At 38.8% G+C, this 144179-nt stretch overlaps 4 protein-coding genes across 6 annotated transcripts in view; 3 read left to right on the top strand and 1 right to left on the bottom strand.

The window, feature by feature from the left end:
* ZNF292 (zinc finger protein 292) overlaps positions 1 to 58860 on the top strand; it is an 87741-nt gene extending 28881 nt beyond the window's left edge. The window contains exons 2-8 of one of the 2 annotated variants that reach the window (XM_046675709.1): positions 17968 to 18122; positions 18316 to 18394; positions 20653 to 20788; positions 34070 to 34272; positions 39943 to 40079; positions 42657 to 42798; positions 49855 to 58860. In XM_046675709.1, the coding sequence (XP_046531665.1) occupies positions 17968 to 18122; positions 18316 to 18394; positions 20653 to 20788; positions 34070 to 34272; positions 39943 to 40079; positions 42657 to 42798; positions 49855 to 57009 (8007 nt within the window). In that variant the 3' untranslated portion in view covers positions 57010 to 58860. Of the gene's footprint in view, positions 1 to 17967; positions 18123 to 18315; positions 18395 to 20652; positions 20789 to 34069; positions 34273 to 39942; positions 40080 to 42656; positions 42799 to 49854 lie in introns of those variants that run through there. The other variant, XM_046675710.1, reaches the window with a different exon arrangement.
* Positions 58861 to 73927: 15067 nt separating this feature from the next.
* Positions 73928 to 89643, bottom strand: GJB7 (gap junction protein beta 7). 2 transcript variants are annotated; one of them, XM_046676782.1, is made up of 2 exons: positions 89554 to 89643; positions 73928 to 77654 (listed from the first exon to the last, which is right to left on the bottom strand). In XM_046676782.1, exon 2 carries the CDS (start codon positions 77651 to 77653, stop codon positions 76823 to 76825), a length of 831 nt encoding a protein of 276 aa, XP_046532738.1. In that variant the 5' UTR covers position 77654; positions 89554 to 89643; the 3' UTR covers positions 73928 to 76822. The 2 variants fall into 2 exon arrangements, with proteins under 2 accessions (XP_046532738.1, XP_046532739.1); XM_046676783.1 differs by lacking the exon at positions 89554 to 89643 and adding an exon at positions 77804 to 77849.
* Positions 89644 to 110973: 21330 nt separating this feature from the next.
* SMIM8 (small integral membrane protein 8) lies at positions 110974 to 116857 on the top strand. The gene is made up of 3 exons (XM_046674613.1): positions 110974 to 111039; positions 114279 to 114436; positions 116185 to 116857. Exons 2-3 carry the CDS (start codon positions 114302 to 114304, stop codon positions 116341 to 116343), a joined length of 294 nt encoding a protein of 97 aa, XP_046530569.1. The 5' UTR covers positions 110974 to 111039; positions 114279 to 114301; the 3' UTR covers positions 116344 to 116857.
* Positions 116858 to 119495: 2638 nt separating this feature from the next.
* On the top strand, positions 119496 to 138279 carry C11H6orf163 (chromosome 11 C6orf163 homolog). Its single transcript, XM_046675148.1, has 5 exons — positions 119496 to 119643; positions 123336 to 123430; positions 124788 to 124895; positions 130262 to 130464; positions 137844 to 138279. Exons 1-5 carry the CDS (start codon positions 119496 to 119498, stop codon positions 138277 to 138279), a joined length of 990 nt encoding a protein of 329 aa, XP_046531104.1.
* The last annotated feature ends 5900 nt before the right edge of the window (positions 138280 to 144179 follow it).

Genomic DNA, 144179 nt, shown 5'->3' with positions numbered 1-144179 from the left:
TTTTGTTATTTAAAAATCCAAGCACTACAAAGGTGTTGTCTTTCCCATCTGGATGTTCCACTCTTCATTCCAGAGGCAACTAGTTACAAAATTATCCTTCTAGACATTTTCCTATGCATTCACATAAATGTAATTCACTTATATTTATGTGTTCATGCTTAAATAGTGGGATCATATAATACATATTGTTCTGTGCTGTACATTTTTGTTTTCACCTGATAACACATCCTATCCGTCATTCCATGTCAGTGAATTCAAAACTACTGTATTCTTTTTAAATAAAACATTTCATAGTATGGATATACCATAATTTAGTAAACAATATTCTATTAGTGACATTTAGATTGTTTCCAATGTTTTGGGTTACAAAAAGTGTCAGATTACCTTTACATCAATATCTTTGCACGTACGTGGCAGTATTTAATTAGGGTTCTTTTGTGGAACCAGAATTTTTGGTTCAGCAGTATGACCATATAAAATGTTTGTATGTCCAATTGACCTCCAAAAAACTGTACTGATCAACATTCTGCAACACTGGTGGTTTTTAAAGTTTTACAAGTTTTTCCATTTTGTAGAGTGAAATTGTGTCTCCTTGTTGGTTTTAATCATTATATTCCTGACAATTGGGGAAGTTTGAGAATTTCTTTTTCATAGGCATGTGCTTTGTGATGGAGAAGTTTTCAGAAGTTACTATTTTCCATCTCTGATTTTGGGTTATGAGGGTGCTGCAGTTAAAGTCATTTTCAGATAATTTCTATTTTTGGAGTATTTTTAAAACCTTTATGGCAGGTACTTCTGAATTGTCATTAATATTTTCTGAAAAAAGTAATATGATTTTGAACCATTAATGTTTTAACAATGTTTAATATATATTGATTGGTATTTTCTTTTTCATTAGTTTCAAATTGATTTTATAAATTTGATGAGTTAAATCAGAGAGAAAATTCAGACAGCCAGGGATCTATGTCTTAAATGACATTAATTTACTTAAAATTTTAATCCTAGAATAACCAAGTTACTATTACATGTTACATATTAACTATGTACTTCATGTGCTGTCATTTAAAAAATATTAAAAGAACAACTAATTTTTAGTTGGGAAACAGATGATACTTAATATCGGTTATTGTAAGATATAAAATACTTAAATGTGTCAGATGGCCTTGGGAAAGTTATTAATTCTCTATGAATTCTACAATCTTTATCTGAAACCATTGAGGGTAGATGTGATTCAGAATTTTATGGCTTTCAGAAAAGTAATGTGGTGCGTATACTGCGTATTATACAGTACCTTCAGAGGGGCTTTGGGTTGCATCCCATAAACACACAGCAGAACATATGGATATTCTCACTGAAAGGGATAAAAGCTGTGAAGTATTTCATTCCTTTTTATTGTTGAATAATTTTCAGCCATAGGGATATATTGCATTTTATTTATCCATTCACACCATTTGATGGACATTTGGCTTGTTTCCAGTTAGTGTTGCTATGAACATTCATATCCATTTCTTTTTGTCAGCATATTCATATTCATTTTGGGTGCATTGCTTGGAGTTGAATTGCCAGTTTGGATTGTGAATTAATGTCTTACTTTTTAAGAAACTGCCGGATTATTTTTCCAAAGTGGCTGTATGTACCATTTTACATTCCTCCTAGCAATCCATGGAGTGTTCCGGTTTCTCTATATCCTCACCAAAACTTGCTAGTCTGTCTTGTTAATAACAGCCATTTTAATGGATGTGTGGTAGTATCTTGTGGTTTAATTTGCGTTTCCCTAATGACTAATGATATTGAGCATCTTTTCATGTGCTTTTTTAAACATTTATCATCTTTGGTGAGCTGTCCATTTAAAACTTTTGCCCATTTTGGGAGGTGGGGGGAGTCGTCGTCTTTTTGTTATAAAGTTATAATAGTTGTTGATATATTCTGCATACAAGTCCTTTGTCAGATATATCCTTTGCAAACATTTTATCTCAGCCTATACTTTTTTTCATTTTACCCTTTTTTTTAAATGAGAAATGCTTTTTATTTTTTCTCCAGCTTTCTTGAGTTATAATTGACAAATAAAATTATATATATTTAAGGTGTACAAGATAATGATATGATATAAATATGCGTTATGAAATGATTACAATCAAGTTAATTAACACATCTCTCACCTTACATAGTTACTATTTTATGTGTGTGTGGTAAGAACATTTAAGATATACTCTCCTAGCAAATTTGAAATATACAGTACAGCATTATCTCTAGTTACCAAGCTGTGTGTCAGATCCCCAGAACCTATTCATCTTATGACTGAAAGTTTATACCCTTTGGCCAATATCTCTCCATTTTTCCTCTGCCCCTCAGTTCCTGGCACCCACCATTCTACTCTTTGTTTCTGTTTCTATAGTTTGACTGTTTGCTTGTTTTTTTAAGATTCCACATATGAGTGAGATCATACTGTATTTGTCTTTCTCGGTCTGACTTATTTCACTTAGCATGATGTCCTTCAGGTTCATCCGTGTTGCAGCAAATAGGAGGATTTTTTTTATGGCTGAATAATATGCTGTTGTGTATATATACCACATTTTCTTTATCCATTCATTTCTCACTGGACAGAGAGGCCATTTCCGTATCTTGACTATTGTGAGTAATGCTGCAGTTAACATGGGAGTGCAGATATCTCTTCAAGATACTGATTATTTCCTTTGGATATATACCCAGAAGTGGGATTCCTGGATCATATAGTAGTCCCATCTTTAATGTTTTGAGGAACCTCCGTACTGTTTTCCATAGTGGCTGTACCAATTTATATTCCTGCCAGCAGAGTACCTGGGTTCCTTCTCCATACCCTTCCATACACTTACCTCTTGTCTCTTTGATAATAGCCATCCTAAGAGGTGTGAGGTGATACCTCATTTTTTTAATTTGTGTTTCCCTGATGATTAGTGATGTTGAGCACCTTTTCATAAGCCTGTTGGCCATTTGCATGTCTTTGGAAAAATGTCTGTCCAGGTCCTTTGCCCATTTTTTAATCAGATTTTTTTTTCTTTTGGCTGAGTTGTGAGTTCCTTACATATTTCAGATATTAACACCTTATCAGATATATGGTTTATAAATATTTTCTTTTACTTTGTATGTCCACGATGGACATACAGTAGACTATGGTACCCTTTTCTGGCTGAACCCCAGCAAGCAGAGATTGAAACTCATGCTATTATTGCTGTTATTATTTGTGGCAGCTTCACTCTGCTTCTTTGAACGTGATTATCCCCATATACTAGGCTTGTAGGTCCCTGGAGATACTAGGGTCACATTTTGTTTAGAGGTTTCCTCTCTAGGATTTTGGACCTCCCTCGTAGTATTTATTATATTGGGATAAAATCATGTCTCTAGACTTGAGCCATGTTACCTTCACTATGATTACTTGACTATTGTCACAATATTAAGGTGCAGGTGAACCAGACATATGCTGTCATGGTTCTTGGAATATAAGTAAAAAGTTAGAAATATTGTGGAGACTAAATTGAAGTCAGATTTGTCATTTTTAGAGTGTCCTATATGGAGAAACAATTATATAGTGTTAGGAGAATTAGTTCAATGGATGCAGTCTAAAAACATTCTTTCTCTATGTTATGTATTAGACATTGTTTTGTTAATCTCTACTTCCTTACATCAGGTTTCTTGGGAAATTAGAGTCACTTGTGGGCATTGCAAACAGGTTAACGTCAAACATGTTCATATTAGTCCAAGGTTGAGAGTCTCTACACTAAGAAACTGATCTAGTTGCTTCTTTAAGCCTTAGCAAAGGATATACTCTATAAGAACTAGAGAAATTAATGGACCACACCATGTTAGGATAGAGAATAGGAAATTTTGAGGTCATGATGTTCATGTCTCCAAGATGCTACAAACTTAAGTCGGTCTGAGTGTATGAGAAATCTGTTGAGTGTTTATAGCATCCATATTGGAGATCATTTAGCATTTAAAGATATCAGAAGCTCACTTTCTGAATGATTACCTTATACCCTAGAATGACTCTATGGGAGTGTGAATTATATCAAATTCATAATTGATTTTCTTTGAAAATGCTAAAGTGCTACTGAAACAGTGGGCCATTTGTCAAGGACAGTAGATTAAGGTGTGAAGAAACAAGTATCTGGACCAGAATAGTGTGGAAATAAGATTATGAAATAACCTTGGATTTTATCACAAGTAAGGTACTCTCCTGATTTCTCACTGTTTAGAAGATAGATGATATAAAAGCAGCACCCCCCAACCCCAGAAGAAATATGGTGATGGACAAGCTCAAACCTGAAATGCTGAGGCAGACTTGGGTGTTGCAAATGATGCAGATGAACACCAGTTCTTTGAAGTCAGACTTCTGACAAGCTTGGTAGTTGGGAATAACCACCTTCACTGATTCTAGTCAGAGGAACCCTTTACCCCAAAGTCAGCCTGGAATTTTAGTTGATCACAGGATTTTATCTATATACTAGATTCACCATTTAGCTACTTGTTTCTATCCTTGGCCCATTTCTGTTGGATTGTTTGTGAGGTGTTTTTTTTTTTACTAATTTGTAAGAGTTTCATATTATGAATATGTTAATATATATTCTTTGGGAATATGGGTTGCAAATATTCCCAGTTTGTAGCTTTTCATTTGATTTTATGTGGGGTTTGGGCAAACAAAAGTTTTAAATTCGAATGTAGCTTCAGTTATCATTGTCTTCCTTTGAGGTTTGGTGTTTTGTTTCTTGTTTGAGGTCCTTCATTGCCCCTTGAGACATTCTGAAGATCTTGAGATACTCTCCTCCTATGTTTTTCCTTAAAGTTTTAAAGTATTGCTTTTCACATTTAGGTATTTAATCCATATAGGATGTAATTTTGTTGTATGCTGAGAATATAGTTGTATTTTTTCCCCCGTATAGCCGGTTGTTTCAGCGTTGTTTATGGAGTAGTCTGTACTTTCCTCCCTGATTTCTAATGGTACATCTGTTGTATACCAAGCTCTCATATATATGCAGCTCTGTTTAAAGCTCTCTCGAATTCTTTTCTGTCATCCATGGCTGTACCAATAGCACATTCTCTTAATTTCTCTCTGTTTTTTTTGTTTGCTGAGGAAGATTCACCCTGAGCTAACATCTGTGCCAATCCTCCTCTGTTTTGTATATGGGTCACTGCCACAGCATAGCCACGCACGAGTGGTGTAGGTCCCCACTCTGGAACCGAACCCAGGCCATGGAAGTACATGCCAGACTTAACCACTAGGCCATGGGGCTGGCCCTTAATTTCTCTTTCTTTAAGATAAGTCTTGCTATCTGATTAGGGCAGATACTCACACCTGGCTCTGCAAAATTGGTTTGACCTGTGTGAATTTTAGAATCAACTTGTCAAGTTAGATGAAAATCCTTTGGGGAATTTTGTTGGCATTGCTTTGATTTTATAGATTAAATTTGGGTCATCTTACCACTTTTAAATTTTGTCTATCAACGTTCATAAATGTGGCATTTCCATTTATGCAGACCTTCTTTTATGTCTTTAAGTGAAGTTTCATAATTTTTTTCTGGAAAGATCTTAAAAATATTTTGTTGGATTTATTCCTAGGCCACCTCGTGGGTTTAGTTATTGTCAAGGATTTCTTTTTAACAGTTATATTTTCTACTTATTTGCTTGTGAATAGAATTGATATTTTGTATTATTAAGTATATATTTGATATCCTGTAACTATACTGAATTCTCTTGGACTTCTTATGTATGCATTGTCTGCAATAATATTTTTTATATTTCCTTTCCAGCCTTATTGTTTTCATTTCTTTTTCTAATTGCACTGATTATTAGCCCTGTAGCATTGAATAGAAACAGTGATAGCAGGCATTTTTGTTTCGTTTCTGACTTTAAAGGGAAATGCTTTTAGCATTTCACCCCTAAGTATGAGATTTGCTATGGATTTTTCTGAATGCTCTCCATCAAGTTAAGGAGCTTTCCTTCTATTTATTGTTGCAAAAAGGTTTTTTTCTTTACCTTGAATAAGTTGTATTTTTATTATGTCCTTTTTTGGTAATTATTGAGATAATCATATAGTTTTCTTTTAAACCTGTTACTGTGGTTAATTAGTAAATAGATTTTTCTAATTTTAAACTATCCTCATATTGCTAGGATAAATCCTCCTGGGTCCAAAATACATCGTAGCCCTTCCTCTTCTCTTCCTTAATAATTCAGTCCTTAAACCTATTATGTAAGGTGGAGCAAAGTAGGTATCTTGGGGTAGGAGCAGGGATGTGGCATTGGCCCAGACTGGGCGATGACAGTATCCCCACAGAGTGGTAGCTGTGGAGCAGGAATCAGAGACCAGTTAGGGTGAGGAGGGCTCTGTTGGGAGGTGGCTGGGGTGGCTATGTGTGGGGATTTACAGCCTCAGTGAGATGAGTAGGGCATCCGTGGAGGAGGGGAGGGAGCAGCCTGGTGTGGGGCTTCTGAGCCAGAGCAGGGTGAGGGGGACATTTCTGCAGATGCATAGCCTGGTATAAGGTGTCAGCGAGTAAGCAGAGGGAGAAGGGGGAACTGCCTAGATCGCCAGCCAGTTCCAGCGTGCTGAGTCAGAGCCCAAGTAGAGTAAGGAGAGCAGACCTTTACTTTAATCAGCTGATCAAAATGAAATCATTCATAAATGGGACAAACTGAAATCCTGCACCACTTGATTAGGATACAGTGAGAAGAAATGATCTTCACTTCTGTGGTATTCCTGCCAAAGTGTATAACATGAATATAATCATGAGAAAATAGCAAACTCTAATCGAGGGACATTCTACAAAATAACTGGCCTGTAATCTTTGATAATATCAAGGTCCTAAATGAGATTTAGGACTTAAAGAGACTGAAGGGACATGACAGCTAAAAGCAGTGCATGGGGCTGGACTGTATCCTTAGAAAAGACACCATTGGGATAATTGGCACACTTGAATGGTGTCTGAGGATTAGATGGTAGTAATGTATCAGTATTTATTTCCTGATTCTCATAGTCATAATCTGGTTATGTAGGAGGTGCTTGGTTGTAGGAAATACACACTAAAATATTTGGTGGCAATGGGGCATCAGGTTGGCAATTAACTCCCTAATGGTTCAAGAAAAAATTTTCTCTGTATTGTATTTCCAACTTTTCTGTAACTTTGTGATTGTTTCAAAGTATTTTTTAAATATGTAAAAGTTTGTTTCAGGACTTGGTTTGGTAATACATAGGATTTTAAAATCTCTTTATAAGTGAGATTGGCCAATGATTTTCCTTTCTCATACCAAAAATACCCAGTTTTCAAGTTTATAGTAACCTCAAACAATAAATTGGGGAACTTTCCCTCCTTTTCTTTTTTCCCTTCTTTTCTTCCAAAAGTTTCTAATAAAGAGATCATCTGTTTCCTAGAGGATTGTTTGCTGTATTCTCCTGTAAAACCATCTGGTGATTTTCTTTTTAATTGGATTCAGTTTTTTTAGTGGGTAAAACATTAATTTTTTTTCTATTTCTTGAGATAGTTTTAGTAACTTTTTCTAAAACCTTCCGATACGTTCAGATTTTTAAGCTGTTTCCTTAAAAAGTAAATAGGAAAAAAATAGGTTTTTAAGCTGTTTCAAATAAGGAATAAAGTTATTCTATGTATTATGATTTTTAAAAAAACAATCTATATAGCCTCTGTAGTTGTGGTTCCTCTCTCATTCCTCATTCTGTTTATTTCTGCCTTCTCTTTTTTTCTTGATCAGTTTTGTCCAAGGATTTTTTTTTTTTTTGGTCTTTTCAAATGACTGTTTGTTTTTGTTGATCTGCTCCATTGTATCTTTATTTTCTATTTCATTTATTTCTGTTCTTATTTTTACTGTTTTTAAAGTTTTGTATTTTCTTTGAGGTTGTTCTGTTCTTTGTCTAACTCAAGTTGGCCTCTTAACTCAGTTTTCACAAAATGCTGCATAATAACCACAAAAACCTTAGTGATATAGACAGTAAGCATGTCTTGCTCTCTCATCTGAGGTCAGGGGTTGGTTGGCTAGGCATCTTCCGGTCTTGGCTGGGGTCATGCACAGGTTTGAATTGGCTGGTTGTTGACTGACCTAGGTTGGCCTCAACTAGAGCAACAGAGATAACATCTACTTCTCCTCCTCCTAGGAACAGCAGGCTAGTCTGGACATAACATTTTGATAGTAGAAGCATAAGAGGGAGGGAGATCCTTATACTTTTAGCTGGCCTACCGCACTTCTGCTCCATTCTTTTGGTCAAAACAAGTCACAGTCATGGAGTAGGAAAGTATTCTCTATCATTATGAGAAGTACTCCAGTCATGTTAAAAAGGTCCTGGGTACAAGGAGGAGTGAAGACTTCAATCTACTACACTTGCCATTTCCAATATTTTTCTTTTCCAAGCTTTTTATTATAGAAAAGTTAGAATAGTACGGTGAATACCCATATACCTTTCACAAGATTCACTAGTTGTTAACATTTTGCTGTATTTGCCTTCTCATTAATTCTTTTCTTTTTACTGAAGTCTTTAGAGTTAGCAGACATCATGACATTGCCCCCCTTGCATTTATTTCTTAAGGCCAAAACACACTCATCACACTAAGGAAAATTTAGCATTTATACAATATTGTCGTCTAATTACAAAATAAATTCAGATTTCTCTGTTTGTCCCAGTAATATCCTCCATGACCATTTCTCATTTTCTCATTTCTAATGCAGCCAGTTTTGCTTTATTGCAACATATGTCTTCCTAGCAGTCACCTTGGGTTTCACAATTGCACAACAAAAATCACAGGGCTTTGGGGGAAAGTGGAATTAGAGGCACAACACTCAAAAACTTCATCAGTCCCCCCCCTCCCCCCAACACACACACAAGCGGAACCTAACTCTTACAATTTTACACCCATTTGGTGGTTAAGATGTACATAAGGACTAAAATAAATGTGGTACTTTACCTTGAAAAAGAACTTCAGTTTGCTTGTGGAAGTGGGTGTCAGAAGGGATGCAGCTTGTGAGTTGTTGAGACGTGGTAGAAGCAGATTTCTCTGAAATTGGACAGAAAGTTGTAACACAGTGCATGGATGGGTGTGCTTCATAAGACACGTGGTGAGCTGAGGTGCCTGCTACATGTTTGAATTGTGTGCATGTTGTGTATTCCTACATAGCTCAGTTCAGCTGGGTACAGTTAGCCGCTTTCACCTGTTTCTTACCAAAAAAATCACACATAAGCAAATGGTATATTCATGTTTTACTCATACTGTGTTGGAACAAATTTGTGGTGGTTTTTTTGTTTTAAAAAAAGCTGTAGCAGAACTTAGAGTATAAACATTTGCATCTATAAATATTCCTCTTCAGATTACTTTAGCTGCATCCTACAAATTTTGATATGTTCTGTTTTTGCTGTAATTTAGGTCTAAGTATTCTCTGATTTCTATTATGATTTCTTCCACACATGATATAGAAGTACATTTAAAAAATTTTAAGTTTGTAGTTTTCTTTATAGTGGTAGTCTTTTGTTAATAGTTTCTGACTTTATTGCAGTGTGTTCAAAGAATGTAAAATGTATGATATTAATTCTTTGTTATTTCTTGTGATTGTCTATGTGGCCTAATTTGTGGTCAGTTTTCGTAAATGTTTTATGAATGTTTGTAGAGAATGTGCATTCTCTAATTGTTGAGTGAAGGTTTCTGTACATTTAAATGATCTTACTTCCTTAGCTGAATCTTTCTATGTAAACATCACTAATTCAATCCAGGCCCTCCCTCAGTTGTGTAAGTCTTCTCTCAGCTGATTCAGGCACAGTAGGTAGTCTATCAGGGTTGTCTTGAAGAAGTTTCTTCTGGAGCCACCTGATATGCTTGGGTCATTCTGTAGGCCCACTACACAGCTGTCTCCTTGGGATCTTTCTTCATCATTTCGATCATGTTAAAGTCCCTTTTTATTAGTTATCATTCTCACTCCTTTCCTGGTTTATTCCCTGATTTTGGTGAATTCCCCATTCAGTAGCATCCTGAAAAAATGTGCCTAGAAGGTGAAATTTTTGGGAACTTGCATGTCTGAAAATGACTTTTCTGTCTTAATACTTATGATAGTTGGATGTGAAATAATTTTCCTTCAGTTTTTAATGCAGTGCCTCGTTTTCCTTTGAGTCTAGTGTTGCTGTTGAGAAGTCTGCTCCCGCCCCCCCACCACGCCCCAAACTTCTTTTGATTCTCTCTTTGTCCTTGAGCTCAGAGATTTTATGAAAAAGTCCCTTGGTACAGGTCTATTCTCAGTAAGTGTGGTGAGCTCTCAGTGTGTCTTTCCATTCTTAAAATTGATGTCCTTAGGTTCTAGAAAATTAACTTGAATTAGTTCTTTGATTTCTTCCGCTCCATTTCTCTGTTTTGACTTCCTGGAATTCCTATTGATTATGGGACCTCTAGCACTGTTCTCCAAGTTTTTGTAATTTTTCTTTTTTTATCCCTTTTACTTTATTTTCTGGGGAAGTTTCCTCAGTTTATCTTCCAACTCTTTAATTCAGGTTTTCAATTCTGCTATTATAGTTTTAATTTAAATCTTTTCTATAAATATTCCTTTATGATATAGTGCTTTTGTTTATAGGTCTAGCACATTTTGTCACCTCTGAGGATACTAATGATAGTTTCTAGGGTCTTCTCCCTGCATAGTCTCTGCTCACTCCAAGTTTCTTTCTTTCTTTTCTTTTCTTTTTTTTTTTTTTTACTGTTTGTTTTGATCTCTCACCTATTAGAGGCTTTCCTCAAATGTCTAGTGGTCCTTGGTTGTCTATATTTAAATGTATACTACTGAAAACTGATTGAGAGCGCTAAGCCCATGAGTGGGGTTTGTTGTGGTCTTCTCCATAAGGGAATCTAGCCAGTTTCTTTTTCTGGGGAAGGCTTGGTGTCAGAATCTTTGGGTCTCTTCTCTTGAGTCCTCAGAGAAGGACTCAGCTAAGGACTCTTGAGGTTCTGGCAATGATTTGGGACCCAAGAAGGGGGCTGTCTCTGTAGTCAGTATGTGAAGTTGACTTCATGCTCTGTTTAAAGTAAGATACCTCCCCTCAACTGTGTACAGACACCTTTTTAAAACACTTTTCTACAGAATGAACTTCTCCTGGGGACAGAGAGGAGCAGTGCTTAGCTTGGGTCACCCAGCTGTGGAGAGGGACGGCAGATGAGGGAGGCTTAGCTGTTGGGACAGATTTCAGCCAGTGCTCTCATTCGTAGCCCCACCGACACCACATTTTCCGAGGCGCCTAGTGCTCCCAGTTCTTGGGCCCTTTGGTGATTCTGCAGAACTAGCGTCTTTATGTAAAGCCTACTTAGGAGTCACTTTTCTTAGAGGGCCAATCTTCCATATGCCTTCCAGTGTTTAAAATTTTGTTTCTCTTTCCTCCATTTTTTCCTAGCCCTTGTGGGTTTATGCCACTTTGAAAAGATTACTGTTTTAGTGAGCTTTGGAGGAAGCAAGGTGCAAATATATATATATTCCAATCCAGCATTTTTACACAAAACCTTAAAGTAAATTTTAATAACTTTGAAATTTTAAAGAGTATTACACATTCACCAAAGGCCCAGGGGGTCCAAAAGGTCAAAACTCTCAGATGTATGTGTCCTCTTTGACTCATGTACAGTGGAGTTTTCCAGAGGTTGCATGATGTATGCTATTGCAACCGATTAAATGCAGAAATAGAGAACCCTGCTCTTTTCTATTAAGTCAAATGTTGAAGAGATTTGAAAAATGTAAAACAATGCCACTCTTCTCAATTTTTTTGAAAACTATTTTTTAATTAAAAATACCTTATTGTGGGGCTGGCCCCGTGGCCAAGTGGTTAAGTTCGTGCGCTCCGCTGCAGGTGACCCAGTGTTCTGTTGGTTTGAATCCTGGGCGTGGACATGGCACTGTTCATCAAACCATCCTGAGGCAGTGTCCCACATGCCACAACTAGAAGGACCCACAACGAAGAATATACAACTATGTACTGGGGGGCTTTGGGGAGAAAAAGGAAAAAAATAAAATCTTTAAAAAAAAAATACCTTATTGTAACATGATGAGTTTATTATTTTAAATCCATTCACAAATGTGTAATTTAAAGAACTCAGTTTTCTTTTTGAAAATGGTGAATATCAATAGTTGTAACCCACTTAAACAAAAACTCTTTGGAATCCTCAGTAATTTTAAAAGAGTAGAGTCATGAGATCAAAACTTTTGGGGGGGCTGGCCCTGTGGCTGAGTGGTTAAGTTCCCATGCTCTGCTTGGGCGGCCTAGGGTTTCACAGGTTCGGATCCTGGGTGAGGACCAAGCACCGCTCATCAAGCCATGCTGAGGTGGCGTCCCACATAGCAGAACTAGAAGGACCTAGAAGGACTGGAAGGACTAGAAGGAACTAGAACATACAACTATGTACTGGAGGGCTTTGGGGAGAAGAATAAAAAAAAAGGAAAAGAAAATTGGCAACAGATGTTAGCTCAAGTGCCAATCTTATAAAAAAAAAAACTTTTGAGAACTTCTGCTCTAGAGTATCCTAGATATAAATTAGAACTGGAACAAGAGTATAACAGTATAAACATATCCAACACTCCACTAGTCTTATCTTTACATAGAACAGTAATGTAATTTAAACCTCACGTTCATTAAATTTAATACCCCTGTGGTTTTATACTTGTTTTGTTTTGTCTTGTCTCCTGATAATCCTTAGAGAAACTAAAGGAAGCTGCTGGAAACTAATCTATACTGTCTTTCTCCCTAGAGTATATACATTCTAGTCTCTTCTGGTTTAGATAATGGGAAACCAACTTAGAGCCAAAATGTTAAAGTGTGCACTTTCGTTCCCAAGGGAATGAAGGTTGGCTCTTAGGGATCAAAAAATATCTTAGTTATTACAATAGTTTGTAGCCCATAAACAGGTATACAGTACCTCTGTGGTATTCAGATTTCATTGCGGAAGGGGAGTGGTTAGGAAGAAAAGTCAAAAGTCTCCTTAGAAGGGGATGATAATGGAAAAGAGGTTGAGAAACACTGAGTTAGAGATCCTGCTAGAGCATGATCCTTTTACCTTTCTTTTGTTTGTGTTTCTTTCTGCCATCCCAGGCCTGCTCCGTAATACACACTGTAGACCAGAGGCTGTGACTACTACCTTGTAGGGATCCAGTAGGTCCCTTAAGGAGGGAGGCCGCGAGGTGAGGCTTGTATCAACCGGAGAGCCCGTGCCTCGTCTCATGGAAGAACTGGGTTCATCACTCAGCTCCAGCCAGTTGTTGCCATGCTGAAATATGGGCCCAAGGTTGCCAAATTTTCACAAGCTTTTAAAAAAAAAGCCAGAAATCTGAGTCTTATGTAAAACTTAGGATTTTTAAATATTAGGAACTAATTAAAATAATTTTGAAACAATAAGCACACTCATCAAAACCTCTGTGAGCCACTAGTGTAGTCTCTTCTGGCGTCATGGAATGTGTCCCCAAAGTCTGACTGCTCCTTAGCATCCTGAACTCAGAGTCACCTTCCTCCTGCTGGAATAACTTCAGTGTTAAGTCCTCCTGTCCCGGGAGGCCAACCTGTTCTATTTTTGATGACCTCTAAATGTTTGGTGGTTCTGCTTCCTAGGAAGCAAGAATGTTGTCTCCTTCAGACTTTAATCTAGTGGTCCTGGTTTGTCCTGTGAGACCACTCAGAATAAGACTAACTCTTCTCTTAGATGAGAAGTTTTCAGATTTGTGAATTTGGCTGAGAGTCAGATTTTCATTTCTCCAGAAATGTAGAGCATAGTAATTAAGAACCAAACTCTGAAGTCAGACTACCAGCAATTCTGACCGTTGAGACCTCAGGAGAAATCTGATGGGGGCTGGATTTGGGGTTTCCGGGAAAGGTTTCCTTGTTCCTAAAAGACATGCACATGAGGAGATGTTCTCATCTTTTCGTCTATTGCTGAGTCTGGATAAAAAGCCTGTTTCACTCTTTTGAGACCTAGGGATTGGGTTGGGGTACCACCTGAGGATGGCAGAGTTGAAGACATACGTGGGTCCTTCATTGGTGAACCACTAGACTAACCAATCCTGGAACCTGCGCTTCCTCTTAATTTCCTCTTATGTGAGAAACTTTTCTTTTTTTTTTTTCAATAAATTGGTCAATGCAAATTTAATACCAGAGAAAATAATAGAACAATCATTAAATTACTTTTCATCACTCAGAGGAGTCCTACATGTTGGGCAACAATTCAAGCTGGATTTCTGAACAAACAAATAATGTCAGTGTCAGACCAATTTTCTTTTCTTTGTTTGAAGAATATTAGACCATGTATGTAAGACGAAAGTAAAAGATTGAATATGGCTGAACTAGCTTGACTTTCCGTGTGTCTCCATGAAATTTCTGTCACTAGGTTGAAGAAATTGGTTACAGCAGCATGTCCCCAAAAAAGTGTTTTTTTTTTTTATTGTGGTCATAATAGTTTATAACCTAGTGAGATTTCAGTTGTACGTTATTGTTTGTCATATACCACATAAGTATGCCACTTCACCCCTTGTGCCCACCCTCCATCCCCCTTTCCCCTGTAACCACTAATTTATTCTCTTTGTCTGAAAGTTTATTTATAGTCCACATATGAGGAGAAACCTTTCTTAATGTTTATGCTACTTTGAGTTGGATTTTCTTACTTTCAGCTAAAATAAGCTTAACTGTTAAGAAGTCAGGTTATTCCACTGTGGCTGGCAGATTGGATAAATACTACTTATTCTCACAAAATTATGAGGAATAATTGAAGTAATGTAGGTAAAAAGTACTTTGGAATTAGCAAGTAACTCCACGATTTTATAGTTCTGCTATATTACCACAAACAGCATGTGGGCAGAATGTTTCACAGAGTAAGGCTGCCTGGCTTTGCTAATTACCGATTGTGTTAATATTGTGCAGGTCAGTGGACCCTTTAATTACTACTATGTAAAACAATTAAATGATGTTTAAGGTCTTTTCTGATTTCTCTGAAAAGAATATGAGTCTGATCATTCTAGGATTCCCACCTGAAAGCCCATATATGGATTAAGACAGTAGATATGAGTAAGTAACTTTCTTAATCGAAGAAAGCACAGTATATTAACCAGTCATGTTGAGGATGCTTCCAGTTTCACAGTGGTTCTACTGATCTTAGTGTCTTGAGAAACAAGGGAAGCTCTATCAATATACTTACTGGCTATGAATATTAACTCATAGATTTGTACAGATAGATATTTGTTTTCTAACCCAACTTTTTAACTTATTCTCCTGTGTGTAATTAATATGAGCATGTCATCATATTTTTTTCATGCCGTCTCTCATCTGCTGTCATCCTTTTCTTCTACCCTCTCCCTAGTTGACATTCCCAGACTATTAAATAACTACCTAAATGGTCTCCTTTTCACCAGAATCAGCTTCCTCTCCCTCTTTCCTCATCTGTAAAATGAGGTGAAAGGAGATAATTTTTAAGATGCTTTCTGGTTCTAACATTCAGTGATTTGTCAATTATTTTTCTCATCAATTCAGACCCTTTTACACCCCAAAGAACTCATCTTTGGTTACATATTTGAATTAAGTTTAAAAACTTCTTTCATCTGAGGACAGAGGAACTCAATTACATAAAGGAAAGAAGTAATATATATTGAGTACCTTTTGCAGAGCTAAACATATCAAGAAATGTAGGCCTTTGGCAAAACGTAGATATATGACTTTTTTTAGTTGTTTTTTTTTTTTTTTTTGAGGGTTGGGAGACAGAAAAGGAGGAAGCTTATGATTTTAAAGCTGTGAAGAAATCTGTATCATGTAGTTTCTTTTCTCTCCCACCAGAAGTTAAACGGTCAGCCCCAGTGGCGTAGTGGTTAAGTTTGGTGTGCTCCGTGTCGGCGGCCTGGGTTCAGTTCCCAAGTGTGGTCCTACACCACTTGTCTGTTAGTGGCCATGCCGTGACAGTGGCCCACATACAAAATAAGAGGAAGATTGGCATGGGATGTTAGCTCAGGCAAATCTTCCTCAGCACAAACACACACACAAAAAAAGTTAAAACTATTATGGCAATTGTTTCATTACTGCAAGAGGACTAATAGGGGAAACCCAAGTGTTTAATGTCACCCCTGTTAAATTGAGAACATTTGCCAGGCTTGAAATTCCCTAGACATCTAAACTTGTTTTTCCAGGAAAATTATTTATTTAATTATTAAATTTAATAACTTGTGTAAAAACACACATGTAACAAACTAAGAATGGTATGCATAGTTGATGTTAATTTTGAAATCCTTGAAGATGTGAGTAAGGTCACCCTCTCTGTCATATCACCATAAACCGCCCAAGGAAAACGTTAAAACCAACCATGCCAACTTTGCAGTGCAACATTTATTAAACACATAATATCATACTCAGTTTTATTCCTAGAAATAGAAGGATAATCACAAAAGAATCTCCGAATGCAGATTTTTCCATTTAATTGGTAGGTTTTGTTTGGGTTTTTGTAAGTCCTGTTGAGAGATATTTTTTTTACTGCTAACACTAAATATATGGTGTCTTTTCCAATACCACTTCTTCAACTCTCCAACACCAAATAGGTGTTAGCATCAGACTGCACAGGTTAAAGGGCTCAACCCAACAGGAGTGCCTTCACTTCAGGTGCCAGATGCAAGTACTTGGGCTCCAGATTTCCTGCACTGTCTCCAACTTGGAGAGGTCAGGGTCTGTGAATATATGACTACTCAAAAAGTGAGGTGTTATGTTGCTCTTTAATTTATCACATTACCTTTTCTTTTCTTACTGTCTTCCTTCCTTATTCTCCCTGATCAGTTAAGTACTTCTACTAGTTGGAGCTTAGTAGAGAGGAGAAAGCAGTATTTTCTTTTGAGTATTTGAGAGTAGAATATAGTTCCTTCCTTCCTTCATACCCACCTACCTATCTACCTGCCTTTCTGTCTACACATTGTTTTAAAGCTGCTTCTGTATGCCAGAGGATACAAGCCCTCACGGAATTTTCCGTCAAGAAACCCTCTCTTCCAGGAAATGACACCTGAATTTCCACATGGAAATGATGAGATGAATCTTAAATTTTGAAGTGTGAAAGAAGACCAATTATGGCTGTCTTCTATATTTTAGGGACATTTAGTTAGTCTTACTCCATTTAGCATAATTGTAGAACCTTTTAGATAGTTCTTAGTAACTCACTATTTTAATAGTTGTAGAGTCTTATCATGTGGGTATCTGTTTAACTACTGTTGCCAGTTTCTTCCATATCTTCATTCTTTGGGATAAACAGCATTTTTTTCCCTTGGAATAAACCTGATGTGGTGAATTTGAAATATTTGCTTCATTAAGAGATGAGGAGTGTTTTTTAATTTAAAAAATAAGTGCTTCATTATAAAAATTACTTGACCTTATAATCATTCTTTAATATCTTTACTATTGATTTTATGTATGTTGAAGGTCTTTAGATTATTTTTTAAGTGATACAGCTTGTTATAAAAGACGGTAATATGTTATATACTATTTTTTTAATTAAGTGAAAAATTACATTTATTTTCTGAACATGTGTGATTCATCTATTGTTAGATGTTGAATTTTTATGCTCCTTATATGAAAAGTAGAAAAGATAAATGTTCTTTTAAATTATTCACTGCATGCCTGATCAAGTATTACTTGCCCAGGTGTCTTTTTTTTAAAATAACTTTTAAATCTTAGAAATTTTGGGGTGAAAGGTGGTATTTTCACTAGGAAAGAGAGGAAATAATGCTTGCACTGTTTAAAACCAGCCTTCATGAAATGATGTTGATGTTGGATGAGTTAACACTAATCTTTTCTCCTACAGAGAGCTGCTGGAAATAAAACTATGAAGCTATTACTTTTAATATTTTAATTAGTATAAACTTTTTGTTTTTATAAATAAAAAACGTTATTTTTCAAAATTTCTCAGGGAATAGTCAGTGTGCATTTTCGTTTACATTGAATACTTTTTATTCTTCCTTCCAAAACAGACCCTCCTTGAATATGCAGAGAAATGGAAAACTTCTGAAGATCCTTTACCTTTGCTGGAGGTATACACAGTGGCTATCCAAAGTTATGTTAAAGCCCGGCCATATCTTACCTCTGAATGTGAAAACGTAGCATTGGTTCTGGAACGTTTGGCATTGTGAGTAGACCTTTGAGTAAATAAAAACTTAGATTTAGCTTTTTTGTTTTAATTTTGTACCTCAGGTCCTAAGATAGTTTAATTTTAAATAGATTAGTTATGAGGATTCTACTGGTGATGTTAGAATTGTTCATTTTATTTTAGTTTTAATTTTAATAATTATTTGTATCTTTACCAACTTTTTGTTTTTTAGAAGCTGTGTTGAACTTTTACTGTGTCTGCCTGTGGAGTTATCAGATAAACAGTGGGAACAATTTCAGGCACTGGTGCAGGTGAGAATATTTATCTATTAGATTTAATATAGGTATATCTTATGTCACTTTTCTTTATTCTTAAAAAATTATTTGATTAAGCTTTAAAATATCTAAGTAATGACAAACATTAATTGCTGCTCTTATCAACACTAGTGTCTTAACATATAGTAGATGCTCAGTAAACATTTGCTAAATGAGTATATACATTTAGATAGATTGGTTGAATGTTGCATGGTTCTTTAAGATCAGATACTTAAGGACTTTGCCAGGGCAGTAAGGGAACACAAAAGAAAACGCCCTCGTTTGTATTTAGAAACAGTTTAATTAGTTGCTGAGAATCTGTGATATGCTAGTAAGTATTTGTCATGTCTCATTTAATCCTTATGAAAACTTTGGGGGGTAAGGTATATTTTTCCCATTTTAAAGGTGAGGAAACTGAGGCTCATACTCTAAAATATTTATCTGCCCAAATTTATACAGCTAATATCACAGAGTAGTTATTTAAACCAAGGTTCTTTATTCCAAAGCCCATGCTTTATTCTCCTGTGTCTGAAAACTCATGCTGTACCTCTTTGTCTACTTATATAAATCCCACACAATCTGGCGCTTGTTGTTTTGGAGTATTTTCAAGAACGTTAAATTTTGTTTCAAGCACTAGATTGTGCTGGATATATTATAGCTTCAAGTAAATTTTGATTAATTGATTAGTTAAAAAGAATGTTCTTGCCAGTTAGTTTCAGAAAGTATGGTTTTCTCTTTCTCTAGCCAGTGTTCTTAAAATATCTTTTGGCCTTATGTTTTTCAGTAAGAAGTATATTAAAGAAGATTAGTCTCAACTTTTAGAAGCATGTGAAATAAACTGTAGTTAGGCAGAGAAATCAACATTCCTATTTTAATATTAAACATTAAAATCGACATAAAGTGCAAAATTCTTGAAGATAGGATTAATATCTTAATACCTTAGGGTTCCATATAGACTCTTACACATAATAGATACTTAATAACTGTTTGTTGAAATGAAGGTGTCTTGTCCTGTTTGTCACATTGCACCTAACTTTTTGATCATACAATCTCTACTTCAGCATATCAGTAACTTGTATCTTAGGTTTTTTTCTCTAGCAAGTGTTAATTTTTAGGCAATAATTATGTCTGAACTTTTTATTGTGTGGCATTCATATACATTCTACTACAGACCTAATTAAATAAGTTGTTTATATACAGATATAATACTGAATTCCTCATACTACTTATTTTGTTTGTCAACATAAGGTAAACTTTTAAACTTTCCTTTTTGAAACAATAGCACTAGTTGATACTTTTTCATATGGGTTAATGAGAAGGAAGTAACTCTTTAAATCCCTCTGTGGTAGCTTTTTGCTCAAAGAAAATTTCTTAAAGCACTTGAACTTGATGCAATGGGAAGATTTTTATGGTTTTGAGGAATAGACTTTTGCATAAACATAGCATGCAGCTTTAAGAATTTCCGTGACACTTTGCTCTCATTTCAGAGCTTCCTCAGTTATTTTATATCTGCTTAATAGCATTTGTCTCATTTTACCTGTGTTTTAACTGTTTAACATTTCTTTACCTCTCTAGAGGATAAGCCCCATAAATGCAGGGACTAGTTGCTCTCTTTCCTGGTACTTTGCCCATAGAAGTTCTCAATAAACATTTTCTAAATTGAATAAAAACTATTACCCTTTTGTGACCTGAAGAATATGCCGATTGCATGAGCACTTGGAAACTAATAAGCAGGATTCAGTGTCAGCTTTAATAGGATAGTGCCAAGGCTATGTAATGAATAAATGAAAAAGCATGCATTTAGTTGTTTTCTTTTCATAAGTCCCTTTTATTGGAACATGTGTAAGCTGTCACTTAGGCCTTGATGCATTTATTAATGGTAGAAGTTTTGGGCAGAATTTTTTTACTAACACAGAGGATATAAAATGTGTAAGATCTTTTATGCTATGGATATTTTGATAGCTTCCTCAAGAAATAACTTTGCTCTTGCTTTAGATTTTGGGAGGAAAAAATAATATGGACTTATTTCTAGAAATCCATTGTATTTGTTTAAAATTTATAATTGATATAATTCTTACCCTTGAGATTTGTCTTTAAAAATCAGAAGTAAAGGAATTCAGCACTTTGTAATGTGATGTGAAATTTTTAAGATAAAAAGTCTTATTTTTCAAAAGTTTAGTGTTATATTTAAAGCCTGATAAGCTTGCTTTTAAAAATCTGTTGTAATTCTTTGGATGTTTATTTAATATTTATAGGTAGCTCATGAAAAGCTGATGGAGAATGGCAGCTGTGAATTGCATTTTTTAGCTACTCTAGCTCAAGAGACTGGGGTGTGGAAAAACCCGGTACTGTGCACTATTCTTTCCCAGGAACCATTGGATAAGGATAAAGGTAAATTTTCTAGAGAGAGAGAGACAGAAAAAAAAAAAGAATCTTTAGACTAGAAAAAATAAGTACTTAAGATTGTTTTGATATAATTCATCTCAAGATATCCCAAAGAAGGACCATTTAATTAAATTTCACCTAAGGTTCTTGAGGCCCTTCACCTTTATTTTATTTGGGGGAAGATGTATTTATAGGGTTATACAGTCTTAGAGTAACAGAGAAACTAATGTCTTTTCAACAGAGGAGGCATTCCCTCTGCAACATCCTGACTGGTGGCAATCTAGCTTATATTTGATAACTAACTTCTTTGACAGATGGAAAAGCAGAAATAGGATAGTTAAATGATTTTCCTCAAAATAGAATAAGAAATTAATGCTAGAACTCTCAAGTCTTTTGTCTCTAAGATTAGTACTCTTTCTCAGTTTATTGCTCAATTTTATTTTATCCTACTTTGTTGTTATTGGATGAGCTCGGGCAATAAAGATCCCAGTTAGACTCAAACTGGCAGATATGCTATTGGAAAAGTAGATGGCTAAATCACTAATACGTATAATAGTTAATGTTCAGAGTTCAAAAATTGTGTATACTACAAAGAGCACAGTCGTTGTCTTTGGTACTTTTCTTGAGATTATTTAGGAAAGAGCCCAGATTTCAACCTAACCTTTCCCAAGGTATTTAAAGAAGTAAATAAGCTTCTTCCATCATTTATTGCTCCTTTTCCTGTTGATTGATGGCAAACTCTAGATATTTTGCTATGTGATAGCAAATTTGAAGGTTCCAAGAAGGGAGTGTTGTTAAGCCCATTGCTTGTAAACTCTTCTGGTACTTCGATATTTACCAAAAGCCTTCCCAGCCAATCTCCAAACTTCTTTTCAACCTGCTTGTTGCTTCCTGACTCCCTTCTTAACATTTCTCCCTGCTTTCCTGATAGTTGAAGCAGTGTTATCTGTTTCTTAGTTTTCAGAAGAAGTTTATTTTTAGTACCTCATTCCTTTGTGGAGATCCACAGATTAGCTACCGGCTTCTCAAGACTTTAGAGAAATGGAGAGTAGACCCTCAGTATTTAAAATAATACTAAAAGGAAGAACATTTAAAAGTTGAGAATCTTAGATTTTTTTGCCTTTGGTATATTAGTTTTATTCCCAATATATTAATAGCATTATGTTGTTATTCCTGTAATCAAATTATACTTTCTAATTTTCCTGGGTTTTGGCAATATTGGATGTAATACATTAATGATAATATCAAGTTACATTGTATAGTTCCTAACAGTTTGAAATGTTCTTTTATATATGGTTTCATTTAACCTTATAATGATTCAGTGAAAAAAGTAGGATCTTTATTGTCCCTATTTTACAGATGAGAAAATGGAGGCTCAGAAAAATTAGTTCCTTTCTATATCATGTTGCCAGTGATGTGAGGCAGAGCCAGAAATTGAAGTCAGATCCTCAACCCCTCTCCTTTGTATATTATGCCCTGTTGTACCTAGCCTAATAAAATAAAATCACACCTAGCTTAAATAAAGAATTAACTCCTTTTTTCTGTTGTCAGTTTCTGAAAAGTTTTTGCCAAACTCACACGTTATGCTATAGCAGGAAAATGGAACCTTTACCTTAGCAGAGATTTAAAATTTACTTAAAAAGAAAATGTGCTCAGTTTCTTTACTTGTTTAAATGTGCCTAACATTGTTTCTGTTAACAAATGTCTCTGCCCATCTCTGTGCTGCTTTATTTCTTGATCTTCACCTGACATAACCACTAGAATAATTTGGACTATGCAGCCAAGAGGAGTTTCTACAATAGTAGATGGATTGTAGGTAGCCAGCCTTTAATACAACTCATGAAGCAACCAGACAAATGTTATATAATGAGATTTTGCGGCCATAATTTTTACTTACTCCTCTGTTATTTAGAATGCTTTTTTGATGGGAGTTATTTTATGAATAACATAAGTTAGAAGTTGATTAGAAGTTTATTTCTTCCTTTTAAAAAGTTGAAGGAATTAATATTTTATACATGCATACTAATTTACTTACATTTTCAAATATGATGGTTTAAAGGATGGGGAACTTTTAGCTTTTTATATTAGATATCCAGCCCCTTGGCTTAACTGAATCTAGCCTATAGTGCATTTGAAGAGAAGAGCTAGAGCTCAGGGAATAATGAGTACACCTTGGTAGGCTGCTTTGCTCGTTAATTTGTTTGTAGTGAAGCCTTTGAAGGTTTGGTGTAGTATTTGAACAGTAGATAGTCCACTTAATCTTAAATTATTTCCTTTTTTGTTTTAGTTGACTAATTTTGGACCTACTAAAACCCAGCTAAACCAAAAAATCCCCTTTGATTTTGGAGGATTGAGGGGGGGCGGGACTCAAAATTAAAAATGCTGGTTTCACTGTAAGGTTTTAGCATCCTAGAATAAGGTTAAGTAAACCAACGTAATTCAAGTAGATGGCCTTTGAATATCACAGGAACTTGAGGCTTATATATTGCCTGTGCCAATTTCTTTAGTCATAATCTCGGGATTGGAAAGGCAGTAAATGCTCATTTATTTTTTACCCAATTTTAACTCCCTTCTAAAAACATCACTGTTAAATAAATCAATCTTTGCTTCAGCACTTCCAGCGAATAACTGTGTAGTTCAGTCCATTCTTAGCCTGCTATTAGAAAATCTTCATTGTGAAAATTGTGAAAACTGCATTCTTTGAGTTTACTACCTTTTGGATCTATAGTGCTACCCCTAAAGCCATACCACACAAAGCATAAATCCTCTTTCACGTCATAGCAATTGTGATTTTTAAAGCTCACCATCATGTCCACACCCTGTCATCTTTTCTTCTGTAGACTAAAAGCCTTCCTGTTGTGGCATGATTTTAAATCTATAATCATGATTCCTGATTTTTGAGTGTGTTTTGTTTGTTGTTCTCTTTAATGTGTAATTTTCAGAACTTAGTGTGTGCCCCAAATATGGTCTGACCAGCTTTGAGGTCATTGGTACTGTCATCCTCTTCCTCCTGACAATTTATACTTAAGTTAGTGTGACCTAAGATGACATTACCTTTTTGGGTAGCCATATCATCCTGACAACTCAGTGAGCTTCCTAAAATCACACAGAAAATTTTAAATAAATGATACTCTTAAATGATCTTCATTTTTATACTTGGTCTTTTGGCACACAGGTATTATATTTTTTTTTTCTGTTTAAGTTCACTGTGTTGGATCCTTTGCAACTTGTTGATAATCTCAGTTTCCTCTCAGTAGCAGACCTTATTAATATACACTCTGTTGGCATCCAGGTCCTTGATAATTACCATAAAATGATCATGTCCCAAAACCTAGCCACTGGTCTACTGGTCTCAGTCTTCCTGTTTGCCTTCAGTCCTTTAGTCAGTACCCTTTGGTTATGATTGTTTCATCAAATACACCTATTTGTCCTTATGTCTGGTCCATGGTTCTCTGTTTTGTCTGTTAGGGTGTGATGAAAGACCATGACAGGTATTTGGCTAGAGTTCTATTAAGTAAGATTGTTTAATATTGAAGTTAGTCTGACCTAATTTATTACTTTTTAAATGAACTTTTTATTTTAGAATAGTTTCAGATTTACAGAAAATTTGTAAAGACTTCCCATATTTCCCACAACTCATTTTCTCTATTAATATCTTACATTAGTATGTTATATACATTTGTCACAGTTAATAAACCAATATTGATACTTTGTTATTAATTAAAGTCCATACTTTATTCAGATTTCCTTAGTTTTTACCTAATGTCCTTTTTCTGTTCCAGGATCCCATCCAGGACACCACATTACATTTAGTCGTCATGTCTCCTTAGGCTCCTCTTGGCTGTGACAGTTTTTCAGACTTTCCTTGTTTTTGATGACCTTGACAGTTTTGAGGAGTACTGGTCAGGTATTTTGTAGAATGTCCCTCAATTGGGATTTGTCTGATGTTGCTCTCATGATTAGAACTGGGATTACGGGTTTGGGGGAGGAAGATCACAGAGGTAAAGTGCCATTGTCATCAAATTATTTCAAGGGTGCATACTGTCAACGTGACTTCTCACTGTTGATGTTGACCCTGATCACCTGGCTGACGTGGTGTGTTTGTCAGGTTTCTCCACTGTAAAGTTACTCTTTTCTCCCTTTCGATGCTCTGCTCTTTGGAGGGAAGTTACTATATGCAGCTCACACTTAAGAGGTGGAGAGTTAAGCTTCACCTCCTTGAGGCATTATCTACCTAGATTATTTGGAATTCTACACAGGAGGTTTGTCTTTTCTTCCTCCTTTATTTACTTATTTAGCGATTTTAATATCAGTGTGGACTAATTAGATATTTATCTTATACTTTGGTCATAATTCAATACTACTTATTTATTGTGTTGCTCAAATTATTCCAGCTTTGGCTGAAGGGAACTCTCTGAGTTAACTTCTGTGTCACTTTGACATACCCCCATCATTGTGGGTTGTATTTTTTGTCTGAGTAGTTCCTTGCTTCTGGCACAATAAGGTGCTCCAGGTTTACCTTGCGTATTTCCTGCCCCAGTTGTAGAATCAGCTGTTTCTCCAAGGAGCCCTGGCTCCTTTTATAGGAGACCAGTATTAGAAATCAAGACATGGTAACTAGGTGTGCTTGTTGCTGCTAGGGTGTCACTGCTTCTAGGATCTCTCAGTGGACAAGCAAGAAAATATATGTTGGTATACTAATCTGTGTGCATACACATATCTCTAAATATTTCTATATGTAACCAGCTGTATCTATGTTACATTAAATATCAGAGTTCATCCTGATGTCTCCAACTCTAATCCATACCACCTGGATCATTCTAGCCTCTTCCTATTGCTTATCTATAACCTCTCACTTCAACAGAATGTCATATAATTGGGATCATACAGTATGTAACCTTTTCAGACTGGCTTCTCCCACCATTGGCCATCCATATACTTAATCAGCCCTAGTGTACCTGTATAGTAGTTTCAGAATTGATAACCTGTACCCCTGTGGAAAGCAACTTTATCAAGTCCAATGCTGTGTACAGTTTCTCTTGCCATTATTCTTAGAGACTCCACTCATCCAAAGTTAGTTAGGTCGGCACCTTATTCCCCCACCTCTTTCAGTGAAGTTCTTGCATAACGTTTGTGATATAGTTAAATTATTTTGCTATATTCTCCATTCCATCCTGGGTTCCCCCACCCTCCTAAATAATTTTTTTAAATTTGCATACCTTAAGATTCCCTCTTTGTGCTGTAATGGATCATGCTTTTGGTGTTTTCTAAAAACTCGTTTACAAACCCAAGGTCATATAGATGTTTCTCTTGTTTTCTCCTACACGTTTTATAGTTTTGCGTTTTAACATTTGGGTCTATGATACATTTTGAGATAACTTTTGTGAAAAGCGTAACCTAATTTATGTTTAGTGACTCTGTCTTGGCTTTTAACAGTCACACTTCTTTTTCTGAACAATCACAAGTCATGTTTTTAATGTAATTAATTTTGAGACTCTTAACTCAGGATTATATCTATTCCTCTAGCCTACAGTTTTGCAAAATTTACCATCAGCTCCATTTTGAAAATTACATTTCCCCATTTATTTCTCTTTGCCTCACTGTTCTACCCTTTTCAATCTAAAGTTTATTATCAGAACCGTCGTAAGACTAGAGGAATTTTCCTTTTCTCTGTCATCATAAATAATACATAATCAAACCCAAGCATCAGGCTTTTCTCAAGAGGTTACCCACCTCCACTAATTTGATTGTTCTCAGCATTTTTGGTGAGCTAGGGGTCATCTTAGGTTTTAGCTTTAATAACATTTTGCATAGGTTGGTACCAGATCTCAGATACTCATGGTGCATCCTTGGTCCTGAGCCTGCTTTTCCTTCTTGTACATGTGTCATTGTAAAATCTAAACTCAGAGAGAGCTCCCTATTACAGTCGCACTGAATTCCTTCAGCCCTTCCCCTTCTACTTCTATATTGGGTTAATTTGCAATTGCATATTTGCATTTTTATCAGCTTGCCAGTCCTTTCTTGAATTTAAGCCCTACAGTTCTCTCTCTCTTTTTTTTTTCCAGAACCCCTTGGTTTTCAAAGGAAATTTCTAAAAGCTGAAGCTTTTCCGTAGTACTTATAAATCCTTCAGAGTTTTATGAGGAAATAAGTCTTTATTTCAGTAATAAACTTTGCATTTTGCAGTGAACATGGGAAAAATGCTGCGTGGTTTACCAGACATTAGTATACGTAAGATGCAGTAGTGTTTTAAAGGGAGAGGAGATGGGAGGAAAGAACAAATGATAACTAATATTTTCCAGGTAAATAGGATGAGGCCAGATCTGACTAAATGCAGCTGCTGCATTTGCTTTCAGATAGTAAATCTCAGTTCTTTCACTGACACTTTTGGTATATTGTTTGTGTTTATATATTTCTGTCTTTACCTGTCTGTATAGAGAATGCCAAAGGGGTGACTCTGAGACCTAGCCTTAAATCTATTGACAGTTTTTTTATATTAGGACATTTGTTATAGAAGGTCACTAAAAAGAGCACCTTATAGACTGACTATATAGTAAGTACTCCCAGAAATATAATTTTCCTAACTTGTTTCTCTTTGTCTTCTATTTATTTCCTTTGTTTTCTTCCCTCTCCTTTGTCTTTACGTGACCTTGGTATTAAAAAAATAAGTAAATGGAACATTTTAGATTTTATTTTTAAAAATCACTACTAAATTAGATTGCCTTCTACTTGTGTAAAACTAGATCCTTGAGGATCAGTGACTCTGGATAGAATTAAGCTGATAGAACTTCACCACAATAAGCTTATAAAAGTATTCACTCTCCCATTTCAGGCTGAGGACATATTTTATATTAATTTTGTTAACGTTAATTATAGTGTAACTATATAATTAAATATAGTGACCCCAAAATTTTCGTTTTTACTAAAAATGATTTTAAAACACATACTCAGTGGCTCCTTGAAACGTCTTAGAAAAATATGTTATTTCTGTTTTAGTAAGTGTATTTGTTAATGTCAGTTTAATTAAAAGTAATACCAATAAATCTTATTTCACAAAAAAATGTTAGTGTTGCATATTAATTAGGTTCATCTGTGACATGGAATTTTTTAAATCTGTTTTATATCAATCATGTCAAAAAATCAGTTATGACCATAAAATTTCAGACTTAATGAAAAAGCAAGCAGCATGATTTAAGAAGTTCTGAGATCTTAAAGTGAAAATTCTCTTTCTTATAAATGTAACTTGTTCCCTCAGGAAAGGGTGAGGGGTGGGGTAAAGATTAAGACTATCCCTAATTGATAATTCGGATGCTGAAATACGGTTACCTAGAGACGTGGTTGTCAGTCCTGGCTGTGCTTAAATCACCTGGAGAGTTTTTAGACGCACCAGTGCCGGAGGCCTGCCTCAGACCAATCAAATTAGGGTTTCTGGATGTGAGCCCCAGGCATTAGTACTTTTTAGAAGTTCAATTGTACAGCTAGGGTGAAGAACCAGTGAAGAGGTGGAAGTGTTATGTTTTTATTAAATTTCTGAATTTAGATTTTTTTCGCTAAGGATGCTGAATTTATTTCTAAGGCATTTTTTTAATTGTGGTAAAACACATAAAATGTACCATTTAATCATTTTTAAGTGTATAGTTTAGTAGTGTTAAGTATATTCATATTGTTGTGAAAAAGATCTCTAGAACTTTTTCATCTTGCAAAACTAAAATTCTGACAAATAACACTCTCATTTCCCCCCACCCTCCGTTCCCAGCCTCTAGTTAACCAGCATTCTACTTTTTGTTTCTATGACTTTGACCACTTCAGATAGCTCATATAAGTGGAGTCATACCATATTTATCCTTTTGTGACTGGCTTATTTTACTTAGCATAATGTCCTCAAGGTTCATATTATAGCATGTGACAGGATTGCCTTCCTTTTAAAAGATGAATAGGATTCCATTATGTGTGTGTGTATATATGTGTGTGTGTGTGTATATATATATATATATATATATATGTATATATATATACACACACACACCACATTTTGTTTATTCATTCATCAGTTGATGGACATTTGGATTGCTGCCACCTCTTGTTGTGAGTATAGTCACGTGCCACATAAGGGCAATTTGGTCAGTAATGGATGTGACAGATTGCATATATGACGGTGGTCTCATAAGATTAGTACCATATAGCCTAGGTATGTAGTAGGCTATGCCATCTAGATTTTTGTAAGTAGGTTCTGTGATGTTTGCGTAGTGACGAAATAGCCTAGCGATGCAGTTCTCAGAACATGTCTCCATCGTTAAGCATCACATGACTGTAGTGCTGCTGTGAACATGGGAGTGCAAATATCTGTTCAAGACCTTCCTTTCAATTCTGTTTCATATATACCCAGAAGTGGAATAGCAGGATGATATGATAATTCTATTTTTAATTTTTTTAGGAGCTTCCAGATTGTTTTGTATAGAGTTTGCACCATTTTATAGTCCCGTATCAACAGTGCACAAAGGTTCCCAGTACTGCACAACCTTCACCAACACTTATTTCTGTTTCTTGGATAGTACCCATTCTAATGGGTATGAGGTGCTGTTTCGTTGTGGTTTTGATTTACATTTCTCTGATGATCAGTGATATTCAGTATCTTCATGTGCTTGTTGGTCATTTGTATATCATCTTTGGAGAAATGTCTATTCAAGTCCTTTGCCCACTTTTTAATAGGACTATTTGTTTTTTCATTGTTGAGTTGTAGGAGTTCTTTATATGTTCTGGATATTAACCCCTTATCAGATTTGTGATTTGCAAATATTTTCTCCCATTCTGTTTAGATAGCTTTTGCACTCTGTTGATTCTATCTTTTGCTGCACAAAATGTCAAGTTTGATGGTAGTCCCTTTTGTCTATTTTTGTTTTTGTTGCCTGACTTAGTGTCATATCCAATAAGTCAATGCCAGGTCCAGTGTCTTGAAACTTTTTCTCTTTGTTTTTTTTCTGGTAGTTTTATAGTTTTGGATCTTATGTTTAGGTCTTTAATCCATTTGAAGTTAATTTTTTTATATGGTGTAAGATAAGGGTCCAACTTCATTCTTTTGCATGTGGGTATCCAGATTTCTCAGCACCATTTATTGAAAAGACTGTTCTTTTCCCATTGAGTGGTTTTGGCACTCTTGTCAAAGCTCTTTTGACCATGTGTGTGAGGGTTTATTTCTGGGCTTTTTATTCTACTGCATTGCTTATATGTCTTGTCTTTATGCCAGTATCACACTATTTTGATTACTGTAGCTTTGTAATATATTTTGAAGTGGTGGAAGTTCTTTTTCAACTTTACTTGTTGAAAAATATTCCAGCTTTGTTCTTTTTCAAAATTATTTGGTTATTTGGGGTCCCTTGAGATTCCCTGTGAATTTTAGGATAAATTTTTCTAGCTCTGCAAAAAATGCCATTGCGATTTTTATGGGGATTGCATTGAATCTGTAGATTGCTTTGGGAGCTTGGACATCTTAACAGTGTTAAGTCTTGCAATCCGTGAGCACAGAGATCTTTCCATTGACTTTAATAGTCTTTAATTTCTTTCAGCAATGTTTTTGTAGGTTTCAGTGTACAAGTCTTTCACCTTCTTGGTTAGATTTATTCCTAAGTATTTTGTTCTTTTTGTTGCTGTTGTAAATGGAGTTGTTTTCTTAGTTTCCTTTTCAGATTATCCATTGTTTGTGTATAGAAATGCCACTTACTTTTGTTCTGATGTTTGTATCCTACAACGTTGCTAAATTTATTAGTTCTAATCGGTTTTTTTGTGGAGTCTTTAGGGTTTTCTACATATAACATCATGCCATCTGCAGTCAGATGATTTTACTTTTTCCTTTCCAATTTGGATGCCTTTTATTTCTTGTTCTTGCCCAAATGCTGAATTGACTTTTAAGAGGAAATACAAATTGTATTTTTTAGAAAGGAATAGGTGGTGCAGATTGATGTGGGCCATGATGAGAATTTTGGAATTTTACCCTTTGAAGGCAAAGGGAAACCACTGGTGGGGTTTAAATTGGGAGAAGACAATCAAGTGTGTGCTTAAAAAAAAGCACTCTGGGTCTTAGTGGAGATGTGATGGAGAGAGTAAGAGTGGATGCAAAAGACTAGCAGAGTGCTGCAGAGTGGTCTGATAGCTTAATGATTTGAGCTGGGAGGAGAGGGCAAATGGTAAGAATAGGGATGGAGAAATTTAATGTGATTGAGGATGCAGGAGTTAGAAGTGACAGAATTAGACGGTGGATTGGATATATGTGTGAGAAGGAGGCAGGAGAGAGCATTTTAAGGCCAACTCTTAGGTTTCTGGCTTGAGCACAACTGAGTGGATTGAGATAACACATACTGTGGTAGACAGTTTCTGTATGCAGAGTTTGAGATGCTTGTGAAACACCTAGTAGGAGGTGTTGAGAAGAAAATTGTGTATGAATCTGGGTGTAGAAATATGCACCCAGTAAATAAGTTGGCTGCACTTTGGGAGGAATCTAAGACCTAGTTTAAGTTTTGGTGCATAGTATGCACTCAGTTAATATTTATGTAATGATTTATCACAAAAATTCAACCTACATATTGTAATATTTTTAAAGTTAATTACCTTTAATGTAGGAACTAATATTTTCCTTTTTGATACTATGTAAGTGGCATTTTATGAGAAGGCCATTATTGCTTTCTTAATTGAACTGGCTGGATATTATTCATTTACATTGCTATTTTATGTCATCCAGCTCTCTTGATAGGCTTGAATGTGATAAAACCTGCTTTTCTGTTCGAGTCCATAAATACAGAAAATAGGTTAAAAAGCTACACACAACTAAACTTCAAGGTATTTTAACTTTTCTGGGGGGAGAGTGGCAAAAGCAGGGTAGAGTATGAAATTTCCTGTGACTAGTTGCTCAAGGATAAAGATCGTAAAACTTTTTTCCTAAGTCTAGCAAGCACTAAAACAGGTAGTCGTTGATGTGATAACTCATAAGGAAAAGCTTGTCCTGGATTGGAGAGAAGTAGAGAAAGATACAGAGGAATTGGAAAATGGAAAGCAGCAAAAGAGAAATGAAGGAGGGGGTGCAGTAAGCTTTCGATAGGTTCTGAATTGAGTGTTAAGAGTGTAATCTACTCTTGATCCACTTGAATCATGAGCTTCAGAATACATTACTTACTTTCCCTTAAAAGCTAATGCTACTTCACAGCTCTTTGCTGCTATAAAGTGCCATTCTAATTGGAAGTAGACACACTCATCAAATGAGAATTTTTTCTCCTCGTCTCACCACTGTATAAAGCTGGAAGTCAGAAGATTCCATTATTCTGGTCCTGGTTCTGTCATTAACTGGCTTTTTGACCCTAGGAAGTCACTTGCCTTCTGTGAGCCTCAGTTTACTCATCTGCCAAATGACGGAGCTGGACAAAATGATCTGTAAAGTCCCTTTGGCTCTAATAGTCTGTATTTCTTTGAAATCAGTTTTGTTCTAAGTGTGGCAGTAGTTTCTCATTTAAAAAAAGAAATCCACACAACTATGTTTTTGAAATTTATAATTTAACGTATATTCTCCTATACATGGAGTTAGCACAGAAATTATTTTGCAAAATTTGTTATTCTAACTTACATGCTGCTATTTGAGATTTTAGGGACTATTTGAGATTCTCCTATTAAGACTATCTTCAGTTTTGTTAAATCCTTGCCACCTTTAATAATTTCTTTGCCGTAATCTTCAGAGTTTGTTGATTATGAGTTTTTGTGGGAGTATTTGAAGTAATTCTGACTTTGTATTGTTAGAGTTTCCTTTTGAGAGAATTACTGTGTTAGGAAACTAAAGCTGTTTTTTAGAGTCTGTGACTGATTTATAACTGGAATAACTTTTATCTTAACTTGATTTTTCTTAAAATTTTCAGTTAAAATCTTTACAGATTTTGCTTTGGCAGAACTGAACAGTGAAAAGACATTTGTAATATAATTATCCTAATAGCATCAGGTGATATTTAAAAAAGGAAAGTAATGCCCTGTATATGTAAGACATATAGTCAGAGGCACCAGAAAGTTATACATTTAGTTTTATTTATCTCTGTTCAGTATGTATACTTTTTGGTTCACATTCATGTAAAGAATGAGAGTAGCAGGTACAAAGGTTTAGACTAAGGAAAGGATGAAACTTGGAATTCTGTGTAAAATTTCTTAGATGCTCATGGTTTTAATACTGAGGAACCATGATCATACTATCTTACAGAGTAATCTTTTCATAGGGGAGTAGAGTACAGTTAGATCTAAAAAATAAAGGTACTAGCAAAGGATATTTAAAGAAGGGAAGAACATCTCTCAGTCTCCATCTTCTAACCCATAAATTACTTACTAGACATGTCTTCCAGTCTGTTCACAAGTAGAGAAATTGTGTGTTTTATTTATAGGATATTAAAGATTTTATTACTAAAAGCCTTCCAAAGGTTTCAGGCTAGCCATCCCCAAGTAAATTTTTAAACGTGATTTTCATCCTGGTAGAGAAGACTTAGGGAAAAGTTTAAATTTGCAGTTGTTAAAATTTAAATTCTTCTCCACAAATACAAAAAATAAAAGTTAAATTCTTCTTTGTAGTCGAACAGACCAAGTACTAGGAAATGCAAAGATTTGAACAGAATAGAAATTTATTATGTGTCAGTCTTAAGCAAATGTTGAGGTTTATCAACTGATGTTTTAAAAATAACACAGACCCACAGAAGTTTGAGCAGACTCCCCTCATCCCCTTATTTATTTTTCTTTAGCTATTTTAACTCATTCTAAAGCACCTATTTAGCAAGATACATTTCTCTTTGGTAAAATGAAAAATAAATCGTCACTATTGAACACAATATTAGTTGAATCTCATCCTCTGGAATATCCAAACATCCTTTCATGGTTGCCCATATGAGTGTGTAATGCCCTAGCACTGCAGATTTCTAGAGATGCTAACCCCTGGTATTCAAGAATAAATGCTGTGGGAAAAAGAATTTAGTATAATTTTAATAACACTGACTCTTAGATTAATGCAAAGTTATTTTTATCAAAAGGAAGTTAATTCACCTCATTCTAAATGGTACTTTCAGGGACACAAATATTTAATGCATCTTTAAACAATTAGCAATATAATCTTTTGCTTATAAAGTCAAGTATTTTGTGATAGCCTGACAGTAATAGAAAATTGCAAAAATAAAAATAAAGTTCCTGTGCTTTTAAGAAAATATTCCTTATAAGTATTTGTATTGCAAATGAATTATTATCAAATGTTAATAATCTATTATGTCTTGTTTTTTAAAGTGAATGAATTTTTAGCTTTTGAGGGTCCCATCTTGTTGGATATGAGAATTAAACATCTAATCAAAACAAATCAGTTAAGTCAAGCAACTGCTCTAGCAAAGCTGTGTTCTGACCATCCAGAGATTGGTACAAAAGGTAGTTTTAAGCAAACTTACCTTGTCTGTCTTTGTACATCATCACCAAATGAAAAGTTAATCGAAGAGGTGAGTATGTTTTTTTGTTGTTAGTAATTATTTTTTGAAGTGAAGAAATTAATTTTTAATTAAATTAGAATGTCTTTGACTTCCCTTTCTCTTAGATAGTGAGGGATCATTGTCGATCTTAAATTTTTGGTATGCTCTTGTGTAGTGACTCTAAGCATCTTTCAGAATGATATGTGAACTGATTTCACGTAGCTTCTATTTTAAATAATTTGGGTCTTTTAACTGCTTTGGCTAAATTATGGGAAAGATGGTGGTGGCTTCATAGTTTAGTAGAATGTTTCTATTTGTCAGCATTTGGGCCTTTACTTCAGCTTTACCTGTCTTCAAGATACTTGCAAATCGTTTTAACTGGCTAATTTAAGTAACTATAGAATTTATATGACTTCTCCATAGGAATAGTTTCTCTGTTTTTTATAGAGAGATAGGTACATAAGATATATCTATCTATCTAATATCTATATATGTATTAAGCAGAGAAAACATTCCTGTGGGGAAGTCATAGATAGATAGATCTAGATATCTAGATCTGTATCTCTATATATTAAGATAAATTTTTATTTGCATATTTAATGTAAAACTTTATTTTCTTCGAGAGTCCAGAAGAAGAATCACCTTAGACAGAAAGCTAAATGCCCACGTGAGGTTAGAAGTTGTAATTATAATGGTGATTGTGTGATTTTTCTTGAGAATAGAAAGTGAAGAGGAAGATGATAGGCTTGGACAAAGATTAGAAATAAACCTGTTGTGTGTGGTGAGGATAATGAGGATACTGGGAAGAGTGATGTCTTGCAGTCTCCTGGCTGGATGGAGTAGGGAGCCAAGGGCTCTAGCCTAGGAAATATGTCATTAGTTTGGACATTGGCTAATCTGTACATTTTTTCCTTTACTATTTCGCTTTTATCTCAGGTAATTGGCTTTTTAATCACTGTATATCAGAACAAAATAGAAAATTGAAGTTTTCTTATTAGTTCAGAATAACTATATAGATAAGTTAATCGGCAGATGTATAAAGTTTCTTGAGATAGCCTTTGAAATGTAACGTTTTAAAAAAATCCTTAAATAAATTTATTGTGCTGCTACATCTTAGATATTTTTTAGCTCTGCTAAAGCTTTCATTATCACTTCAGTCCCAGCCCTTAAGTCAGTCTGTCCAACCATCCATCCTTCCTTCAGCCAATTTTTATTAAGTTCGTGTGCAGTCTAAGCACTTGAAGGGAGGGGGGATAAAGGTGAAGAAGCCATAGGCCCTGCCCTAAAGAAGTCTACCTTCTAGTAGTAGGGTTGTTGGGTTAGCTTTGAAGTCCTATTTAAAGTCTGTGAATTTGTAATCTCCAGGAATAGCTGTATTTCTAGCTCTCTTGAATAATCAAAAGATCTTACAATACTGAACCTTAATTCCGTTTTGGTTTAATTATCCAGAGTTGAGTAGCAGCAGCCCAGCCTGCTCTGGGAGATCCTCAGGAAAATTCTCTATGAGCACCCTGGGTATCTCTGGGGTCCTATGAAATGGGGTTTTTCCTTCTCATGTTAAGCAGTAGAATTAAGGATTCCATGTTCTTAAGCAAAGTTCACTAAAATCTCTGTACCTACCCCAGAAACGAAACTGGATCACATAGTGCAGAACAGGGCAGGATACATTTGTCTATACATTCCTTGTTAAAAGTCTCTTTTTACTTAGAGATTGTTTGGTTACTCTTTTATTTTTCTATTACAAACATCTAGAAACTTGTTCTTCATTGTTCCATGTGAAGTAAGTTTTCTTATTATTTCTGATCCAAGGGAAGGTAGTCCCTTGGGAATAGTTGCCCAAAGACATTACCCCTTCAGAAGAGATACGCTGTCTCTTTCGCTCACTCGCTCGCGTGCGTGCGCGCTCTCTTTCTCTCTCTCTCACATGACCCTCTTCATTCCTTTCCTTTACCTGTTTGGTTCTAGTAAGCATTTGAGTTTTTTACCTATTCCTTAGAATATGGTGGGAATACATGTTGGAAAGAGTCAACTATGGCCTGGATCTTTGGTCCTTTTGAGGAAGTCCTTGTCCAAGTGAGCCAGTAGGCAAGGGATTGATTATTTCCCAGGATCCTTTCAATATGATAGAAATAGCAGCTAGCCCTGATAGATGGCACAGGAATGGGGCTGAGAGAGATGGCCTCTGGAAGGAGCTTTGGCCTGGATTCTTGGTATAGGTATAAAAATGAAGTTAGCAGTGTTACTTTAGATCCAGTATTTCTATTGGTTTTGTCATTAAACATAGAAGTTTAAAAAGTAAAGTCTTCTATCTTGTGTCTCTCTAACCATCATTTCCCCCAATTAATACTCCCTTTAGTAATTATTCAGTTTGAAATTTGATAGATAACTTTTCTGACAATTTTCTGCACATATATATTTTTATATACTTAAAACATACATACCCCCTGGCTGCTAGTCACTTTTCCCCCTTATTTTAGATGTCTTTGCATATCATTATGTATAGATCAACCTCATTCTTTCCAATGGTCGCATAATTATGTAGCATGGATTTATAATATCTTTAGCCAGGCTGGGAGACATTGAAATTGTAGCCTTGTACATACATCCTTTCATTCTCATTGGGAGTGTACTGGTAGAATAGATTTCTAGAAGTGGAATTGCTGGATTGAACAATCTACACATTTTGAATTAATAGATAGGACACTACTACCATCCAAAAAAGATTATGCCAGTTTATACTGCCATAAACAGCATATGAAATTTCTTTCCTGACACTAGAGATTATTCGTCTTTTAAATCTTTGCTAGCATGAGAGTTAAAAATAATAGCTCATTATTTGATTTTCCATTTTCTTAGTATGACAGGTTTACTATTTAAGTTCTCTTCTTATTGGAAAGCAGTTTTATTTTGATAAGCAAAAGACTGTTCTTGAAATGTGATTAGAGTTAATACATTTGAAAAGAACACTTGGTAAATGTACATAAAATATTGATGAAGTGTTTTATATTTTTTGAATACCTACCTGGCATGAACAGCCATATTAAAACATAAAAATCATTCACATTTTTGAAATGATTTCTCTGCTTTACAAAGGGATTTAGCATAGTATGTCTTTAACAAACATTTAAAACTTTAAATATTTAATTCAGATTTTTAACTTTCTGGTATTTAAATTTTGCTCATTTTTCAAGGCCACGGAGAATAGATATCCATAATATGTAAATAGTCCCTATATCACTAATATATTGATAATCCCTACCTTATGCTACCTTGGATTTTAAAAATTATTCTTGTTCATTGATGGCTATAGTTGACCTGTATCTCAGTTTCACAATTTCACTTCAGCCATTCGTTAGTTTAAATATGGTTTCATTTTCCCTGTCATTCTCTTTAGTGTCATATTTTTTTCGAGAGGGCCATCTAGTGGCAAATCAGGGAAATGAAGGCTATCAAGTGCACAGTAAAAATTGTTTCCTTAGTATACCTGTAAAAAGTGAGATGTTCTGTATTACTGAATATAGCAAATGTTTCAGTTGGTATATGTATATATGTGAATAAATATATAGAGGCTACTTTACATACAGTGTTTTTAAAAAATTATTAAATATAAGCTAATATAGGTAATATTATTGGGAAAATAAATTTCCAGAAGCATAATGTACACATTTTGCATCATTTGAGCATTCAAGAAGAATGACTAGGTTTTAGAAGAAGAAAAAGAAATGATCAGATTCAAAATAAATCAGAGTTTCAAGAAACAAGAATTTTTGTTAAATCTGAAACACGTAAAAGTCAATATTTAGAAATAAAAGGCCACAATATTCTTGTGCATGTGGAGTTTGGGAAGGAGCACAGACTTTGAAGCTAGACCTGGATTAAGTCTTAACGCTGCCACTAACCAGGCGTGTGACTTTGAGAAGTAACTTAACCTCTCTGAGCCTCATCTCTAAAAAGAAGTGCTCTCTGCGGCAAGCTGTTGTGTGCTTAGCAATGCTCTTTCTAAAGAAGCACTGATAAATAGTAGTTGCTGTTACTGTTACTGGTAACATCTTATGAAAAAGGAAACAGAACTCGTGGATTGACTTCCTCTTTGTCGGCATGGGCGTCCCAGGGTAATTGTTTAAAGTTAACACAACTTTTCCTAAAAGATTCTGTGATGAAATGGAAAGAGAATAGGTCTTCGGTGTCAGTCAGACAATTGAATTTGTGGCTCTACCACTTAACTAACTGTTGTAACTTGGGTAAATTACATAATTTCTCTGAACCCCATATTCATTATGTGTAAAATGTTAATGATAATACCTACCTAGTAGAATAGTTATGATTAAATAATAATATATGTAATGTCCTACAATGCGTTTAGCGTATTGTAGATATTTGAAAATATTTATAACTGTATTGTTCACCCTTTTTTTTAAATTATTTGTTTAAATGGGGTCACTTATAGAAAAGATTTGTGAGAAAGAGGCAGACAGGGGAGTAGCAGAAAGAACACTGCACCAGGGAACCAGGGAGTGCCAAGATTTAGGGTTCAGTCGTAACTCTGCTACTAACTTCATGCTTCCTGTAAGAAATCCTTGTTGTTAAACACACAGATTCAGAGTTGAGTCTTTTCTTGTCTTAGTGTTTTCTAGCCCAATTTAATGTATAAAATGGAATCTCTGAGTCTATGCAGTCTTTATCCTCATTATCAGAGATGGACCTCATGATTACTCATATCTTCATTTAGACACTTGTTCAGTCCTAAACACATTACATTTTACACACACACACTCACTTTTCCTACACTCAAAAATTGATGAGGAGAGATAAAAGATCAACCAAGAGGGCATGGTTTCCTCTGTGGTATGTGGGTGTTAATGGTTTGTATTGGTCTTCAAGTCTTCTTTTTGCCATTTGTCAGTTGTACCACGTTGAAATTAATCTTTCTATTCTGTGGAACTCCAGTGATTTGTGATTGTGTGTGATTTGTCACACCCTTGTCTTACAGCAAATGCTTGTAGAGATCATAGGTAAATTCTGTTTTATGTAGTAAATCATTGTAATGAGATAGTAAATTTTAATTTAAAAAAAAGCAATAGATGTAAGTGCATAAAGTGAAGCAAGTTGACTTCATCTAGGTTATACGTAATGCATGCATGACTGTTGATAAGCTTTGAGAATTTATATGAATTTATATTTATATGAAAGGAAAAATAATGGAGATTTATAGAAAACTGAGGTAAGCTTCATTTAAAAGTGGTATAGCTACATAAAATGTTTCACATTATACTTTTTTCCCTGAGATGAATAGACATTTTATTAGCCTATATCCAGTAGACCTCTCTGTGTCTTTCTGCTGATTCTAATGCTTTTTAAATACTAGATAAAGGGGGGAAAATATAACTACTGAAGCTTTTCTTTTTCAGAATTATAGACCTGATTTAATGGGTAATGGGAGCTTGTAATTGGCATTAGTTATGTACATGTAAATGAATGCTTGTAAAGTTCTTGAATAGAGTTGGTTCTCTGACTTGAAGAAAGATAATTTCTTTAAACTGCAGCCCAGTAATGACAAATTATGAACTCACAGTGTATGAGTTGATGAGGTTTTACTGATAAATATGATCTATAAATATCTAATGAAAGATTTAAAGTATATTACTATATATCCTAATATAAAACCATTTTATGGCATATTTCTATATCCTTTTTCTGTAGATTTCAGAAGTTGATTGCAAAGATGCACTAGAAATGATCTGTAACTTAGAATCTGAGGGTGATGAAAAAAATGCTCTTGTCTTGTGTACAGCATTTTTATCACGTCAGCTCCAGCAAGGAGATATGTACTGTGCCTGGTGAGTTGATTTTCTTTTGTGAAGAAAAGTTTATTAAATAAGAATACAAGATAGGTTGTGAGAATTCAGATAGCTTAAGAACATATTTTTTAAAATCTTTTTAAGTCTCATCAGGACAGAAAGCTTATTTTCAGGTATTACATGCTGTCAAACTGGTTGTCAAGTAGTTTATAACTTTAAAAACTTTTTGTATTAAGGACTACACAACTCCTTAGTATACTAATAATGATCATATAATGATCAGGAAATTTTTAAATGTTGGAAGATGAAAGAAAGGTTTGTTTTGTCTATTGCCACAATAAAAATTTTTTCAGATATGTAAGTAACCTGTTTTCCTCTGCATATAACTAGCTGCTAGTCATTTATGTATGGAAATATAGTTCATTTTTCATTTATGAAATATCATTCTACTTCACTAACTTCTTCAATGCACTTTTTTCTTTCTTTATATGGTACATTTCCAGGTATGCAAAGCCTGTTATTATTATATAATCCTTTGGGAGGATACAACTAACAGGTGTTGACTTTAGTTAACTCAAACACTTAGCATCAGCTGTCTTAAATTAGTGTTAGCTAAAACTGGCAATTTATCTGGTCAGTCAGCAGCATTATTAGTTTTCAGTGTTGTGTTGGTGTTATGGAAACACAAAAGAAAAATTTAGGTTTCGGCATTCTGACATTTAAGAATATTTACCAAGTGACATATGGTATACAAATGAATATAGAACAGGCAATCTAAGTAAGTGCTTGTGTAATCAAAGAATAGTAAAATTCATAATTATAAAGGTTTTCTGAGCAGTTGACCTTTGTTATGAAGGAAAAATTGTATATGCAATACAGAGAGGATTGATACAAAAGGCAGGAGGAAAGCTTCTGAAGGGGAGAATAAATAACATGTATTTATTGAGGACAGGTAGATTTCATATATAACATAAATATCAGTGATAACTAAGAAATGAATGTGTTACACTCATTTAAAAAAGGCATCAGGGGCCAGCCTGGTGGCAGAGTGGTTAATTTTGTACTCTGCTTCAGCAGCCCAGGGTTCGTAGGTTTGGATCCCGGGCATGGACCTAACACTGCTCGTCAAGCCATGCTCTGCCAGCGTCCCGCATAAAATAGAGGAGGGTTGGCACAGATGTTAGCTCAGCGACAGTCTTCCTCAAGCAAAAAGAGGAAGATTAGCAACAGATGTTAGGTCAGGGCCAATCTTCCTCTCTCTCTCACACACACACACACACACACACACACACAAAACCCTATAAAAAAACCCATCAAAGTCTGAATTTTATATGGCAAGCAAAAGCAGTCTATTATAAGCCCTCAAGTAGGAGGAGGATGAAATAGAAGTTTATGTTTAAGAAAAACCGTTTAAGCCAAGAAGTTGAGAATGGATTGGGGCTGAATGATGAGGGCAGAGTTGGGGGAGGACGTGGCAGTACAGCAAGTTGGGTTGAGATAGGAAACTCAACTAGAAAGCCAGTAAATAGTCTACCTGGGAAGTTATGAAGGGTTCCTTATGGATGTGGAATGTGGTGAAAGAACTGTTGAGGATGACAGTAGGATAATAAAATGCAGAGGCTGAGAAGGTCAGTGATAACGAGGCATTAAATTAGAAAGATGTTGACCAGGAAAGAATGTTGATCATCTTCTTTCATACGTTAGGGTTCAGGTTTCAGAAATCAAAGTGGAGCAGTCTTATAAAAACTAGAGAGGTGAAAGTGAGGAGACAGATTTTGAAGTCTTCAGTATATAGGTTAAAATCCAGTAAATAAGCTAGTGATTCAAGCGGGTAGTGAAAAGGGCAGAGTTCCTTGGAGTGGAAACTGAAGAAATACTAATAGGAAAGGCTTTTATTGTGGAGAAGACTTGGTGAAAAAGTTGAAGCAAGGAAGAAGATTTTTGTGGAGGTTAGCTATAGAGGACAGAGGAGAAATAGGACAGTAGGTTAAAGGGAAGAAAATTCATCATTTCAGTAGGATTGTTTTCTATGAAAAATACATTGTAATTGCATTTGAAGTAAATGTCAAAGTTCATTTTTCAAAATTTCTTTTATGGTTTCACTGCTGTGGCACAGATTGAGATTAGTTAATTCTTGATTCTGTGTCATTGATTCTTAATATTTATCTAATAATAACCAATTGAAATTTAATTGACCAGTTAAGTTGGTTAATTTTAAATTTGTTAGAAGATAAAAATTAAATGCTTTTTAAAAACCATTTTGCCATTGATGCATTTTATGTATTCACACACATTTTGCACTTTCTTATTAAAGTTCAGGTGTGACTCAAAGTTACCATTTGTACAACTTGTTTAAATGTCAGCTGCTTTCTTAATAAAAGGTAGTGCTTCTCTGTCTGAGATTGAAAAATATTAATAAAATGATAATTTATGTATCCTGATTTTATTTAGTCTTTAGAAAATTGAGATCTGTTTTCTTGCTTTTGAACTTAATTCCGCATGTGGAATTGGAATCTAAAACCAGTTTTAATTTCAAATATAATGACTGGACTGACATAGTCCCTGATTATTACATTACTGCTCCAACTTACTTTTTATACTTTTTTTATTTTTCAGGGAACTCACTCTCTTTTGGAGTAAATTACAGCAAAGAGTAGAACCATCTATACAGGTGTACCTAGAAAGATGTCGTCAACTTTCTTTGTTAACCAAGACGGTATATCACATTTTCTTCCTGATTAAAGTTATTAATTCAGAGGTAAGAATAATCAAGGTATCTTTTCTTCATTTAAAATATATAAATTACCTTTAATAAAAAACTTTAACTGTATTATTTTGGCACCTTTTCCAGTGATTTTTGTTTATTTCATTTAGTGCTTTCAACATTAAATTTCCTATTGGTTAAAGACATTTGTTATAGAAAAACCTAAAAATGCAGATGAGAGCCAGGGCTAGCTCTTAGCCTGAAGAAAAGTAATATACATAATACTTGTGTTTTATCATTCTATAGTTTTTATTCCTAGAGGTTATATTATTTTGATAATTTGGCTCTATAGAACTTTAGAGTGTAAAGAGAAATATAGAGATAGCTTCCTTTGCTAGCAGTCTGGCAGATTACATTATCTGAAAATCCTTCTTCTACAAAACACCCAGAAATACTTGATAAAATAAAATGAATGTCTTTTTTAATGTATAGCACCTGAGATTGTGAGAATATCAGGGAAATCTCTAAGCTCAAAATGAAGAGGAACCTAAAAACTGGAGCATAAAGCTTGAGCTGATGCTGGGCCTTTCCTAGCCTGGTGGGCATTGGGATATGTTACTAGTTACAGTAATCAAAGGATTTAAGTTTTAATATCTCCACAGGGACAGTAGATAGCTGTATGGGGTTAGGAAATAAGATCTTGGGCCCTCTCAAATTGGGGCGTTAGAACTGAGCTCTATGTCCCCCTTCTCCCTCCCTGAATCGGTGAAGTTCTGTAATGTTTTAAAAAGCAGACTAGAAAAATATTGCTCACACAGATGGATGATAGGGAACTTTGTGCATGTCTGACTGGGTTGTGGGTCAGAGGAGAAAATGTTTCCTCTAAGAAGTTGTAACCTTAGGTCTGCCCTCACACAGATTTAGGGTCCAAATTTACTCTGCCTGTATAGTCCAGGAATCCCCATGCCGAGTAAGGAATGTTTAAGAAGGTAAGGATGGAGTCCTAGCCTGGTATATATATGGGGTACCTAGCAGAAGCAGATACACAACTGCTTTGGAGGGACGTACCCTCAATGCAGGATTCTCGTATAAAGCCCTACTTAAGTGAGTTCATGATCAAGATTTACAAAACATGAAACAGTTGGCCATGAGGGAATTTTAGCAGAGAGAAGTAACAGTAGAATTAGACATGCCAGGACGAAAACTATAAATTACATATATTTAAGACAGAATAAGGAATTAAAGCATGAGAAAGAAAGATACTATGAAAATGACCAAGCAGATTTTAAAAAGTCGAAAGAACTTTTAATTAAAAAAACCTAGTCATTGAAATAGAAACACTTTACAGATGGAACAGTAGATTAACAGAGTAAACAGTAGATTAAACACAACTGAAGAGGGAAGGGACGAGCAGAGGTATGTGTTCCCATTTATTTGTTAACTAAATCATAAGCCAGCTTTTACAAAATTAATTTATTTTCTTACAGTAACCCTGTAAGAATGCACTTGGTTTCCATTTTCATTGTACACAGAAGATAGTTTCCAAGGGTGTTACCATTGCATAGAATGAAATGCCAGACAGTTTTTAGGAATCCTTGAAAACTGGGATGCAGCATGACAAGAAGTATTTTTAAGTTAATGTATAATTTTTTGTGAAAGGAAAGACCACAAGACACTCTCCTATCCCCCTTTAAAAATACCTTTTAAAATCTGTAGTCAATAAATCTTATATGTATCTTCATTTTTCTCTCCTGAAATGATTTAATTTTCAAGAGTAAAGAACAGGAATTAATCCTTCCGCTTTCCAGTTTTTCTCTATCAACCCTGTTAACTCATCCTGATTTTTCATCTTATATATTGTGGTGCAGCAATTTTTTTAAAAAACTTAAGGTTTTCTTTTTTCTTGGTGAGGATATTGGCTTTGAGCTAAGATCTGTGCCAATCTTCTTCTATATTGTATGTGGGATGCCGCCACAGCATGGCTTGATGAGTGGTTTGTAGGTCTGCACCTAGTATCCAAAGCCACAGACCCTGGGCCAGGGAAGCAAAGCACATGAGCTTACCCACTATGCCACCAGGGCCAGCCCCTAAAAAAACTTAAAACAGTTGTAAGTTTCTTAGGAAATTACTATGCTATTTTAAAACAGGTTGTGCCACTGCTTTATATCTAACTTAAAGAGCAGCATGGCACAGTATAAGGGACTTGAAACTCGAAACCTGACAAACTAGGTATAAATCTTGACTTGCTGTTGACCACCTAGTAATCTTAACCACTTTGGTTAATCAGATGAATCGACGAGGTTACAAAAAATGGCTCTCCCTCAACCTTACACGCCACTCATAAGGAAGCCGTCTTGGAGAGGGGAGAACACTTGGACAAGAGCTACACTGTCCATTATGGAAGCCATTATCCACTTACAGCTGTTTAATTTAAATTAAGTAAAATTTGAAATTCCATTCTTCAGTCACAATTGCCACATTTTAGGTGCTCGGTAGCCCCATGTAGCTAGTGACTATCGTATTGAAGAGCACAGGATAAAGAATATTTCCATCGTTGAAGGCAGTTCTGTTGAGTAGTACTTTTCTACTTTGAGTTTGAGTTCAGAGGTAAAGCACATAGAAAGGCAGTTAAAAGCTTGGGGAGGTTGGCCGGGGGAGACTTATTGAGGAGGATAATGTGTAACATGGTAATTGCTCCCTCCCCGGAATCTTGTTTCTCATTGCATAAAATTTTTCTCCTTTGTTTTTTACTTTCTGAAATCTAATCAAGCAGAGAGGGCTTTTATCTTAAAACTAGAGTCATAGTTATTCTTGTTTTAGGACAGAAAGAGGCCTTAAAGTTATGCTGTAGTGACTGGGTTCTAGTGTAACTCCTCATTTTTCACATGATGAAATTTAGCCTCAAGGTTAAGTGATTTTGGTTAACTGGTAGCCCTCTTTTTTTCAAAACTCCAGGACTTGTTGAAGACTATTGTCCAGTTACATATTAACTTAAAATAATTGTGTCCTTCTTAAACTCTAATTGACATCTGCAAAGGAAATGGAGCAGAAGCTGGGTCCGGCTTTTTATTCATGCTTTTTCCTAGACCCCTGATGTCAAAAGAATTGAAAAATATAGCCCTGCCCTAAAGGATTTCATAGTCTGTTGATGGAGACCCACAAACAGTTGCAATGTAGTATAGATCTTTCTATCACAGTGGAATGTTAAGACTCACACGTTACTTAGCACAGTACCTGGTATAAAGTAGGTGCTGAATGATTAAAAGAAGTGGGCCATCTAACCCACTTGTCTGTTTGACTCTCAGTGATGGCCAGACAAAGTGGGAGGGGAGAGTGTTCTAGTTAACAGAAAAAGCGTGTGAAGTGGTGTAAAGAAAAAACTGTTTTCTCCTCCATTCGCTACTCACTAAATACTTCTGGTCACCAAATTTGTGGGGATTTTTTTCCATACCAAGCAGTTCTCTGATTCTCCAGACACCAGCTGGGTGTTCTGCAGTTTAACTCAATTCTGATACTTAGATACCTGGAGATAGCATCAGATCTCACAGGTTAAGGGCTCAGTCCCAGAAGACTACCCCCTCTCCCCACTGCAGATACCAGTTGCAAGTCCAGGTTGTCACCTGTGTTTCTGACCAACTGGCTCTAAATCAGAGGTTCCCATGCCCCCTTTTTGAATTCGATTAATTTGCTGGAGTGGCTCACAGAACTCAGGAAGACAGTTTATGTGCCAGATTACCCATTTATTATGAAAAGATACAACTCAGGAAGAGCCAGATGGAAGAGATGCATAGGGAAAGGTAGGGGGAAGGGGTAAGCTACCCTCCCCAGTCTTCATGTATTTACCAACCCAGAAGTTTCCTGAACCCAGTTCTTTTGGGGTTTTGATGGAGGCTTCATTATGTAGGCATGATTGATTAAGTCATTGGTAATTGGTGATTGATGCAACCTCCAGCCTCTCTGCCTTCCTTGGGGGTGGAGGGCTGAAAGTTCCAACCACTAATCACACGTCGATTCCCCTGGCAACCTAGATAACTCCTGCCACAGTTATGTAGGGGCTTTCCAAAAGTCACCTCATTAAAATAAACTCTGGTGTGAGTGAAAGGGCCTTATTATGAATAACAAAAAACACCCCTTTCATCTATAAGGCAGGAGCTATTTCAGGAGCTGGGAACAGAAGATGCCCCTGTAGCTCTTATCACTTAGAAAATTACAAAGGTTTTAGGAGCTATCTGCTAGGAACTGTGGTTGAAGACCAAAATATATATTTCTTATTATATTACAATATCACAAGTGGTATCAAGGCATGGGAGAGAATGGCGTATTTGGGAAAATAAAGTTAGCCCGGTTTGCTTGGAATATAGGCTATTTAGGTAGGGGGAAAGATAAAAGATGAGGCTAGACCAGATGAAATGTAGGTCAGATTGTGAAGGCCCTTTTATATTCCATGCTAAGAAGGTTATATTTAATTCCGAAATACATAGGTAACTATTTAAGAAGTTTAAAGCAAGGTAAGACATGATGCTATAGGTGGATGGGGAAGGGCTGGGTGGGATGGACATGAGGAACTAATATCAGTGTGTAAGCCTTGCTTAGCTTTGGGTCAGGGTTACTAGGCAGCCAGAGGGAAGGAGCAGAAAAGCAGGTACCAAAGATAAAAGCTTGCCTTTTTTCAGAAGCTTGCCTGGTGCTGTACCAGTTCCAGAAAGGGGGATAAGTCTCTATCCCTCCCCTGAATGACATCACTTAGCTTTCTGCTCCTTGTGACTCGTAAGTTCTAGCTAGTGCTATCAGTACTTTCATTAACTGATGTTATTAAGTAGATTTTTATTGGCTAGTTACTTGTTTAATCACATTGTTTTTATAGGAAATTGTGATTTCAAACTCATCTTTAAAAACACACTTGTTACATAAACCAGTTTATGATTTAAATATTGTCTGTAAACCTAATTTTCAGTCACACACTCAAAGATGAAAACTCAGAAGAATAAAAATCTTGATATTGTTTATTTTATTGGTATTATTTGTTGAGCTTTTAAATTTATTTACAACATTGAGATGTTTTTAAGCAAATTTATTCAAAGCTGTTTGCCCTGAATGCGTTAAAATGAACCATGGTATCCAGTAGCAGACTGTATTAGAATAGAAATGTCAGTTGAGTTCCTCTCTGAAATAATTTTAGTTGTATTTTCTAAGCAATAAGTAGAATTTTTTTTTTTTTGAGGAAGATTAGCCCTGAGCTAACCACTGCCAATCCTCCTATTTTTGCTGAGGAAGACTCGCCCTGAGCTAACAGCCGTGCCCATCTTCCTCTACTTTATATGTGGGACGCCTACCACAGCATGGCTTGTCATGCGGCCCCATGTCCACACCCAGGATCCGAACCAGCAAACCCTGGGCCGCCGAGAAGCGGAATGTGCACACTTAACTGCTGTGTCACCGGGCCAGCCCCTAAGTAGAATTTTTGAATCAGCTTTTGTCATTTCTGGAGAAAGGACTCAACATTCATAGGACAGAAAATAGTTAGAGTTACCTTCCTCAAGGCAGATATCCTTCATCTACAAATCCTCTGTTCTCTGAGTCATTTCTTAAAGACATTCTTTCTCCATCATTTCCTGAATTTTCTAAATAAGTACAGCGTTTTCCAGAATTCTTTCGCTCTATGTATTTACCAGTCTTTCTGACATAGGCTTTCATTATCACTTCAGATCATCTTTATGGTTGACTTGACCTTTGATTCCTCCAAAACTTCTTTCTTCAAGTCCTCCTCTCTCTCATATGTGGCTTCACTGACCATGTCTTTTTCTTTCATATTATAACAGAGGAGTGGCCTAATTGTCCACTATTATCAATAGCCCCTAAGGCTGTTAGGGGCAAATGTTTTTTGTAGAAGTTTTCTGGCTCAGATCTCTCTCAAAATTATATAAAATAACTATATAAGTTTATGTAAGAGCTGGAGACAACCATATGGTCCCTCCTCTTTTCCAGTTGGCCTTTCTTCACTGTCACTTTTAAAAAATAGGTCTCATATCTATTCTTGTCCATTTTCTTCTTGGTCTTTGTGCCTTTGCTTTTCCTAAAGTCAGGACCCGTTCAGTGTCCGAGCCTTCTTCCCTCACTCTCCTTTTGGCCTACAAATCTAAGCTTCTGTTGTAGTGTAAAATATTTTATTTCCTTCTTTATCTATGAAAATACCCTATCACCTTTTTTGACTTCTGTCTTGCCTTTTGATCTTATATCACACATATTCCATACCTATGAATGTAGCCACATCTTGTGGCTGGCTTATTTCTCACATATTTATGTTCCCTTTTAGCCTTTTAAAACCCAGTATCTTTCAAATGACTCTTAACTTTCATTACTGCTATCTTATAATAGTTCAAGATGCTCAGTCAAAAGGAAAAAAGTTTATTGTGTCTCCTCCTGCTCCTAATTCTTAAGCTGGTTCAGCCATGAGGTAAGTGATTTGGCATTCAATTTTCTGATTGAATTAGAATCCCCACTATTAAGGATCGAGTAACTTTATACTCTGTTAAAAGTGAAAATCTCCTTACATTACTAAGTTAGGAAATATGGAGACATTCTCAGTTTTGTAATTGGGTTGAGAGGATTTGTTTCCAAAGGATTACAAATACAAACTTAGGAAGTGAGATTTGCGATAAAGTTAATGACATTTATTGATCGCTTACTGTGTGCCAAGCATTATACTAAACTGTGCCAGGTACTTGAGATACATAATATCCATTAATGCTCACAGCAATTTTATGAAGTTTAAATGCTGTTTTGATCTCTGTTTTATAAATGGAATATGAAAGGTCAGAGAAGTTAAATAACTTCCAAGTTTGCCTAGCTGGTAGATGATTTTCTCCCCAGGTCTTATGTTAGCTCCCAATGCTTGTGTTTTTTCTGCTGTTCTATACAGTTCATTTTATACACACACACACACACAGTCACTCGCTCACCATGCTAAGCTGCAGTGCTTTCGAAGGAGCATCTTTTTCTATGTTGGATGTTGCAAAATTTGAGAGAAGCAAGCCTCAGTTTTAAAATTACTAAATCCACAAATCTGTTTTGATTAGTGTGGGTTAACATTTCCTATTTGCTTTTTCACAGACTGAAGGGGCTGGTCTTGCCACCTGTATAGAACTGTGCGTAAAAGCTCTTCGCCTGGAATCTACAGAAAATACTGAAGTGAAAATATCTATTTGCAAGACCATTTCATGCTTGTTGCCTGATGATCTGGAAGTTAAACGTGCTTGTCAACTGAGTGAATTTCTCATTGAGCCTACAGTAGATGCGTATTATGCTGTGGAAATGTTGTATAACCAGCCAGACCAGAAATACGATGAAGAGAATCTTCCAATACCAAATTCTCTACGCTGTGAGCTCTTGCTTGTATTGAAAACTCAGTGGCCCTTTGATCCAGAATTTTGGGATTGGAAAACCTTAAAACGACAATGTCTTGCATTAATGGGGGAAGAAGCATCCATTGTATCTTCAATAGATGAACTAAATGACAGTGAAGTTTATGAGAAAGTAGTAGACTACCAAGAAGAGATTAAAGACACTTCTGTGAATGGACTTTCTGGTGGAGTTGGTGCTAATTCTGGCCTTCTTAAAGACATTTGTGATGAAAAGCAGAAGAAGAGAGAGATAAAACAATTAAGAGAGAGAGGATTTATATCTGCTAGATTTAGGAATTGGCAAGCCTACATGCAATATTGTGTGCTATGTGACAAAGAATTCCTTGGTCATAGAATAGTACGACATGCTCAGAAACATTACAAAGATGGGATTTACAGTTGCCCCATATGTGCAAAGAACTTTAATTCTAAAGAAACTTTTGTCCCTCATGTCACTTTGCATGTTAAACAATCTAGTAAAGAGAGACTAGCAGCTATGAAACCGTTAAGAAGATTGGGAAGGCCTCCTAAGATCACAACTACCAATGAGAATCAGAAGACTAATGCTGTGGCCAAACAGGAACAGCGGCCTATAAAAAAGAATAGTCTCTATTCGACAGACTTCATCGTGTTTAATGACAATGATGGTTCAGATGATGAGAATGATGATAAAGATAAATCTTATGAGCCGGAAGTGATGCCAGTCCAGAAACCAGTACCTGTTAATGAATTTAATTGCCCTGTAACTTTTTGTAAAAAGGGCTTTAAGTACTTTAAAAATTTAATCGCTCATGTAAAGGGGCATAAAGATAATGAAGATGCCAAGCGCTTTCTTGAAATGCAAAGCAAAAAAGTTATTTGCCAGTACTGTAGACGGCATTTTGTAAGTGTTACTCATCTCAATGATCACTTACAAATGCACTGTGGCAGTAAACCATATATCTGTATACAGATGAAATGTAAGGCTGGTTTTAATAGTTATGCAGAGCTCTTAACCCACCGAAAGGAGCATCAAGTCTTTAGAGCAAAGTGTATGTTTCCTAAATGTGGCAGAATTTTTTCAGAAGCTTATTTACTATATGATCATGAAGCACAGCATTATAATACTTATACTTGTAAGTTCACAGGTTGTGGTAAAGTTTATCGGTCTCAGAGTGAGCTAGAAAAGCATCTGGATGATCACAGTACTCCTGAAAAAGTGATGCCTCCCGAAGACCAACTTAATTCACCCGGAGCTTCCGTTCAGCCTTCTAAAGTGAATCAGAACACAGAAGGGAATACTGAGAAAGAGAGTGCTATGCTTCCTTCAGAAAATAACATTGAGAACACCTTACCAGCAGATACAAGTGAAGCTTGGGATAAAAGCAAGGCAGAATCAGCTGTCACCAAACAAGACCAGATTTCTGCTTCCGAGCTCAGGCAAGCTGATGGACCACTGTCAAATGGTTTGGAAAATCCTGCTACTACTCTGCTGCAGGCCGGTGAAGTAGCTGTATCTATTAAGGTGTCCCTCAATCAGGGAATTGAGGAAAACTTTGGAAAGCAAGAAAGCTCGACTGTAGAAGGCACTGGTGAATCGCTGGTCACAAACTTAAATGCACCAGTTGAGGATACTTGTAATGATTTGTCTCATCCAGATATCCAAGAGAGAAAAGAACAGGATTGCTTTAATGAAGTGCAGATTACTCATAATTCTTTAGTAAATTCAGAAACCCTCAAAATAGGTGACCTTACCCCACAAAACTTAGAAAGACAAGTGAACAACCTGATGACCTTCTCTCTGCAAAGTCAGGCAGGATTTCAAAACGGTTTGTCAACTTCCAAGTTTGAATGTGGAGGTAGTGTTAAAACGTCGTCCAGTCTTTACAGCTTACCTCTTAAGACATTAGAAAGTATCACATTTGTTCCACCACAGCCCAACCTAAGTAGTTCTTTAGGAACTCCATCAGTGCCTCCAAAAGCACCAGTTCAGAAATTCAGTTGCCAGGTTGAGGGATGTACTCGCACCTATAATTCTTCACAGAGTATTGGGAAACACATGAAGACAGCACACCCTGACCAGTATGCTGCATTTAAAATGCAGCGCAAAAATAAAAAAGGTCAGAAATCTAACAACTTGAATACACCAAATAATGGAAAGTTTGTTTATTTTTTGCCATCGCAGGTGAACAGCTCTAATAATGCATTTTTTACACCACAGACCAAAGCCAGTGGGAATCCTGCTTGTTCAGATCAGTTGCAACATGTGTCACCTTCCATTTTTCCAGCTCATTTGACAAGTGTGTCCACTCCACTGTTGCCCTCAGTGGAAAGTGTCATAAATCCAAATATACCTTCTCAGGATAAAAGTGAACATGGTAGTGGTATGTTATGTTCCCAAATGGAAAATATATCTAACACTGCCTTGCCAGCACAAATGGAAGATCTAACCAAAACAGTTTTGCCTTTGAACATTGACAGTGGCTCAGATCCTTTCCTTCCTTTACCTGCAGAAAGTAGTTCAATGTCTCTCTTCCCTTCACCAGCAGATAGTGGGACTAATTCTGTTTTTTCTCAACTGGAAAATAATACAAATCATTTCTCCTCACAGATTGAAGGAAACACTAATTCTCCTTTTCTCAAGGGAGGTAATGGTGAAAATGCGGTTTTTCCTTCACCAGTGAATGTTGCAAATGGTTTCAGTAGCACCGGTCCCCAACAGTCTGCACCTGAAAAAGTTAAAAAAGACCGTGGGCGGGGCCCAAATGGGAAGGAAAGAAAACCCAAGCACAACAAAAGGGCTAAATGGCCTGCAATTATCAGAGATGGGAAATTTATCTGTAGCAGGTGTTACAGGGCTTTTACTAATCCCAGATCTCTGGGCGGACACTTGTCTAAGCGATCTTACTGTAAACCACTGGATGGGGCAGAAATTGCGCAAGAACTGCTGCAGAATAATGGACAGCCTTCTCTTCTCGCCAGCATGATTCTCTCCACAAATGCAGTAAATTTGCAGCAGCCACAGCAGTCTGCCTTCAATCCAGAAGCATGTTTTAAAGATCCATCATTCCTGCAACTTCTTGCTGCTGAAAATCGCTCATCAACATTTTTACCAAGTACGTTTCCTCGGACTGGTGTGGCTAACTTCAGTACGAGTGTTAGTCAAGAAGGCAGTGAAATTATTAAACAGGCTTTGGAAACTGCTGGCATTCCCAGCACATTTGAGGGTGCCGAAATGCTTTCTCATGTTCCAACAGGTTGTGTCTCAGATGCAGCACAAGTAAACGCAACAGTGATGTCAAATCCCACTGTGTCAACCCTGTTGCAGGCTGTGTGCCACCCAAACCCCCTGCTGACAAACCAGAATAGGACACCAAACGCCAGAACTTCCTCCATTGAGGAATGCAGCAGTTTGCCTGTGTTTCCAACGAACGACTTACTACTGAAGACTGTTGAAAATGGTTTGTGCTCTGATTCGTTCCCTCATTCTAGTGGCCCATCACAAAATTTTACCAGTAACGGTTCACGTGTTTCAGTTATAAGTGGTCCTCAGAACACAAGGGCAAGTCATTTCAATAAAAAGGGAAACAGTGCTTCTAAGAGAAGAAAGAAAGTTGCTCCTCCACTAATTGCGCCTAATGCTTCCCCAAATTTGGGAACAAGTGACTTAACAGCAATGGGACTTATAGCAAAGAGTATTGAGATACCAACTACTAACCTTCATTCAAACATAATTTCAAATTGTGAGCCTCAGAGTTTGGTGGAAAATCTAACACAGAAATTAAATAGTGTTGACAATCAGTTATTTATGACTGATGTGAAAGAAAACTTCAAAACCAATCTTGAGTCCCATACAGTGTTAGCTCCTTTAACATTAAAAACTGAAAATGGTGATTCTCAAATGATGGCTTTGAATTCATGCACAGCTTCAATAAATTCTGATTTACAGATTTCGGAAGACAATGTTATACAAAACTTTGAAAAGACTCTTGAAATTATTAAAAGTGCTATGAATTCTCAAATACTTGAGGTAAAAAGTGGGTCTCAGGGTGTTGGTGAAACATCACAGAATGCACAAATAAATTATAGCATTCAGCTTCCTTCAGTAAACACTGTGCAGAATAACAAATTACCTGATTCTTCTCAGTTTTCCTCCTTCACTGGTGTCATGCCGACAAAAAGTAACATTCCTCAGTCTGAAGTATTACATAAGGAGGATCAAATACAGGAAATTTTAGAAGGCTTACAGAAATTAAAATTAGAAAATGACCTGTCCATTCCAGCATCTCAGTGTGTACTAGTAAATACGTCAGTGACACTGACTGCCACCCCTGTTAAATCAGTTCCAAATGTCACAGTTGTTCAGCCAGTTTCTGAAATAATAAACAACATTCAGTTTAGTGACAAAGTGAATAAACCATTTGTGTGTCAAAACCAAGGCTGTAATTACAGTGCTATGACCAAGGATGCACTGTTTAAGCATTATGGTAAAATTCATCAATACACTCCAGAGATGATTCTTGAAATTAAGAAGAATCAGTTGAAATTTGCTCCATTTAAATGTGTAGTGCCGACATGTACAAAAACATTTACAAGAAATTCTAATCTTCGGGCACACTGTCAGTTGGTACATCATTTTACAACAGAAGAAATGGTGAAGTTAAAAATAAAACGGCCTTATGGAAGAAAATCTCAGAGTGAAAATTTGTCAGCCCCACGAATTACGCAAGTAAAAAGACAGCTAGCTATGACAGAGGAAAATAAAAGGGAATTCCAGCCTGCTTTAGAATTGGGAGCAATGAAGGAAAATGCCCTCAATAATGTAGCAGTGATCCCAGAAAAACAACTTATAGAAAAAAAAAGTCCTGAAAAAACAGAGAGTTCTTCACAAGTGATTACAGTTACTTCTGAACAATGTAATATAAATTCTCTCACAAACATACAAACCAAAGGACGGAAAGTCAGGAGACATAAAAAAGAAAAGGAGGAGAAAAAACGCAAGAAGCCAGTTTCCCACTCCCTTGAGTTTCCAACAAGATACAGTCCCTACAGACCTTATCGCTGTGTTCACCAGGGTTGTTTTGCTGCCTTTACAATACAGCAAAACTTGATTCTACATTACCAGGCTGTACACAAATCAGATCTACCTGCGTTTTCTGCAGAGGTTGAAGAGGAAAGTGAAGCTGGTAAAGAAAGTGAAGAAATTGAAACCAAACAAACTGTGAAAGAATTTCGATGTCAGGTGAGTGACTGTTCTCGAATTTTCCAAGCAATTACTGGCTTAATACAGCACTACATGAAACTTCATGAAATGACTCCTGAGGAAATTGAAAGTATGACTGCTTCTGTGGATGTTGGGAAGTTTCCATGTGACCAGTTAGAGTGTAAATCTTCATTTACCACATATTTGAACTATGTTGTTCATCTTGAGGCAGACCATGGGATTGGGATAAGGGGGAGTAAAACTGAAGAAGACGGCATATACAAGTGTGACTGTGAAGGCTGTGACCGTATATATGCGACTCGGTCTAATCTCCTCCGACACATTTTTAATAAGCATAATGACAAACATAAAGCTCATTTGATTCGGCCAAGAAGATTAACACCTGGTCAGGAAAATATATCAAGCAAGGCAAACCAAGAAAAGACAAAGTCTAAATATCGGGGCACAAAACACAGGTCTGGAAAGGAAGGGGTCAAAATGCCTAAGACCAAAAGAAAGAAAAAAAATAACTTAGAAAACAAGAATGCAAAGATTGTGCAGATTGAAGAAAATAAGCCTTATTCTCTGAAACGTGGGAAGCATGTATATTCTATAAAGGCTAGAAATGATGCTTTATCTGAGTGTACAAGCAGATTTGTAACCCAGTATCCATGTATGATAAAGGGGTGTACATCAGTTGTTACAAGTGAAAGCAATATAATTAGACATTATAAATGCCACAAATTATCTAAGGCATTTACATCACAACACCGCAATCTTCTTATTGTCTTCAAACGGTGTTGCAGCTCAGAGTTAAAGGAAACTTCTGAGCAAGAAGTTGATAAGAATGATGTGAAAGACTCTGACACATGTGTGTCAAAGAGCAACGATAACTCAAGAACAGCTACCGTTCCACAGAATGAAGTTGAAAAAAATGAAAAGGATGAAATGGATGAGCTCACAGAATTATTTATTACAAAGTTAATAAATGAAGACAACACCACCAGTGTGGAGACTCAAGCTCATACATCTTCAAATGTAAATAATGATTTTCAGGAAAATAACCCCTGCCAGTCAGAAAAACAAAAAGCAAGTAATTTGAAGAGAGTTAATAAAGAAAAAAATGTCTCTCAAATTAAAAAGAGGAAAGTTGAAAAAGCTGAAGCAGCATCGGCAGTTGAGTTAAGTAGCGTGCATAAAGAAGAAGAGACTGCTGTTGCGATTCAGACCACTGAGGAGCATCCTGCGTCTTTTGACTGGAGCTCATTTAAACCAATGGGATTTGAAGTATCGTTTCTGAAGTTTCTTGAGGAGTCTGCAGTGAAGCAGAAGAAAAATACTGACAAGGACCATCCAAATAGTGGAAATAAAAAAGGATCACATTCAAATTCAAGAAAAAATATTGACAAGACTGCTGTGAGTAGTGGAAATCATGTATGTTCTTGTAAAGAAAGTGAAACTTTTGTACAGTTTGCCAATCCATCACAGCTTCAGTGCAGTGATAATGTAAAAATTGTTTTAGACAAGACTCTCAAAGATTGCACCGAGCTTGTCTTAAAGCAGCTTCAGGAAATGAAACCTACCGTCAGTCTGAAAAAACTTGAAGTACATTCAAATGATCCAGATGTGTCTATTATGAAAGAAATCAGTATAGGTAAAGCCACAGGGAGAGGGCAGTACTGATAACAAATGTACTATATATTATTTACAGTTTTATTTTAAATAGGAAGCCATCAAGCATGCTAGAATTGTGAAACTTTTTCATTATTTTTTTGTTGTTGTTGACATGAATTAGCCTGGCCAAAAAAAGAAAAAAAACATGACATTTGTCATGTAAAACTTTTTTTATCCCTATGGGACTTGAGGAACAGAATCAATACTTCAGTTATTGTAAATAATTGAGCTAAACCTCGAATTTCTATCAGCCAGTTGCCCTTTCCATGAACTAAACTGAGTATTCTGTGATTGACATGTCTCACCAGGTCACTGCTCATGTACAACAGTGCTCTTTGTTTGTAGATACCTTTTTTGTATATATTTATTATTGTAAATCATTTGCTGCCACCAGCAGTGTGTAAGTCTAAACTATTAAATGACACATTTATATTTGGAATTTTAATTTTTAACTAAGTGATCAAGTTTTTTAAATTGTTCTTTTATTGTTTTAAATTAAGAATTTTTTGAACTAAAGCTAGAAACTCTACCATAGTTCATTGATTTTTACATAAAACATTTATTTACAAGATGATCTCAAAATTACTTTTCACAAAGTAGGCACATTATATCAACACCTTGCTCTGCTTTGTAAATTTTCCATCCAGGAGTTTTGGGTGGTATTCCTATACCATTTTTTTTTTTTCAGTGCTTCTAATTGGATATAGTTAATATGATTACATGAAATATAATGGAAATGTGAATAAAGAATTTACTACATCAAAGATTTTAAATATTTGGTATTTAAAAAAAAACCCTTTGTGAATGTGATAGAAACTAGTAGTGTGGAGCAGTGTAAATATTTGAGGTGGTGATTTGTGAAGTAGCCCAGTATTGCCTTAAATAAAATCACATTTCATTTCTGTTTTATACATGTGATCTTATAAAGATTTTTTTTTTTTCCATTTTCTGAGATTTATAGATTGGTGTATAGCTTTAAACTGTATAAACTTTTGTGGAAAGATTTTTTTAAACATTTTTATAAATCTTAAAATTGGTATCATTAAAGTGAGCCCATCTTGTGTTTATAAAATGCAAGAGTCCTTAACATTTATAATTACATAGATGAAACACTTTCTATAAGGAAGTTGGATGTTTTGATTTTACTGTTTATAGATGTTAGATTGTACAGATTTGTCTGTATATTTCCCACCATATCTAATGATACTTTTTTCATTAGATTGGTCTTCCAGAGCAGTATTAGTTGTTATAATTGATTATTTTGGTTATTTGGTATATAGTTAGCTCTTATAGTTTAGCTCTATTCACCATATTTATACTGTGGATTCAAGGCCAGAGATAGAGGTTATTTCAGGAGAGTTTATGACCTTCATTTGAAGTCCAAGTAAAATTAGTTCTGGAAACAAAAGAAAACATCCTTTTAAGGTTACTTTTGTTTCTGTTTGCCATAAATAGTAGCATTGATTTTTGACTTTGTGTTTGTTATAAACCAGTTGCATTCACAATATTAGTTTGCGATATTGATGATATTGTGATGATATGAAAATGTGTATATTCCCTGTGCAACATCAGATTTGCAGGAAAAATGAAGCACTTAACATTAACTGAAATTGCTGGTACTCTGAATAAATAAGCATGGTCAAGGAGTGAATTATTTTCTTTTGGAAAATATTTTTTTAAATTTTATTATTAAAGTATTATAGTATTATTTTTAGGGCCTAATGGGTTATATTGAATAGTTGGTTTCACCTCCTTAAGGTTTATTACCAGTATACATAAAACTTGACACATTAAAATCCCTACCGTTTGGTACGCCCACTGTTATTTATTAAAATAAAAGTTGTTCTTATGGGTGATTAATACATGGTTTTTTTCCTAAATTAACAATAACTTAACTTTGAGTAATTTTAATATTAAATTTTGTTAACAATTGAATGTTTCTGTACAGTTTTCTTAGAAGTTGACCTAGCTCATAAAGGTAGGCATTTGGCAAAACTGCCCTATATATATAGTGCAGGATAAAGTAGGTTTATTTCTGATGAATGTAGTGATGAGCCGCTGTTAAGTGAAAATGCCGATGTATTGGGGCTTTTATTTTGCTCATTAGCGTAAGAAAATTGACCACTAGACATTTCTGTAATTGTTCTCCTACATGTCAAGGGAATGAGTTTGCCAACATTGAGTTAAATTTTTTATATTCCAGGTACTGTATGCTGAAAGTAATTATGGAAGAGTGGGCTTTTTAGCATGGAACAGAAAAATAAAATTATGGTATAAAATAAATATGAATTTATAGAACAGCATGTTGGTAAAATTTGATATAGAATGTAATGCCTAAGTATTAAAAAAGAATCATAAAGTATTTTTCATGGTATATATACTTTCCCTCAATCTATTGTCTTGAGATATTTTCTTCCTTACAGCCTAAATTTGTCTAAGATTTCATCCTTACTTAAATAGATTTTTCCCCCTCTTCTAAACCCAAAGAATTTGAATCTTACGGATCAGAACACATTATTCAAAATACATCATTGTGTTAAGTGAAATGTAACAGTTTGGGAAATTTGCAGCCAGCAGTGTTAAATTCAGCATAGTTAAATTATTGTTTTAAAGGTCTAGACGGAGAAGTTTAACAAGGCTAATTTTGATCATCAGGTAAGCAAACACAGTTGCTACAGCTGTTAAAGTGAAAGTACATAAATACTACAGCTAGAGACATCAAAGAGGAAATGCTCTACTTTTCAGGGAAAAGGAGGTAGGTGGTTCTGAAAGTCTTTGTAGAAAAGATGAGTCTTAAAAGATGAATGAGTAGTCGTCGCATGGTCAGAGGGGAAAGGAAGTCTAGGCATGGACGTATGAAGCCACATAGTGCACTTGCAGTATCGCATGTGGTCCATTGGAAAGATTAGAGAGTTGGAGAGGCTGAAGCTGAAGAGGCAAATGGGCCAGATCATGAAGGTTCTTGTATGCTGTATTTAGTCTTTATCTTTGTTTTTCGGTTTGTTGTTTTAAGTGGTTACTGAATGCATTTAAGTTGAACGATTTGATCAGGTACCAGTTTTAGAAAGATAATTCACACTGTATAGAGGATAGATTGGATAAGTTGGAGACTAAAATTAGAGAGACTGAAGTAGTCCAGGCAAAAAGTTATTGGAGCCAAAAGAAAGAGAATGTTAATGGAGTTGCGAAGGAGACTAATGGATATGAGAGGTGTTAAAAAGTAGAGCAGTAAGGCAGCTATTTTCAAAATGTTTTTTGTAGTGAGATACCAGTGGGTTGGAAGGTGAGGTCTATAATCAAGTTTTCTAAGCTGCAGCTACAGTTCCCTCTTAAAGAATCCACTGCTCTTTAGCACATTAAAGACTGAAACGTTCTGCTGTATGGAAAATGTGTGAACTGTTAAAGTGGGAAGTTTCCAGACTAAATGACCATGAGAACGTTTTTCTTTTTTTAATGTTAATAGGTGTATCCCACTGAATTACTGTTTTAAGGAAGACACTTTGGGAAACACTGGTCTAAAATGGCATTCTTGTAGCCAGGGCTGGTAATCAGGTGTGCAGCAGTGCGCCTGCATCAGCTGTTTACAAATGGTGATTATTCTGATTGGTCAGTTTATCCACGCAAATTGATAGACTGTTGGTTGTTAATGTTTTGAGTGTCACTTCTACTTTCAAATAATATTTATTTGACTGTCAGCTAAGTGCACTTTGGTTAAAATCCAGTCTCCTTGCTAAAGCCCCTGCCAACTTCCCCAAACACTCTTATCCTACTGGCCGTTTCCTGGTGTGTCCATCTCCTTGGACATAGATTAAGCTTTTCCCCCACCTCCAGGCCTTTACACATCCTGTCTCCTCTGTCTGCAGTGCTTATTCCTGTATTTGTATGGCTGACTCCTTATCCATCAGTTCTCAGCTTTTTCTGTGCTTCCCAACTCTACCACTCTGAACAAGATGATATCTGTTTGATTTCCCAGTGAGCTTGATCATTGAAGTCCCTCTCATTTCAGTGATCTGCTCCCCATGAATGAGAGCCGTACATGTTGCTGTAATCAAAATCTCTATTACTTCCAAGTCTTGAATTCAGATTCCCTGTCTCCCACCACAAACTTCTTCCAGCTCACCTGACTGAGATATCTCCGCTAAAAAATATTTCTCCCTTATCACAACTAATTAGTTAATCCGACCTCTTGCTCACTATTCATCTGCTCACTCCTGCCCTAAAATTTTCTGGCTTAGAGACTGGATTCTACTATTACACATAGTCCTTTGCAAATATCCTCAGACTATCTATCTGTGTCGTGATGTGGAAAAACCTCAGAATTTCCTGTCTACTCTTGAGCAGTTGAATGGGAGAAAATTGTTGGAACAAGCAGGTTTATAATCTCAAAACTGGCAATTTTTCTGCAGTTTTAACAACCTTCTTCCATGAACTTAAATGATTTCTATTCTTTTTTCTCAATTTTCCTACTCCCCTCATCTGATGATCTTTTAATCACCTTTTGCTGAGAAAATACAAAAATATGACAGGAGCTTTCTCAGCTTTTCGCCACCAAATTTACAAACCCATTTATATATGCACTCCTCTACTTAGCAAAAACTGATCCCTTCTCAGACAATTCCATCCCCCCACACCTTCTCAAAATCTTTTAATTAATGTCTTGTTTCATCAACTTTTCCTTTACTTTGTCCTTTCCAACAGCTTATAGATATGCCCTAGTGGCTACTGTTCTTGAAAGAAAGAGGGAGAGGGTGCTCCCTTGATGCCATTCAACTATAACCCTTTTTATTTGGTCCCCATCACAATTAGTGACCTGCCTACTCATAAAACACTCTATTTCATCATTTCCCATTTGCTACCACTTTATAAGTCCTGACAACTCTCTTGCAATTACTTTTGTCAGGATCACCAGTCTCTTCCCATGCTGCCATATATGTTCTTTTTCTACCTGCCTTCACTGCCTCAGGAGCATTCAGTACGGTTGATGACTTCCTCTTTGAAATAGTCTCTCTTAGTTTTCTTGACATTTTCTCTTGGTTTTCTCCTTATCCTTTTTGGCTGCTCCATCACTGACTCCAACACTAGTCCTCTCCTAGTACCTGAACTTTGGCTCATTAGGTGTGTCTCTATACTGTGGATGATTTAGTTGATTCTGTGGAGTTTAGTATTATCAATGTACCTGTCACACCCAAATTTATACCTCTAATACCAAACTTCTCATAGTTCCAGGCTTGTACATTAAACTGCCTAATAGTTTACCTAATATTACCTAATAGTTAAATATGTCATGTCTAAATCATTTCCTTCCCCACCCCACCTCCCATGTATTCCTCTCAGTATTCCTTATCTGGATAAGTGAAGTCACTACATAGATTTCTCAAGCTAAGTTCTTTGACATTGTCACAGTAACCAACTGACGCCCTTTCCCTATGTTCACAATTATAGTCATTTTTAACTCCTAAGTAGAAAGGAACCCTTCCACTTCTCATGTCTCATCCAAGCAACTATCGTTTCTTGTCTAGACCACTATAACATTCTCTTTATGGTCTTTCTCCCAGAATATTACCCACCAAGCCACTGTGGTGATTTTTTAACATAATTTTTTGGGGCTGGGCAGGGAGGAGCAGAGGGACTCAATATTCATTATCTTCACCCTGCCCTTTGAATAAAATAAGGCTTTATTTGTTTCTTTTTGCTATGATTCCTGCTGATCTCTCTAATCACATCTTGTTATTCTCCTTTGTCCATTGTGTTCTAGCCACATTGGTTTCCGTGAGTTCCTCAAACCAGCCAAGCTCTTTCACATCTTAAGGCCCTTGCACAAGCTTTTCTTTTTGCTTGGAATCTGTTTTTCACTGTGTTCTAATTTACTTATTCTTCAGGTCTTAGGCTACTAGTCCCATAACTGATTACTTCATGATAGTACTCATTTTCCTTGATAGGATTCGTCACAAATTGTAATTGCTTTTTTTCTCCTTTACACCCCACTGCCCACCCCCATGAACCATAGGCTGCACAAGGGTAGAATCCTTTCTGGTTAGGTCACTTACCACTATGCCATGCGCCTTGTCCAGTACCTTGAACATGGTAGATACTTAGCAGTAGTAAAAACTTATTGAATGTTTAAGTGGGAGATGAAGAGAACATGATTCTGACTCTCATGGAGCTCAGATTCTACACGATAACTAGAATTAGTAGTGCTAAGGGTATTATAAGAATATATAATAGAGTGAGAAGATGATACTGTGTGGTCTATGATGAGGGAAGGCAGTTAATAAAGACTTCCCTAAAGAAAGAAATAGTAGGGGAGGGAAGGTAGAGAAAACTCCAGACTAAGGGGGAAAACCTGTAAAAAGTTCTGATAGGATAGCTTGTGAGGAAATGGTAAAAAGCTAGTAAAGAGAGAGTATAAAGTGAACAAGGAAATGTAAGCAAGGGCCAGATCACATGGTGTTAGAAAGACTTGGTTGTATTGGACTTTATCCTAAGGAATGGGTTCATATTTGGGTTTTAAGCAAAAGAATGAGATTCTTAGATTTGCTGTTCTAACAGTTCACTCTGGTGAGGGAGCGTTCCAGGACGACCAGTTAAGAAGGCTGTCCAAGTCATCCAGGGAAGAGAGGATACTGTCTTGGTGTAGAGTGGTGATGGCCGAGGGAGAAAAGTGGACAGATTTGAGAGAGCTAGAATGTTTGACAGGACTTGATCATTATGGATTATAGGAAAGGAGGAAGCGGGGAGAAGTCGAGAAAATTTCCAGGTTTTCGGTATGAATCAGTGGTTGAAGAAATGCCATTTATTCATATAGGTGAGACTGGAAGAGGATATAGAAAAGGGCTCAGGGCTTAACTCTGAGGAACTCAATATTTAAAAGTAGATTAGGGACCGGCCTCATGGCTGAGTGGTTAAGTTCGTGCATTCAGCTTTGGTCAGGGCCCAGGGTTTCGCCGGTGTGGATCCTAGGCATGGACCTAGCATGCTCATCAGGCCCTGTTGAGGTGGCGTCCCACATAGCACAGCTAGAAGGACCTACAACTAGAGAGTGCAACTATGTACTTGGGGGCTTTGGGGAGAAGAAGAAAAAGAAAGATTGGCAAGGGATGTTGGCTCTGGTGCCAATCTTTAAAAAAAAAGATTAAAAGAGAAATAGGAAAAATCATGAGACTAGTAGGATGGAAGTATTTCAAGGAGGTGTGTACAGTTGTCACATTCTGCTGAGATAAAGGTTATAAAGTGTACTTGGGATCTAGTGGTAAAAAAGTAATCAAACACCTTTGTGATTACTTAATTTTAATGGAAGCTAGTTTGAGCAGTGTAGAGAGCAAGGATAAACACTTATTCTTGGAAAGTTTGGTTGTGATGGAGAGGAGAAGATAGAATGGTAGCTGGAGGGTGTCATGGAGTCTAGTTTTTAAAATTATAGACAAATAGAACATGTTCAGGTGCCAATGAGAAGGATTTGGTAGAGAGGGGTTCAGATGTGAGAAATAGGATATATTGTAAAATTCTTTCTGGCTTGGGTGTTTGTAAATGGTGATGCTGTTTACCAAGATAATATAGAAGGAATAGGGTTAGAGAAGAGATTAATGTTGAGTTTGAGTTTTTTGTAGGTCATCAAGGCAGAGAGTGATAGTGATCATTTCTTTATAGGGGTCTGAAACTGCAGTTCTGGACAGTCCCTTGAGGACAAGTATCCTGTCTTTTTCTATCTCCTGGGCATTTAGCCTAGAATCTGAGATACAGTAAGCACTTAACACATTTTGCTATAACAGAAAGAAGAAGCGAGCATGTAGGAAAAGATAGATCACCAAGGAGAGAACCTTGAGGAACACCAACACTTAGTGGGCAGAAGAAAAGAAACCAGCAAAGAAGGCTTAGGTAAGAACCAGGAAAGGGGGTAAGGGTATGGAGTGTTATGAAGCCAGAGGAGAGACAATGATAAGAGATAGATAGATGGTCATGCCAAATGCCACTGGGAAATCAATTAAGAGTTAAGAATAAAGAGGCTACTAGAATTAACCGTTGGTGATCGTTGAACTTTAGCGAAGTTTTAGAGGATACTAAATAATGTTTATTGTCCAGTACGATTGAATGGTGAACAAGCTAACTAAGGAAGTGATGGCAATGAATTATTTAAGTATCTTGCTCTAAAGAAAAGGAAATTGCTCAATACTGGACCTTATTTGAAGGCTTTTAAGATGAGTTTTGAATATTTGTGGATTCTGGAGAGGTATCCATTAAAGAGGTTGAAGTTGAAGTAGAGTAGTAGGTGGAACCTGGTCTCAAGAACACAGGTGGAAGTATTAGTATTACAAAATAGCAAGGACATCTCTTAGACTAAGTCTGTTGAGTAGTAATGTTGAATGTTCTTTGTCATGAAGAAAGGAAACAAGGTTCCTGCCCAGCAGCAAGCCCTGGAAAAGTGGGAAATCGGAGTATGTATGGTGAAGGCTTGAGATAAAGAATGGGAGAAGGAGCTAAGTATGAAATATAAAAGGATTACTGGTCAGCATTGAGTTAGGAGAGCATAATCTGTGGCACTGCATGATTATGTAATATTTCCAGTAGTATTCCTCAGCTTGAATGGGGGAGGAAGAGGGAAGAAGCTGCATAGTCCTGGTAGGAGTAACGCATCACTGAATTGAGCTTAGTTAGAGCAGGAAGCAAAGCTAAGAAGGAAAGAGTGGTCAAGAGACTGGAGGTCTTAATGGTGTCAAAGAGCAGGGATGGTGGAAATAAAGCTGAGAATTAGGTATGAAAGACTAGGACATTGAACTGTAAGATTTTAGGAGTAGTGCAGCTTGCAGTGTCTGCAAATGGCCCTAGAAGTAGATTACTGAATTAAAAGGTGGATGAATGTTATTGAAGTTGAGAAATTTAAAGAAAGTTTGGTCTGATATATTGGATGGACTATACACAGATGATGCCCTTAGTATCAACTGGTTTAAGAAGACTGAGTCAAGTGCTGAAGTCCTAAATTAAGAGGTTTGGCAGGGAGAGTGCTTCTAAGCTATGTGGTACATGTAAGGAGTCTAAGAAAGTAGCTTCTTCAGAGTATCGTCTTGGCCAAAAAGTCTTAGATTCAGGTTCAGTTGAGATAAAGTTGCAGAGGGGCCGGCCCCGTGGTGGAGTGGTTAAGTTCCCGCACTCCATTTCGGTGGCCCAGGGTTTCTCTGGTTCATATCCTGGGCGCGGACATGATACTGCTCATTAGGCCACGTTGAAGCAGTGTCCCACATACCACAACTAGAAGGACCCACAACTAAAATATACAATTATGTGCTGGGGAATTTGGGAACAAAAAAAAGAAGATGAAGTTGCAGAATATAACTGAAGCAGTGAAGAACAGTTCTAGGGGGAACCCTTTACAAGGAGGCTGCTGAACAGGATTGGATTAGAAGGCTTAAGTAGAGTAAGTCAGATAGAGGAATTAGAATAGTAAGAATAAAAGTGTAGGTAGTAGATGGGCATCTTTTTTTTTTTTTTTTTTTGAGGAAGATTAGCCCTGAGCTAACTGCTGCTGCCAATCCTCCTCTTTTTGCCCAGGAAGACTGGCCCTGAGCTAACATCTGTGCCAATCTTCCTCTACTTGATATCTGGGACGCCTACCACAGCATGGCTTGCCAAGTGGTGCCATGTTCGCACCCGGGATCCGAACTGGCGAACCCCGGGCCACGGAAGCAGAATGTGCACACTTAACCGCTGCGCCACCGGCGGGCCCTGTAGATGGGCATCTTTAGCAGCCAGGAGGAAAGATAAGCTCTGAGTACTTTCTTCAAGACCATGTCTAGGGGCCAGCCCCATGGCTGAGTATTTAAGTTCGCACACTTCGCTTCAGCAGCCCAGGGTTTTGCTGGTTTGGATCCTAGGTGCAGACCTAGCACCGCTCATCAAGCCATGCTGAGGCGGCGTCCCACATAGCAGAACTCAAAGGACCTACAGCTACAATATACAGCTATGTACTGGGGGACTTTGGGGAGAAGAAGGGGGAAAAAAGAAGAGGAAGATTGGCAACAGATCTTAGCTCAAGGCCAATCTTTAAAAAGAAAAAAGTCTATAGTCTAACTGGAATCTGCTGTATCTAGCTTTCCCAGGCCTAGTTATTGTCTGCTAATGATAGTAAGAGTTAATATTTATTGGCTGCTACCATGTGCTAGACACTGTGCTAAGAACTTTCCTTGTGTTGCCATTTATTGTTACACCAACTCCAAGAGTTATGTGTTCTTATCCTCATTTTAAGATGAGGAAATTAAGTAAGATGAGGAAAAACGAGGTGTCTTTCCTAAGGCTTTACACAGCTAATATGTGGCAGAGCTGAGAGTTGAAACCAGGCAAACTGACTCCACAGCTTGCACAGCTGTGATTGGAGAATATAGGCAGCCCAGTGAGCTACCAGTTGCTCAGTGTCTTCAGCTGGAATGATGCTGTAATAATTGTCCTGGTAGCTGAAGAGTATTCTCCCCAGGTGATTAGGAAACAATATTAGGAGATGATTTGTAAGTGATATTATTTTTTAATACATTTATTTCATATTTTTTTGTTTACAATTTAATTAATATTTCAAAGGAAAAAAAATTGAACTTCTGGAGCCACGAAGGAGGTGGCTGTATTGATGAAGGTAGGGAACACGGAAGAACAAAGGGCTCACGACTAGAGATCTTCGCTGCAGTTGTGTAGTTGTGCACTCTTAAACCCAAGATGGCTGAGAGAGAAGGACATGAGAAAAAACTCAAGAGATTGAATGGATAGCTCTGCTCCCTCTAGTCTGTGTGTCTTGGGAGCCTTAAAATTGAAACTTGTAGTGAGAGGTTTGGTTGCTGCCATCTTAGCTACCAGATTCTTGTGTTCCGCAAGATAGCTATGGGCATGGAAAAAGAATGTTCACTATGGAGCTGCCCTGACACAGGCCTTAGTGCTACCACCCTTAGATCCTCTAAATGCCCCTGGCCCATGGAGTAGGGTGGAGGAGAGGAACGGCGTCAGGATGATGACAGTAGTCCTTACGCAAGGCCCCTCTATAGCAGTGAGGTGTTCAAGAGGTCACTCGGCTTTTGAGGACACAGGTGGGTTTCAAACTATTCAGGAGCAGATCACACCAGGAAATTATTCATTGGAAACAAGTACCTAGGAGCCATCCTCCTAAGGAGAGTGCCCCCCGTCTTGCCAAGCCAAAGGAGTCCTTTTTGTGTGGAAGCTTCAAGATGTTGACACCTAGACACTTCAGGATGGGAAGGGGGATGGGTTGCTCAGAGAATCAATCTCCTGTAGTTCCAGTACACTTTTGCAATCGATACGATCCACTTGTTCAAACAACTAAGTCATTTTGGTAATCCTTGTTTGCTACCTCCAACCCTAGAAACAATTAGCTGGTAAAGTTATTACATTTACTTATGGGAAGATTTCAAAACCATCTTTAATGTATTTACTAAGCCTATTTAATGGCTACTTAAAACTGGAGCATTACAAAATTTTCCCTCAAGTAGATATGCCCTCAAAGGAAATTTTCTAATCCTATGATGGCAATTGGGTGTTCTTCAGACCTTATTTATGCAGTTTAAAATGTAGTTCTCAACCCCTATCCCATGAGAAGAACAGGAGAATTAGCAAACCCGTGTTGTAGATGAAGACAGTGACATGGAGAAAATTTAATGACTTGTAACAGCAAACCTGCAACAGGTCTGATCACTGGTTCAAAATGCTTTCTCTGCTGTCCTGCTAGCTGAAGGTATTGCCGTTTCAAAGCAGAAGGATGAAGGCAGAGTGTCAGGATTATGTAGGGAAAGTTTTCACTGCAAATACGGGGAGCAGTGCAATCTACTTATTTCAGTATATAAGGCAAAATTATAAGTTCTGTCACATGGCATGGCATACATTGATGTCTTTTACTTTAAAAATAGTTTTTAAAAAATGTAGTCTGCATGTTACCAGTATAAAATGAGAAGCTGAAGCAATTCCACTTTGTTCTAGCAAAATCTTGATCCCACACCAGCTCCCCAAAATAGATGAGCCAGAAATATGAAAGGTAACAGCTGCTCTGCCAGAAGTGAAAAGACCAGAAACATCCAGAATGTTCTATGTGATAAAGGTGTGGGCCTTTCCAATACAAAATAGTGGTTAGTTTTATGTAGTTTTTGAGCTTTTAGCTGTGTATTATTGGTTTCATTTTCTAAGTTGATATCCTTGACAGTGAAAGAAAATCAATTTTTGTTTTAAAACTATAGACTGATACCCAGCATTCCTATGGCTTGGCTACGTTGTTTTTCTTCTTTTTCTTATCAATGACCAAGTTACAACATCTGTGTAGGCAGCTTTCGCTCAAGTACAACGTTGAAGGGAAGAGCAGACATGCTCCAGCAGAGCCTTCGATTCTTTGATACATTGAACTGGGTACTCAGTGGAGCAGCAGTTAAAAAGTACTGAGCTCAAGGATCTTGGAAGGGAGGCTTGGGAAGCCCAAGACTGGAATCTGGCTCTGTCTAGTAAGGACAATAGGTAGCATTTCATAAACAACCATGTGCCTGACACTGCTCTGAGCTCCTTACATGTCAACTCAATCACAACCATAGGAAGGATGTAGCTGGCATTGGTGGTAATTGTCAAGAATTTTTGTTCACGTCACCACCCTGTTCCAAGAGATCGTGTTTTCTCATTGAGTCAGGTTAACAATCCTAGAATACTGCTTGAAGGAAAATTTCTGTAGTAGTCAGTAGTATATGTGAGCGTGTACACACACACAACGTATGTATACCTTCAGTGGAGAAAGCAGACATTGTAGATTTTATAATCCTGTGAGAGTGGGAGGAAAGACCAGGTCACCATTTGGATTTGGTAAAATCTACATTTAAATCCTGTTATTACCTTCACATCTTTGTCAGAGGCTAGGTTCATATTGGCTTCACAAAGAAAATTACATACACTCCTTTTCAGCAAACATGTATGCGTGTTCTATTCAGTGAATGTTCAGACTTTTTTGAGTATTTGTCTCTCAGAGCATATTTTTTTAATTAGGTGATTTGCTTCACTTGTAGCTGCCAGCATCTCTTTCTGACTTAAGGTTGGTCAGCCTTTGCTGAAATGAAGTTGGTCTGGGAGTGAAATTGGAGGTTTGATTAACTTACATGCTGCATATAAAGTAAGTTTAAAAGTGGATGTGTGTGTGTGATAAAGTTTATCAGTTTCATAGGCCTTACCGTGTGTGGCAGTCAGATACTGAGTTGCCCAGGAGCAAGAGGCCACAAGATGGCAAGCTAACACTGGAAATGTGTGTATAGCTAAAGTCTGGAAATTGAATGAGAAATTACCTTTCCATCATTTTTTACTTATACTTTAATCATGGACAAGGGCTAATATGTGGTAATTATTTGTATTTTTGAAAACTTACGATAAGTTGAACAATTATTGAAGTACAATTTTAAAAATTGGGAGATGACTATGATGTATTAGCCGTTGGTCCGTTTTAGTATGACTAGACCACTGTTTATAATGTAAAGAGGCTAGAGCCACTTTTCATGGATTATACATATTTTTAACTTTTTAGAAAGCACCAGTCAAAAAATCTTGTTTTGACCAGAAGGTAGTCACACTGCTACCCCTACATGCAAAGGAGACTTGGAAATGTGCTTTTTTAGCTGGGCACATTGCCATCCCCAACAAAATCAGAATTTAGTTGTCTAATAAAGTTAAAAAAAAAAAACTAACATAGTTGGTCTTTACATGGAATACCAATATTCCAAAGATCTTTGAAACAATTTTGTACAGGAAATTTCTGGAAGACTAGATTTGGAGTTTTAAAAAACTGAATTTTTCCTCTATCACTTCATGTAAGTTAAGGCAAGTCACCTTATCATTCTGAATTTTAGTCTCATTTGTAAATATTTTTAAGATTTCTTCCAATTCCAGAATACTATGATTTTTTTAGTTCATACAACATAGGTATGCTGAAAGTTTCATAAATATGTTCATCGTTGCTGAGCCACTACTGTGGGCTAAGCCCTGAAGGTACAGTGATGAAAGACATATCTCTTGCCTACATTCAAGATGCTTATAGTTTAGAGGGGGGTACAAATGCATAAGCAAATAATACATGGAAAAGTGATAAAATAAAGCCACCTATTGTCGATTACAATATCTAACATTTTTTAAAAGAACCTCTATGTGCCAGTGATTTGCGTGGATCATCTCATCTAATCTGTTCAACAACCCTGTGAGATGGGTATTATTTATCCCCGTTTTACATTAAAAATTTGTTCTCTTGTAGAAATATTTGATCCAAGCTTTGAAATGAAATCAGAATTTTTCAAGGTGGAGAAAAGAATGAAATCATACAAGATATTATTAAGTACCTTACTTGTCACTATAATGCCAGGATTTTAAAGAAGATAAATCTTTTTATAATCAGTTCTATGGAATTTCCTAAATTTTTTATTGCAGTGAGATGTCATTGTTTCTACATGAAATTTGTTTTTTAAAGATGGTTCTCGATCAATCAGAGGTCTTTCTGTGGTATCAAGTCTATATAGTGATAGAGCCAATACAAAGTCTCATTTTCCCAGTACCCGATATATATACATATATGTTCCAGGAACAAGAACAATAGGATCTTAGTGAGGTGAGTTAAAAGGAAATTTGGAGATTATCTAGCTATACCTCCCATACAATCCAGGGGTATTCTTGATAATCTCTTTTGGTGTCAGAGATCTCACTACTTTATCAGGCAATCATTTCATTCTGAGGCAATTCAAATTAATAGAGCGTTTCTATATTAGGTAAAATCTTTATCTCTTTGATTTTCACCCATTGGTCCTGGTTCTGAAACCTTGGAACACGAAACAAGCTATTTGCCTTTCAAGCTCTTGGAAAATTATTCCCTTCTACTAACAGGGTTAAATTAACTTTTTTTTCCAATAGTCTCATACTATGCTTTGCTCATATTAAGGTGATGCACAGGTAGAACTCCAAGGACTTTATGTGGTGAACGAATATCAATTAGTTCTGATAATAAAATTTTGACTCAATGCAGAAAGATTACTTGTTTCATTTCACCTGATTTGTTCTAAACAAAATTTGAGGTTTTTAATCCTGTTTTATTTCTGACATTCAACATACTGGTCATTTCTTTTGTCTTCATTCTTCAGTAGATGTAAACATGCCTTCTGTGTCTTCATCCTAATCACTAACACGAATATAGTCAGGAACTGTTTTTGGCTCTAAGGAAAAGAGACTAACAAGGCAGTCACTTACATCAGGTAGGAGTTAAACTGTGTCTCACATAACAACAGAAACCAAAGCATGGAGATAGGCCGTTCTGGACTGATAGGCAGTTGCATAGTGCTATCAGTGTCCCAGGAGCTATCTTTCTGCTCCTTTGTCCATAAGGTCTTGTTCTATCCTCAAAATCACCTCATGGTAGAAAGATGTTCACTGCAGCTCTAGCTGTGATGACTCAGGCAGAAAGAGGGAGAGCGAAAAGAGGCATGCAAGCTAGGTCAACCCCACTTTTTAACTTTTCCCAAAGCACCCGTTAAAAAATATTGTTTTGACAAGAAGGTAGTCACACTGCTACCTTTACATCCAAAGGAGACTTGGAAATGTGCTTTTTGTAGCTGGGCACATTGCCACCCCCAGCAAAGTGAGACTTCTTTTAGGTGGACATGAATAAATATTAGTAGATGAAAGATGGAAGAGGCAAGAAGAAACGTAAAGACTTTTCCGAGAAATATTGAGCTCCTAAGTATCAGGGACCTAAGCTATAGGGATAAAAAGATGAAGAAATGAATCAGACAGATCCTTGACCTTAGCCACAGTCGGCAGTTTTTTATGTCATCACCAATTTAATGTAATTAAGAGCAATCTTCTCTAAGAAGATTGGTTTATCAGGTTTGCTGATCTTCCACAGGAAGTCACATCTCAAGTTACTGCACTTACTCTCCTTTGAGATAAGTGCTTTATAAATGAAAGCACTTAGGTAACCTAGTGATAATACTACTTTTAGTAATGGGATTGATAATTTAATGACATTTTTATTGCAAGAATGTGGAAATTGTATTGCTTAATATTTGTCTGCTCTGGCCCCAATCTACTGCACACAGTTGAACCTTTTCCTAAAGGATGGGAATCTGAGTCCACTTCTTCAACTTCCTATTATTCTGCACAAACAAATAGATTCAACCCCAATTCTATACTACAGCCATTCTAACCATCTCTACTCTAACAGGAGGCGTTAATGTCTGAAAAAAATCTAAGATAAAAAATTAAATTACGTATATTACTTTTCTCTGAACATTTTTCCTTCTCTTTTATAGAAAATTAAATCTTCATAGCTGGGGAAGGGTCTAATACTTCACCTTAAATAGATGGGAGTGTTGACCTGTGTGGGTAACATCCAGAACTCATTCACTTTGCTTTCAAGCAGGATGTATGAGTCGTTATAGTATTTTAAAAGATAATCATTTTCTTAGAAGAGAGAAGTTTATTAGACTCTGTGACATGGTGGAAACAATATAGGTCTGTGAAAAATTCTCAAAATGACCTAATTTAATGTTAAGGAAACAGCTGCTGGCAGGTCTCTCCCAGGACACCTCCCTTGGGCTTTTGTCATAAAAATTCAATTGAATGCTGAGTATGTTGCCTCCAGGTGCTCCACCACTCCTGCTTTCTTTCCACGTCAATTTTTACAGAGCTGTGAAATACCTTTTCTTCTGTGCTCTGTGTAGTAGTAAATATACAAACAAAAAGTGTGAACTAGGAGTAAATTGGCTTCAATAATTAAGGAAAGTGTTATATGCATGGGTTGGGATGTGAGCTAGAAAAAGAGACGGTCCACTTTGGGCTTTATAATTATTTATTAAAATTGTAAGAACAAAAGTAACAAACAATGAGAAGATTTATAAAGAAAAAGTTCATCTTTTATTGTAACCAATGTTGACATCCTTCCGCATTTTCCCGATTTTTCGATTTACACAAACATTCTATTTGTACACACGTAAAAGTTAGGATGCTCAATCCCTAGGAAGGAAAGGCTAAGAGAAATATCCTACCTCTTTTTTCTGCTATACAGGAAAAGGTTTATGAAAAACATGGTTTTATTAGGACCCTTTCCGTTGCAAGACACAGAAACCCAGTTTAAGCAAAAATGGGGAATTTATCCATGTAACTAAACAGCAGAAAGGGTAGGGGTGGAGCCAGTGTTGGGGACAGCAGGGTTGAAGAATTCAGACATCCTCAGATCTTTGCCTTTTTCGTCTCTCCTGCCATTTTTGCAGTCTGTCTGTCTGAAGGAAATTGGCTTAGTTTCCTTGGGAAGACTGGAATCGTAGCCACTTGCAGCTCTAGGCATTCTTTCGTACAAGCACTTGAAAAAAATTTACCTCCAGCTCCAATTAGAAGAAACCCTATGGCCAGGGGTAAGGTCCGTAACCTTGGGGACCTTGGACTAGGGGATCAGGTGCTGGGGAAAAGTGCTAGGGAGTCAGATAACCAAGTCAGGAATGGCTTGAATGGAACTAGGAAGCTGTCTGGTTAGTGATTTGAGAAGCCTGGTGTAGTGAGCAGGTGGTTTAAGCAAGACCTATGGTTGATTGTAAAGTCTGCTTTCTCTAAATGTATGTCCCTGAAAAAACTGCCTTTTGGCCTCTCGATTTCTTCATCTTTAAGGTTACTGTCTGCTTCCTGAGCGCCAGAAGGTGGTAGGGAGGTGGCCATGTAAATGGAGGAGACAGGTGTAAGTCACTCCGCCCCATCTTCACCTCCATGCTCCTTAATGAATGTGGACATTCTCTGGAGGCAGGAATTAGATCTCTGAAGGTGCATAGAACAGTGTCTTGCTTCTGTTGATCATTGCTCAATAAATATTAATTTATATATAAGAGAAACAATAAAGATGGCAAAATTTAACTGCCAATTTCTCTCAGACAAATGCTTTAGGTTTTCACTGACACCAAGACAGCCTCCAGGATGTCCTTATAGGAAACTTATTTTGTAAATTAAGCTTAAAGGAGGGAAAAAACCGTTCACCTTCCTATCTAAACAACTTGGTTTTCACAGCCCTTGCTCCCATTGCTTTTCAATCTCCTCTCTACACAAAGGGGAAAAGCAAAGAATGTACATAACCAAGCGATCCTTTTCTCTTGAGCAGAGCTGCTTGTCATAACCGAGGTGAAGAGGCTGAGCTCCCCAAAAACATTTTTGGTAGCAAACGTCCTCAGGCTGAAAACTTCCCTCTTCTCCACTCTAGTTCCTTGCACTAAACTCTGCTTTCTAGATTCCATGCCATGATCAGGGCCTCAAAAACCTTAAACCTCTTTAATCACCCACCACTGTTAAAAGAGAATTATTCCTGTAAGTCCTTACATGGTCACCTGCAATTGTGTAGCTAGGTGTTCTCCTGTGATGTAAAAAGTCTAGATGTAAGCTCCTGAGTCCAGCAGTGATCTGTGGTGCAAATTGAAGGAAGGGGAAAGCCAGAAATTCATCTTGCCCTCTGCTGTCCAGGATACAGTCTTTATCACAGATTATGACCACTATTGGCAACGTGGTCTGTCAACTACATAATGACACAAGTAACTTCCATTATGCATGAATCATAATGAGACATTTTATGCCACAGAGGGCAGGCCATGGAAGACATGACATAATTGGTTTTAGTTAAAATTACATTTTTAGGCACTGACTTTGTTAAAAAATTCCCAGCAGAGAAAAATGATTTCTGAGCTATCTTTACCAAGCAGGGCTGCAAATCCTGTTCTAAAATTGTCAGAACCAAGTTTGATTTCCCTGAATAATCTACCCAGTGCAGCCAGGCAATGATATCAATGACAGTCAAATCACATTTCATTTTTATTTTGGAGAAATGCATATATGTTAGAGTATTAAATCCAAAGAGAATATATCTTTTTTTTTAAATAGGAAAATAAAAGAGCTATAGTCTTCAAATCAAGTTATAAAAAAACTTTTTATACTTTTTGCATCAGTGTAAAAGCATAGTGCACATTTTATTATCTATCCTAGAGAGAGAGAGACTAGTAGATTGTAGGCAAACTGTGATGTATTGTATGATACGTTGTGAATTCCTGATTATAAAAAGGTCCAACAACGTGGAAATTTATGAAGTATTTCAATGTTCTGTGGTTAAAGAGAAATGCTAAATAATCAAGTGGGCATTTTCTGCATCCTCTCCAGCTCCCCGTCGAGGTGCTGCTTTCTGTGGGACGTGCCTTCCCTCATCACTCGAGAGGGACTTTTTCAGATGTCTGCTAGTTCAGGCTTAAGTGGCATATCTCCCAGTAATACTTGTAGACTCGGAGACCACTGGATGATGGCTTTCTTCCCTCTCCTCTAGTCCACTTATACCCGGGGACACCTAACCTGCAGACTGCTGGGCTCTGTGGTCTTTCCCCTGGCCAGGCCTTCCCACAGAGGATTAGCTGCTCCCCCACCCTCACTGTGTCTTTCTCTCAAAGACTGAGTAGGGCTGAGGGGATGGAGCCTTGGCTGCCACTGTGGAGAGACCGCCAGTGCCTCAGTTGCAGCTTGGGGGCCCTCACCTTTATCAGAAGCATCACTTTTTGTGTTTTCCAGTTGACGTATCTAAGCAGCTAAAAGAATTCTGTTAGTTGCGTTTCTTCAGACTAATCTGCAATTAAGTATTCAAACACAACTCATGTGCCACACGAACCCTACAACCAAACAGTGAGACCTCTGTCTAGTGTACACAGCTGAGCGCATATTGAAAAATTTAAGAATTCCTCCCTGATGACTTTAAGGCTGACATCCTTTGCTTTCCGACCCAGCCTAGGTCTTGCTTGGGAGGGATGTAGGTTTTCTTTGTTTAGCTCTTGTGTGTGTCACAAAGTAGTTTTGTTTCACCTCGCTGGGGTGTGCTTATGGCCAAGTCTGAATGGTGATTCTGGAGTAGGGGAGGGACCCCTGTCTCACCACATTCAATATATCTGAGGTGGTGGCACTCACACACTGAGGACTTGAGGCTTTTAGGGTATTTTTGGAGACAGCACTTAATAAGACACTTAAGAACCAAAAAGCTCAGTTCAATGAAATTCAATATAACGCACAGGCACGAGGTACTGACCAAGAAGAAGATGAAGATCGTTTTCTCGGTGGGTTTGGAGATGAAGCAATCCACCGTGTTGGGACAAGGCTTCAAATCACACTTCACAAGATAAGGAACGCTAAAGCCATCGTACAGCTTGTAAAATAAAACCAGGAAGCCAATTTCAAAACCAGTTTTAACAATGAGGCTGATAAGGTAAGTGTACCACAGGCCCCCATCCATCGTACCTGGGCTGACATAGAGTTTCTTTCTGTGCCTTTTCTCTCTACCCTCACAATAGGCTACATGTAGAACCACCAAAAGTGAAGGAGTGGAGACCATGATCAGTTGTAAGGCCCAAAGTCTGACCTGGGAGACGGGGAAGTAGTAGTCAAAACACACATTTTCACAGCCAGGCTGTCTAATGTTGCACTCAAACTCTTTCTGCTCATCTTTCCACACATGCTCTGCTGCCACCATGTAGACCAGCAACCGGAAGATGAACACAACAGCCAGCCAAATCCGCCCAATCCCGGTTGAGTATTTATTTACTCCACTTAGGAGGTCTCTGAGGAACATCCAGCTCATGACAGGCTCAAAAGAAGGCAACATTCTGCAAAAGAAAACAATTTCATCATGATTCATTATTTTTATTCCATTGGCTGTCTTACTTGATCATGGGGTTATGGAAGATAAACTCGAATTTCTGCATTATTACAACTATGGATGTTGTGAGCTAAGAATCCCGTAGGATATACTCACTTTCATACAGGGAGATCACACAGTTGGTTCGCAAATGTGATTGATCCCTTGCCAAGTTTAATGTGGAACTTAGTTGATCATCCCACGCACACTACCCCATTTTCAAACAAATCCTTCTAGTTATTTCTTCCCTCTCAGGATGAATTGATTCTGTTGCTGATCTAGAAAGAATTAAATGTGAATCCCAAGGTGAACTTGGTACATTGAGATATCCCTCACATGCCAGCTTCTTAAAGTTGTAGTCTCTTCTCATTTTCTCTAGTTTGTCAATGCCCCTCCTCGATCCTTAAAGGTTATTCCTTGCCCCTGCCTCCTCTTATGTCCCATATCCCATACCAGCAGCTGAGCCTGCCTACAATTTGATAGTGAAAAGGGAGACTCTCCAACATGAACTTCCTCAAACTCGTGCTCCCTCATCCCTCCAGATGCCCATCCCTCATCCAGGCCTAAGTTACCTTCTTACCCGGTTTGGAGGGAGAGAGCAGTCTCCTCTTGCCTCAAAGTGATCATTCCAGCTCTACATCCTGTTCTTGATCCATCCATTTGCCCTGTTCTGTATTCTGTATCTTCAACCTCCACTGTCCCCTTCCTCTTAGCATGTAAATGTACTTAAGTGTCCACTGTTAGTGGGGTAAATCTTCATAGCTTATCTTTCTGACAGTCCGTCTTCCTTGATCCCTTATTTCTACTTCCTCAACTGTTATTTACTTTTCAACTTTCTGAGTTTGGTTTTTTCTGCTCACCATTACACTTAAGTTTTTGTGCTAAAGTTAGCATGACCACTCAACTACCAAGTCTGCACACTTCAGATCGCATTTAATTTTTCTGTGACGTTTAATATTGTTGCCTGCACTTGCAGTCTTAAAATCCTTTCAGCCTCGGTATCCATACTACTCTACCTCCTCTTTCCGTTGTTCTGATGCTCTTGATTGTGCCATCTTAGTTTTCTTTGTCCAGATTTTAAAAGCTCTGTCCTCTGCTCTTTTCTCACTCTATATGCTTTCCCTGGAAAATCTCATTCATTCCCGTGGAGTCAAGTACTGCTTTCAAGTTCTTGACTGTCAAATCTTTGGCTCTTCCCCGGACTTCCATATTTCACAGCCTCCTGATTATCATCTAAATAACCCACAGGCATCTCCAACTTGATATGTCTACGCTTGAGTTTACTATCTGCCCTGCCCTATGATTTCCTTGTCTTGTTGAATGGCATCACCAACACCCAACTACCCAAGCTGGAAATCCCTTATTCATCCTGAACTCCTCTCTCATTACTTATTTTTAATTGCTCACCAGATTCTTCTGATTCCCCCTAAATGTCTCTCAAGTTCATTCCAAGTCACTGCTGAAATTTCCCTCACCTATACAGCCCTCCAAATGCTTTCTGTTTCCAGTTTCATCATCTCTGCCCCTTCCCTTCTAGTACATCCTCAATGTCGCTTGATTCTCTGGCACCTCTCTCCATCTCTTTTGCTCTTTTCTCTATAAAAGCTGATAAGAAACTGGGGGCCTTCGATTTTCATTTCAGTGACATTGTCTTTCTGGCACTCTGCTTCCATCTTATAATCGAACTGCATGGCCTGGGCGCTGATTTTTGTTTGTTGGGCTGATCATATGCTCAGCACCCTCTGTTCAGTGCTTTTGAGTTGATCTCTCACAGTCACCCTGGAAAGTGGGCTTTTGCTGTTTGTTTGTTTATGGTGGTGGTGGTTTTGTTCTTTCAGATGAGAAAGCAGTCTCTGAAAAATTAAGCCACTTTCCTAAGGTCTCAAAGTAAGCTGCAGAACAAGGTTCAAGTCCAATTTCCATTACTCTAAAACAGAGTTTCTCAGCAGTGGCATCATTGACACTGTGGGCTGGATAATGCTTTGTTGCAGCAACTGTCCTGTGCATTGTGGGATGTTGAACAGCATCCCTGGCCTCTACCAGTGGATGCCAGTAGCATCACCTCCCACCCCAATTTGTGACAACCAAAAATGTCTCCAGACATTTCCAAATGTACGCTAGGAAGATGAGGAAAAATCTTTCTAGTTGAAACCACTGCTCTTAACTTTCTGCTATAATCAGAAGAGGTGGACTGGAGCTCCAGGTCTACCACTCATAAATTTTGCAATTTCTTGGGTGAAGACCTTGCCATTTCAGGTCCTGTTTCCTATTACAAAAAAATAATTACTTCTTGCTTACCCCATAGACTCAGCCAAAAGAGTATCTATCATGGAAATGATGACGTGAGGGGAACCAGAGGGTTAAGAAAATTGGGATAGCATTATAACAGCACACCTGTTGGAGCACATTACATTCTCTCTTACAGAGGGAACAGTATGAAGCAAGCCCACACGCCGTTGCCCCGAGGAGATGTAGGAAGGCTAAGAGGTGTTGTCAGAGAAACAAAGATGCATGCACACAATGCTCTATTCAGCAGGGAATAAATACTTCAATGTCCTTGCTTTTCAGAACACAAACAAAATTGTATTAAATAAAAAGGATTCTCAAATCCACCTGAAAGGTTAATGTCTCCGTGAATTATTAAAACAAAGCCCAAAAGATTAAAAAGGGGGAAAAAGGTATTATGTTTCTCTGTGACCTGTGTCATTGGGCAGATTCTTATGACACCAAAAGCATAAGCAACAAAAGAAAAAATAGAGAAATTGGACTTCATCACAGTTAAAACCTCTTGTTCATCAAAGAATGTTATTAGGAAAGTGAAAAGATAACCTACAAAATGAGAAAAAATATTTGTAAGTCATATGTCTGGTAAGGGTTTAATAACCAGAATATATAAAGAATTCCTGAAACCCAAAAACAAAAGACAAAAGTCCATATTACTTGAGGATACTTATGTAATGTTACAAAACATTTGAAAGTACCCTGTTGGGCAATTTAGAGAAGGGAGGAAAGTAAAAGTGGATCCAGACTGTTTTGCTAAAAGAAAAGTAATAAGAAAGCAACTGGTGTCTGGATAGAATTAGAAGACTGTTGCCACCAAATGTGTCACAATTATGAATTTCATTTGACTAATAAATCTCCATCCTATTTTGAAATTCTCTGCTGATGGGAAGGCAGTGGCTTTTCTCAGGAGGGAAGGGTGTTCAAGTGTTAGTTCACTCTCAACAGAGGTGGTTTAGCATAGTGGATAACCTGGGCACAGTGTCAGACATCTTGTGTTCAAGTTCAAGTTCATCTTTGATGACAATAAAACCTACCTCATGGGGCTCAAATGAGAGGCTGACACATAGTAGGTGCTCAATAAGCATTATCATTATTTTTTTCCTATTTTGCCATTAAAAACCTCTTCTTGGTGTCAAAGTGAAGGCTTTCCAATTGCAAGTTAAATATATTTTTTTCTCTAGCTCTGTTCCTGTGAGGGTGGATAATAGGAGTCTCCATATGAAAGTCATTAGCTCAACATTTTTCTCTCAATAATAATTTGGATTGTCTCCTTATTTTTAATAAGGGTCTTTAATTTATCCCTTTTCTTAAGTCACCAAGAATTACTCCCAATTTTTAAAGAGTTTCTACTTCTCCTATGACTTCCTCTTAAGAAGTAATAGTTAACTACCTAGGAATTTAGTTTGGAAAATTCAGTTAATCAAATACTTTCAGAAAGTAAAATTTTCAATATTTCCGATGTCAGGAATAATTTTGGAAAGTCACAAATTTCTCCCAAATATTTGACCTAAGTTAAAAGTGGAGCTGAGAAGAAGGTGCTGGGACAGCCAGATTTCCACATGCAGAAGAATGAAGTTGGATCCCTGATTCATACCATTTAAAAATTAACTCATAATGGATCAATGACCTAAACATGAGATCTAAACCCGTAAAACTCCTAGGAGGACACATAAGGGTGAATCTTCATGCCCTTGGATTTGGTCACAGATTCTTAGATGTGACACCAAAAGCATAAGCAACAAAAGAAAAAAATAGAGAAATTGGAGTTCACCAAAATTAAAACCTCTTGTTCATCAAAGGATGTTATTGGGAAAGTGAAAAGACAACCTAAAAAATGAGAAAAAATATTTGTAAGTCATATGTCTGGGAAGGGTTTAATAACCAGAATATATAAAGAATTCCTGAAACCCAACAACAAAAGACAATTAAAAAATGGGCAAAAGACTTGAAAAGACATTTTGCAAAGAAGATGATGGCAAATCCACACATGAGAAGTTGCTCAGCAACATTAGTCATTAGGGAAATACAAGTCAAAACCACCATGAGACACCACTTCATACTTACTAGGAGGAGGATAATTTTTAAAAAGTAAAATAACAAGTGTTGGCAAGGATGTGGTGAAATTGGAGCCCTGGTACAAAGCTGGTGGGAATGTAAAATGGTGCAGCCACTGTGGAAGACAGTTTGACAGTTCCTCAGAATGCTAAACATAGAATTACCACCTCGGGCCGGCCCGGTGGCGCAGCGGTTAAGCTTGCACGTTCCGCTTCTCGGCAGCTCGCGGTTCGCCAGTTCAGATCCCGGATGCAGACATGGCACTGCTTGGCAAGCCATGCTGTGGTAGGCGTCCCACATATAAAGTAGAGGAAGATGGGCACGGATGTTAGCTCAGGGCCAGTCTTCCTCAACAAAAAGGGGAGGATTGGCAGTAGTTAGCTCAGGGCTAATCTTCCTCAAAAAAAAAAAAAAAAAAAAAAGAATTGCCACCTCTAGGTATACACCCCCCAAAATTGAAAACAGGTACTCAAAGAGATCCTTGTTATGTCAATGTTCATTGTACCTATTCTCTATAGCCAATAGGGGGAAACAACCAAATTTACATCAACAGATGATTGGATAAACAGAATGTGATATATACCTACAATGGAATATTAGACAGTCATTAAAAGGAATGAAGTTCTGATATATGCTACAGCAAGGATGAACCTTGAAGACATTATGATAAGTGAAATAAGTCAGACGCAAAAGGACAAATACTGTGTGATTCCACTTATATGACGTACCTGCAACAGGCAAATTCATGGAGACAGAAAGTAGATTACATGTTACTAGGAACTGGGAGGGAGGGAGAATTGGGAGTTATTGCTTAATGGTTGCAGAGTTTCTATTTGGGGTTGAAAAAGTTCTGGAAGTAGATAGTGGTCATGGTTGCACAAAACTGATCATTAATGCCACTGAATGGTACACTTAAAAATGATTAAAGTGGCAAATTTTGTGTATGTATATTTTACCACAATGAAAAACTTCCCCAAAAAAGTAGGTGGAAGGAAGCCTATTTAGAACATAAGGGAACAATAGGGGTCCAAATAACCTGAACATTTAAGGAGAATTGTTTACATAGGGAGCAGAAATAAGGACAAAGAAAGAATAACAAAATATTAATAATTTTATCAATGAAAAAAGTTCTTATATTTTATTTTTTCATGATTTTTTGTATTGCCCGTATTTTTACAATAAGAATGTACAAAATTAAATCTGAAAAAATAAACCTAATAAAAAAGAAACAGTAAGAAATCAGAGAGTTATCACTGTTTCACCTGTGTACATTTTTGTAACAACTGCAGAAGTCTTTTTATAGAATTAGTGTTTATAAATTGAGCCTCTCAATGCGTCTGAAAGGTTAGACCATGGAGGAATATCGTGCGGTCAATCCTTTTCCATCTTTCTTGCCTCTACATAAGACCTATTTAGTTTGGTGGGGTCAGGGAAAGCCTCTCTGGTTCAGGTAAGGGGGACAGTGACTCCCCAAATTATGTATCTCCAGTCCAGACCGCTCATCTCTGAGCTCTAGCTGCCTCCTTGTCATCTCCACTAGGATGTCATCTCTTAAAATTAACATGTCCAAAAGTGAACTCTTGCTCTTCCTGGCTCCACTCTCCTCCTCCCCTCAAAAGCCCTGTTCCTCCCGGGTTCTCCATCTCTAAATTGCACCACTATCTACCTAAGTGTTGCAGCCAGAAACTTGGGAGCTGTTCACCTTCTCTCTGGCCCGAGCTCCACATTCAATCTATCTTCAGGTCCAGAGTTTCTACCTTTGAAAGATATCCCAAAACTTTTCACTCTTTTCATCTGCACTGCCTCCATCCTAACCCAAGCCACTCCCATCTGCCTGGTACACCTAATAGCTTCTTCTCTGTCCCCCCTTTTCTCATTCTTGGCCATTCTCCATTCCATAACCAGATTAATGTTTAAAATGAAGATTGTGTCGCCTTATTTCTCTGCTCAAAACCCTAATGTGGCTTCCTATTGCATTTAGGGTAGAAAAAAAGGCTAAATACTTTCCTGGATGACAAAGCCTTGCTCAGTGGTGCCCTGGCCTGTTCCTCCAGCCTCATCTTGCACGTCTCTGAGGTACCCTGAGTTCCAGGCACTCTCCTCTTCTTTCACCTCCTGCTTTAGGCCCCACATCCATTTTCTTCCTCCTACCTGGGATGCTCTTGTCTTCTGCACTTGAACCAGAGAGGCTTTCTCTGACCCAGCAATCAAAATTAGGTCTTCCTTGGTATTCTTGTTCATAATATTGGCCTCTTTTCCTTCATACCACTTATAACTTATAGTCATATACTTACTTATATGATTAATATTTGTGTAGACTGTGTGTTCTATAAGAGAAGGGACTAGGGTTGCCAGATTGAGTGAATAAAAATAGAGAACACCCAATTAAATTTGAATGTCAGATAAACAATGTGTAATTTTATTGTATAATTGTGCCATTGAATATTTGGGGTTATTTATACTAAAAACATATTCATTGTTTATCTGAAATTCAGATTTAACTGGGCAATCTATATTTTATCTGGCAACCTAAGCAAGTATCTTAATTGTCCACTATTGCCAGTACCTAAATAACAGTGTAAAATTCAGTAACAAATGGGAATGCTGCCTCTCTCGATCTTAGAATCTTCCCCCAGAAACACTTGGAAATCTCAACCATTCTTCCCCTTGTACCTGCTCTCTCTATCCCGCCAGAATTAAATGTAACTCCATTTTTCATTGAACTCAGCATCTCTGTTCTGAGGTCTCCACTTCTTCTAACTCCTGGCTGGAGCTGAGATCCAAACCACCCTGCCTCGTCTCTGCAGGGAAAGCAAGTGGGAGATGTCTCCAGAATCCCTCCTAAAACCCATTCTGTGCTCGACTGCCAGATTAAAACACTGTTTTCGTCCTGTGAGTCCTCTGCTTGAGAATGCACTAGAGCATTCAGAATACTTTTGGAATAAGTTCCCAATTCTCACCTTACGTTTAAGGTCCTGCATGATCTTACACTCTTGTGTCTACCACCATTCACCAATGCCCACTTTGGTCAGATGGTTCACCCTCCCCACCCACCCCGCATGTCTCCCCATTCAAGCCCACACATCATTTGCATCTCCAGCCTCTTGCTCACTCAGCTCCGCCCTTCTCTCTTCCCTACCTCCTCCTCATAGCCTTCCAAGTTCTGATTTTTCTCTCTTCAGATTCTATAACCCCTAAGCCGTAGCACATATGTTACCACTTACGATATAACATCTTAACTAGTCTCATACAGGTTGTTTCTCCCCAAAGAACCTTATTTGTTGCTCAGAGTCAAAGACCATGTTTTTCACTTGTTTCATATCCTCCAAAGTGCTTAGCATAACATAGCTGTTTAGTAAATATTTATTAACTACATTTAGCTAAAGAGACAGCATAGTTGACTCTCAGGTGAAATAGTCAGTCTCAGATGTCTTTGCTCTTTGCCACACAGTAAATCACCCACACAGTCTTCAGGGGCCTTAACTCTTCCCGATGACCACACTAAGAGAATTCAGCCAAAAGGTGAGAAGTTAAAATAATTTCTATATCATTTTGCTGTCATATCTAATGTTCATATTGATAGGAAATATCCATTAGTTCCTATTTACTCAATTCAAATGTTGAACTTATAGCAAGGGTAGTGTTCATTACTGGCATCAATGTTGATTCAGCTATTTCATAATTTTATGTAAAAACTCATATGGAATGTTTCTGGGAAATGGAGACAGACCATGTGGGTGCACGTGTGCTCTCACACACAATGGGGCTGAGAAGTTAGGATCCTCGAGTAGTGATGACTGGCTAATTGTTTTAATCCTCCTCTTCCCAGCAGAAACCTATCTAATCCTCAAAGTGGGGACTTTGGAGGAGAATTGTGTAAATGTAAGATTTAAAATAACTATTCCCTGTGTGCTGCATATCCAGGAGTCACAACCAAATGGTACATAGAGGAAATAGATCTGCACATGTCAAACTCGACTCTCCTAGAATGAACTTGCCTTGGTAAAGCTAGGAGTAAATAGATATAAATGAGGAAGTTCATTTGAAGGTCTTAGGATAGCTCCTGGTGCATAATAAATATCAATTTAAATATCATCATTATCGTCAAACCAGTAAAATTTGAAGGACCCTCAAAACTCAGGTGAAAATCTCCCACCAGCTAGTTTAAGGTTATACTAACTGATCAAAAGAAATCAAGAATATAATCACAGGCCTCCATAAAAATATGACAGCCTGGAGGGAGAGTACAGTCAGGCTAAATTGAGTAACTCAGAATTTGGAGACAAACACCTCATTTGAGTGTGAAATGAGTAAAAACCATCATGGGGAAGGATTAGCCATTTTTAGAAGAAACCCATCCCAAAGAGATCATCTGTCCTGTATTCCCAGGATAACCCAGAAAATACTAGAATGTTGGTAGCTATAAGGGAGTAAGATTATGCAAGACCTTGAACATCAAGGTGAGAACTGGAAACTTATTTTTCAATCCTAGCAACCAGAGGGTACCTGAGTAAAGTGGGATAGTAAGTGAAGAAACAAGTAGAAGCTAATCAAGCGTGTGGTCCTGTGACGGACATAATGACATGGCAGCAAAGGTCAACAGAAGAGTAGAGCTCTGCATGAAAGATGGGTGCTCAGAAACGACACGGGCCTTCTCAGTGCCTGCGGAGTTCTAGACAGAGGGAAAACACAGCAGCGTGCAGAGTGAAATATTCTGTCACTCCTCTGCAACCAAGGAGCCTGGCTTTTCTGGGACAAATCTATTGCAAACATGCTAAGCTGTTGTCAGAGCTAGTGAGGATGTGTGCAAGTCTTTAGGTTCAGAAAATGAGTCGCAGTAACCATATAGTAGGGGAGGATCGTTAATACATCTGGCTTTCCTACACCCTGGATTAACCGTCTGTTACAATCACTTGATTTTCATTGCTCCAACTTACTAAGCAGCCTTCTGAGTAATAATTTTCTTGCCGAGATTCCTTTAGCTGTGCGAGGCAGTTCTCCTGAGATCAGATACAAGAGTTCCAGTCCCGGGAGATGGGCTTTATGAATCAGGCTCTGCCGGGCTTGATCAACGTGGATGAGTCCTTTAGAGCTGACTCAACTCGGGCTCAACTCCACACCTGAGCTTCTGAGCCTTCGGGACTGAGCACCCGCCTGCCCTTCCTTATCTTATTGCATGATGAGCCATTCCCACGCCAGCAACTTCTCACCACACAGGAGGCTTCCCTTCTCATGGGGTCCAGGCATTGGCGAGTGCCTCTCTGTGCTGTGAATGTGCACAAACACTGTGTCCAAGGAGCCCTGGCACTGCCAGGAGCCAGAGACCTGCTCTGTAATTACCGAAAGTGCTGTTTCGAAACTTGTGTTTGAAAAGCACTGGATTTCCAATTGCCTTGCAGAGCACCAGTGACAAGGCGTGAAAAAGCCATCAGTCTCCATACCCAGTCTCCATACCTCTCCTTGGATGGTGCTCGACTGTTTCCGAGGCGTTTCACAGCATCTCATCTAAGCCTCACCTCTGTCCTCTGTAGTAAGCAAGGTGTGTGGTATGACCCCCAATGCAGCGACGAAGAGACAGAAACTCAGAAAGGGAGGTCGCTGGTACAAGACTCCCAATAACCAGTAGAAAATCCTGCAGCAGAACTCAGGTCCTGCATGACTGGTCTCCCACTCCCCCCGGAGAGCCGGCTTTTCTGGCTCATTAATAACTCTGCCCTACCTTGCTCACAAATCATTTAACCCCTGAAGAAAAGGATTTCCTCTGTGGTCCTCTTTCCACCTCTGAGGCGCGTTGTGTCTGTGACACTAGCAGTTCTTTAACCCCAGGGCATTTGCATTTTTAGAGATGGCCTATCCTATTTCCTATTAGGAAAATCCCTAAAGCAGAGTGTTTCTCAACCAAGGATCTGTGGCCTCTCAGAGTCTGTTATGCTCTCAAGCATCTATGAGAAGTTTATGTGTGTGTGTGTTTTGTTTTTAGGATCTTAAACAAACAACGCCGGATGACTAGCTCATAACCAAAGACTGCCACAGGATTTCAGCTCATATTTACCAGCGTTTGGCAAACTACACAGCCTTCAGGCCAAATCCAGCCCCCCCACCTGTTTCTTAAATGAAGTTTGGGGGGACATAACCATGCCAGTTGGTTTCTTGTTGTCTATGGCTGCTTTCCTGCTAAAGCCACAGAGCTGAGTAGTTGCAACAGAGAGAGTATGACCCTCAAAGCCTAAAGTATTTACTATCTGGCCCTTTGAAGATAACGTTTGCTGACCTCTGATATTTATGTCGTATTTGAAATCATATTGGGACAGAGTTGAACTTTAATTATCTAGGTCTACGAGAAACAACACATGATGGGTTGTGCTCAACAGAAAGCCAAACAAAGCCATGTTGAGAGCACAGCGTGAAAGAAGGCTGCTAGTAGTTTGAATGGAAGAACAAGCTATTATCTGGCTCATAGTGGGACAGGCAGGTAGGTCCACCTTCTAAGAATCTGGGCTTCTGAAGCCAGTATCTTATTCTCTCAATGAGTAGTGATTTAATTGCAGCAAAACAACCTCTTCTGTCCACTAAGATTTAACTAATTTTAATTTTATTAGTTTTGTGGTTTTTTTTTTTTTTTTGAGGAAGATTAGCCCTGAGCTAACATCCACCGCCAATCCTCTTCTTTTTGCTGAGGAAGGCTGGCCCTGAGCTAACATCCGTGCCCATCTTCCCCTACTTTATACATGGGACGCCTATCACAGCATGGCGTGCCAAGCGGTGCCATGTCTGCACCCGAGATCCAAACAGGTGAACCCCAGGCCACTGAAGCAGAACGTGCGAACTTAACCACTGTGCCACTGGGCCAGCCCCTTGGTTTTATGATGTTTGACTTGTTTTTTGGTAAATATAGCTGCATAAGAGCTAAAGTCTAAGGATTAGCTTGTAGATGTAAAATTATTTTACATTTCATTTTATGTTTTATACATATAAATAACAGCATATTAAAAAATTAATTGTCCACACTGAGAGCCCATGAGCAATGCTGAGCAGAACAGTACCCACACAAGCGACACACATGCATAGATACCACTTGCCTAGTATTTCAATTTCCTGTGTGAATAAAGGCATTCTCAGTTTTAGAGGATCCTTTCTTAGGAATAGGGCAAAGGTTGTCCTCAAGCCACACAGAAAGGGTCACTGGAAGGTCCTGGGCTGTTCCTCTGTGCCCTCACTGTCCCACTCATTCTCATCGGCCTGTACTGCGCTCAGACCAGGTGTGACTGGCTGACTTGGCCCCCGCCTCCAGAAGCCCTCAAGTCAATCACACATTCCTAATGGGCCACTTTCCTCAGAGGAGGCTTATCCAGAAAGGGCGTCTGTGATGCGGCACTGAGCCCAACAGCAGTATGTCTAGACTTGTAATAATCAGGATTCCTTCCCTCACCGAAACTTTTTAGAAAGAGGTAATAACTACCCAATCATAAAAGATGTCATTTTCCCATTGAATAAACAAATCCTATCAAAACAGAAATAAGCCAGCTTACCTCTTGACACAGATGTGGAGATTAAGAAGAAATCCAGTCGGTTGCTCATTAGATTGAAAAAAACCTGAGTTGATTATATTATCTCCCTGGGAGGGGACTACTGCTTTAAGCTCAGGAAAATGGAGTCTAGTGGTTTCCAAGGTAGTGTAAGCCAAACAGGTGTAACCTGATCGTTTGTTTTGGCTCATAACTTAGATGAGAATTCTTGTGTCTCTGCTGTCTGCAATATACATTAAAAGAGAACTGAAACTGGAGAAATGAATTCAAAGCCGCATACACACAGTTTATTGAACATCTTTTTTTATAAAACCTTGTCATCATCTACACAAAGAAACTGGAACAATGAGAGAGTGTTTCATCTCTTTAAATGATTTTCTGAGGTTATTAAAATCTATCTACAAAAAAACAATAGGCAAAAAGCAATTTAAGTCAATCTACCTTTAATGAGCTTATTTTAACTTCACTTCATATGTCCTATTCTTAGAAATCCAGAAAGTAAAAAGGCATAGTAAAAATTGCTTTCCCAAACCCAGGAAGCGTTGATGACAGCTGCTTTTTATTTATATGACAAACACATGAGAGAGAGAAAGAGATAAAGTATTTTATCTTTTTATGAAACCATTTCTAGGCATGAGTTTGGCTAAAATTGAAGATATGGAGAAATGAAAATGAAATCATTTCTCTCTTGGAATAAGCATAGCTTAGAAACAGTATTTTACAGCTGAAAATAATATTAGATATCATGAAATTTAATGCCTTCATTTTAGAGGTGAGAAAACAACCACAGAGAGCAGCGTGCCTCAACTCCCAGAGCTGGTACAGAAAGTTCAGGGAGCTGGGAACGAAACCCAAGGTTCAGGGCTCTGTCCTTCCCACTGTGACAGCCACACCTGCAGACCAGGGGAATTTCAGCGCAGGGTCTCACTTACCCCTCTTAGTGTTCACGACTTTTAAAATTATTCTGAATATTCATATATTCAATCCAAAATTCAAAGAAGAGCGCAGTTTACTGAAAAATCATATTTACATTACTAATTATATTACTGGATAACTAATGGATAAACCTTCTCCATGCCCAATAAAGCAAGTCTTGTATTGTTTAGTTATGTTTTTACAGAGATCCCAGGATCCCAGAATGTTGATTCAGGTCCCAAAGGGTTATGATCACAATAAGGTCCCAAAGCCTTGTCTCTGGAATCAGTCAGCCCTTTCAGTTTCCATTCCTTTGTTCATAATTAGAACTTACCACACTTTATCCGTGGTCTTAACACACTTCCCGTTCATGTTGAGACACCTTCAGCCAGTAATGGTGGGAGTGAGGTAGTTTGTCGTCTGGGCAACCTGGTGCATCCTTCAGGGTGGCCTTACTGAATCCCTGGGCGCCAATGATTCAGAGGGTCCCAGCCTTCTGATAATGTCAGCACTAACCCAAACAAAGGTAGCATTCGATGACCCAGTATGGCAGAGGTGTAATTTTCTAGACAAAGGTCCCATCCTCAAGGATCTTCAGTACCTTGCACAGAATCTAGGGCAGGGAGAAACTGCCAGGGGCAGGGGTGACCGGGGAGGCTCTGAAGAAGAGGCAGGATATGGGTTGGTTTTTATGGAGCGAGAGGCAGGAACATGAGAGTGTTCTGGACACAGTGCCTCTGCTGAGCCCTACACCTTCTCAGTTATGCCCAGAAAGAGATTTAATTCTTCCACCTCCATTTTTTATTTGGAAGAAGCAAACATAATAAAGACCACAAAAAGAGCGGCATATTGGATTAGAAATAACATCATCTTTTTTTATTTTTATTTTTTTATTTTTTTCCTTTTTCTCCCCAAAGCCCCCCAGTACATAGCTGTATATTCTTCGTTGTGGGTCCTTCTAGTTGTGGCATGTGGGACGCCGCCTCAGCGTGGTCTGATGAGCAGTGCCATGTCCGCGCCCAGGATCCGAACCAACGAAACACTGGGCCGCCTGCAGCGGAGCGCGCGAACCCAACCACTCGGCCACGGGGCCAGCCCCAGAAATAACATCATCTTGAAGTCAGAAAGCTAAGGGAGAAATAAGAGAAGACGGAACTAGAAAAAGAGTGGAGTGACTACTGTAAACCTCGTTCTCCTTTGACCTTTTAAGATTTGGATTTTGATAGCTTTCTCTTCAGTGTGAGATTGTGGCCCTGCAGAACGTCAGCAAGAGCAGGGCCCAGGGCAGACGGAGGCAGTATAAGCCAGAGCCTTCAAATGTCTGATGTGTCCCCCAGCTGAACTGCACAAGGGTAGGGGCTGCAGGAAGACCCATCTTGGTGATCACCTTGTTAAGAAAGACCACCGAGTTGTGTTGAATGCAGACGTCATATGAGAAGAACATGACCGAGCTTCTAAGGGTTAACATCACAGCTGGCTGCCGTGATGTAGGTATAGGCATTACTACGCCCTGGGAACCATCACACACAGAGCCTTGTGCTCCGAACTTGACCTTTACTATTTCTCAGCATAATGTCTCTTTCAAGGGAGGTTAGGAGTCTTTTCTGAGTTGAGAGATATCCTGTGGAAAAAAGGCACCAGGAATGAGAGAAGTATGCATAGACCTGAAAAACAAACAAACAAAATGACCTTTTGTGCCGGGCAGCAAAGCAGATATGGGGAGTATTTGCCTCCGCATCTCAGAATAATTGCTTTTCAATACAATTTGTAAACACAAGATACCTACATGAAGAAGGAAGTACCCATCTCTTTCTAACTCTAACACAGCAATTCTCAGCTACCCCCAGAGCCTGTAGGAGATTTGCAGCATCTAGAACAACTCCAGGAACACAAGAAATATTACTTAATAATGATTGATGTTTGCGACATCAAGTGCTTCTGAGGTTTCATGTTCTGGTAAGGATGGGTTGAAGGTCTCTGTGCCTTGAGTTGTTGCCTCTTGTTCTGGAGTCAAAGGTGATTCATCCATCTTCTGACTGAGTCAGGAAAGCAATGAGGAAAAATGGTCTGTGAGTACAGAATGTCTGAGGGGTGTAGGAAAGGTCACATTATAGCACCATCTCTAAATCTAAAATGAATTTGCAATATTTTTCAAATGAAAATGTGAACATTATTGCCTTGATTTGAACCACTCTTTAAATCAGCTCTTTCTGGACCTGGTAGTGTGACAGGGCTTGTCCCCACAGCTACTGTCCACACAACCACAGCTCCCAGCCCCATACTGACACCAAGTCTCCTCTCAGGTCATGGAAAGGGCTCACATTTTCAATATTTGCCCTTAAAGCATCAAATATTTTCTAAGCATTTCCCATGTCCAATAAATGTTTGTGATATTGTTTTTCCTAAGAAAAAGGATCTCACATATTGCTTAGCATCAGTTTAGCCACCACTCTCTGAAACCTTTCAGAGTCTGACCAAGCTCTGAGTTGGTAGATGCATGTTCCTCTAGTTCTAGTTAGTTTTTCCTGTTGACTCAACAAATAAAAGGCTGTATTTTACTCGTCAGCATGTCGTGCACCTTTACTTAAGAAAACAAATCAGAAAACCTTTAGATCTGACTGTTATGTTCACAGTATACACAGTGCAACAGTTATTACACTTGTGTGATAGATAAGCCTGGATTTTTATCTCTCTCCCCTTATTATTTGAATTTGCTAAAAGAAAAAAATAAGCAATAATATGAGTGGCTTTGTGTGCCTAAAGATGTTAACAAAGATATTGGAGAGCAAACAACAAATTTATCTCTTCTCCACCAACTTTTGCCAAATACTGCAAATAGCTCTCCCCCCAAAAGAATATTATTTTGATATTTGCCCTTCAATTTTAGGTGGAGACATAAACACAGGCAACAAAATTCCATTTCATACAGAAAATTTACATAAATCTGTAAATGTAACCTGGAGATTAATAGTGTGAAACATAAATAAATACAGACATGAGTAAAGACCTCCCACTCTAGGATGGTTGGAATGACTCATTGCAACTATAACTTTATTCTGTGCTCGGGAACTATTAGCTCTAATTATCTGGCAGTAATGTGAAAGCATTGGGTTACAATGTCTGACATAAATGTTAGCTTGATTTAAAGTTGAAAAGCTAAGAAATGGATAATAGTTGATGAAGCAATTCGAAATACCCTATGAAAGGGGATCTCAGTATGTTAAAAGTAGGAGCATTATTTTTTCAGGCCATTGATTATTCCATTGGGATTGATGGGCAAAAATATTAATCCATACCTACATATTTATAGAAGATGAAATAACTAGGTCAAATACTTCCTCTTGTGCTTGACTAAACTAAAAAAAAACACCAAACAGATAAAAAAGTACCTTAGATATCTCTTTTTGTGGTTCAAATGAGAAGCCCACACTTCAGACCCAGTGCAGGGCTTAAGGTCTGTGGATTGCGCCACTCCATATGTTGCCATAACAGCTCAGCAGATGGTGTTCTGTATAGTAAACACAGACATAAAATAGCTATTCGTTCTTCTATGTTTTGATGCCCAAGTATGCTTACATTTTGCTCCTTGTGGTATAATAAACACGGTTAACTTTGCACACAGCCTGCATATGGTTGTACATAGAATTAAGACCATGGCAGCTGGAGCCAACGCTTCATAGCCACACCCTGAATCCCGGAGACTGTTTATCATTTTTAGCCTATTGGAGAAGCTGAGAAGTAAACCCAGCGTGTACAATGGCCTTCTTTCAGGCATTTGAGAGAGAGAAGAATGATTAAGAACTCTTCTAGTGAGTTTTGGGAGGCAATAGGGAGTGGAGGGAGGCAAGACTTTATTCGCTCCAGCCTTCCATAAAGATACTGTATTTCAGAATACTCTCACCATTTCTTGTCCTCTTAGAACTTTGAGAGTGAGAAGGGAGGGAGCTAGGGCCAGGATATTTGACTGAAGACTTGGAAATAGAGAAGGAATTTGGGGAACAATTATTGCTTTTACCCCTCCTCTCAGGAAGCCCTATGAAATGAGACTGTCAGGGAACAGGGTTTGATGTGGTTCTGAATCTCTCCAAGACCATGTGTGTGAATTGGTATGAAGGGCAAGGGCTGAGCTCTTCTTTCTTGGTAGGATTATTCCAGAGCCCGTGTTCTAAATAAGATAACTCTTTGCCGGGGCAGGGTCTTTCATAATATTTAAATACAAGGCAGCTTTACCCGGAAGCTAATGAAGCTTAAGCTTCAAGGCCCCTCACCTGCACAACCCCCTCCAAGGCCCTGGAAGAGGCCCTAGCAGTGTGTTCGCGTAGTCATATGCTTCTATAAAATTTGCAAATACAAGATATTTTAACTGATAAGATAATCAATTGAGACTACTGTCTCTATCTACTCCGATTTCTCCTCCATGGCATTTCCCCTCCTGTCAGAGAGTTGGAGTGACATGGGCATTTTGAGGATCCAGCTAAGTGAAAGTTGTTTTAGCTTTAGTCTTGGTTTAGTGTGATATATTTGTGTGGTTCACATTCACTTTTGTTTAGAGTTACATTATTGCAAGGTGTTCTGGTGTGGTGATGGCTTCCACGAATCATCCTCCTGCCCACGTGCCCACTCACCCACAGTCGAACCAAAGGTGCAGAGACTGAGGTCTCATTGCAATTTGAATGTGTCCAGTGAAATTCAGCACCAGAAGGATGCGAATTATAGAGGAGAAATGAGGTTTGAAATATAGGAAGATTTTAGTCTGGAAAATTCTTCTAAATATGAAGAAACTCAGTGGAACCTTTCCCCAAATTGACAATAATCTCCAATTTATGTGCTATTACTAGAATGTTATCAGAAAAATATTATTCTAAATTATTAATAATAACAAGCAAGTTTTGAACAACTATACTAGAGAAATGATTGGAAATGAATTTCTCTATAGAAAATTTAACAAAGTTATTGTCATATGAAGAGGCAACAGAAGAGCATGCAGACAGGAAAGGTCCCTTAAGGAGCTCCATCTAGTGGGAGATAGAGACACCTCCAGGCTTGCACACATGACGACAGTGTAATGAGGCAGAGGGTTCTAGAGGGAGGAGCACTAAGTCAGTGGTGTTCCTCGCTCTTAATAGACAGGCAGGGTGAAAGGCTTACGGATTTTGTTACGACAGTTCAATCGACTCTCAAATGCAGCACCATTTTTTCTGTTTATTTTTCTTATGAAGATCATCCAGTGAAGGGGTGACCACGGACAAGGGGAGAAGATAAAAAGGTGTCTGTACAACTTTGTCACCAGAATTAAAGGTTCTAATCAATTCAAAGCAGGGGAAAGTGTTCTGGTCCTTGAAAGCAGGTACTGGCTGGAGCCAAAGACAGAATCAAAAGGAATGGAAAGGGACTCCTCTTTTTCATGATGGCAGATGGACTTCTAGCAAATCTAGCTGAGAACGGCTAAAAAAGCTGAATATAATACAAAAACAAAACAAAATTGTTTGAAGGCATCAGAGAGTCACCAATGTAACCAGGACTTAAGGAGGCAAGATCCCTGAGAGAAAGGAAACTTGCTGAGGTAAGCCGATACTGGACTTCTCTGTTCCGCTTAGGTATTCACTGATACGGAAGCAGCACTGGCCAAGAGGAAGAGAACCAAGAGGAAAGCAGATACTATCAGACTGAGAGCCTAAGTAGAGTTATGGGCATCTTCTGCTGCTAGGGAGTTAAAACTGGTCTTCAGAGTCTGCCAAGGTAAAGAGGTCCTGGTATATCCCCTAGACTTTCAGTGAGTAAACAAGAGAGTAAGCAAACAGATAGGCCAGGCTTTAAGAAGGCTGAAACACACCTCTGACTCAGATCAATTCTTCACTAGATGAGATGATATGATCCTACCCTGTGTCTCAGAAGCTAAAAAAAATGTATCTCTGGAGGAAAAGAGCATTATCTAGAACTTATGCAGTGTCCAGTACACAAGCATTCAGGCATTTCATCAAAAATTACTAGGCATACCAAAAGATTCAACTGAGAAAAAACAGATCATAAAAACAGACACACAGATATCTGGACACTGATGTTAGGAAATACAGACTTTAAAATAGCTACAATTAACATGTTCAAAAAAATAGATGACAAGATGGAGAATTTCTTCAGAGAACTAAAATATATCAAAAAATCAATTAGAAATTCAACTTAATATCCAATATCTAAAATTAAGAATGGAATGGATGGCATTAGCAACAGGTTAGCTGAAGAGAAATTTAGCAATCTGGAAAACAAGTTAGTAGAAAATATCCAGATTGAAATGCAGAGAGAAAATTGGAAATGAAAAAAAAAAGAAAAGAATAAGAGATATTTGGAACACAAAGAAAAGCTTTAACATGTGAGTTATTAGAGTCCCAAAAGGAGAGGAGAGAGAAAATGGGAAGAAATAATATTTTAATTACTGGCTAAGAATTTTCTAAGCCATATGAAAGTTATCAAGACACAAATTCAAGAAGTTTTATGAATCCCAAGTGAGATTAAATACAAATAAAAACATACTTAGGGATATCACAGTAAGACTACTGAAACCCAAAGACAGAGAGAAGACCTTAGGAACAACAAAATAAAAAGATGCATTACTCTCAAAGGATGTAACAAGACTGATTGCTGATCAGTTAACATTAATGGTAGGTAAGGGTGGGTAACAAGGGAGGTATTTGGGATGTTTGGAAGGCAGAAGGGAAGCAGCAAATATTGTAGCAGATGCGAGCTGTTGCTGATCTGCTGATTCACCTTGCGGCTTCCCGCAGCTGGACCTGCAATCACTCTACGTTCTCCAGCTTCCTCCTTCACCTTCCCGGGGCAGGTGTGTGTTTAGCTCTATGCCGGAGGGCCTAGGCTTCTGCAAGATACCCCCATCACCATCACCATACCCCCATCACCAAGGTCAGAGGCAACAAGAACAAAGTTCTGTTGCTTTGTGAGTTCCAGCCTGCTTCATGATCTTCCCTTCCTCACTGCCTGCCCTGCGGACTTCGAGCTCCAGCATCAGACGAGGAGAGGGCAGCCTCACAGAGCCTGCTTAAGCAGCTCCAGCAATTACATAAGCCAGTTCCCTGGAAGTCCAGAGACAGACTCACACACATGCAGTCCTTAATTTTTTACAACGGTGGTACTGCAGTGCAATGGGGAAAGGACGGTCTTTTCAATAAACAGTGCCTGTCAACTGGAAATCCATATGGAAAAAAAGTGATCTTAATTCCTATCTCACACAACACACAAAATATAACTCTAGAAGGATTATAGATCTAGGCAAGAAAGAGAAAACAATAAAGATTCTAGGATTCTAGAAGATCATAAAGGAGAATATTTTCATGACCTTGATGTTGGAAAAGATTTCTTAAACATGATACAAAAGCCACTAATCATAAGGGTTAGTAAAGTAAATTTCAATTTGTCAAGGAATTGATGAATTGAATTTCATTAAAATTAAGAACTTCTATTCATCAGAAGATACCATTAAGAGAATGAAAAGGTGATCACTGGATGGAAGAAGATATTTGCATTACATCAGAAAAGAGGCTCATATCCAGTATCTTCATAGAACTCCTGCAAATTAGTAAGAACAAATTAGAAAACGCAAGAGAAAAACAGGCGAAAGAATAGGTATTTTTCCAAAAAAGCATTCCAAATAAAAAACAAGCATATGAATGGGCAGCAATAGACAAAACAAGACAAAACAAAACAGACCCTCAACCTAAACCTTGCACTTTCTCCGAAAATTGACTCAAAATGGATGATAGAGTTAAATGTAGAACACATTACTGTAAAACTCTTAGAGGGGAATACAGGAGAAACTCTTCACAAACAAGGGCGAGGCAAAAAGTTCTTAGAAATGACACCAAAATCACAAGCCAAAAAAGAAAGAAAAGTGGATAAATTGGACTTCATGAAAATTAAAAACTTTTGCTTTGCAAAAGCCATGGACTTAGAGAAAATATTTACATGTCTGACAAAGGACTTATATCCAGAACAAATAAAGAACTCTCTAAACAGTAAGAAAACAATCCAATTAGAAAATGGGAAATGACACGAATGAAACACTTTATCAAAGAAGATATGTGGATGACAAACACACGAAAAGTGTTCAACATTGCTAGGGAAATGAAATTAAAACCACAGTGAGACATCACTATAGACCTGTTTGAATGGCTAAAATATAAAACATAGATAATACCAAATGCTGATGAGGACGTGAAGATACTGGATCTTTCATTCATTGATGGTGGGAACGTAAAATGGTACAGCCACTCTGAAAATCGATCTGGTGCTTTCTTTAAAAATTAAACATACACTTACGATATGACCCAGCAATTACACTCCTGAACATTTATCCCAGAAAAAAAATGAGCTTTTATGTTCATACAAAAACCCGTGCATGAATGTTTTTAGCAGCTTTATTTGTAATAGCCAAAAACTGGAAGTAACAATGTAGGTGGATCTTAAGGGCATTATGCTTAGTGAAAAAAGGCCAGTTTCAAAGGATTACATACTGTATGATTCCATTTATATGACATTCTTGAAATAACAAAATTATAGAGATGGAGACCAGATAAATGGTTGCCAGGGGTTAGGGAAGCAGAGGGAGGGTGTGACTATAAAGGACAGCACAGTGAGTCCCTTTGTGGTGTTAGAAGAGTTTTGTGTCTCGATTGTTACAGGAACCTATACACATAACAAAATGTCAGAGAATTATACACAATGACATACAAAAAAATGAATGCACGCAAATACTGGTGAAATATGAGTAAGATCTGTAGTCTAGTTAATTGAATTGTGCTAATCATCTCCTGGTTTTTAGAATACACTCTAGTTACGTAAGATATGTGGAATAAAATGAAATTAAAAAGACCCCTGAGAACAAGATGGACTCTGTGTGGCTAACTGAGACCTAAAAAGATGAAATGGAGTCAAGCATCCGTGACCAGACTGGAATGCAGTCACCTAGTCTGCTCTCAGAAAAAAAAAATCACAAAGTGCACTCTTAAGCTTTTGACTCTGCCCAAGTTCCTGATTTCACAAAAGTCCCTAACAGCCACCTAGAGCTGAGCAATAAAACTGTGACCTGTACCAACCAGTCAGGACTAAGCAGGCTTGCATTTCCGTCAGTGGACTTGAGTAGGAACCTGGGCAGAAAGTTTTATGTCTTAAACGACAGCCCCCTTACTTTGCTCTCCCTGAGAGTACTTTCGGTTTGCTGCCAAAGGCTGCCTCTCCCCAGTTTGCACGCTGTATGAGCAATAAAGCTTTCCTAACTAAATTCTTGCAGTCCATTTTGTTGACATATGTCATCACTGTTGGGGGAAGCTGGGTGATGGATATGTGGGATCTCTCTGTATTATTCTTGCAACTTCGTGTGAGTCATTTTTTTTAAGTTTAAAAATTGGCATATGACAAGGGAATAATATCAAGGATATATAAATTAAATCACAATGAGCTACCACTACACATCTACCAGAATAGCTAATATTAAAAAGACTGACAATAGTAAGTATTGGTGGGTGTGTGTAGCAACCGAAACTCTCATACATTGCTAGTAAGAGTATAAATTGGTGCAATCACTCTGGGAAACTATTAAATCTATTCAAATTGAACATATACCTACTGATGACTCAGCAATTTCAATCCTAGGTGTATACATCTGTGCATCAAAATACAATCATGTTCATAACAGACTAGTCATAATAGTCTCAATCTGGAAACACACAAATGCCCATCAACACAAGAATGGGTAAATAAATTGTGATATATTCGTATTGTCAACCTCCTCACAAGACCACAAGAAAAACCTGTTGATCAAGCAAAGTATACAGAGTCATAGCAGTGTCTCTACAAGAGGAAATTAGGGAGGAGTATTTATAGGGTTTGGGATTCTGGACTCAAGAGGTTGATGGCAGGTCTTCTGAGGTAGGAACCGGTTGGGACTGGCTGAAGGTCATGACACAATATTTCAGGATTGGCGGTTGTAGCAAGGTGACGGTCTGGAGAGGAATTTTATGAACAGCAAACTTTGTCCTAATAAGTGAGTTGTTTACCCAGATAAGAAAACTGCTTGCCTATAGAAATTGGTGTGCAAAATTTTCCTCATGCAAACAGTAAAGCACTTAATTAATCTGCTATTGCATCTTCCTTGGCAAGAATTTTCTGGGGAATAAAAGCTGTCAAATTGACACAGATGGTCTCAGCAATCAGTCCCATCAGTTAAGTAATCTCAGTTCTCAATACAATGGGATGCTTTACAGCAATGGAAATGAATAACTGACGATAAATGCATCAATATAAATAAATTTTAAAACATAAAGTTAAAAAAAAACAATATATGGTGGTAGAAGTCAAAATAGCAGTTACCAGGGGAGGGGATGGGTGGTGACTGGGAGGAAGTATGATGGGGTTCTGGGATGCTGGTGATAGTCCGGTTGCTATCCTGGGTGGTGGTCACTTAGGCGTGTTCACTTTGTGAAACTCCATCAAGCTGTACACTTAGGATTTGTATCCTTTTCTGTTCATGTTATGCTTCAATTAAGCAAAAGGATTACTTTAAAAATGGAGGTGGGCAAAGGAAAGGCCTAAATTCTAGCACTAGTTTGCATCTTAAATAATTGTTATTGAAAACAAGTGCAACAATATTAAAGAAAATTTGAACAAAAGAAAATAATTTCTCTATCTTGTCTGCCTTGATTCACCCGCTTCCCATTATTCTGTGCCTGTGCCACTTTCCCTTACTCCATCGTCAGACACTCATGGACTAATGGCAGAGCATTCTTTCCCTGCCTGCCGTTCAAATTGTGTTGATCAAAGCTCTCTTTCTGCAAAAAAAAAAAAAAAAACCCACAACACATAAAGTATGTTTATAAGCCGTGGCTGGAAGAGAGACAAGACCTTCTTAGTGGCTTGGAGTAAGTGGTAGAGGTTTATTAATCTAAAACAGAACTAGAGTGAGCATCTTGCTCAGATTAGGAAAAAATCCCAGCGCTGTCAATATGTGAGACTGTCCTGGAGATTTCAGTTTTTTACTGCGGCTTTTTAACAACTGCTATCACTAATCAAGAAAAGCTCTGAGCTCGTTGTCAGATTACCTTAATTCAGCACATTCACAGCTTTACTGTGAATAAAAGCGCTTTTTACTGTACTCTAAAAATAAACCAGCCTCGTATGTCATCTGTTGTATAACAACTTCCAAATGACTTGAGGAAAAACTCCAAGTGTTTTCAAATGAAAGAAGGAACAGGAGAAGAAAAAAGAGAGAGAGAGAGAAAGCCAAAGAAAATAGAAAATAAGGGAATCTTTATTACTTGTTTGAACGTAAAGAGACTTTTCATTTTTGTTTAAGGCATTACAGGACATCCTTTTAGGACTATTACGGTGAAAGACTTTATTATATTTTATGCATCTAAGTAATTCAATTATTTGTTTTATTTCCTAAAAGGGTTGAGTTAAAAATAATTAGAATAGAGTTTCTAATCTTCTTAAAAATCTCTGTATTTTTGTTTTTTTTAAAGATTGGCACCTGGGCTAACAACTGTTGCCAATCTTTTTTTTTTTTTCTGCTTTATCTCCCCAAACCCCCCGTACACGGTTGTATATCTTAGTTGCAGGTCCTTCCAGTTGTGGGATGTGGGACGCCGCCTCAACGTGGCCTGACGAGCGGTGCTATGTCTGCGCCCAGGATTCGAACCCTGGGCCGCCACAGCGGAGCGCGCAAACTTAACCACTTGGCCACAGAGCCGGCCCCAAATCTCTGTATTTTTTGAGTCTTGAGAGCCACCTTCTAAGGATAAATGTTATTGCATCCGAATAAAATTGTCCCACTTACTCGATTATATTTTCACTGACCGTAATCCATAAAGATCCATGATAAACACCAAGTGTATTTAAATCCCCACTGTCTGAAATGGTTGTTTCGTCTGCTTTGCTGGAGGCTTCATTGGGTCAGACATTTAAATCCTCAGACGAACTTCTTAAGATGAGTTAAAATATCACACATTGCTCTCCACAAAGCAGAAACTATATAATAAAAAGCAATTCTGTCTTAATTGGCGAATGAAGAAGGAAAGTGCCCTACCACGTAGGTAGCGGTTCTCAAGGTGAGGTCCAGGAGCAGCAGCACCTGGGAACGTGAAATGGAAATTCCCAGGCCCCACCGCAGACCTGTATTATGAGACCCTCTGGAGTGGGAATCTTGTAACCTGTGTTTTAACAAGCTCTCCAGGTGATTCTGATCATGCTCAAGTTGAGAACCATCGATGCAGGATAATGCTGAGGGTGTGTAAATGTCAGATCAATTGGCAAGCCTTCAGAAACACTAAGCTATCCTATGAGTTCATCTGTGAGGCTCTGGGATGCCTCTCTAAGTGTTGTTATACGCTGCATTTCACATCTGCATTAAAGTTGTTTTATTTCAAAGGCATGGTACAGCAAATAGTTTCTGGTACAACCCAAATGTCCCTATGTTTCTCCAGTATCTGGATAAAAATAAGATCACTTGAACATTGACATTGGCATTTCACTGACTTACTTCCCCTACCTGCAAACTTCAGGACCTAGGTACCCCCCACCCAAGGGTGTGGCTAGTTACAACCCACCTTCAACAAAGCCTCACATGGGCCCCTCTCTACCTCAGAGGGCTCCCCTCCTTTCTGGGAATGGGTTTGGGCGAGGGTGGAAGAGGAAGAAGAAAGGTGGTTTTTATGCAGTGGTGGGAACAAGTTGACAAAAGAATGAGAGATTAGTATCTCAGTACCTAAAGATAAGTTGTTTTTATAGCCCTGGGTGCTGTTGGAGGCAGTTACAGAATTGACTGGGACCTGAGCAGAGGCTGCAGGCTCCTCCTGGCAGCTCCACCCTCCTCCACTAGGCCCCCTTTGACAATATCTCACTTTCACCCTGATTCTGGGAAAACGTCCCTCTCCTGGTCCATAGGCCCAGTGCAATGCCTTGGTTGGCTTCACTTCATCATGGTACCTTCCCTTTAACATCTCCCTCGTCCACTCAACATTCTCAAGGAATATTTCTGGAGCTCGTCAATGAGTCTGGGCATATAGCTATGAGCAAAACATTAATGGAGGTACATGGACCTCCATGGAGCTTTCATGGGACGTCCAAGGCTTCACAGAACATACATTCTAACGGAGAAGAAAAACAATAAAGAAATAAATGATGTGATGTCTGGTAATGATAAAACTATTTTTTCAAGTTGCTTGGGAGTCTCTCATGTGCACTCAATGCCAAGCCTACTTGTGTCTTCCACTCTGGCCACCTCATTTAATTAGCCACCATTGGAAGAAAGCATACCTTCACCACCATGTGAGAACATGGCAAAGCACCACTCAGTGGAGAAGTGTTGCTCTGTGGTCCTTGCTGGCAGCTGCTTTTCAGGAGCAGACTTCTCATCCCAGCTTTGTGTAACCTGGACTGGAAAGCAGGTCTACCTGTGGAGGGGACGGCTGCTAATTTTGTCTTCCTAGCACCTTGTTGGGAAGGAAACATTTTCCTTTCTTCCCTTGTAGGTTCTTTGGCTGGCCTAATAATTAAATCGACATAGACAGATTAATAGGAGAAAAACAAATTTAATTATGTACGTACAGGAGCCCCAATTGACTCATAGACCATCCTGAGCAAAGAAAAAGGGGGGCCAGGGTCTGAGGCTTCAAAGGGGAGGAAGACAATTCACAGGAAGATGAGCAGAGCAAACGTTTGGTAAACACATATTTGCCATGCCATGCAGATAAGTCTTTCTGATATAGAAAATTATCTCTGGTAACATTTCTCTTCCTGGCACAGGCCCCCTATCTAAATTCTTTTAGGCAGTAAAGGAAGAGGTCAAAAGCTTTTCCTGAGTTGCTGGGTCTTAATTGCCTTCAGCTCAAAACAATCCACCTGCAAAAGTGGCACATTTGGGGTGATGTATTCTGCTCCCCCTCAACCTCTATTCTATCCCAACCCCCAGGGAACTACATCTCCACAACTATGATAACATGACCTTGAGCCAGGCCTGGCCAGCCATGGTACCCCTTCACCCTGTTCACAGCAATTTGCCCTGACGAAGGGTACATGACCCAAAGGGCATGAAGGCCAATCAGAGTCCTTCTATGAGATTTTATGTATGGATGATTGGAAAAGCTCCATTTCCACTTGGATGCACTTTAACATGGTAGAAACCTGGAGCTGCCAGCAGGGAGGTACCCACGTGGAATGTGTATCTAAGAAGAAGAGTAGAAAGATGAGACAAGGGATTCTTGTTGACGTATTTGGATGTCCCTTATCTCACTGCTCCCCACACCAGTCCCCTCCCTGTACTTACTGTTACATGAGGTAATACAGATCCTTCTGCACTTGAGTTAGTTTCAGTCTTTTGCAACTGAAATAACAGTTGTGTGCTGAGTGTCGCGAGATTCTACATCCAAAAAATGCTCTCTCTACTTCTGCCTGCTCACCATCTGTCTAGTGGGTCAGATTTTGTTTCATAGTTGGTCAAGGAATAAGAAAGGAAACAATGCTCATCTCCATTTCTTCTGTATCCATGAACTGATGCCCAAAATCTCCCGCTAACCCCAGAAAGAAATAACCTCCTTGCCTATCAACTGCTACAGATAGACACGAGAGTTTTTGGATGGGTCAGGGTAGGGTTTGCTGGCTCTGTCTGCCCAATCTCTTCAGGGGTTCAGGATTATCCTGCTATACTTCCTTCCTCCTAAAAGAGCTGTAGCTTCTTAGCCTTACCCAAGAATCCCAAAAGGAGAATCTATTTCCTGGATAGCTACCATTCTTCTCCAGGAGTCAGCTCCCAAAGGAGATAATTTCTCCACACCAAGCAGGGCTGAGCTGTGGGTGTGAAGACTTTCCTGATTATCCTTATGGAGGATAAGTAGAAGTGAGGCGAAGAGCAGGGGCAGGGAAGAGTGTCCCAGCAGGAAATGCTAAGCAGAAGAGTGACATGATTAGATTTGCATTTTAGAAAGGAAGATGATAGTCTGGAGGGGCGTTTGGCTGGTGGCAGAGAAGCCTGTGTGTTAATCATCTCAACTACCTGAGCTTTCAAGACCCTCGTGACCTGGTCTTCCTCACACCATTCTGAGCATCCCGTGTCAAACCTTTTGCCGTCCCCTCCTGCTCCATTCACTCCTTAAGTGTCGACATTCCCAGTGACTTGTACTGGCCCACTCTTCTCCCTGCCTCCTCTCCTGACCTCTTCACTTCCACTCTCATGGTTTTAACTCTCACCTTTACGCTGATGATTCCTAAATCTTTATCTCCCCCAAACTTTGGATGCATATATCCAACACCCTGGTAGACGGCTCTAGATCCAGATCTCGGTACTCCACGGTTAGCTCGAATTGGACTCTTTTTCTACCTACCTGCCTCTCCCAAAACTGCTCGTCCTCCTGTAGTTAAGATCTTAGCCAATGGCACCATTGTTCACCAATCACCCAGCTCAAAACCATGATGGTCATCTGTCAGAGACTGAGTTCCTTAGAAACAGATTTTGAAATGGAGAGTTGTGTGCAGAAAGTTAATTGGGGAGCGTTTGTGGAAGACACACTTGTCAGGAAGTGAGGCAGCAAGGTTGAGCAGAGGGAGAGGCTGACCCACATGTGGTTGTAATTGAGTCTTCAGCAGATCCTACTGGGAGCTCCGGAGCTGAGACGGCCTATCAGAGTTTTCCCAAATTGAGACAAGAGGGCTGGGCCTTTGTATCTCCTTGTTGGTCACTGGTCACAGGCTGCCTCTGAAGGACTGGGTGAGGCAGTTTCCTGAAGCCAAGGGAACGCTCAGTGAAGGAGCGGCAGTGAGCAGTCAGCAATGGGTCTTCCTATATCGCCCCAAAGAGGGGATCCGGATGGAGCACCATAGGATGCACCATGTCATTCTACTTTCCTCTTTCCCTTCACCTCCTACCCCAATCCAAGCCAGTCACTAGTCTGACCAATTTTACCCGCGAATATCAACAAAATCTGTCCCACATTCTCCCATTACTGTCCTAGTCCAGGCCTTCATTCTCTCTCTCCTGGAACACTGTATTGGCTCTTTAACTAGTTCTGTGTCCTTTTGCTCCTCCTATCCTCAGAGAGATCTACATAAAACACAAATCTGACCATGTCGCTTCTGGTTTAAATCACTGCAGTGCCTCCCCGTGGCCTTCAGAACGACGTCCAGGTGCCGCACCATGGATACGACCGGCCTGGACCGGCGCCTGTCTGTTCCTCCAACCTCATCTCTTCCCATTTTCTGTTTTATTATTCACTCTCTAGTGAATGTTAAACACACCACGTCACACTACACAGCTGCATGCTTTGAGCCCTGTGTTCATTCTGTTTCCCTGTCCTGAAACATCCTTTCTAACTTCCTTGTCTTAGTTAATGCTTCTGATTCTGACTCTCAGCTCGTCATCAGCTCCTCCAGGCTACAAACCTCCAGGCCAAGCAACATACCATTCCCTGGGCTTCCATGGACCCTCGTGCAGATCACTGCATTGTCATTTATCACGTGACATTGAAATTATCTATTTTTATATTGTCTCCCTCACTAATCTCTAAGATCCTCAATGGTGGAGACTCTCCCTTAATCCTTGAACTCCCGCTGTCCAGTATAGTACCTGTCATACTGAATGCACTCAGATTTTTTCACCAGACTCAACCTAACTGCACTGATAATGAACTTTTGCTTCTTTCATTCAAGAAAAGAACAATTGGAATAAGCACATTTTCACTTCGTCTTCTTTTTAAGGTACTTTGAGATTATGAGACTTTAGAAAGATTAACATAGAATGAATTATTATTATTTCCAGTATTTTGAAATGTAATAGAAGTAAAAATGAAGTGCTCTGACATGAAAAGTATCAAAAAGTTTTGTTAAAAATTTTATATGGAAGAAAAACAGTAATAAATTGTGATCCTCAAGATAATATCATATCCTCATTCTTTTCTTTTTACTCATTTGTTTCATACAATTTGACAGATTTTATTTCCTTCCCATAGCAGATATTCCTATGATGCTAGATCACAATATAGTTTTCACAAATAGCAACATACTGGTTCGTCTTAAAATCCCCACTGGAAACAGACTATTCCTCAAGCTACCAGGCAGATGCTCTTTGATTCCAGGGAATTTATAGTAGAGAATATGTGTATCAGTTGTCTATTGCCACAATAACGCTGCACAGCAACCAATACCACCTCAGTGTGGCAAACAACAATACACATATTTAAGCTCAGCTGATCCGGGCAGGCTTGACTGATCTTGGCGGGTAGTTCTGCTGATCTTGGCTGGGCTTGCTCACATGTCTGGGAGCCACCTGACTGGTGGCCAGTCAAGGGTGGCCTCAGTTGGAGTGACTAGGATGACTTGACTTGGCTCTACATGTTTTTCATCTCCAGTGGGCTAGTTGGGGCATATTCACCAGTTCAAGCACCTTTCAATCTCTGTTTGTGTCACATTTGCTAAGATCACATTCACCAAAAGTAAGTCACAAGGCCGATGCGAGAGTCAGAGCGGGAGGGCACAGATGAGGGTGTGGACCCCTGGCTGGGAGTGGGGATGGAGGATTGAAGAATTGCATTATACCACAACGTGCTGAATTTCTTCCAATTTGTGAGCTGTTCAGTGGACTCAGATATCCCCTCAGCCCACATTCATTACATCACCTACTTTGGTTTGGCTTAAGGCTAAGGAAAAAAAGTCAGTACATTTTACAAAAGCAATCACAACAAAACAAACCCTGCCTTTGACAAAACACCAATAAATTAATGTATGATCATTATTAAATATTGTAAATCAACTATTAATTCTTGTTGAAAAAACAGTACCAGCACCTCAGAGATCTCCTCAGAGAGCTCACAGACCACCAGCGTTGCCCCTGGAGCCGACTCTGGGAACTCCCGATTAAACCAGATCTTTTGTAAATTTGAATGAATTTTCACACAGACAAAACTTTCTTTTGGGCAGCTAATCCCATCAAATATAAAATCTCTTAATCCTAGCAAATACCAAATCTCCTGTCAAATACTAGTAAATATTGATGGTGCGGTTTAAAATGAGGATTATAAAAACTGAATTCAGGCTGGCGTCCTTCTTCAAAGTAATTTCTTAAAAGCATCATAAAATGAAAAGAATTCTTGTTTATTCATATCATTTGCATTGTGTTCATATCCATGAAATTGGCAAGGCCTTCAGGCCTTTCTCTGTTGTCTTCACCTATGGTTTGTGCTCTTTTTGTACCTGTCCTTACATTTCACTTATTCTTTCATCTGATTACTTTGGATTGATCATGAGAGTAAAAGTACTATTGTTTCCATAGTGACATTTGGCCTTTTACTGATTAGAGAGAACCCTAAGGGATAAGGAGAAAATACGGGGATGTTGATAATGCAACACAGTAATGTTCTGTTGCTCTCCGTTGCTCTGTGGCTGCTGCACAAACAGCTTCTTGGCTGTTTGGGGAGAGACTATTGCCCATAAGCTGGAAGTGTGGTACTGGGTCTGGTATGCAGACCTTTTGGTTGCTTTTGTGGGCAACTCCCCACCCACCGAGCTTTATTGAGATAGAATTGACACATAACATTGTGCAAGTTTAAGGTGTACCGCTTGTCGATTTAATACACATATATTGTGGGGCCAGCCCCGTGGCTGAGTGTTTAAGTTCACATGCTCTGTTTCGGCTGCCCAGGGTTTTGCTGGTTAGGATCCTGAGCGTGGACATGGCACCGCTCATCAGGCCATGCTGAGGCGGCGTCCCACATAGCACAACCAGAGGCACTCACAACTAGAAAATACAACTGTGTACTGGGGGGCTTTGGGGAGAAGAAGGGGGAAAAAAAACCAAGATTGGCAACAGATGTTAGTTCAGGTGCCAATCTTTAAAAAAAAAGAAAGGAAAAGTGAAAATTGTTTTAAAAAAACCCACACACATATTGCAAAATGCTTACCACAAAAGCATTACCTAACACCTCTATCTCATCACATAATTACCATCTCTCTTTTTTTGTGGTGAGAACATTTAAGATCTACTCTCTTAGCGCCTTTCAAGTATACAATACAGTATTAACTATAATCACTATGCTGTACATTAGATCCCCAGAACTTATTCATCTCATAACTGGAAGTCTGTACTCTTTGACCAACATCTCCCCATTTCCTCCACCCACCCCACTCCCCACCCTCCACCCCTAGTAACCAACATTCTAGTCTCTGTTTCTATGCTTTTGGCTTTTTTAGATTCCACATATAAGTGATATACAGTGTTTGTCTTTCTTTGTTTGACTTACTTCACTTAACACAATGCCCTTAAGTTCCATCCATGTCATCACTAATGGCAGGGCGCCCTTTCTCACTGCTGGATAATATTCCATCGTATGAATATACCACATTTTCTCATCTATTTATCCGTTGGCAGACTCTTAGGTTGTTTCCATATTTTGGCTATTGTAAAAATGCTGCAGATTTTTGAGATAGTGATTTCATTTTCTTTGGCTATATTCCCAGAAGTGGAATTGCTGGATCATATGGTGGTTCTATTTTTAATTTATTGAGGAACCTCCATACTGTTTCCCATAGTAGCCATGCCAATTGACATTTCCACCAATGGTGCACAAGGGTTTCCTTTTCTCCACATCCTCACCAGCACCTGTTATCTCTTATCTTTTTGATGATGGATGGCTGTTCTAACAGGTGTGAGGCAATGTCTCATTGTGGTTTTGATTTGCATTTCCCTGATAAGTAGCGATGTCAAGCACCTTTTCATGTCACAAACAGCTTTTTAATTAAAATTTAACTCATTTTTTCAGAAGATTGCCTAGTAACAACAGATGTCAACGAAATTTTAAAAATTAAACCTCAAATCAAATGTAAAGTTAATTTGGCTTGAGAGAGCAAGTTTTAAATTCAAAATCCGTTTCCCAAAGCTTTACATAATTCACCGCCAAAATCTGGGCACCTGCTCTTCTAACTATTTTGTTTGTTTTAATCCAACTTTGTTTTGTTTTAATCCCAAGAAACTTTAACATCAGCAAAGCATGTGCAAACCGGCGTCCTTGTCCATTCTTATCACAACCAGAGCTACACACATCTTGCTTCTTCATATCCCAAGGCACTAATCGAATGGTAGAGTACTAACTGTGCATTAGGATGACTGCGCCCCTAAAATGGGGGTGGGAGGAGACCAGATCCAAGCCTTCTTTCCCAAATCAGAATGCTTTCCCCTTCCATTAAATAAATGTATCGATTTCTAGACGATGTCTCCTTTTATGTATACAAAGCGCACACAGAGGAAACTGGAAGGTTATTTAAACCTGGGAGGCTGAAAAGTAAAGGTAAAAAGGGAAGAAACCAAAAACGCCCCTTGCACACTTCCGCCGGCCAATCCCGCGGGCCGGCGCGAGGGCCTGGAGGGAGAGGAGAGGCGCTCCACCAGTCTCCACGGCGGCCCAGCTCCCCTGCGCCGCGGCCTCCGGGCTGTAGGGGCCGCTGCGGCGCGGGCCGGCGGGGCCGCTCTGTCCGGCAGGTGGAGACGAGGCGGCGCGGAGGTCGCGGCGAGGAGGTGACCCTGCGCAGGTGAGCGGCGGCGGGCTCCGGGGTCGGGCCGCGGGGACGAAACGGGTGCCCGCTGCGGGCTCGTCCCTGGCCTCGGCCTCACTCCCCGGGCGGCGGACTTGGCGACGATCTCGAGCCCCTGGATCCTCGCCCGTCCGTGGGCGCCCGCAGCCGGGTCTCGGAGACCCCGCCCCCGGCTCCCGGGCACATTGTATCGACACAACGTGTTCGTGATGAACTGGTCTGAGGACCCTTCTGTGCTCTACAGTATGGGCTGTCTGTACCCACCTCCCCATTTCCTTGGTTTTTTCCCCAGTAAACCATTTAAAGCATATCTTACCGGATATCTTTGTTTTAACTCTGTGCAGGGTTTTTTTTCCTCAATAATTAAAGGAAAATGCTGGTTTTTTCAGTTCCTTTTTAGAATGACTTTCACCTTCGTATATCTGCTTTTTCAGGCCTTCCTAGTATTTTTATCTAATGCTCCAGTTTCAATTAGCGGTGTCCTCTGAGGCTGTGATTCAGTCCTGACAACATGACTGTTGTGTTCACTGTTTCCTGCCTCACTTTTTTGATAGGCACGGCCTGTTTACAGACTATAATTCTGCGTCCACTTAATGATTGCTTCTTTCCGAATTTTTTCTTTCTCTGCATTAGCGTCAAACACATTAGCATAAGGAGAAACGTCACTGGCACCTAGCTTAGGCATCTAGTGACCAACAGTTGGTATTTTAATCCTAAATACATTTGTACATGGCGTCCACCCTACTGTCATGGTTAACAGGGAAAGATGAAATGCCAGTAGTTTTCAGAGGAGAAAATGAAAGCCAGAGAAGCAGGAGATTGTTGCCACAAGAAAGAAGTAGCAAAGGACTTTAGCGGCACTCCCCCTGCCTTGCCAACATTTTTGAAAGACTGAGCCAAAATTGAAGAAATTTAAGGGGATTCTGGGACTAAAGCAGAAGTGAATACGAGGTCCTCGTTTATAGCTGTTTTTGCATGTTATCAAGAAGTTTGAGCAAGAAATGGGCATTTAAGTGTGCCACTTGTACAGCAGAAAGCATTGGATGTTTTGCCTCCCTTGGGCATGATGAGTTTCAAGCAAGTGTGTGCTGGCTGAACAAATTTCAGGCATGTTATGGAATTGTTTTCAGAAGTTGTCTGTAGTGGAAAAAAAACACTGTTCCAGTGGAGAAAATTAGTAACTTTGCATGCAGGAGAAATTTTTTTAAAAATGCCGGTTACATCTTTACTGATGTTTTAAATGCTGATGAAATAAATGTTTTACAAGTTGTTCTCTTGTATACTTGGTGCCCAAAGTAGGCTTTGCAAAGGAGGGAAACAGAGATTGACCATCGCTCTGTTCTGCTGTAATGCATCCTGGACGGAAAGATGAGACCACTTGTCACTGGCAAGTCGGTTAACCCTCAGTGCTTCAGAAACGTTCGTTTGCTCCCCTGTGATTATCAAGCCGATATATATGCCCAAAGGATGAGAGATTTCTTTAATGAATAGCCGAGAAAGGTTGGCAAGAGAATGAAAGGAACAAAATGCAGTATCCTCTTGCTGATAGGCAATTGCTCTGCCGGCAGCACACTCCTGTGCTTGGATCCTGCATGTATTGAGTTTCTCCCTTTGAGCTGCACAGCCATTCTGCAGCCATCGGATCAGGGTATAATTTGCACAGTGAAAGCTCGCTGCTGAAACACATCTTTCTAAATTTAGTGATGAAGGGAAACTGAGAAAATCAAATTAAGCAAACCATTGGCATGATTGCTGAGACCTGGTGGCCAGTGGACCTACCCACAGTGGTGAAGTGTTGGCAGAAAACAGGCGTGATTCCTGTGGAAGCCCCTGAGGTCAGCCTGGAAGAGACTGCAAACCAAACGTGGTCTTTGAACTAGTCTGGTACTCGACTGCTACTGTCACTGGGCTCCCAAACCAGTTTGATTTTGAAGACTTTGTGGCTACAGATAGCAGTTTATTTCCCAAGAGTTAGCAAATCTTAAAATTGCTACAGGAGTGCTAACTAATGTCAACATGGAACCAGAGAGTGATGATGATGGTGACAAGGCTAACCGTAACGTCCAAGGGGAACAAGTGATGGAACAGCCAGCAGTGAACATTCCAGAAGCCCTGGAAGTGCAGGAAGTGTGGAGAATCCTTTCCCTTTGAGCGCATGTTCCTGTCCAGGGTGTTTACTCAGTTAAGTGGTATCAATGAATATTTAGTGACTACTGCAACAAAGACCGTTTTGAGAAAACCGAACTCCTAATTTTCTCCGTAACTAATAAAGTTGCAAAGATGTTGCTTTTATAAAGTCTATAAAATGGAAGACTCAAAAATACTTACATAAATAGAGCCCCAGTGAGTGTTTAAATGTGAATGTTTGGCTGTTATTTTATAACATTTACTGTACAGTAGGGTTGTGACATTCCCTTAAAGACTTTTATTTTATCGTCATTAATTCCAGCCTTTCCTTGAAAGGTTTCCTTCCTTACCTCCTTCCTTCCAACTTCCTCCCCCTCAGCATTAGGTGGCAGGAATAATAACAAGCTTTTCCCTCACAGTAACTAGAAGAGAAAAATATGCACAAAATGTTGGCACTTCCAGCTATAACCTGAATGCAAAAGACACACTTAGATTTCATAGATAGGTTTAGAGCAAGAGAAAAAGGATGTTCAGATTAAGGAGGCAGTGGAACAGTCCTTCTACTGTTAGGCAAAGGGGGAGTGTGCTAGTGCTGGGGTGGGCCAGTGGAGGAAGGTGGTGGCGCATGGAGGCGAGTGGGACAGGGGTGAATCTGTAGGGAAAATGGAGCAAAGGGATTCTAGTCCTGCTCTCAGATTGGTGTCCGGAAAGGGCTGTTGGAGGGTGAGGAAGAGTGGAATGGAAGAAGATAAAGAAGGGTGTGGATAATCACTGGCTACTCCTACCCCTAGGACCCCTTCATCTAACAAGAAACAATGTGACTTAGACCAACAGACACTTCTCCAGTCTTCTGGAACAGTGGGAAGCAAAGTTTGTCCACCCTACTGGGTTGTTCTGAGAGACAAGAAAATAAAATAACCATTTACCCAACACAATTTAGAGTACCATTTACAAAGTGTGTGTTATACAAAGTAATGAAATAATTGACAATCACTTTTGGTATATATCTGTACTGGAATTCAAAGAAAGGATGAGTATAGAATGGTTTTTAAAGAGTTTTATCAAAGAAACATAAACACAGAGGGAAAAAAGTCTCATTTTATTTTTAGGTAATAAATCATCGTAAGTCAAGATGTCTTCAGCACCTGAGCCTCCAACCTTTGAAAAGGGACCACCCAAAGAGAAAGACTTTCGAAACCCAGGGCTCAGAGGGGTCCGCACGACAACCTTATTTCGAGCTGTGAATCCAGAGCTCTTCATTAAACCCGTAAGAAACACATGCAGGATAAGACTTTATGTTTAACTAGGCTACCAGACACAGAAAGTTCTTGTTTTCCTGTAACATCTAATTTTATCATGGAAATTTTATGTTGATTTTTAAGACTTCTCTGTGAATAAAAGCAGGTGGAGGGAAAATCTAAATGCTGTTTCACTAAATATACATATAAAACTAATTATTTTGAGGGCATTTGAGAGTCATAATGGAAATAATCATAATGGAAAATGGGTATACTTTAAATGATCAACTTTTCCAATTTCTCAAACTATTTAATGTTTTAGTAGTTGCATTAATTTGGAGGAAATTTGAATTGTTTGATGAGGTACTAAGTCAATAAGACCATCTATTGAAACAAAGTGAAAATCTAATTATTCCATAATTCTGTAATTCCAGTCTTTATTCATAATATTTTTACCTAAGGGATATTGCAAAAATTTTGTGAAAAATTTCAAAATGTACATTTGTACACCATTGGGGAGTTAGCTAGTCATTGATATCATTGTTGCAAATTGTTGAATAAATTTGATTTGATAAGTAATTTAAATAGTTATAAATCTTATTTTTCAATAAAGGTAAATAAAGTCAAATTATTATAAAATATATTTAAATATATTGAGTTTGACTAGAATTTTAATAGCAGTTGCTAGTGTAAGCTGTTTTAAAGTTAAATAGGTCAATATAACAATCAAATCATTAAATCGGGGTAGAATGTTTTAAAAACTTTGAGCTAATGTGTTCTTTCATTGCCAAATGCATTTCAAGAGCTGCAAATTTAAAGTGCTCTGAGCCTGTGGCCTTTCTTAGATGGCAATCCAAGTGAAAAAGTTTGACCTTTCTCCTTTTGATGTTTCAGATTTGAGATAGTAATGCGGCGCATATGGTGACAGAGTCAGAAAATAGGAATTGAAACTTGTATCACAACTGTGTCCTCACACTGTCCTAAGAAAAGCCAATTTGTTGAGTGTGTTCACACCGAAAGGAGGGTCTGAGTCATAGTAATTGACAAGACAGAACACTTCTGTGGAGTTGTGAACGTCTGTCTTTTATTTAAAACCTTTTTTTTTTGGTTAAATCAAAGCCAAATTGCGTTGCCTCTTAGGGTCTTCGATTTTCCAGCAGTAAGTCAAGGTTATTATAGGAGCATTGCATCTGTTCCAATCATTAAATTTCTTGAGGTAACAGAGTAGTTTCCTGCGGAAGAGCATATGTGTTGTCATTGTTGCTGTGCCTAAGCCGTGACGTGGAAGGCTTTTTGCCAGTTATCCATGAACTCAGGTCAGAAGAATAGCATGTATACTTCATTCGTCACTTCCTAATAACATTAAATAATTTAAGGTTTTCAAACGAGGAAACTTGGGCCCAGAAAAGTTAAGCAACTTCTCCATGTCACACAGAGAACTGAAGACTGAGCACTGGGCCAATTTTTCCATGCCTCTCGTTTCCCCCGCCTCTCCCCCAACCGTCGCCTTCCTGAAGGTGGAGTTCTGAGATGTCCAGGCTGGAGACAGGAGAAGGACCTGCAGAGAAGGAGCAAGAGTCTTTTATAATCTCTAGATTATCAGGAGTCGAGTTAATAGAACAGAGAACTGGGTAAATTATTATAATTGAAAATGTTACCATAGGAATGGTAGAGTGCTGATCAAGACTTGGTATGTCAGGAAGAAAGTACAACAGATATTTGGGTCTCCCTAAATTATTAGTCTTAATGAGGCTTTACAATTTTTTTTCTTTGACAGAACAAACCTGTAATGGCTTTCGGATTGATAACCCTTTCGCTTTGCGTGGCTTATATTGGTTATCTACATGCAACACAAGAAAATAAAAAGGAGCTCTATGAAGCTGTCGATAGTGAGGGGCACAGTTACATGAGGAGGAAAACGTCTAAATGGGATTAATAGTGCTGCTTATTGCAGATGAAACCTTATCAAGGCCTCTGAAATCTTCACATGAAAGCTTTCATGTGTACATGAGTACATAATATCATGTTTCTTGTTCGGGAATATGATAATGAGAAGAGAAAATAGCAGTTGCAACCAGACCACTATAGTAAATTTTGTTCTTTCAAAACTGCGGCTGTTGTCTCATTCTTTTTTCACAGGAAGAGCATCTCGACATTTTTCTTTCATTGAATCCTCTTATAAAAGTCCCATGAGAATGGAAGTCATTTTTGTTAATTATTAAGTTCTATATAATAAAAGTACCCAGTGCTGTTAAATTTGCATGGTATTTTTTGATATTTTAAGGTGAATTGTGCATTTGCAACTATTATGAGGGTTCAGTTTTGTTTTGCCATTTGCAAAGGCAATGTTCATTTTCTACCTAGCATAGAACCTATATTTGTGAAGGAAAAGAAATAATTGTAAATTATTGTAAAGCCTGTAGTCAACATTAAAAACAAAGTATTTCAGCTGTTTTTGGTCCAGAGTTTTATTTTAATTGAGAAGATACTCCCACTCAACTGCTCAAATAAAGATGAAATGAGAGAATAACCCAAAGTAATTAGAGTTTTTCTTTAAGAAAAAACAAGTATGTTATACTGAGGTATGATTTTTTTATTTGACTACAATTAAATGTTATGTATTTTAGTTTTTGTAAATTAATGTTACACTGATATTATAAACATAAGACCAAATGTTCTTAGAACTATTTAAAAACTAAAACTACTCAATGGATAAGAAAAGAGGGTCTCCTCACTGTCCTGGGTTTACCTTATGTAATTTAAATCTTTCTGACAAGGGTTCCAGACCTGTTTCATTTCTGAATATTTACCGCATTCTCCAGATCATTGTGATTGGGGCTCAGTAATAAACCCTCTCTCTGAAATTTCATTTATTATTACCAAGTAATAATAAACTGCACAGGCAAAGTTTATCATCATAATGTAAGTTTTTAATTTCCGGGACTTTATTGCGGTTTTGCAAGATACATGAAGAGGCAATTATGTCTGATTTGTAGATATTAAAGAGCTTAGTTAATTGAGTTATCTCCATGCAGTTAAATTAAATCTTTATTACTGAGCCCTAAATATTTCTTTGTATGCCTCTCTGCATAGTACACTTCATAGTTTAAAACGCACTTAGGTGGTACAAAGCGCTTTTTAATTTAAAGTATTTTTTGCTTTCGGTTTCCCTGTGTGCTTTGGTTGTTAAAGAACTAGAATTCTTCTGTTTTCAGCTTATGCATTAATTTCACATTGTCATCTTTTAGGTTCTCCTGTTCAACACAATAAGTTGATGTTTGGTGGGGGAGATACCGGGTGAACTGTCAGGGGATTCTCACAGCATTGAGGGGCAGCAGGAGCCGCACAGAGAGCCGTCGTGAGCCGTGTGGCATCCACGAAGGAGGCGAGGTAGCAGGAGACAGCGAGGCGCACAGCTGTGAAAAGTAGTGCAGGGAGGGGTCACGCTGAATTTGAGGAACAAGTCACCTCCCTGTGCTGCCTTTCCTGGGGTGGGCACCGGTTACAGCACCGTCCTTGCGTGTGCAGTGTCGAAGGCTGCCTGGCTGTGTGCCGAGGTTTTCATTCATTCTCTAAGGAAAAGCGCCGCTTTGCCAAAGTCAGTGGTGTCTAAGGAGAGCGTGGGCAGGGCGGGCAAGATATTTACAGCCTCTTGGAGTCTGGCTTCAAGTGGTTGAAGGAAGGTCTTTCGCTGCAGGAATCTGGTTCAGAGTGGGCAAAACTCATAGCATGATAGGTTAGGTCTCAAAGCAAGTCTGGGTAAGTAAACTACTGATAAGTGGCAAGTAATGTTTTTGCCCAGGGGAGTTATCTGTTCTGATAGAAGAGCTGTTTGCCCAGAGGAGCAAGCTGTTAATTGATGAATTGGTTTTCAGGAATTTCCTGAAGCCCACAGTGAAGCTATTTATTGGTTTGTAGCCTCATCTTCCACAGGGTGACCAGTCTCTCCCAGTTTGTCTGGCACCAAGGGGATTCTTGGGATGCAGGACTTTCCATTTTAAAACAAAGACAAATAGTTAACTATGTGATTTTAAAAACCAGGCTTAGTAATTTCAAGTGCTGACTTAATGAAAGTAATTTTCCCTTTAAGATGCTGTGGTATTTCCCAGTTTTATTGCTTTGGCACCAAAACAACACATTTATAGATAAACTGAAAAAGAATTAAACTCCCACTTTTGCCTGCCTAAAAGAAATCAATCCTTTAAATAAACCATTTAAAAGGAAGTGTGGTAGGCTGAATAATGCTCCCCTTTCCCCACCCTGCCCCCAAAGATGTTCAGACCCTAATTCCGAGAACCTGTGAATATGTTACCTTATATGCAAAAGCGGCTTTGCAGATGTGGTTGTTAAGGATTGTGAGATGGAGAAATTATCCTTTATTATAATCACAAGGTCCTTATAAGAGGCAGGCAGAAGATCAGAGGAAGAAGCCACGTCACCATGCAAGCAGGCTGCGAAAAGGCAACATCGTGGAAGGCCATGAGCCAAGGAATGTGGGTGGCCTCTAGAAGTTGGAAAAGGCAAGGCAAGGGATTCTCCCCTGCAGCCTCCAGAAGGAACCAGCCCTGCTGACCCCTTAATTTTTGCCCCATAAGACTCATTTTGGACTTCTGACCTCCAGAACTGCAAGAGAATACGTTTGCATTGTTTTAAACGGCTAAGTGTGTGGTAATTTGTTACAGCAGCAAGAGGAAGCTAATATAGAAGGTATCTGGGAAATGAAAGGCTGTACCATGCTCCCTTTAGTTATTACTTCTAGTTGCTTTTATGAGCAAAGCTTGTCTTACCTAGCAACAGTTGCTAAGTAAGTTAACAATTTAATGCTAGAGTCTGGGAGGGAGCAACTGCTTAACTCTCCCCCGTCAGCGCCCACACTTATATGGCAGAGGCTTTCGTACCGTTCTTGCCCATTAGCCACCTTCCCACTACCTAATCATGGCGAATCGTTTAATTCTTACCAGCCTCTAGCATCCTCCTGAAGCCTTGAACCTCTTCCAGCTTTCTTAAACTTCTAGATTTTCTCAAAGCTACTTTTCCTTATCCTGAGTATTTTCACTGTACATAGTAAAAGACGTCTTAAGTTCAATTATGATCAGAAATTCGAATTACACAAGCTTTGTTTGCTGTGCCGTTTGTGATAAAATAATCCCACCAGCCCCTTTTGGGGAAACCTTCAAACGGATCCACGAATACAAGCCATTTAAGACACGTTTTTACACTCACAAAGATATACTGGGTAAGTGACTTTGCTGTTTTCCTTTTTCTGCCGTTCTTCTTCCTGCTATATAGACTTTTATCAGCTCTCCTGATCAAAGTTGCTGTCCTACAGGGCTGTCTGTTGGGCGTGAAAAGAATAAGTGTTGAAGTCCAGCTTCCCCACTTAGACTTCGTGGGCCTGGACAGGATGCTGAGCCTCTCAGACCGTTTCCTTACATGTAAATAGGGATGTTAATACCTATCTTGCAGGTTTGTTATGAGGCTTTAATGAAGCACTTGTACCTATTATAAAGCCTGGCACATAATGGTAAATGGGAGTTCTTTTCTCCCTTGCCCATACTCAGGCACCTGCCACACACAGAAGAGGAACTATCTCTAAGTAACACCTTAATAAATGGGGGAAAGAAACCGTAACCTTTGTTAGTAGCTGGTGACATAAGAGTAGCTACATATAGATAGCATGAGAAGATTTATTATATATACTCTTCTAATAAGCAAATCAAATTGTAACGACAGGTTTACTTCCCCATCAGAGTTTTCAGTCTGACTTTGAGCCTTAGAAGTGTTTTCCTAAAGACTTTAAGTACTTCTCTGATCCTCTCTTCCTTTAACATAGTAAACTAGTGATTTAAGTTCACTCCTCATCTTTGAAAGTATAAGAAGTTGAGAAAGGAAGGTGTTTTGAAAAATCTAAAATGTAAGGCAAGATCAAATTGGAATCATCTTCTAAAAATATCAGTACCAAAACTGGTTTAACTTTTAGTAAATGTTTAGTATGATTTATTAATTATAATCTCTAAAATGATTTGACTTTTTATACGCAGCACAGTGGATATTCACTCTTAGATATGCTTTTATTGATTGATTCCTTCTGCCTGCCAGGATATCTGAGTCCAAACACCAAGTGGAGAAATTAAATCTAACTAGTTAGAAATTAATCTTTCATGTTCAATGACCTGTATTTGTCATTGACTATTTTAAGTCAAAAGAGTCAAAATTCTCTGTTCTTTGTAAGTAAATTCAAAAGCATGTTGAAATGTCTATATAAGTGCTAATGAGTACTGCGCAGGGCAGCGGCTCTCAACCCCAGCAGGGTACTACAGAACTTTAAAAAGTTTGTCTTTATTACAAACATCCAAAACCAAACTCATTGGATTTAATGCTAATCCAATACAGACCTACTGAATTAGAACCTCCAGAGTCAGACCTCAGTGTGTGTGGTTCTTTATTCATTTATCTTTTTACATATTTGGATAGCTTTTTATTTGGGAATAGTTTAAGACTCACGAGTTTTAGCAATAGAACAGAGTTCCCACGTACCCCTCATGCAGCTTCTCTCATCAAAATCTTACATAACTCTAGTACATTGGCAAAACCATGACACAGGCTTTGGAACAATACTATTCACTCAGGTACAAACCTATATGCACTTTTTTTCTTGGTGTATAGTTTGATGCGCTTTCTCACGTGTAGATTCATGTAACCACCACCACAATCTGGATGTAGAGCTGTTCCACCACCACAAGGCAACTCCCTCTTGTTATCGCTTAACACCCCCTCTCCCGAACCCCCGGCGCCCACTAATCTGTTCTCCATCACTCTAACTCCATCCCTTTGAGAATGTTGCATAAATGAACCATACAGTATGTAACCCTTTGAAATTGGCTTTTTTTCACTTAGCATAATACCATTGAGAGCCATCCAAGTTGTTCTTTGTGTTAATAGTTTGTTCATTTTTCAGTACGGGCATTTGTTTTTTCTTAAAGATTGGCACCTGAGCTAACCATCTGTTGCCAATCTTCCTTTTTTTTCTTTTTCTCCCCAAAGCCCCCCAGTACATAGTTGTATATTCTAGTTGTAGGTCCTTCTGGTTGTGTCATGTGGGATGCCGCCTCAGCATGTGCCCAGGATCCAAACCGGTGAAATCCTGGAGTGTGCGAACTTAACCACTTGGCCATGGGGCTGGCCCCAGTATGGGCATTTAAAAAAATTATGCAAGAATCCTGTTGTACAATCAGGGTTGGGAACAAGTAATACAAAGTAATGGGATTTAAGCATAAAAAAGAGTAATAGCAGTCCACACTTGTATCACATTTTTATGAAGTTCAACATGTTGATGGTCCATGCTTAGTCACATGTCTTTCTAGAGGATCTTTCATGATTCTGTCTACACAACATTGAGCCTATGGAGTATATGTCCATCTCTGCCATGGTATTCACTGCCCTATGTTTTTAGACTCATTGATAATCTAGTGGCAAAGACTTTAATCAATGCCACCAAGCATGTATTTTCAGTTGCAGGTGACAGAAACACAACTCAAACCAGACTATGCAAAAAAGGGAATTTCTTGACCCTTTTAACAGAGAAACCCATGGGGAATCTGGCATCAGGGCTTTCAATCTGCCCATACTTGCTCTCTTAGTGAGTCGGCCTAATTGTTTACTACTGCAGCCAGGCTTACACCATCAGCTGGGAAAGGAGGAGAAGCAGTTCCAAACAGCTCTAAGCACCTATTACCTCCAGCTTAGAAACATCAGAGGAAAAAGAGCTATGTTCTCCTTACATCCTTATATAAAACCCTAGGGAAGAGGCTGGATGGCCAGGCTTGAGTATGTGCCTGGAGAATGGAGATGATGTGATGGGCCAAACCGGTTGGCCGCTGTGATTGGCAGTCCCACCAGAACAACCTGAAGTGAGAGAGGGACATTCTTGAGAGAAATGGGTCTTGATACCAGAGGGAGAGAAGAGGTGTTGTGCAGACAAACACATATGTCCACAATGTCTTACCTGTGCTTATTGCCCAGGTAGGCACTGTGAGACACACACTGCGGTATAAGATGTGCTTTGTAATTTGAGGAAGTTGATCGTCCAAACATAAACACATGAACAATTAATAATTCAACAAATCTAAGGTGTGAGAAGTGAATGGAGTAAATACTATAAGAGTTTGGATTGGAGAGAAAGATCACTGTGTGATTTCAGCACTCAAAGGGCTCATCACCCCCATACAAGTCATGAGCCACCTCTGACAACCCACTCTCAGAAGAAAAGATGGAGAAAACCCTGTGCCCAGCTCAACGAGCTCAGGGCTTGGCTCCAGGGTCTGCTCTGTCCCTAGCTATTGATACTGTGTGGTCATCTAACCTCTTTAGGCCTTTTTGTCTGAGTAGGGAGAGTATTATTATGGGAATATTTGGAAGTTAAATGAGATCATTGACAGAGAAGTCGTCAACTACTACCCCTTACCTCACTCCACAGCTAAAGCAGCTAATGCCATGAAGACCTACACACTAAAGACAGGCTTGTAGCGTACTAAGGAAAGCGTTCTGCCCCCACTTTCCTGATGGAGTTACCACCAGCATCCAGGTGGGAGCAGGGAGAGAGGAGCGGTATAATGTGCTACCGTCTTGAATATGCACTCACCCTTCTACTTTCGGAATGTGCTCCTTTCTGCCACTTTACTTCCCCAATTGCCTACTGTGTGGACTGAGTGCGATGAAGGGAACAGCTGACTCTACCCAGGCCTGAGTTCCCTCCTAATCAATTAGGGAAAAACTTAGCCCTTTCGTTGGTATCTTTAAAGAAAAGATTGATGTCTCCTAAAAGGATATCGCTCTTAAATAATTCTAATGAATAACTAGATAATAGTAGAAAGGAAAACCAAGAAACAGTCTGTGGATATTTGCAATTGTTTCTCTTCAAATATACAGATATTGGGGCAGATATTTTGAAGAAAGAAAAGGAATTTCAAGAAGCTCTACTCGAAGAACTTATTGCAAAAGCAGAAGCTGATATATGGGCTCAGGTAAAAGAAGTTGGAGGTCAACCTAAATGCATCTCTACAATTCTTTCACTTTTGGGATTTGTCTGAAACAATGTATTCAGGCAGAACTGACTCTGAATCCTGGCTGTCTGTGAGACCTTGGGCACATTCTTCCACTCTAGAGTCTTGGCTTCTTCAAACGTGAAAGAGAAACAATAATACTCATTCTATAGGATTGTTGAGAGAGTTCAATGAAATAATGTGCCCAGCACACAGTAGGTGCTTAGTAAGATGCAGACATCATTAGGAGTTTCTTTCCTTCTAAATTGCCCCTATGTATGGATGACTCCTACTCCCCTTATTCTCATTGAATTAAAAAAAGACATCCCTGTTGACAAGTGTTTATTATAGCTTAATGTTTAGTATGTAGACCATGCATTTGTGCATTTTATAATACCTCTAAGTGCTTATTTTTTCCAATTGCTTCTTCATGAATGACTCTCCTTGTTCCACATCTCTCCAAAGTCTGTGACCCCTTGTCCATATGACTGTTGAGGGTCATGGGGCACTTTGAGTGTGTTGGGGCTCACAGTCAGGTCCCAGACACTTAGCTGAAGCAAAATCTCAATCCTCCAGCCCCCACTTCTTCCAGTTATAGACAGTAATGGATAGAATGACATAAATGACTTCCTAAAGAGAATTAAAGCTCCTTGGCAGCAGGACAAACCATTTTTTGGTTTCTTTATAAAATAGACATCATAGCAAATAGTGTTGGAATTGTCCCGTATTAGTGCCACCAGCAACAGTTTGGTCTGAAAGTATTTTGAAAGTATAAAATGCTCCAGTGCAAAAAATTTTTGTAGTCATCTATCTTTATCAATAATAAAAAATTCAAATAGATTGTGAACCACTGATATATACCCTAATACAAGGGAATGCTTTTATGAATAATCTACAATTTGAATATAAGTATACCTAATGTTCTGGACATTCTTTTCAAACAAAGTAATAAACCCTCTTTCTGAAGATCTGATGCATGGGATCTGGGATGGTACACAGCTTCCCTTCTCAGCTCTTTCTAGCTTTGTGCATCTTTCCACTTCTCTATGTTTTCTGCGATGGCATGCATTACTTTGATAGTCAATCAAGCAAGAAATAAAGTGCCCAAAAAAGGCAAGCCAGCAGCCCATAGTAAAATTCTCTTTAGCAAGTCCTGATATAGCGATACTAGCCAAAGGTTCGGATGTTTTTGGGCATTTCTGGCTGAGCCAGTCAGTTTGTGATGGGAGGTTTGAGATGGGAATCAAGCAAATAATTAGGGGCCCCATGGTGGTTGCTCATTTTCAGTAAACAAGGAAACCTGATATATTAATAAATAAATGGACTCTTTCTTTCAAAGGCTAACGAACGTCAAAAACAAGCAGTGGAGAAAGCCCTTGAAGAAGCAAATGACAGACACAAAATTAAAATTCAGAATCTGGAAGAGGAACATCAAAAAAGTTTACAGGTTTTTCTAGTGGCTTGTTTGTTGTCTTTTAAAAAGTACTTAAGTTACTAAAAAGCTCTAGCAAGGGAATAAGAGAAAAAACAATAATATGTAGAATCTAGATGGGTGTTTCATGGAGGTTGGTTGGGAGGCCCACGATTTTCACAGAAGAGATGCTGAACTCTGTGATGGCAGTGAAGAGTGGGTGCAGGGGAACCCCACAGCCTTCAATGTAATGAACCCAAACCTTTATGGGGTTTCAAGGCCTGAGGGAGCCTGTCTGGCCCCTGCCTGTCTGACTCACTGTATCTCTTATCTCTAGCTTTCTTTCCTCCTCCCATTGCCCTTCTTTGGGTCCTCAAACCTGAATACACCATCCTCCTTCCCACCTCGGGGTCTTTGCCAGCATGTTCTTCCCACAATTCATCAGATTTAGCTCAAACGGTACTACTTAACGGAAGCTTTACCTGCCCATTCTGCCTTGCCACCCGTACACTGTCCTTGACACCCCGTCCTCATTCACAGCAGTCATCAGTCATGGCCGTTGTAATTAAACAGATTGATTGCTTGTTGAATGTCTGATCTGACATGACCTCAGCCTCCGTAAGGGCATGTCCTCGTCATTACTGCCCTAGTGCCCCGCCCGCTGCCTTGACTTCGTCAGTGCTCAGTTGGTGAATGGAGGAAGTAGGCTGTTCTGTTCCTTCTCCTGGGCTCTCTGGTTGCATCCTTTCCCCCAAATTTGCATTTACCACAGTGCCAAGAGGGATCCCGGAGCTGTTTCTCAAATATGTCCTGTAGGACCAGAGGTCATAAAATGAAGGCAACTCTTTCTAACCTGTTAACTTGTTCAAGCACATTTCTAGGTAATTAGCAAACCTTCCAGGCAGAAGCCCTGGGAGTCATTATCTAGCTCAGTACCTCGGTTACAGCATCTGCTCAAAGGAAAATGATACAGAACTATTGTACATGTTGGCCACGGGAGGGACAGGACGGTAAGTAGTGCAGATGTGAAGATTCATGGGCAGAGGCTGGAGGGAAAGTGGCAGAAGTCTGGCCTAACTTAATAAGAACATAACTCACAAAAATTTAGGGACCACAGGCCCATTTTTTCCTTTGTTTCAGCAATGAGCACCTACCATATATCAGATCCATACGAGGTGAGATCAAATGGACTGCCCTTGTCCTCAGAAGACCGGCTGGCAGGAAAGGGAGCTCTGCCCTGGGGCTCCTAAAGGGCAGTGGGACCCTCCCTGCTTGGCCCCGGCGGCCATGGTCCTTGAGGGGTTGGCTGCAGGGGTCCACTGCCCTTCGCCTATTTCAGTTCAGAACACGAGGAGTGTATACAGCACGTCTAGGCAGTCCTCTGCTCAGCTGGCATGTACCAGTATGGCCATAGTGCTTCTTAAAGTATTGAAATGCTTCTCTATCAGTTGACAAATAGCCGCTCCCCAAGCCCCCTAATGCCTTGGTCACCCTGGTCACTGCCCCTAGACCCCTGGACCTCCCCCAATGCAGCAATTTAAAGGGACAACCCTTTAAATCAGTAGGGGCTCTAGGACCCTGCCCCAGTGAGGCAGCAAAAGGATACATATTGTGAATATCACTTCTGGCATTAGGTTATGAAGATACAAGGATAACTTAGATGTGAGGCCTGTTTCAAGGAGCCTCCATCCTAGTCTTCCCTTAAGTAATTTGATTGTATCCCATATAGTCTTTGGTGGTGTTGGTGCACTTATAGTGCTAAAATAGAAGAAGTCCTAAGAAAATTTAAAGGGGAAAAGTCTGAGGAAGGGTGACCTTCCTACAATATTTGTCTAGAGTTTGGGAATTTACATGTATGCCACAGTCTCAGGGGCGTTTTTCATATATGAAGGAGTGATTTGTCTAAGAGGGGTGTGTAGGGTTGTTATTTCAATTGCAGGGTACCCAGATGTGGACGTTAGTACTGCTTCTCAGGGCTTGTCTATGAACCACCTGCCTTAGAATCTACTCACTTGGAAGCTTAACATGCAGATTCCTGGGCCCCACCTGACCTGCAGAGTCACTAGCAATGTTTTTAACCAGCAGCCCATGTGATTCTCACACACATTAAGTTTGAGAAAACTAAGTTCTTCTAGAATCAAATATTAAATTCTGATATGTAAAGACCACCAGGTATTGCTCTTATATGATGTTAGGAATTTGGGATAAGTCTCAGATGCTTGCTGATAAATAAAATTTCAAGATCTTATCCAGTGGACAGATAGTATTTTGAAAAGGTGTTTATGTTATCTTATTCAAATACAATAATGTTAAAAAGTAAATGATAAGATAGAAGCTAAGAGAAAATAACAAAAGGAAAATCAGACTAGAGAATATAATGAAGTCAGGGATGAATTTAAAACTTAAAAATGTATGTAAGCCGTGAGGTCCTGTGCAATTGGGCTTTGAGCTTCCTGGCAGTCAATGCAAAGAGGAAAATGCCGTGAATCACCATGTCCACAGGTAAAAACAAATCAGGTACTCAGAGAGGCCCAGATATGCCCACACGTGGTACCTGAGGAAAGCTTCTCCTGAGGGAGACATTGCATAATAAATGTCTATCAAACATCTGTAAACATGATGGATTGCTTGAGGTTGTTTCTTACCTCAAAATATGGGCTGATTCACTCAAAACACATTTCAGTAAAAGTAATTTAATGGAAGACTTTCCATTGAGCAAGAACACTGCCAAATAATAGGTCATTGAATTATTTTTGTAGCTTTAAATGTGTATTCTACATACTATGTGAGGCATTAAAATGATTTGGATTTTACTAAGTCATTACATGAAAGAGGGACGGGTTTAGTTCTCTGAGTCCTAGTTCAGAACCTAGCCAAAATAAAGGGATGGGTGTGATTTTAAATGCTACGATTCAAATAGAAATGTATTAGGATAATACTTCATCTGTCTAAAGCACAACCACTCCATAATCTCAACTGCTGAGAACATACTTGAAAACCCAGACATAATTTAAAATATCCCCTAAGAAGTTAAAGGCCTCTCACTATAAGACAAAAACTCGGGCTTATTACCCAGAGCAGAACCTCTCTATTCCCCACTAGAATGTTATTTACACTTACTTGACAACCTGAACCCAACAGACATGGTTGATTGACTTCACAAATCCAAAATAGATTAAATGCCAGAAACAAGAAATGACAAAAAGGAACTCACCAACAGCAGTTAGAACGGAGTCCTTGGTCCAACAGCATGTGAAGACCGAGGAGAATTACAAAAATCAGATGTCAAATCTCAAAAAGCAAAGCAGTGGGGTCATTTATAACAGAGACAAATCGCCCTATGAACTCGAGCAATTTTTAAGTGCAATATAAAGTATTTAGCCCAATACAGTCATTCATCTTTATCTATGAGCCTGGATCATCAAGAAACATTAAAATGTGTTCATTATGCTCTTCCTATAAAGTAAGGTAAATGTTAAAGACATTTAGAAAGATTTCCATTGAAAATGTTTTATTATCAAAAAGTTTTTGTGCTTTGGGGCTGGCCCAGTGGCATAGTGGTTCAGTTCGCGTGTTCTGCTTCAGCAGCCCAGGGTTTGCAGGTTCCGATCCCAGGCACGGACCTACACACCAGTCATTAAGCCATGCTGTGGCCGTGCCCCACATACAAAATAGAGAAAGATTGGCACAGATGTTAGCCCAGGGCCAATCTTCCTCACACACACACAAAAAACGTTTTAGTGCTTTAAGAAACAAAGCCTTCTGCAGTATGGAAAAACCAGCTAACATTTTAAGCAGCCAATGTTTTCCTAAAAATAATTTTCTAACTACATGAACTGAGGCCACTCTGGAGAGATCCTTCAAGTTGATTTCTGTTGTCTTTTTCATTTTTTTATTTTTCATCCTTGGAGTAGCTGAAGTGAGAAAGTGAAAACTTTCCTTCTCTTGAAAAAGCTGAAGTCTGTCTAACAAATATTTTAACTGTTGAAATACTTTTATACAAAACTAGAGCAGTTTCAGTTTCCCTTGAAACTTAGAGTTCCCTTGACTTTCAGCTTCAGCTGTAGGATTTTGTCTGCATACACTGTCGGGGCCCCCACAGAAAGGGTAGTGAAGGGGGGTGGGCAACCTCAGCCAGGAGAACTCTTACTGGTTTCATTTCTTTCTACTTTGGGTAAAATTTCATTTGAAGAAGGGATACTGAAGCTAGGAAGGAAGGAGGGAGGGAGGGAGGAAGAGGAAGAGGAAAGAAGGAAAGGAGGTGGGAGGCAGGAGGGAAGGAGGAAGGCAGGAACCTCACTGTGCTATCTTATAAGACTGTACAGCGTTTCTGGAATGAAAGTAAATTGATGAATCTCTTGAAAGACCCTAGCATCACAGCCAGCAGTGAAGCGAGGAACTGGCATCGAGAATCTTGGTTTCTATTCCTGGTTCTTCCACTGACCCACTATGTGAAATAACTTAATTTCTGTATGTTCTCTTGTCATCCCTAAAATAGAGATAAAAATTTACCTTTAAATGAAAGCTTTGAAACTGCTAGACAGAATTAATTGCTCCTCCTCTCTTGCATATATGTCTATTAAAAAACTTTTTGCACAATTTGGTTGTTGGTGTCCACTCGACAGTCAGTCTGCAAGGACAGGAATTCCAGCCACGAGAATGTGTTTGTAGCAACAGCCTGGCACAGTACTGGCACATGGTGGAGTAGTAGGCACTTTCAAAGTGGTGACATTTTGTGAGTTTCTTTGCGAGTTCATTTTCTCGAAGCCTTGGTTTGACTCGTGCCTCCTCTCTTTACTTGGCCAAAGGCATTCACAGGTCCTTCTACCCTGGAGCAATGGAACGCTTGTTCCTGTCCCCTCTGTGAATGAGAAAGAGGCTCTCAACACTAATGAGCTGGAATGCCTGAATGACAGTGGGGCCTGGCAGGCAGGTTCCGGTGCCCACAGTAAAGTATGTTGCTGCCTGAGCCTCAGGCTCCCTCCTGCCCAGGAGACATTTAGGAGGCACAGTCATTACTTCTGCCATCTTCCAGGACTGATTTCCTCAAAGAGAATCATATTGTGTATTTCTAATCATGGATAAAAATAATATGACATAATAGAATATTTGGGCAATCAAGAAAAAAAAAGACCTGTAACCCAATTATTTTCTTTTTTGCATATGCCCTTCCAATATTATCTGTAGACATACTTATGCTACATAGTTTGTACATTTACGGTTTTACTTAGCATCATCATAAATGAAAGTTTTCCGTGTTGTACACACTCTTCTTTTAAATCATCAGGGTTAACAGGTGTACATTCCATTGGGTAGATTAATTCTGATTTGAATAACCTCTTAGTGTGCATTTTTAAACATCAAAGCTGTGACGTCTAAATCTAGTTTTCCTGTTGCTTAAGGAAATGGCAGCTAAAACCAAGATAGAGATGCATCAACACATGGAAGATGAACTGACCAGAGAACACTTGGCTGCGCAACAACGCATGGTCCACAGAATCCAAAGGATTATGATGGAATGCCACAGGGAGAAGATCGCGGCTGTGGAGAAAGCCAGGGCTGAAGAGAGACAGAAGACCCGCGAAGCAGTGCAGGACCAGAGAAGGTATTCCAGGGAACACACTGGAACCATGTATAATGTATTGTAGAATGTATGTGTGTGTGTGTGTGTGTGTGTGTGTTATAAAGGAAAATAATGACATGAATACTCAAGGACCTACCACCCACCCGAAGGGATTGGAAATTGCGAATACCTCTGAAGCTCCCATGTGCTCTTCCTTAATCACATTTCCTTCCTCTCCACCTCTCAGGAGATAACTACTGTCCGATATACTGTGTTTTTCATTCTGTATCTCCAGTTTTAAGAGAGTGAGGAGAAGAATCAACAAATATTTTTCCACAAACACAGAAAATTCAGTCTTCACATTTTCTAGCCTGTATCACACACCATTGTGAATGTGTTACTTTTGGTCTTTTCTTATTACACAAGTAATAGATGCTGTACGTAATGATGACATTATGGAAATATGCAGAGCAAAAATTGCTAAGTCTTAACTCGCTGCTCCCAATTCCCTCCTTTCTCCCAGAGACAATCATTTTAAAATGGGGTCTGTATCCTTCCATGACCTTTTGATGTATTTACAGCCTTATGTTTGTGCATAATCACAAATAATTTTTTACGTGAATCATATGTATATATGAACAATACCAAGCTAACCACTTTTATATATGTGGTGAACATTTGATGGAACTGGCCAGTTTTTTTTTTTATTAAGATTATGATAGTTACAACCTTGTGAAATTTCAGTTGTACGTTATTGTCAGTCATGTTGTGGGTACACCACTTCACCCTTAGTGCCCTCCCCCCACCCCCCTTTCCCCTGGTAATCACCGATCAGTTCTCTTTGTCTATATGTTAACTTCCACCTATGAGTGAAGTCATGCAGAGTTCGTCTTTCTCTGTCTGGCTTATTTTGCTTAACATAATACCCTCAAGGTCCATCCATGTTGTTGTGAATGTGACAATTTTGTCCTTTATTATGGCTGAGTAGTATTCTATTGTGTATATATACCATATCTTCTTTATCCAATCATCAGTTGCTGGGCACTTAGGTTGGTTCCATGACTTGGCTGTTGTGAATAATGCTGCGATGAACATAGGGGTGCATGGGACTCTTGGAATTGCTGATTTCAGGTTCTTAGGATAGATACCCAGTAGTGGGATGGCTGGGTCATAAGATATTTCTGGAACTGGCCAGTTTTAACAGGACAGCAGTCAGAGAAAACCACTGTTTCCAGTTGCTAAGCGACCTGCCCAAGATCACGTAGCTGTAGCAGCACAACCAAGACTGAAACCTCTGGGTTTGGCCTCCTGGTCTAGGACTTGTCTCTTTTGCTTTGCTGCTTGACTTAACAAACAAATCTATCTGTGTATAATTAATGGGTAAAGTCTTCCTCATTGGAATTGTTTAGAATGGGGCCAAAGGTAAAATCCTGTAGGATGTGCAGATAAATAAGAATGAGGGCTGCAGCTGAGGCTGTGTCAGTGTGCCTCCCTTCTTGCGTAGGCTGTAAATCATTGTTGAGGTAGAAGAGGAAGGTGACGGAGGATTTCAGGAGAAAGTTAGAGAAGGCGGTGACTCCTGAATGAGTTGTGGTCCAAAGCAGCGGAAGGTGGTACCCTCTCTCCTCTCTGCTCCCCACCCTCCATCTGCAGGAGCTCTGCCCACCCTGTAGGAGCCTCTGGATCCAGCCACACACCAGCAGTCTCCTTCTCCCTCCCTCACTCTGCTGCTTTCACCCCACTCCAGCCCTTTTCCCTGTGAGATTTGAATGGAAGGTTCTCAATGGCCACCTTTTATTGAGTCAGTTGACTAAGATTAGGGAACTGCCAGGCATCTTGTTGAAATGTATCTAGCTAGAATATTCATCATTTTGTTCATTGATGTGTCCCAATTGCCTGGAGGAGAGCCTGGCACATGGTAGACATCCTTTAAATGTTTATTAAACAAAGGCTCAAATTTGTTCTATCAGCTGAACTCACTCTGCAGCATGCTAGATCTTATTTCTAGACAGTGCTAGATTCCAGTGTTCCTTAGAGCATTTGCAGAAACTAATATATGGAGAAAGACCACTGTTTAGAATCCTACTGTAGATCTTTTATTTGACTATAAACTTTCACTCAAGACTTCAGGGATTCAGAACACGTAAATATTATGACAAATTTGTTAAGTGCACAGAAAACTCTTTTGTGGATTGAGGTCGTTAGATTCAAAACAGATTATCTAGGAGACACTGTACTCTTTCTCTTAAAGTTAAAAAAAGAAAGAAAGAAAGAAAGAAACATCTCTGCTTCGAAGGGATCTAAGTGTTTTCCAGCCCAAGGCAAAGGTATGAATGAATGACTGCTCAGGAATTTTTGTGGTCATGGCTATAATTCCTGATGACAGCTACCCTTTATTCAACACCCAGCACATGCGAGGCCTTTGTGTTCTTCTCATTGAATCCTCACATTCCTTCCTGGGGCGTTCTGTCGTTCTCATCCTCCGTATCTTCAGATGAAGACGCTGAGTCTTAACGAGAGACTAAGCAACCTGCCAAAGGTCATGTGGAGAGAAGGTGACAGGGCCTGATGGGATGTATGATGCCAAAGCACATGACCTTCTGTTACGCTCCCCTGCTCACTTCACCAGAGCTTATCAAGCACCTTCTGTGGATGTGGTCCTCACCTCCATCACAAAGAAATAAGGGTCTTTCCTCAGCATTATGTGAAGTAACTAAAGTGTGGCTGCCCCATATAAGCAATGCTAGATGGACTTGTACAAAGAACTCGTAGGTGCTAGGAGAGTTCAAAGTTCTGGGAAGATCAAACAAAAAGTGTGTGGGTTATGTGGGCTGTGTGGTGAGGTCACTTTCTTGGAGGAAGTTAGTCCTGGTTTGGGCCTTAGAGAGAAGGGAGAAGGTCCCACTTGTGAAAGATTGCGAAAAAGTAGGAACAGCACGAGCAAACACGTGGAGGGGAAGGTGGGAGGTGTAATGAGGCAGAGCCACGGGGAGGTTGAGAGTGTTAATACCCCTGAGATACAAAGGTGCCGAAAAGGTTGGCCTCTGGAGATGTTCCCCACAGCCACTCTAACTCCTGCAGCCCCAGCGTGGGGGGTCCCTGATCCTACTGCCAGACCAGGGGGCAGTAGGTTCCTAGTATCTCAGGGAGAAAATCAGAATGTATTTTCCTCATAAACACAGTGGTTATAACTGATCAAAATAGTGCTAACAGTCCTGGAGTTCACGTGAAAATGGATTAATAGCTTATCGCGGGCTCAGCAGGCAAACGATCTGCCAGTTCAACGTTGCTCTAAATACTCGATGAACAAATGAATTTTAGGAATAGATCCCTTCATAATTTAGGAATTGCCCGTGGATAAATGAAGTGTTGGTTCTTACTGTGATTTTTAGGATTTTTATTGATGGACATACAAAAGAGGTTGAAAAGTGTGCTCTTAGCAACCAACATGTGTAAGGAAAATGAGAAGTTCACTGAATAGGTAGAAAGCAAGGAACTGCCATTCATTTTTTTCTTTAAAATTGTGAGCAATTTATCTTGTACCATTTCAAAGGCCTCCCAAAAAAGAATGAGAAAGAGAGCTAACAGAGGCCCCACAGGGAGCAAAGGACTAATCTTTTTCTAGATAGTTTTTCATGCTTTATTTTTTCCCAAGAGCCTAGTGAGGTTGGATTATTACATATTAGATTATATTTTTATTTACTAATCTATTTTTATTCTCTGAGAGTCCATTTTATAAAATAGCAGACTGAGTCTTATAGGTGTATATAGACACACTAAAATTATCCTGAAAATGGTTCAGTTTCTGGCCAGCACTTCCCATAAATATGGTGTGTATTTCAAAATTCCAAGATTATAACCTCATAAAATGAGAGCCGGCAGGTGGACTTAACCATCTACAGAAAGAAGCGTAGATTTCACATTCCCTTTGGAATTTCTCTTCACGTGGGAAGGGGCCCTGGAGGTCACCGAGTGACCCTACTGTCCCTTCTTCGGGATGCCTGCCAGGGGTTGCTGGGCCTCCTCCTGAGGGCACCTGTGACGCGAATTTTCCTCCTGGTTGAGGTGGGTGCTTCAGATGCTGAACATGTCTGCCTGGCGTGTGCTTCTTCCTGGGGGCCCGAGGTACACCAGACCTCACCTCACATCCGCCCCTGGCTTCTGGCTCAGCCTCTCCCCCTGCACAGTCATCCTTCAAAAGTTTGAGGAGACGTTGTCCCAGCTTTAGTCTGGAGAAGGGAAGGAAAAACCAAAAAGTACTAGTAAACCAGTTCCTTCAGTCCTTCCTCGTGTGATATGATTAATCGCTAGGCCCTCTTTTGCGGAAAAAGCACTGTGGATAATTTGTAGAAATCAAAAGATATTTTAGATAAAACACAAGAATTGACCATTTTCTTATGGTGAATATTTTGCTTATGCTAAGAATCCTTTTCAAGCAAGCATTCTTTTAGGCTTTTTTAAGGCTTTAATTTGCTACTTTAAAATTGGGCGTTATTTGGCATAAAAATAGCATACTGGAGAGAACTATGTCTACGTTGCCCATTTACTATTCACACATTCATTGGTTGCCTGTTTGCCTGTTTTATGTCCACTGGGCACCGTGCAAGGCAGAGGAGGTACAAAGGGTGATGGGCACTCCAGGCTGTCCGCCAGCCCCCGCCCCCCCCCCCCAGCCCTGTACCCACCTTCCTCTGGGCTGCAATTCCTCAACTTCAAGGACATCATCAGCATAAAGGTCAGAGACACTCTGACCTTAAACCGAAAGGAGTCAGTCCCAAAGGGTCAACAATTCAGGCTCTAAGGCAGGCTGGGAGAAGTTGGAAAGAACATTCTAAAAAATACCAGATCCTGTTAGTGAGAAGAGATTTTGATAGCAAGGAGTTTAAAGGGGGCCATCGTGGAGGGCGAGAGCTGCCGTCATCCAAGATGTGCTTTCTTCAAGCAGTTTTACCTGCGATCAGCTCTGGTGGAGACTTCTGTGGGCCCCATAGACGACCGCCTCCTCTGTGTGGGCCAGGAGAAAGCCCGGCCACGCCACAGGGAGCTCCCGCCTGCTCGTGACAAGGCTGAGGTTCTGGAGGAGGAAAGCAACTTCTTCTTTGGGGATTTGGAGCTTGCTCACGGACGCTTCTTCCAGTTCCTTCTGATCTAAGCCCCAGGGGCCCTGGTCATCACTTTCACAATCTCACCAACACCCTGAAGATTTTATAAAACATCAGACTACATCCTAAGGGTGTGCGTAGGGTAGATGCTCACTCCACCTCTGTCCATGGCATCACTTCTATTAATGGCCCCTCCATTCTCCTCTGACTCGCGCTGAGAATCAGGAAATTGGTTTTGAGTCATCTTTTTTTCTGCATCCCCTGTATCCTAGCAGTCACAAATTCTGCCACTTATGACTTTGTAATATTTCTTGGATTTATCCCTTTCTCTCCTTCTTCCTCCCCCTTTCTCATCATTCTCTTTCATCATAGTTCAGCCCCTAATCATGGCACACCCAGAATATTACAAAATAGTACGAATTGGTCTCTATTACCAGAATAACAATTCTAAATGTTATTTTCATTTTGTTGCCCTCCTGATAAAAAATTTCTAGTGACCTCTGAAACTACTGAAGCAGCTAATGCTGAAGGGCAGGAACTCTCCCACCAGCTCAATTGTGTGACATTGAACAATAACTAGATCTCTGTAGGACTCAACTTTTCTTACCTGTTACATGGGAATAATAAGAGGTAATAAATAAAAATAGTACCAGACTCAGTGGGTTATTGTGAAAATTAAATGAAGTATAATGCATGTAAAATGCTCAGCACAGTCCTGGGGGACACAGGAAGTACTCAATAAATGTCACCCCTTGTTATCAATAATGACTATAGCCTAGTTGGTGGGAAAAGGAAGGAGAGAAATAGCAGTGCAGCTAGAGAGGCTAAGGGCAATGTTTACCTCAAGACTGGGGAAGTCTGTCAGGTTTGAAAGTCAAGCTGGAAAAATCAGAGGCAATGAGAGAATTGCATCTTGGAGGATAGAATTTAGAAGATAGGGCAGGTGGAAAGTCTTGGAAAGACTGTATTAGACTAGGAGGCAGAGGGAGGGATTTTTATTAACAACCATAAATATGTGAATCCGACATTTGTAGGTTTCTTTTATTCTCAGATCTTTAGAAGTTCTGCTCAAACTGGGTTAATCAAAGACATTCGCTGGAAATGGGTCACGGCAGCTGAGAGCCTTGGTGCTGGACTCAGACTGCCTGGGTATGGTGCTTGTTTTGCCAGTTTTACTAATGAAGGGAAATTGGGCAAGTTATTTGACCTCTCTGAGCCTTGGTTTTCTCATCAGTAAAACAGCCGTGATAATAGAACCACGTCATAGAATTGTTTTGAGGAATCATTGAGTTAATATATGCACAAGACGCCTGGCGCATGGGAAGAACTTAATTCGGTTGGCTGCTATAACTTATATATAATTATATTAATTATATTCAGAGATCTACAAACTCATTCAGCAGTGGTTCTCAAAGTGTGGTCCTGCACTCCTCAGGGCCCCAAGACCCTTTCAGGGGCTCCACGAGGTCAAAGCTGTTTTCTTAATGATACTGAGATGTTCTTGCCTTTTCACTCCCCTTATTATCTCATGAGTAGAGAGTGGTGTTTTCCAGGGGTTATGGTGTTTAAAATCACAACAGATGGAAATAATAGGAAAATCCAGCTTTTTTTCTATTAACCCAGTGAAAAGTTTAGCAAAAAATGTAAAATTATGCCATTTTCCTCACCAACAGTTTTTGTGATTTGGAAAATATATTTTTTATAAATGTAAGTTATATTAACATTTAGTGGATTTATTGATACTTTACTTGAATTTATAAATATTTTTAAAATGTCTCACTTTTAATTTCCAATACTGTTAGTGTCACTAGATATAACCCATATCAACAAAAATTGCCTGGTCATTTTAAGAGCAAAAAGGGGTCTTAAGACCAGGAAGCTTGAGGAACTGTCATAGAGTATTGCTCAGATAAAGTCAAGAGTAGAGCTAAGCCTAACCTGCGAGAACAAAGTTTTCTCCCCTCTACCTAAAGGTATGTGGCTGAATTGATATACAGAAATACTTGCTCTAGAGACATAGAACTCTGACCCTATTTCTTCGTTCCTAACCACACCACGCTTTTCTGGTCAAAGTTACTATCAGACGCTAGACTATTGGCTTTGCCCAAGACCACCGCAGGGAAGTCCATGGGCGACCTCCCTCCACTGAAAAACGATTTTTGATTGTTAACAGCTAATGCAATCCAAAAGCTCAGCTCTACCGGCCTGGCTCATCTAAACAGTGTAATAATTTCTCATACATCTGTGGTAAAAGACAAAAATACTTTTGTTTTTAGTGACTAACCCACCTAACTTATAAACCCATATTATCTTTTGCAGAAAGACCGTGGAGGAACTTGTGAATACCGGTGTGACGGCTCTGAATGACCAGTCGAAGAATATGAGCTACTTGATAAGGGAAAAAGAACATGAACTGAATGTCTACTGTAGCATGGCTCAGAGGCAGAAGCAGGAGGAGGTGCAGGAAGTGCTTCAAGAAGCAGAGAAAATACATCAGGCCTCGCTCGGAACTATGATGGATAAGCTGGTCAACACTCAGGGGGAGCTGCTGTCCATAGCGAAGCAACTGGGAATCATGACAAACTGGAAAGATTTCCTGGAGGAGGAATTACAGGAAACGAGGGTGGCATTTCAAAAGTACATCAATTATACATTTCCTAAGCTTTCTCCAGGACAGGCAGATTTTATTCTGCCAGAAAGAAAGAAAACACCTTCCAATCTTATTGCTCCGGCGGACAAAGCAACTCTTGATTAGAAGTCTTCAACTGAAATTTCACTACAAAAGACATCATTCCAAAGACTAAATAAATTCACTCAAAAACCATTTATTGATCCCTGGTTGTGTGCAGGGTACTATTGGGCTGCGAGCATTTTGATGGAAAAGCAAAATATTCAAAAGCATATTCCAGGCTACAGTGAGTTCCAAGACTAATTGAGGAGAGGTAACAGAGAGCTGAAAACTGATTAGGAGGGAAAAACTTTCTTGGAAGAAGTCTAAACAAACTTTTGTACCTGGCTTTACTCACGTTTACATCAGACATGGAACTGTTTTAGTGTTTGTAGGAGCTGAAAACAAGCAAAGGGGTGTGTTCTTAGCTTGTTCCCATCGTGGAGAGGTGTACTAACTTCCAGTGTTATTTGGAGAACCTCAATAGCATTGTAGGAAAAAAAGCAATTTCCCCCAAATTCAATAAGATAAAATTTAACTTCTGGCAACCCTATATAAAATAATTCAAAAAGGATTCACTTTTATTTGCTAGTTGTGAAAGAAAAATATGTCTTTAGAGGTCAGACTCCCCGGCTCAGGGCTGAGGAGTCCCCTGTGTTTACACCCAAGCCCAGAAGTGCCTTGAACCCATGTCCTTTGGGTCAAAATGCAGAAATCTATTAGGTACCCCAATGCTTAGGAACAACACATATCCACATCTACTAAATGAAAATGGAAGAAAACTCAAGCCATAAAGACGTCTCCAAAAATCTATCCACTCTAATGTAACATCCTTAACTTATTAATAACCAACCTATATTGAAGGCTTTAAAATTAAAAAGTTGGTTTTCAGTAAATTAAAAAATGCTCTTCTTGAGCGAGCCTTAGGTGGATCTGTCTACATTACCCGGTCTGGGATTTCCTCATGGCCAGAGTGGCAATTTGTTGATGGTTGCATAACGGACCACACTGTCCTCAGCGTTCAGCTTCCTGACGCTGCAGGCCTCTTGCAATCCATGCCAACTGTTCGCCTCGGCGCTGGAAGTAATGGCATGTATAGACGCTGCTTTGTCACGTACATTCTTCTCACAACAATCTGTGGTGGGGGGGGCAGGAGTTGTCATCCGGTTTTTACAGGTGATAAAATAAAAGTTGCTATGTACTAGGTATTTACACGTGTGAAGCACTTTAAAAACATTAATATTTAATCCTCACAACAACTTTTGAAAGTAATTATTATGACCCCCAATTTATAGGGAAGGAAACCAAGTCTCCAGGAGGTTCAATAACTCCCCACAGCACACAGCTGGTGACAGAGCCAGATTTCGAAGTTCTACAAGACACAGGCAAATGGATCCACGAGAGAGACCTAAGGTTTTCCAGAATTGAGTAGGAAACAGCAGCAGCTAACACGGGAGTGCCGGCCTGTGCCGGGCACATGTACACAGTGGACTCATTTTATTCTCACAGCAGTTTGTGAGGGGAAGAGCCATTCACACAGGCACAGACAGCTTAAGTCACTTTCTCCAAATCATACAGCTAAAAGGGTCAGAGCCGGTTCAAATCCAGAAAGCATCAGTCTTCAGCCCATGCTTTAGTCATTATTTTGTTCAGCCTGAACGTAAGGTCTTGGTGCCTGGCTTATTGATTCTGCAAGTGTGTGTCTTCATGGGTTCTGTGATGAGGACTGGAAGAACATGGTCTGTCCTCCATGTCGTGTGTCATTTTTGTCTCTTCGAGAAGTAAAAGGAAGTTGTACCTAGGAATGCTAATCTGAGCACATACCATAGGGGAACAAAAGGAAACCATCTTCATGGCTGGCCCAGTGGTGTAGTGGTTAAGTTCATGCACTCTGCTTTGGTGGCCCAGGGTTTGCAGGCCCAGATCCTGGGCGCCAACACTGCTCATCAAGCCATGCTGTGGTGGTGTCCCACATACAAGATAGAGGAAGATTGGCACAGATGTTAGTTCAGGGCCAATCTTCCTCACCAAAAAGAAATAATAATAATAAGGAAACTGCCTTCTGAAGGGGTTCATTTCATGGCCACAGTTAAGCGCGTCTCCTTTGGCATCAGTGATACGGGGAGTAACATGAAAACATAGCAGGCAGCTTATTTTTGGTTTGGAAAAAGGAATCCATCTTCTCAGTCTTCAACCAATTGGAAGATATTAAATTATCCATGTTGTCAGTATTTCAGTTCACATTCCAGCCCCGGCTTGCACCCCTATCCCAACCAATAGTTCCCTTAGGGTTAAGTAATTTGGGTACATCTGAGAAGGGAAGAGTTAGAAATCTTATTGCTATCCTGATCCCACCTTGACCCCCCAGGAGGGCCCACTGCCCACTGGAAGACTCCCCATCCATGCCCCCAAAGTGCTAATCACCCCTCATGTCACAGGGTGATGACAGGGGTTCCTATCTGCACAGGCTGACTGATCCCAGACCCCCATTTGCCACTTACCTTATAGCCTGGAGTCAGTACTAAGCATGGAGGAGGGTCTGCTTTCGGTTCTCTTGTTCTCACTCAGCTTTCTCTCTCCCAAGGCCAAACTGAAGAAACATCATCTTTGTTCTTACCTGAATCCTTCATCTTGATTTGATCGTGTCAGCCCACAGTTCTTCCTAGCTTGAATGTCTCCTAGGTAATATATCCCTGAGAATTAAAGTTCAAAGCGAATGGATAATTTGCCCTAAAGAGTGGAAAAAGCTGATAAGAGACTAAAAATGAGACCTCTCTTGAATTTCCAGTATCCCATTCTATGGGGCCTCCCAGCAGTCTCTTGTTTTCACGGCACTGATAAAGAGGATCCTGATGGCTAAAAAAAGAAGCAATGGAAAATGTAGCAATAGCCGTTTATTGAGCATCTGCTACAGGTCAGATATTGCACTAGGTTCCTTAGTAAACCTTGTCTTCTTGAAATCTCACAGTAATCCTATAAGACACCTGCCATTGCCTGCATTTTGGAAATGAGGAAACTGAGACTCAGAGAAGTAAAGTCACTTGCTGAAGATCACAAAATTATTTGACTGAGAAGCCTGTGTGTTTTCCACAACTACAGCACATCAGCCAAAATGAGTGCCTATGGAAACACTGAGTGGGTGTTAAGGATGCACTACTTTCCAAATACATTGGAATTGTAGCGTGGCAATTCTGCAGAAGCCTAACTCTTCCAGTGGACGTTCATTCCCCAAACAAACCAATTTTTAACATGACTTGAGAACACTTAATAACTCTCCTGGTGCCATTTACTTTTAGTACAATACCTAAAGAGACCATTATAGACCGTAGATACTAAGCCTGATGCAAGTTATTAAAATTGTAAACATTTTGGAGAATTACTTTAAAGAGAACTTAAAGAGTGCATTTTTCTTAGTTGTCTTAGATGCTATCTATACACTGGGAGTGCATGCACTTCCCGTGGTTTCTGATGTTTAGAAAGCTGTTAATTTCTGGAGGCCATCTGGAAACTTAACTTGAGGACTCTAAGAAATTACTTCAGTTTAATTTTCTGGAAGACATTCTACCAAGAAAAGAACCTTGCTTTTAGAGAAAACAGACCTTTGGGCTGGGAAACAGATTCATGGTACTCTGGGAGGGAGGGAGGGGCTCCCCACCCACAGAAAGCACAGGGGTCGGGCTATTCGGTACTCTATATTACAAAGTCACCCTGGGGTTTTCTTTCGCTGACTTTGATTCCATTTGACTTATTTAAAGCTTGTGTATTCTAGCTTTGAGGGCCTCATTTCCATTGAAACCATGCAGACACTATTTGGCAAAACTTAGGTTCATTTACAGATCAGAGGATTTTGACGTTCTGCTGCCTCTAATAAACTCTTCTTTCTGCTTGGCTGAGATCACTCAGAAAAGGAAAGAAGAAACCACTGCGACTTCTTGTCCAGTTTTCGTAAGCTAGGCAGTGTGTGTGCTTCACCTGCATTATTCAACTTGTGCCTCACAGCAGCCAGAAAAGGACATTCAGGCATTTCGAGGGTAGGTATTCTGCATGAGGTCACTCCATTTGAAAGATGCAGACGCCTTCAACTCATTGCTATCCGATTGCAAATTGTAGGATTGAAAATAAGTGGTTTTACTCTAGTTAGTTCCAAATATAAACACTTTAATATTGAGTTGAATGAAGTTAAAATTATCCCTTTATACACAGTAACTTCACATCAGGTCTTAAAATTTTCAAGAATCCAAGTCTATCTGTCTGCCTGTCCTTATTTTTAACCCTATGTGACATTTCCTATTTCTCACAGCACTTTTTCCACCTTACCTGCTTTAGCTGTCTATTTCCTAGCGGACTTTAAGACCATGATGGACTCTCTACTAAGGACCCATAACAAACTCCAGGGCCAGGTAGTATCCTTGACCTATCACTCTATGCTGGACAAGTATTTCTCATCCTCTTGCTCCCAACTCAGTGTTCCCAAGGAGGGCTATTGGTGTCATTTGCCCGTTTGAAGGAATATCATTTAATTACGTAGTAGAATTATCTATAGAGTTGTAGATTTCATTTAGATATCTACATATCTCTAGAATCTCTACCATCTATTCTAGAGCATCTACCTCTCTAGAAATCATAGAGATGTACAGGATATTAATTCTTGATTTTGTTTATTCAACATGCATCAGGAAGCAACCTACTATGTATCAGGTGCTGTGTTAGATGCTTGGGGTCTTGGTAAGTGAAATAGGTGGTAGTCCTTACTCTTAGAGAAGACAGCTATGTGGATAGCAAGGTAGTGAGTACATGTGTCATAATACTGTCGAGGGCTGGAGAAGTAAGAATAATGGGCTTGCAGCTCCATTTCCCAATTCATGTTTTGCTGTCCTGACAGGTGTCAATGTTTACCATCAATAACCTCCTAGTCTAACTGATATTCTTGCATAGCGCTAAGTCTTGTCCACATTAGTGAAGGAGTGGCTTGATTCAAATTTTGTTTTCAGCAAAGTGGATTCTACGATCTCAAGGATAAATTTTCCTAGTTCTCACATGGTTTTGTTCTCTTCAAAGTTGTCCCGTGGCCAAGAGCAGACAGTTATTTCTCCTATTGGTTCAGGTCAACAGATTCCTACCTGAAAAAATACTATCTCGGAGTTCTTTGGAATACAAGGAGAATTCCAGCCTCTTTGTGAAAGGCCTCAGGAAGATCCAAAAGAAAATCCTACAACTGCAGTCACCTAGTTCCAGGGAGCCCAAGAGGGTCATGGTCTGGCTTCATGCTCTCTGGTCTCACAGATACACTCAGTGTACTCTGGCCAGGGAGCATCCCCAAAATGATGGGAGAGTTGTGGGAATAAAGCCCACTGCTCTGCTGCTGAGGGATTTAGGTGAGCTGCCCAGGGAGAATGCCGCATTTGGAGGGTGTGTTCAAGTCACTCCTCATGTCTTGGGTCCAGGCCTTTTACCTGCCTCCGAAGGTGATCAACATAAGGAGAGTGACACCCTGAAAAGACTTCTTGACAAACAAGTAGTATCTGGTAACTCAGTTTACTTGAAGTGTGATCCGATCTTGACAACATGTACAATCTGTTATTAAGGAAATGCCTAGAAATATGACATATTTTGTTTTTCATTTTCAGTATCCTTTAATTATTTAAAATAATTTAGCATCCTTTAATTATTTCCAAATAAGAAGTGAAAGAAATAAAGGAAGTGACTATTGAAATAATTAACTGAGAATAAAATACGCCCCTTTGTATTAATATGGCTCCTTGGATCAGTTAACAAAAAGCAGTCATTTGCATACCATCATGATGATTTTCACCATATCTAAGAACTCTTTCTGTATTATTTACTTAATAATTTATTTAAATAACTTTTTTGTTGTTTTTTGTTGTCGTTTTTGGTTTTTTTGAGGACGATCAGCCCTGAGTTAACATCTGTCGCCAATCCTCCTTTTGGCCCTGAGCTAACATCCATGCCTGTCTTCCTCCACTTTG

The sequence above is a fragment of the Equus quagga genome, chromosome 11 (genome assembly GCF_021613505.1).
Source record: "Equus quagga isolate Etosha38 chromosome 11, UCLA_HA_Equagga_1.0, whole genome shotgun sequence".
Lineage (NCBI taxonomy): Eukaryota > Metazoa > Chordata > Mammalia > Perissodactyla > Equidae > Equus > Equus quagga.
This window is presented reverse-complemented; position numbering and strand designations above follow the sequence as displayed.

Bases quoted from the DNA above. Each gene is read 5' to 3' on its own strand.
- GJB7 (XM_046676782.1), bottom strand. From the start codon at position 77,653: ATGTTGCCTTCTTTTGAGCCTGTCATGAGCTGGATGTTCCTCAGAGAC.
- SMIM8 (XM_046674613.1), top strand. From the start codon at position 114,302: ATGTCTTCAGCACCTGAGCCTCCAACCTTTGAAAAGGGACCACCCAAA. The intron at 114,437-116,184 runs GTAAGAAACACA...TTTCTTTGACAG, and splicing joins CAGAGCTCTTCATTAAACCC to AACAAACCTGTAATGGCTTT.
- C11H6orf163 (XM_046675148.1), top strand. From the start codon at position 119,496: ATGATCAGAAATTCGAATTACACAAGCTTTGTTTGCTGTGCCGTTTGT. The intron at 119,644-123,335 runs GTAAGTGACTTT...TCAAATATACAG, and splicing joins CACTCACAAAGATATACTGG to ATATTGGGGCAGATATTTTG. The intron at 123,431-124,787 runs GTAAAAGAAGTT...TTTCTTTCAAAG, and splicing joins AAGCTGATATATGGGCTCAG to GCTAACGAACGTCAAAAACA.